We start from the raw sequence: 131,448 nt of genomic DNA, 5'->3' as shown, positions 1-131,448 counted from the left end.
CAAATGAGCCTCCTGGTTGAGTTAGAGTCCTGCCGTGTGAGTGGGGAGGCTGTCCAACAGGTGGCGGTAGCGTGCGTGATCCACCGGCTCGCTACACTGTGTGTTATATTAACATCAATGTGAAAGACTGGTGGAGAGCATGCCAAGACGCATGAAAGCTGTGCTTGAAAATCAGGGTTATTCTACCAAATATTGATTTCTGAACTCTTCCTAGGTTAAAACATTAGTATTGTGTTGTTTAAAAATGAACATGAACTTATTTTCTTTGCATTATTCGAGGTCTGACAACACTGCATCTTTTTTGTTATTTTGACCAATTGTCATTTTCTGCGAATAAATGCTCTAAATGACAATATTTTTATTTGGAATTTGGCAGAAATGTTGTCAGTAGTTTATAGAATAAAACAAAAATGTTCATTTTACCCAAACACATACCTATAAATAGTAAAACCAGAGAAACTGATAATTTTGCAGTGGTCTCACATTTTAATAGCAGTCCTATTACAGCTTTGAGATACCTTCACAGCAGCTTCAAAACTATGTTATTTCATAGACTTAAGCATAAAACAGACACTGCCTTTTTTAACTGTGTTATACATAATGAATACCAAATCTTATGAAGCTGAGGACCCAGCCACCAGGACTGTACTCAGGCGCACATATTAAACCCAAGAGGCGGGAGCCATAATGGAATTAGATCAATTACCACCAGATGTACTTTAAAGACTCATTAGTGAACATGAGATGCAAATCTGTGCACTAATAGAGGTGACTCAGAGGGAGCGTGGGGCTTGATACATACCAGTGTGCCTATAAGTACAGTCCTAGAAAAAAACAGTTTAATCTGAAAAAAATCTAGGTATCAGTGCTGTCGTGGGCATTGCTGTTGCATAGTGCTTTTTTAAAAAAAGGGGAATGCTTAGCTGGAGTCGTGCATTTCCAAACATGTTCATTCTTTATTAATACAATCCGCATATAGTGCAATACAGGAGTTATATTTGGGATAATGGGACTTGTTACTTTTAAGAGGACACTTCCCCATCCTATTAAATCTATAGTTGATTTGGTTGAATTTTTCTTTTTTTAAGCAGCTGCTTTTCTGTGCTGAATGGGTTTGGGTTGAAAATGAAATGGGACAGCAACAACTAAAAAATACCAATGCAATTTAATTCTGTGATTTTGCTAAAATAAATAAATGGAGAACATCATTACAACGTGAGTTAGGCAGCTTATTTACAACTGGATCAAATCCCCCAAAATCCCATGTTCGAATTAGAAAGAACCAGCCAATCACAGAACAGGCTCCACTCCCATACATTATGTTTTTCATTACCTTGGATTTATTGGCCTTTATTATGAAATACTGGAAAGTCTAAACCATTCCACAGGCAGCACTGTACTGTACCTCACAAACTGTAAAAATGAAAATAAAAAGCTTTCCAAATCAGAGTAAAAGGGTGCACCAAACAAGTTACAAAAATATATACTGTACATACCTCTTAGCAACTGTAGAAGAGGGTCAGACTGTTTGCTGGTTGTTAATATAAGATCAAAAGGAAATGCATTCCATTAAGATGGACTGGAATCTCTTGGGACAATCACTCACTTATGAAAGGATGCGCTAATTACTTAAGTAATCACTGAACATTCAAGACATAGGCAAGTCAATTTATAGTGTAAAGCATGAGGGTCAAACTTAGGGTTTTATATATATATACTGTATGTATATGAACAATTCATGTAGAGTTTGCAACAACTCTGTCTGAAGTGTTCAGCACAGTTACCACACAACAGGAAATACCAGCCTGCTGAACAATCTCATTATTAAAACCACTGTGGCTGAAATCCAGGACAGTGTACAAAGCCAACTGCCTCACCAAACCACTAACTTAAAACTCGATCTAGATTTCTGTATTAGAGTGGAGAGAATATTTTACTGCATTTAGGGTGTGTATTAAAAAAAAAAAACAGCCCTTAAAAAACATTTCTTAAAACAGCTCTTGAGAATAAAGTACGTTTTGTGAATAGGGCCCACAGGGTGATCCCTGACCAGCGTTCCACCACTGGAGCCCTGGGTTATGGTATTCGCTTGGACCTCTGGACCTAGATGGTGGTTTACCCTGTTCAAAATTCTGTCTTTCATCATCTGGGCAGGATCCCTTGTAATTTTGAAGTTATGGGTTAATTTTGCTGGTACCGATCACAAGTAAACCTCTGAAAAAGTGACTAACATTGTGTTTGTTGTCTGGATTCCATGACAACCGAATTATACTTGAACAGCCTTACTGGGGGAGTGACTGAAAAGTTTTTAATCCCTCTCATATACTTGCAAATGCCTTCAAGGCATTTACTCTTTAACGTGTTTGAGATAACTTGCAGAGTATCATTTTGGTTTACTCTTCTCGCTAACATTCAAAAATATATATAGAAATAAATACAAATGTACAGAGTGTATAACAATATAAGAGTTACCCTTCCCATGCAGCCAAGAGGAGCACCGGCCATGGGCTTAGGAATTCTTTCCTCCAGCTGTAACACATCAGAAGTGACAGAACAGTGCAAAGGTCAGAACCAAAGATGCAGTATGTTAATTCAGCTATCAGTTCCACAGAGTAACTCTGTGTGTAACAAGGAGCAGCACCCAGCTGTGACCATGCTGTTGTTGATCAGATAAAGGCTAGGCACTGGAGTTGGGCCACACAGTAAAGTACACATTCCTTGTGTTTCCATTGAAGCCAGTAATTTCTGGATCCAGCTCAGAACCCAAATAAAAGTTTGTCATGGTAATTATGCAGTTTTCCATGTATACCTGCCACTTTTATACAGTACTATATCATATTGTACAATGCTTTACTTACCAAATATGGTCCTACATACATAATTGTTTAAATTTCCATAAAGCATGATTGTGATTTTCCACACGGACCCACTAGCAGCTACAGATCGACTCTGGCCTCAACTTTTCAAGGGATTCACACCAGACAATGTTAAAGGTGCCTGTTCCTGGTTCACAAATGGATACCTGTACTATTTATTCCAAATGAAAAATTAGTTATTGGGTCTCAGACTATAATTCATTCAACAGGCAGAATAGGAGATTTAAAGTGAACAGAGCTGGATGGAGATCACAGGTCATCTGATAGCAGGCTGAATTACCTCTAGTCTGAGAAACACTGGGAAAGCAGAAACAGATGGGATTTCATTTGTATAGCATGCGTTACCTAAGGTCAGTAAAAAGGCAGTGCAATATAGGAAACACAACTGAGAAGCTTGTATGAGTATGGAATTATTAAATTAGGGAAGTAATCTTTCACTGTAAACCTGTGAGTAGAGAAATTGTAAATGTACCAAGCCCACCTTCCACAAGGAAACATTTAAAGCAATGCTTCTTTTAATTTATTACGAATTTCATTTTTACACTCAAGGAAATCAGAACAGAATGTGTAGATATTGTAATAAAGGGCAGCTGAATTGCCCAATGGTCTTTAGTGGCAAACTCCATTTAGCAGCACTGCAGCATAGACAGTATCATATGGGTATTCGTTGGTGATGATGGGTCAAAAGATTTAGAAGTGAGTAGTTTTTTGAGATTTACGCTTATACTCTATTTACAGTATAATTGTAAATCTGGGAGATGGAGGAAAGCAGAGTAAGATTGATCAAGTTTTCTCTATTATCTCATGTGAGGTATGGACCATGTCCAAACTACTCTGATTGACCCCAGCCAGTCCCTGTCAACATGTACTAATGGTACTGCCTAAGATAACTTCAGTCTTTGAAGAGATCAACTTATTTTTGTTCAGTGCCCTATTGCAATGGAGAGGCAGAAATAATATTGCTTGAGTGCTAACAAAAGTAAAAAAAAAAAAAAAAAAAAAAATGACTACTATATAAATGATTGTCTATTTCAAGATTGATGGCCCTATAAGATAGGGAATCCAAAAGGGTAAATTTGAGCTTGTCCACCAACAATTGTACTTGGAAAGTGAACAGTCGATATAGTAGCAGTAACATTTCTCAAATAAATTCTATTGGTCTCCATGATCCATGACTCATGGAATAGGGTGTCTGCTGAACTCAGAGGTTTGCAAATAATGAGCAGATGTTGACAAATGAACTGAAAACCGTTTAGATGCAGCACATCATTAAAATATTGTACTGTCAGTGTTGGAGTTTTGAAATAGATATATTCTGTGTCCTCTTCAATAAAATATCTGTCCTCCCCTCACCACTAAAGTAAATGATAACACTTGGGAATTCCTTATCGGGAAAGTTGAAGCCTCTTCTCTCCATGTTTTAATGCTTTGCTACTTGATTCAGACTTTACGTTCCTTTGAGTTGAAGGAACTGTATTTCCAGCTCTTTTTAAGCCAGACAAATATCTTACTTCAGTAACAGTCAACGTTTAAATGCCAATGTAATAGTCCTGGAGAGAATTCTTAAATAAATATAGCAGTTTGTACCAGCCCTACACTGTAATGAGCACCTAATTCACAGCAGATTCATATGGTTAGAGCTGTTAGATCATATTTAACTTCTGGATCAAATGCAGTTCATCAACACTCTTTTGAAATCCTTTATGACTCAACTGTACTATGTCATTAAAGTACACAGAGATAACAAAATAGTTCCCTGAATGTCCTCCACCATGCACATCCATTCATTACATAGGTCTCAAATGTTTTAGCAAACATTTATCTTCATTTAAAAAAAAAAAACCTTTCCTGATACTATAGACAGTTATAGAAATCTATATTTTCAAGCCGTGCTTTGAGACTGGCTTGCACTTTTTGCATCATTTCACCACGAGGTGAAAACCTTCATCGGCTTCTGTCCTGTCAATAAGCCAATCAGCTGCTTCCCTTGAGTGACATCATATCAACCAGTAATATATTTTTTTCCCCAGAAGACACTCAGGGTGAAATGACTAAGAAAGTAAAGTAGTGACAGACTTATTGGATGACAATGAGCTTATAAGGCAATCAAACTGAGAACCTAGTGTATAATAATATATGCTTGCTATAACAACCAAAAAATCTGCACGTTTCAAAGCTAGCTAGCAAAACGGAAGTGCAAAATTGAATAATTTTCTCAGCTGCAATTGCTTTAAGAAAACAACGGAATGTGCAAGCATTGAGAGAGAGAGCATAGAGAGCACCCAAGGATTTTAATTTAGAAGCACTTTATTGAATTATTTAAAAACAGGCTGTGTTTGTAATATCTATGTGTAAATGCTGATCATTTTACTCTTTGTGTGTATGTATGTATGTATGTATATATATATATATATATATATATATATATATATATATATATATATATATATATATATATATATAAGTAAACATTATGATTGTGAATTGAATCATCATACTCAATGACAAAGACATTGAAACAGACTTCTATTCGAAACGTTTGTCATTGATTTCAGCACCCATGAGTGTTTATCAGTTATGGATGCACCATCCCACTCATATGGGCACTGACAAAGTGACCAGACAGTGCTTTAAAGCTTGCACAGTCATTTCTTCCCAGCTCATAGTGTATGATCCAATGTTATTACTCTTTTTACTATGAAACAATCAACATGTGTATTTTGCTGACTAAGGAACAGAGGAAATGCAAAACATGCAATTAAGCCACATCAGAGGTTCAATAGATGACAAGCTGAATGAGTTTGAGGCGTTGTAGCATCATATGTGTTGGTAGAAACAGACTGTAATCTTCATGTTTTGATATGAAGACAACTCTTTTCAGCTTTCGTTACATGTGCTGGCAGTGCAGTGATTTGAATTACAGGTAGAGTTCAGGCATAGAAATCTTAAAGATCAGCTTTAATAATGGATCATTTTCCCCCCTTTGCTGTTGTTCTGAGCAACATGCAGAACTCTTATTGTGTTTCAGCTAAATTCACTGAAGCTGTTGTATTTAATGTGTTCATTCCAGAAGGCCATGTGCGACTGTGACCTTGCAAACCGGATCTACAAAACTAGATAACACTTTACATTAACTGTCACTAATTACACGTTATTATGCATAGTTATTATGCATGATATAACCTTAACCCTAACCCTAACCCTAACCCTAACCCTTACTCTAACCCTAACCCTAGCCCTAAACCTTTTCTGATACAATTATGTACTTTCATATATTGTGCACAAATATGTACATGTTAATTACATTGTAACTATGCATAATAAAATTGTAATTATGTTTAAGTACACATGTATTTACTATGTAACTACTATGTAAATACACAGTGATTATAGACTTATAAACTGATTATAAACTGTTACCCAAAACTGAATATTGGAATAACTCAGTACCACTCAGAAATTAATGAAAAAAGCATTTAAGATACAGACACACAGCATGACAGATGGATCCATGCTTGGTTGATTTGTAGTCTTTATTGCACCAGAACTTTTGCATTTTTAGATAAGCTCTCTTTCTAAGCATTATTAGTTATCAGGTTACATAAACTGTAGCAGCGGAAGCAGGTAATAAAGACAAGAAAGCTTTCATTTCCTGTTCCTCGTTTCTTTAAAAACAACACATCATTCATTTACATTGCACAAATTCATGCTTACTCCAAACACATGTGGCTGTTGGTAAGTTTTGAATTAGAGGGATGAGTTTCAGGATCTCTTACTTTTGTGCTACTGAGGGAATAAATCACTAGCTTATATTTTCATTTGTTTTACTCAAGCAACTGCCAAAAAAGTACTTATCTCTTGCTGATGGTTACATTTCATGATAATTTTATAAATAGGTTATAGCAATGAAGATCATGGAGCAGAAACTTCATTTATGATCCACAGAGAACAACATGGTCAAAACCCTGACAGCTTTAGGATAATAAATTACCTTTCAAGCTGTTTCTAAAACCCAGCTGTACAGCAAGTGTGTTCATATGCAATTATAGGACATTTGCAACATTTCTATTAACTGAGTTATGATTCTGTACTGATGTCTTCTTCAGCATACTTTACAATGCATAAAACAAAATCCTTATGAAATACAGTAGCGTAAACGCTTATGGATTACATTTCATTTTTTATTATTGTAGTTGTTGTCATATTGTTAATAAATATTGTTAATTATAACCAGCTGTGCATAGCTTTATTGCTTTGCAAATGCCTTCAAATGTATTGTATGGTTTTATAGAGCATGTTCAGCTGAAAACATTAAATAACAATAGATATGAGTCATATGTGTCAACCTTGTCTCAGAAATGCACTGCTACAGATCAGCTCCACATCTTCATAGAATAGTTTTTTCAAGGACATGGTGCTACAGATCCTATAGGTCACACAGCTTTGCCCTTGACTGAAAACCATTTTTTTAAATAGTTTAAAGTGACTTGTTAAGATGCTGGATTCACAGAGATGTTTTAAGAACTACAGCATTTTGATTGTATTGTGAGATTTTTTTTTAATGCACAAAAATATGCAATTTTATCAAATTGGTAAGTTTCGTTTTTTCAAGTTTAGGTACAAGTTGTTAAAACGTTGTTGAAATCTGTGATGGTTGGTAATATTTCAAATTATATGGTTGTACTTTAGGGTTGGAACTTGGTTTGTACTGTCTGTACCATAGCATCCGTTTTATCAAGACAACTTTTTGAAAGGGAATACAATAGTCTATTGTAACAATCTATTAACAGTATAACTTATTGTATTTATTAATAGTTTTATATTCCCACCATTCTGTAAATGGGACACTGGAAAGTGAATGAAAGTTTGTTTCAGCATGAATTACTATTAGAATTCACATTCATTCTCATAAGTTCTTCCATTGGCTGTTACCTGTGACAAGGACAGGGGATGGGGGAAGTGAGTCATAAAAGGATAACTTTGACATCCACCTGGAGGAATAAGGTTAAACAGTTTCAGTCATAGATAATACGTTTGAAAGCAAACCCAACAAGAAAAACTATGGGTTTCATTTTCTCCTCTAATGTCTGGAATCCTAAATTAATCCTTCAATAAATTAGCTGGCATTAATTTGTTATGAATTTATTGTGAGCCAGACATTCTATTTATTTTAATGTTAGATTCTAGACTAGAAAATGAATTGATTTTTTTTTTTTTTTTATTGATCAGTGGTTATAACTGGTTTATTAAGACCTGCTCAAGATGGTGACATATAATAATAATAATAATAATAATAATAATAATAATAATAAAATAAATAAATAAATAAATAAATAAATAAATAACACATAGAAATTAAAATGAGCACAACCAATACAAACAAATCTATCAAATTAATGGAACAAAAACTAAAATCGGTCTCAGCTACATACTGTAGTCAATTTTTATTGAACTCCTTTAAAGTTATCATGACAGTAAGTTTCATTTTTTTCCTGAAGTTTATTCCAAGACCGCGAAGCAGGAAAAATGAATGTCTTTTTACAAATTCTGTATGAGCGGGACTCATAAAGCCAGAGCCATTTTCTAGCCACATCACTACTCCACAGCATTTACTCATCTGGCAGAGATGGCTTCTTTCCAGGATATTAGAGCCCTTGCATAAAGAACTATGTGAATCAAGGGAATGGATCCACTGAGATGTGCTGCAGCTGCAGCTTCCATATGTATACCATATTTCCAGTTTAATCCTTTGATAACTCTTTTTTTTTGGTTTGCATTTATCCTTTGTTGTCTTTAAAAGAATATGCCCGCTGGACATGCGGATGAGATGTTTGCAATTAAAAAAAGAGCACAATATTAACTCACCTTCTTCCCCCGCCTTGCATACAATTCAGAATGCGCTTTGAAGTCTGGTATGTGATAGCATGGGAGTGTTCAGAATAAAGATTAAATAAACTAAAATAAAATACCAAAAAAAAAAAAAGTGGTGAGATTCGGTTTTGCGGTTGATTTGTGTTGTAATGCAAAATCGAAATTAGTGAGGAAAACACTGACCCTGAAAATGCTGTAACTGGTACTTTGCTGATAAAGGAGGTCTTGGTCAGTGGTAGAAGGCTGGAATCGTTTCATGTGTCATTTATGAGCATCACTAGCCCTCCCCCCCACCCACCTCCTGTCATGTGTGTGAATGGAATGCATACTGTCTGAGCCGGGCTGTGCTCCCACCGCTTCATTCTCCAAAGGACCCAGAGCCTATGGTGATTCAACCTCTGGTAGCTTGTTGTGTAAGTCTTGGTTAAAGAGGATGCATGTCTTGAGTTGTAACTGTTGCTTTTGCATACTGGATGTGTTTGGAGTCCAGTTTCATGCATTTCTCCTTCTCCTTGGATGACTAGCTCAGGTTTCTGCTTTGTATGCTGTGTAATGAAGCGTGTCATTGTAATACGCATTCCTGTCTAATTGCTGTTGTTGACTGCTGTTATTTGTTTAAAATGGTGACGGCAGCACAGAACACATCAGTTAAAACCATCTGGGCATGTAGATTCTGTGAAAGCATTCACTTTCAGATGAAACAGTTCAGTACATGGTGAAAACTAATGGTAGAGTTACAATGCCAAGTATATTTAAAAAAAAAAAAAATGACATCTGCATTGAAAATCTCTATTGTCATGGTAGCTTTTACTACAATATTTTTAACACTTGACAATCATGCATGAAATAGATAGTGAGAATAGGGGTTAATTGATTTTTTTGTGCAGCGTCCAAAGTGTGATTGCTATCATTTGCTTATTTAAATGAACATATGAGAAGCAGGAAAAAGGAAGCCTTGCCCAGGTACTAAAGTAGGTCAGATAAAGCAGGAATTGAATACCCATACAGACCATAAAAAGGCTGTGTAGTGTTAGCCTTGTTTCAGTTGCATCAAGCAAAACTATCAAAAAGTGTTAGGTTTAGAGTTAGGGTAATATCATTTAAAGTATTTTACACATTACATACATTGTAACTATACATAATAACATTGTAATTATGTGTTAGTACACATGTATTTACTTATTAACTGCTATGTAAATACACAGTAATTACATACACTTAATGTAAAGTGCTTCCCTGTGCTACAATATATCATAATTTTGCTGTGATTCTTCATTTGATGGACCAAATGGGAAAAGCCTCAGTGGCCTAATTTAATTTTATTGATGATTATGCAACTTACAGAAATGAACAATGGGCTTGGGGGGGGGGGGGGGGGCTTGGGTCGGCCAGGGTGTCCTTGGTTCTGAGCCTAAAAATAATTGGATATGCCAAATTTTAAAACCACAAGTGTAGACGAGCCCGGCTCTTCTGTATTGTGGTTAGGGCGCTTGCTTGTGGTTTGTGGTGTTGCCCGTTACATTGGTGCCGTGAACCGGATCTCGTGGATTGGCTGCAGACGATCGTCAAGGTTACAAGGGGAGAATAGTGTAACGGGCAGTGTTGTGTGATACACTGGCTTTATGGGTTCTCTCCAGTCCCCTGCAGGTGAGATGAAATGAGGATAAAAGCTCTAAAACCACAGCTGCAAATAGCTCTTCTGCATTGTGGTTTAGGGTCGCTGGATCACACTCCGAACAATACATACCAGCGCAGCTGTGTAATACCTCGCTCTCTACACCGGGACTTATTAAAGCAAAGTCCCAGAGGGCATGCTCGTGTATCAGGTTTCCAGTATTTCCAGTGTTTCCAGTACATTTGCACTGAAGCCCAGAATAGTCCACATCAATGGGAATACAAGTGTTAGCTGACTGAATCAAAGCACACAAAGGAAATAACATCTTAAAAACTACCATTATTCTCTCAGCACAGACCTCTGTCTCCATACAATCCCTCTCCAAACACAGCATACTATAGCAGAGTTGAGAAGACTTTCTAATAGCAACATGGCAGGTCACTTGACTAATATATTTGTTCTGTGTAAACAGAGTCCAGAAAAACAGAACCTCACTTAACTTACCTGCTCGACCATTGCAGGATGATCATTTAAACACCAGGTGGAGCACTAAACTAGCTCAGAATACAGAATACAATTCATTCTGTGTTGTAAAAATGCATGTGTCCTAGAAATGGTAAATCTGCAGTGGCACTGGAATAATTTTTAAAGTGGGGGTGCTGAAAGCCATTGAACAAAATGGCAACCCCTTTATATGATGAAAGCCATGCAAAGCCAGCACCCTTAGTTCCAGCGCCCTTGTAAATCTGTGTTATCTAACATAGTATTCATTGACTTTGTTACAAAACTGTATTTTTTAAGTGGTTTAGCTAAACCAAAAAAATTCACTTTTTTTTTCAACACAATTTTATCATCTTAAATAGATGGTTCCAATTGCATGCAGAATCCAAGCTGAGCAAAACTGGCTCTGCTTTGCAAATGATGCTGGCTGCAAATTACATGCGTCATTGAGGGGCCTGGTTGTTGTTTTTCCATTAAGCTACAGCAAAGGGGGGAGGGTGAAAAAAAAGACATCTCAGTTAATTCAAAAGCAATTGTGTATAGCATAAAGTGTCAAGAATTGCTGGAAACTGAGGGAACATGAAGCCATTTTTTCTGGAACAGAGGCTTGAAACCTGGTTCCAGGAGACCTAGTTTGAGGCAAGTTTGCTGAATCAAACCCCATGTCTCCTCTGGTGTGCCATGCAATGTCCTGAAACCTAGTCTCTTGAACCCAAGTCACAAGCCAGTGGCTTTATGTCCCCTCAGCTATACAGAGGTGCTCGTGACATATAGATGGAATCATGGTTTCCATGAGCTGTGTGCTACACATTCAGTCAGATAGCAGAGAGAGAACTAAAACACACTCCCTTTTCATTACTGAATTCATTAGAAGTGAACCTGTTTCAGTCCTGCTTAAACAAGTCCTTGTTTATTATTTAAAATTCATTATTTAATGATAATTATGTATTGCTAACACTGTCTACAATGCCAAAGTAATCTGACCTCTTTATCAGGGTTTGTTAAGCACAATTTATAATGAATTGGATCTGATTTTAGAGTAATGCTGCATGGCCCCTGCCTCTGTTGCAAGTAAAATAGTAAGAGACCTGGCCTCTTATAAAGGCAGTTCTTCAGGTACACAAATTGAATACATCTATAAGCTATACTGTACAACCAATAAATTTCCATCCGGCTAGCCCACTAAAAACTGCATAGTATTTTATTAATTGCTATTGGTTCCCATAAAAACTATTGAGGTTGGCTAGATTTAGATAAGGCTAAGGGGAGAGCAAATATTTGTTTTTATATCTACTACATTGCATATAGTCACATTGGGGTACTGAAACTTAAATATCACCTATCTATCTTTTAACTCAATAAAATTAAGAAAACAATAAAAAACAGGAACATGTCTGAATGTCACTTTTATGCTACAAGATTCTCAAAGAATGACCCTCTTCAGCCTACAAGATTCTCAAAGAATGATCCTCTTCTATTACAGCAAGTGCTGAAGGGAAGGGAAGATTGGAGCTTGACAATTTCCCAATTTCATGCACAGAGCACATGATACAAGCCTCAGCATTTCTTCAAAGCACATCAATAATATCTATAAACTGTGTTTTTTCTGAACTGAGAGGCTGATACAATGGTGAGTTCAGGGGGTGTCCTGCTATGGCTGGAAGTTGCATTCAATAACACAGGGTAATAATGCTGTAAACCCCCCCCCAGAAATTCTGTATGCAAACAAACTCCTTGTAGGCATGGAGGGTCAGAGCTTTTGTTTTTGGTCGGTTTAAATGGGGAGTTTGGGGTGTTTCAGAGAGCAAAGAATAGGCACTGCTAGACCCAGTCAATCCTCACTAATGAACCAAAAGCTGTTTGTGTGTGCATGTGGTGTGTGTGTGTGCGTGTGTGTGCGTGTGTGTGAGTGTGTGTGAGTGTGTGTGTGTGTGTGTGCGTCTGTGTGGGTATGTGCGTGTGTGTGTGTAATACTGTTTGTTTATGACAAACTGGTGTGTGTGGTACATACTGTTTTTGACACTACTCTCCGAGGGAAAAAGGGCGGAGAAACAACTTTTCTATTTTTTTTTGATCTCCAGTTAACACCAAGCATGTGATGTTTCAGCCCAGTTACTGCTCTGCCAAACTCACAAAGGATTAGACCTCAGTCCAACACACCCACAGCACAGGTAAATACGAACAAAGAAATGACTATTATATGACTTATATATATATATATATATATATATATATATATATATATATATATATAGTATATATATAATATTACCGTTGTATATGAAACCAAATTTGCTTTTCATTTAATGTAATGTTTTTTTGCTTTGTTAATAGAGTTACAGATGATTTGTCTTTCCAACTTCCAAGCCAGTGAATTACATTAATAAAGTTAGACGAAGTATTTTAGGTTAGCTGCAGTTTGTCTGTAAAATACTTTTCAATTTACCTGTCTTGACATTATTTGTTCATGTAAAATGCATATTAATAGTCATTTGTCATTTAATGGACAAGAAGTATATCATGGACAACATACTTTTAATAAATCTTATTGGAAATAATGCTAATTATTATTTTAGTGTTATTTTATTTTAGTGTTATTTTAGTGTTAATTTGCAGATTGAAAATTAACTTTAAACAAAGCTTGTTTTACTGCTGGAAATAGATTAGTGTTTTTGGAAGTTCCATGAATTCTTTGAGGTCCTTGGTATGAATTTTTATAATAGTTTGAATTATTATTATTTAAAGTCTAAGCATCTGGATCCATTATTTGTTAATTAGAAGGTTATGCTGGTTACATTCTAAGCAAACATGTTTTGTGCAAATTGAGATTTTGCATAACAGGTCTGCTAGATTCCTAAGAGGTGATTCAGAAAAGGCTGTATTCTCTCTGTCACTATTGAAACAGGCCTTGCTGTTAATTCCAGTCATCAATCCAGTAAGAAACCAGTATGTGTGGGTTTCATTTCCTGGTCACTAGCACAGCTGCTGGAAAGAAGCAGAGAGAGAAAGGGAGAGAGAGAGAGAGAGAGAGAGAGAGAGAGAGAGAGAGAGAGAGAGAGAGAGAGAGAGAGAGAGAGAGAGCTTAAAAACTCACTGAGAGATGTTTTATTATTATTATTATTATTATTATTATTATTATTATTATTATTATTATTATTATTATTATTAATGGAAGCTACATATAAGTAAGTTTAGAGCAGCAGTTAAGAAGCTTTTTTTACAGAGAGTTATAAATACAGGTGAAGTAGTAGGATCTAAAACACTGCATACATTTAAGAAATTATTAGATTCTGAGGTTTTAAATTAGTTCCTCTCAGTAGGGGAGAATGCTGTGCTAACAAGGGATGAGTCTTGATGGGCTGAATGGCCTTTTCTCGTTCATAAACTTTTCTTATGTTCTTATGTTATTATTAGTATTATTATATATTTTAAAAAGACTGATCCTTTTTGCTGTAGCATACTGTTTCACTGAGACACTCTGCTAGGGAATCATTTTGCAATAAGTGCATTAATGCCAAACATTTTTCTTTACATGTGTGAGACATGAGCTTTCAAACCCATTAAAATCCACTGCAGCTGCACTGGAGGCTGACATAGATGAACCAATACAAGCTGATGGATCACATTTTTACCATAAAACATAGTGATGCTCACAAATTGGAAAAAACACCCTGTGGTGTAACCTGCTCTTGAATTTCAGTAATGGTCTTGTAAAAGACTGATGGTCCAGCCAGGTGCTTGTGCTGCTTCATTAAATAAACCAGGCAGGCAGTATGCCTGCTTCATCCTTGTCAATTATCTTAACAGCTGCATTAAAAAGAAAACAACAGGCAGCCCCTTGACCCTCCCTTAGAAACATAGAGTTGTCATTACAGCTGTCTACAGTCCAATGAGGCTGTTTTTGCCTGTTGACTTTTAAAGTTATCACACACATTTGTCGTCACAGTGCATCACGTCCAAAGGTGTAAATAAGCTTATGCCAAACCGTGCCAAAAAGTAATTGTTACACTTATCAAATGTTCTTTGAACGTAATGACCTGGTACTATGATGATGACAATAGATACAGTAGCTACAGTGAAAGGCTATCCAATCTAAAGTGGTAATCAATTGCTGCACCGTGCTTCAGTCTTTCAGCTTCTTGTTCCACTTCCATTGTGCTGGTCATGCTGTGGTCTGCAAGTGATTGTTCTGCATCTGGTGACCTGCAACCTCAACCTTTTTGTTAAGTGTTAACTTACCAGGAAGTAATTGTCTAACTTGTTTGTGTTTTTTAAATGGCCTATTAGTAGCTTTCGATTGTAGATTTATGCTCTCTAAGATGCATGCTCTTTTTAAACAATCTTTTACATATATATATGTAACCCCTGTGGTGGTGTCATTCCAACACAACAGTGTGTGTGTGCATTTCTGTGGACTTTATCTTGAATACAGTAGCAGTAATACTTGTCACTTTTAATCTCTTGAGTACAGTCAACCATGAGATTTGGCACAGCGTTTGTGGCCTGTGTTTATTAATAGTTTAATACAACCCTTGATTGCAAAAGTATGCTAATTCCATTTCTCCATAGAAATATGTTCATACAATCAGATATAAGCAGCTACATAATGCATCTATGTGTTTAAAAAATATCACCTAAAGATACATTAACTGCACCCACAAAACTATAAGATGGGAAAATAACTTTGTTAAATAATTGGTTTTAATGTATTGCGTTCCACCCACTCATATTATGTGCTTAGTGCATTCAGTAAATATTAATAAATTATATCTACAGTGAAACTACATCTACAGTACAACACTTAATGTACCAGTTTTTCAAAGTGTAGCCAGTCATTTTAAAACACAAATTAAGACCATTTTCCAAATGATTATTTCAGTGGAGTTTCTCTTCTGTAAGTTACAAACTCAACAAGGAAATGATTCACAGCTGTTATCAGTTCCCTCTTGCTCTAGTGTGCTTTATGGGTGGAGTAAGTAAGTCACATGATCACATCCTGAACTGTAATATAAAGCTGTGGTGCTTATTTCTGAAACTACATAGCTCCACACTGAACGATTTAATTAGAATGACATGGGCTGTTCTCTCCCAAACTCCGAGAAGTCCATTGCTTTTGCTTCTCGAGCATTAAGCTCTACTGAACAGAAATACAGTGGGGGAGCATGCATCTGGGCATGTGAATGCTGGCACATATATCTATATGGCCAGATGTTTACAGTCTGCACTGATCACCAGGCTTTCACAGCCTTGATGTCTGCCTCAGGCACAGCACACCTACCACTCCAGCTGTACAGGTGGGCGGACCACCTGCAGCAGTATAATTTTTTGCTTCAGTTCACCTCAGGCCGGGACAACGTGGTGGCAGACCTGCTCTCCAGATCAGTCATTGCTCCTGACCCTGCTAGCCAGCCTATGGATACGGAACAAGACCTAATCCAGTTGCTGCACACGCCCCTCTAGGATGTGGTCTCCCTCCTTGAGCTCCAGCAGGCATCTACAAAAGACCCTCTTCTCTGCATCCTGCACTGCTACATTACAGGTGGCTGGTCCCCCTGGGTGCCCGATGAACTGGTACCGTTCGCCAGAATCAAGTTGGAGCTGTTGTGTTGGAATGACACCACCACAGGGGTTTTACCAGCACTGCTGATGATGGGGTGAGAGCTACAACTGCCACTGGACAGGCTGCCCACACCATGGTCCACCAGCGACAGCACCGCATGAAGCAGCAGTTTGACAAAGTCCACAGATTGAAGTCTCCTACCATACGGGTCTCGAAGTGGGTCAGAGCTAAGTGTCCCCACCGCAGCCAGTGACAAGCTACCGTCCTTTTAGTTCTCCCCAAATCGTGTCAGTTGCCAGCTCGAACCGGTCACTTTTAAGCCCCAAGACGGGTCTCGGTGGCATGCTAGCCAGCTACTCAAAATGCCATCTGCAGAATCTCAGCCAGTGCCTTTTGGACACCATGGAACCGCGTTTTGGTCCTCCAACTCCCAAAACTGTTGTGCCCACAGACCAGTCACCTGCAGGACTTTGTTACCTCCTTCCACATCTGAACGGGGGGGGGGGGGGGGGGGGGGGGGGGGGGGGGGTGGGGGGGGGGGGGGGGGGGGGGGGGGGGAGTTATGGTTGGTTAAGCGCCAAGTAGCTCCCTGTTTGTGTCTTGAGTTGTGAGTGTGTTTCTTGCTTGTGTTGCTAAGCTTTGAGGTCGTAAGGTGTTGTGGGTGTGTGCATTACGTCAGTAAAACACCATGTTTCTGAGTTTGTAAAAATCACACAATAAACCTCCTGTTGAGTTCAGATTACAGAAGTTGTGAAAGTCAATTATTGCACCATAGCACTACAGATATTGTGTAGTACAAGATATTGAGATTATGGCAATCTGGAAGCATGTACATGTGTCCTCTATGCCTGTATTTCCTTTTGTATGTCACATCTATGTATGTCATCTCAAGAGAATCGCTTATCCAAAAGTGATTGAAATTTGTCTAAGACAGTTTTATAGAGTTTCATAATCTAGGTGTGTAATGCAGTGTCTCTCTGTTCATGCGTATGATGGAAGGAGGTCATGGTGATTTTAACTTGGGTTGAATTTTTGTTAACATTAATTCCACTAAGTAGCCAGAACTTTGAAAACACCAAGCTGCCCCACGACTTTTGATATTTAAACAATCAAGTCTGTTCATTGTACAGTTAACCATGTGATTTCCATAAATTGTTGACATTACTGAGATATTTACCTAAATTGAATTCAGAAATGATTAGATTTAAAAGCAGCATGTGTGTACACTGTTAGTGGAAGTACGCATGGCTGCTTTCACTTGCTGTAGCCCCTTTGGTTCTCACATCATTGAATGTGCAACAGAAAAGTAACACAGGTGATAAAGTATTTTTAATGTAATCCACCAATGCATTTGACAGACAAAAAACTAGTCTAACATATACAAATGTATGTAGGTATGCTAGTGTATATAACTAAAACAAGATGACACTCTAACACCTGCCCACTGTTGGTCTGTTACAGGATTGCAATTCCCAGTGCTGAAACTTGAACACAGTTCTTTATATGATTTCTGGGACCATGGGAAAGAAGCTGGATCTATCCAAGCTGACGGATGAAGAGGCCAAGCATGTCTGGGAGGTTATTCAACGGGATTTCGACCTGCGGAAGAAAGAGGAAGACAGACTGGGGTAAGCTTCCAACCCCGGATTTCACTGCAGCTGCTAAAACCAGGGACCCTGGTGTGAGGATGGATACAGCAACACGGTCACAGTTTGAGTACCTTTGTAAATGGAGTATCATACATGACTGGAAATACAGTATGCTGCATGCTTGGACAATCTTTCTGCACTGCTCAAATGGTGCTGCATTAGTATTAATGGTGGCTAGCATTAATAGGTTGATATGACCATTGTTTATAGCTAATCCCTGGCACACCACAGTCAGTCAGCTGTTGCAGAATGAGAGCTCAAGACATTTGCAAGCAGTTGACTAAGTGCCCAAATGTGAGTGTCACTAATGCGTAGCATGCCACGATTCTTAGCTGTTGAAATGTCTCATAAACAACCCTACATCAGGCATACAATAAGCTGTTGTTCTGTAGAGATTAACTTCCATTACTTTACATAATGCATACAGAACAATCCAGTGGCTGTCTTAAAAAGAGTGCACTAGTATCCAGGGCCAGTGTCAGGTTTTGTGCCTCCCAGATACTTTTTTTTAAATTAAAACTAAATGATTTTAGAGCATTTTTATTTTTCTGTAGCCTACTTAGTATACAATTAACAGGACACAGAACATACACAAGAATCATTTAAAATGTACATAGAAAATGTGATCTGCTTATTGCATTTTTTTTTTAGATTTTCTTTTGTTGTCATCTTTTCCTTCCATTTCTGACATCCAGATTTGTGTTTCTTTTTATTAGGAGGTTCCAGGGGTGCAGCTGGTTTAATTGTTAATGGTTTAAAATCCTATAATTATAATAGGTGTTTAAAAATAGACATTATGATAATGAGGCACAACAAAACACTTGTCAAATCAAAGTTTTGTTGGAAAGTAAATGTGCCAGTTATAGAATGTCTTTAACTGGCGCATTTGTATAATTTTATATCAAGATCAGCCAATAGCTTTCGGCTTTACAAAGAACTGGTCAGTAGGGAATAAAAAGAAGCAGGACAAAGGGAACAGGACGCAAGCAGGAAAAGAAAAAAGAAAAAGAGGAGATCTGAAAAGTTTCACTGTGCTGCATGCATACGGTTTAGTTTAGTTTAGTGAAAACTACACGTTTCTAGCCCTAAAGGCTGCTAGAGTAGACTAGCTGGCACAAAAATAGTACATTAACTCATAGTTGCAATTTCATTTCTGTATGTGTATGGGGTCCCCCCTCTGGCATCGGGTCCCCGGGCGGCTGCCCAAGTTGCCCGGGTGCTGACTCCAGTCCTGCTAATATGACACTTCAGCATCACCACTGGGTGGTTTAGAAAATGAACAATTTAGCATTTCTGAAAATTAGATGTTAATTAATTGAGTTTCAGCATGTGAGTACATCCGCTGATTAGTTAGTTAATATGTAGGACTGTGTTTCCTATAAGGGAGCAGGGTTTTCACACAAGATAGACTGGTGTGATCATGGGCTGGTTACTTCAAAATCCTTGGAATGAAGAAAAAAAAACACTGTTCAAACTAACCATACTGGATAAAAGCACAACGGTATTTCTTTCATTTTTTCTATGAATTTTATGCCCAGCTGATTATTAAGCCCTTGAACTTCACATCTCTGTTACTTTGATCCTATATGAATAGCGACATCAAATAACTAAATTCAGTTAGTTCAAACACAATGGCCCCTACATGTCCTGTTTTGCTCAGCTATGACATAAAAACGACGTTTCTGAATTGCTCTTTTCTCATAAAAATGTGAACTTTTATTTACTGCCATGTTAAAACGAGGTCAAAAAGAAGTGCTGTAGGTTCCTGTTTATACCTAAATCACAAGGCAGCCCAGAATTATATCAGAAAGACCAGGAGTAGCCGAGCTATATGCAGCATGCATGCTTCCACCAGTACAGTCCAACGACAAGGACGGGCTGTTTTCATGATCTACAAAGTGGAAGAATGTCACACCACAGCTTTTTATTCTCTGCATTAATCCTGCTGGTGTTTTCCCAGGGGTTGGTTTGTTGTCCCACTTAATCACATGGCTTATCCACATCAAATCTGATTCAGAAATATATAGGGATGCAGAATTTAGATTATTAAATAGATCTCAAGATCCTCAACAAATTGTTAAGGACTGGTAGAATGGTATTTAGTTTTCTCAAGGAGTACCGCTTCCTAATAAAAAAAAAAGGGCTTGACGGCCAGATGGGTTAACAGTATCGTTTGTCAGCCTTTGCATACAAGCTAAAAACATAAAACCATAGAAAAACCTAACTAGAAGTTATGCCAGACAGTGGTAAATTGACTGGATTAATCATGAACATATACTTTATAGGCAGTCCAAAACCTGAACATGCAAACTGAAGTGTAGCCACAGGAGAGGCATTCTGTGGGTTGCAAAACACTGAGCCTCAGATAAACGGATCTAATTAATCAATTCAAAAGCATGGACGTGGCACTTGAAATTGTAGCAGTAGAGATGTTCACCATCCAAAAAATGACAAGTATGTAGGAATCATTTTCACTGTCTATTTTTATGAATAAAGTCGGATATTTAGGCTTCTTTAAACACAGGGTAGAAAAGTTTCATGAAAACCAAAGTTAATCTTATTCATAACAAAATGACTGAGTAAACATTCATTAAATAACTCATGAGTTAAACTTTGTGAATAAGGCTCTATACAACATGTAACAGCATGCCTGTCTTTAGTTCTGACCAATTTGAACAAGTTAGATTTGTTCACGCAGTTCTGCAGTTCACGCTTTCACTCACTGGGTATATGACCTGGTGTCTCATGATAACTTTCTTCACCATCGGCTGCTTGACGTGACTATACAATAGCCATACATTTCTTCTGGATTGTTTTTTACATCTATTTATAGGAATGCCATTGGAAATCTTTAATCATATGATGTTGATGCATCAGACTTACTTGTAAAATCTCAAAGCCTGCCATTGTCAGACAGCTCATGACGATCATAGCCAAGTCACAAGGGGAATTTCTCCAGTTTCCTTTTCCCACAATTTAAACAGAGGGCAAAGTTTCAAACACAAACACAAATGATGCTTTGTTTTAGATAAAATGTCGTCTTACTCCTGTCTAGATGGAGCAAGATTTGTAATAGCCCCTGATGTTTTAACAAAAAACATATTAAATGTATCGCATATGTTTTTATTTTGTACTGTATGTTTTTCGTAAGTTTAAATGCTCATTAACAGACAAAGGACATGTACACAAGTGCACAGGCTATGGTCAGACAAGCTGAAGACAAGGGCACTTATATGGAGGGTTTGTTAATAGACTTTAACTAATACACTTTTACTATGCATAGCAAATTGTAATTGTAGTGCATAAATATAAAATCACAAAATACAAAATACATTTATTAGTACTGAGTAGCGGTGCTCATACTGTCAATGCCTGTTTCTCTAATGAAGAAAGTCTGAGGGGTTTATATGGTGATGTGCACAAAGTGAACTTCGCATTTGTGCGTGGTGTCAATATCCCTGCCCAGGACAATTGCTAATGACAAGGGGAGATTATTTGGAATACTAATATGAGCAGAGCACCTTAGATCTTGGTGACAGACAGTGTCTGCGACTGTAGGATTGCTTGTTCTCATCCCAGTCACCATTGCTAATCATTGATAAGATAATGTACAATGCCAGCAATTCTTACATGCTCTTTCCTGACAAGTGCCACTGGACTTCTAACATAGGCATACATTGGCTTCCACAGTCATCCATCGACAGGCTGTAAAAGTTTATTTTTGAACCCCCTGAAGTTTAGCACTGTCTTAAAAGCGTAGCAAAGTGTAATAGAGGGTTTGGGAAAGGAACAGCATGGTAATGTACTGTTAATGTTAGTTATATCTGACTTCATCCTATGTAAGATTGAACACAATTTCTCATTTTGTACCATTAGTGAATTAGTAACCTGGAGATTGAATTCCCTGCAACACTTTCGATACCAAGCTGTGATTAATAAGAAACTCACAACCCCACAATAATGCTTCATTAAAAATCAGCCATGTCTCTCTGTGTGACGTACAGAACAACAGTGAGACTCGTTAACCAGTTTGCTTCCCTCTTTTTGATTTTTAATTTAAAAATTTCAACACACTTTTTACTTAGTCTGCAATTTAAATGTTGTTACATGTAATGTGGGATTTACTTTCTAAATTCTAATTTAAGTAAACAATAATTCCTACCTAGCACTAACACAAAGTAATTATGAATAAGCTAATGTTTAAAAAAAAAAACATACCAAAATGAGTAAGTGTTGAATACATACAAAATATATGCTTAAATAATTCAATACGATATGTTACTGAAATAAACCAGTACATATTTATATTAGAACATACTGATAGTATTTTAAAGATTAGCCACATATTGCATTGTGTTGCAGTTAGTTTGCTTACTGTTAGAATGTTTTAGTGTAACAGCACAGTGGATAACCCATAATAAATCAATTTTCTTATCTGTTATTCTATTAGCAACATCGTCAATGCCCCTTCCTTTCTGCTGATCTTTTGGTTTTTGCTTACCTGCATATTCAAATACTGTATGACCTAAATTCCTGGCACTAATCACATCCTGTGCTGTATGTACCCTGATATGATTAAAGTTAGACAATTCAAGTAAGCCTGACCAGACAATGTGTAATCTGTCGTGGTATGTAAAATGCATCTCTGCAATAAAGTAAAACCAAGAAACCTTCATATATAGGGTCCCTTGATAATGTTACTGGACTCTAAAACCTTGATTATCTCTTCTTTAAATTGTAGCATTGAAGGGGTTCATTTAAAATATAGGAAACCCACATCCTTATACTTTTCAGTTGCAAATGTCTGTTATGCATTATTAAAACCAGACCAGTCCCTATGGCATTCATTCCAAACCAGAGAGATCTCCAACGGAGGGAGTCTTGGAGGGACCCAGCCATGTGTTTAATAATTGGAAGTCATTTCTTTGCTCAAGGCTGTTGTTTGCTTTGTGTGTTATTGCCTTAAATGGGTCTCACTCAGCCAGCTGTTTAATATGGGCTGGAGAAAAATAGGACTGTGGCTGTTCTTTCATTAAATCCCAAGCTGCAGAATGCTCCCTGAGGATAATCTTTCCATTTAAAAATAAAATGCTAAGAGGCAAATGATTGAAAGAATCTGCTGGTCTTAGACTTATTTACATATGCCGCTGTCAGGGATTTTTACTTTAAATAAGGTCTGTTTGAAGTTTTGATAGCCCAGAAGGCAATCAAATGGAGTTTTAATGTACAGGCACTTGCAGTATCTGCATAACAGCAAGAAGCTAGTCATACAAATCCTGTTCCATCTACTGATAGCCTTTAGCACTATACTGTAAAACATTATAGAAGACTAAACTCTAATAAATGTATTAAGTACTGGCCACTCTCATTGTTTATCTTGGGTGGCCTGTGACCATGACATCCAACCCCTTTTACTGCATAGGGTAAACAACTGAAAATCATCATTAAAACTTCTACCGATGAAGTCCAGCAGCCTCAGAGCATCAAGCTCCCCTGACACAGTCACAAAGCACCAAGAGGAAAGTGCATTGCATAGCACTGGATATATTGACAGTGGAAGGTTATTGAAAGAAGGGATAGGAAGTAGACTCTTAAGATACAGATGTCAGATATGGATTTTGCATCAGTTCAGATATGGAAATCCTAATAGTATTAATAGCAGGCTTTAACTTTTGTATGAGTAAGGGAACTGGAAGAGCTACGTGTTTTGAAATGCAATGTTTGATGCCTCCTTGTGCAGACTTTATTTTTACATTTTTCCTGTTCAATTCCTGTGTTGCATGTAATTAGACCCTACCCGAGCCTTGCATTATCAATGTTGTCTGCAGGATGTAGGTAGGGTCCTATTACCTGTAACACATGACTCAAATGGAGAGAGAAACCAAGTATGGTACTGTGCTATATTTCCAACAAGATTATAACACTGTTGTAGAGTAAATAAAAAACAAAACAAAGAAAGATCAACAACTAACCAGCAAGGGGCTTGTGAAACTGCTGTTATAGTCTTAACTATTACATTTTTAGGTGTTCATTTCTGCAAACATTCTACAATCACTGAGGCATCGGTTTTGGCAAAATTTGTGATCTGGTTTACAGTATACTATTGTAGGTTAAGTCAGCAGGGAGCAATTTATATGGCCTATACAATCCCCTTTTTTATATATCCTATTGCAAAGGATATATAAAAAAAAAACAAAAAAAAAAACAGGTCACTTTTAGCCAAGGATTCCTGCAGAGAGGGGAAAAGTATATAATTGAAAGTAATTCTTTTATTTGAAAATAGGTTCAGTGTGTTGTGGTGGTCATTCAGTCACCCTGCTCCAAGTAATTGTGTACAAACATTTCAAAATTAAGTGCTCAGCTATTACCAGCATATGCAGCTAACTTTTCTGTCTCAAGATTGCTGTGGTGAATAGTGTATTCAAGGACGGTAAAACAGAATGAGCTGCATATATGCACAATATGAGGCAACATTCTTATATAGTGTACACTATATTGACAAGAAAGTGAAGATAATTCTGTATGCCAAAAGGGAACAAAGGACAGTTCCCTTTTCTGTGGTATTAATTCTCATTGGATGGGTGTTTCTGTGCTTCAGGATACCGGTATGGAATTCTGAATGCACTATTTGCATTGGAAGGATTCCGATTGCGTATACAACAGGGAGTGCTGTCTGCATGTGCTGTAAATGTGTTCATTGCATGAGAAGAATGCTTGCTAATTGTGATTATGGGTGTTTATGCCAGTAAATAACAGTAATTAACATTATTACAGTCTTTTAAAATATGTTGACTTCTTCAAGCAACACCTCATATTCAAGTTTTACATTTCCTCTGATATGCTGCATACTCTGTATGGGCTTGGCTGTGTGATTCAAAGGAATTCCTACAAGGTCAATAAATAATGCAATAGCAAGACAAAGCTGTTTAAAACAGCATACCCAGAGTTGAGATCAATGGGTTTATTCTGCTGCAAGGGACTATGAACAATAACTCTTTTGTGAAGAATATAAAAAAAGTAAATCGAAATGCCAATAGCTTTGCTAATCTCAAAGAAAACTACCTACTGTATGTTGAGGTTCTTTTATAATGTGGTTCTACTGTTTCCATGGATACTGTACAGTATCTCTGGAGTTTACAGAGCTAAATGAGATAAATATATTCTCATGTGCCATTGTAAAAAACAATCTTCTAGCAAATAACAATGAGAACTGGAGGTTACAAGAAATCACTGAAGTAGCTCATTAATAATTTGCAATCTGTCCATTTGTGCATATGCCAGTAATTATAAGCCAATGGAACAATTGGCAGGTCTCAAGATCTCAGCTCCTAACTGTTCCAGCTCAATCTTGAACCACTAACACACTAACAACAAGAAGCGCCAGAGATCACTGAACGAGCTTCCTTTAACACTAACACTCGCTCTAATCATTGGAACATACATCTCAGGAGCAGCAAAATAATGTTTTCCCCAGCAAGCCTGCTGCACCACATGTTGAATTGCACCTCCCTTCTCCTGCTTTCTCTGCTGGTCCAACAAGACCTACCCTTTGAAGAAAAGCCCCCAGTTCTTTCTTGAACTTATTATACCATGTGCTTCAATGATCTGGTCTGGACTGGTCTTAGTTCTGCTGAATTCCTAATGATTTGATTAGGCAACCAAATAACCTTTGAAGTTGCATAACAAACCTTATATCATGACCATACTCAATGTAGTTAACCCATTGGTGCTTGATAAATCCTGGAATTCTGTAGGGATGAACCAAGTGCCTCCACCGGCAGCTTCAAATGATTGGAAGATGCACAGACGTTAAGGCAAATGTATTGCATGTACAAAAGTTGCTTTAACTGCCTAATTTCTAATGGGAAAACAAATCTGAGCCATGTCTGCTGTGGCTTGTCCTGAATGCTAACCAACCCCTGTATTAATAATAATTCTCACGTGACACCCAATAAAAACTAACACACCTCGCCTCTCTAAAGGATGTCTTCCATACTCTCTAACATGGAGCTCTCTCAGGCTAGAATGGATCTAAGTGGTAGAATACAAAGAAAACATCAGCCCACAATGCCCATTTTAATACGTGGCCTCACTCCACCCCTCGCTCCACTCCTTTGTATTTAGAGAGCTGAAGACCAAGCTCGAGAAGGAGGACACGAAGCTGGAGCTGCTAGGGACCCAGTCCAGTCTGACGGACTCACACTGCATCCGGTGTCTGCAGCCGTTCAAGTTCCTGATGAACAGCAAGCGCCAGTGCCTGGACTGCCGCCTCTACACCTGCAAGTCCTGCAGCCGCTACAACAAGAAGGAGCGCGGCTGGGTGTGCGACCCCTGCAGGACGTCTCGGTGAGGCCTTGTAGAGAAGTAGAGAATTCACAAGGAAGTGTCTTCTAACCTATTAGATTGTTGGAGAAGCATTGGTCTAGAAAGGCACCTACACCTAAAAGCATGCATTGCATAATTAGTGTGTCAGCATAAGAAACATATGTGATGTTGCCAACCCATTTTAATCCCTTGCAGGGAACACAACATGACTGCTGATTCATCGCTTCAACATCTCTGTCCTGAGTATAACATCCTGCAACCCTACAGCACTTAATACCTTTGTTTAAATAAAAGTTTGTTCAGTTGCCCTGACAATAGAGAGTTGATGATATTAACATTACGTTATTCTTTTTGAGATATGTACCTTACTTTAAAAAAAAACACACACACACAAAAAGGAGTTCATCTTCACTGGCGAAAGGAAGGAAAGAAATCTGATTCTGTGTAAATTAGGTTTCATTTGAATCTGCAAGGGTAATGAATTGATCATCAAAGGGGATCAATGCAAGCACTGGAGCGAGCTGTGGTCCCCTACCTCCAGGAACAGCAATAATCTCTGCATCACAATCTCTGCATCAGCAATAATCTCTGCATCACAAATCCAGCATGACATCGGAAAGTCAGTTGTAACTTGCAATTCCCCCAGGAGACCACACATGGTCTGCTGTAAATACAAATAACAGGAGAGGACAATGCTCTTTCTGAATCCCCTCTCAGGACTGTTATAAGATGTTATAATCTACAGCTGCCATGCACAGCTGAAACAAAGAGGCTGCAAGCATATCCAGCAGATAGCTCTGTTAATGCACGGCTATTACGGGTTCTGATGACCCCTGCAGGAGAGAAAGGGCAGTGCGATATGAGATTGAATACTTGACCATGGACTCTGTTTGTGCAGAGATTTGGACTTCTTGGTTCTTGAAGCTGGTAAATATTTTAAAAGAGGACGGACATTGAAATGTGTTTTTCATCCCATTTCTTGGTCGTGGTGTCTAGGCTGAATGTTATTTCACAGAGGCATAGATTGTTCAACCCTGAACAACTTAGTAAACACTCATAGCTGGTGGCAGCATAGCACACAGAACTGTCTACTACTCATACCACATACACAGGTTTGATATTGGAATGTAGAAAACCCAGGATGACTTATAATCATGTTTAAACCCTCACTGCTTTCATCCAATTCTTGACATATTAGAAAAGCATTTTTAAAGGTAGTTTTTTAGAGGCTGCTGTTAATTAAAATAACCCTGGTGTGGAAAATGTAGGAATTATGATTAATGTTGCTCGCACACATGTTTTGGGAATGATTTGGTGCATTCAGATTTGGTTTGAGTATATTTTGTGGACTGTTACATGTGTCTGCTGATTGGTTTATTGGCCAGTTTATTGTGTAAAGCCGAGTGTTACACTCTGAATGGATTGTGAGCTAATCTACACAGTGAAGTGTTTATTGCCACTGATCTGTGTGCAATCCTTGACTTTTTTTTTATCGCTTCCGTATTGGAAACAAGTGTTAATGCTGCCACCTTGTGGAACCAAAAAATTCCACATCATTATTGAACTGATATTCAGAACCACCACTGGCAAATTCTATTATCTGGCAAGACACATTTTTTTAAAAAAAACTTTAAGCATTTGTTTAGAGCAGGGCTGTCCAACAGATGACCATTTTGAAGTACATCATTTAAGGCTTTTAATTTGAAAAAACTGCACGGGCCACCTGTAGTCTTTGTTAAAAGCAAGCACAGTTATAATGCAGCAAAGCTGATGTTTTATAAACATGCAACATGTCAAATGAGCAGAAAACCAGTGAAGCTGTTACTTAGTGTAGTTGCTACTATTTAGTTTAGTTTGTGATATTTTTTATAGGGCTCTTTGAGCCTAAAATTTGGACAATTTTGGTTTCTACTAATGTTTCCAAAGCATTGACTCCACAGACTCAACTTACAGGGCATGTTCCAAAAAACAAAAAAAAATAATTCAAATATACAACAAAATAGTATAGAATTTGGCCATATTAAATGAAAATGGTTATTACCCATAAAATATAAAAAATGAATGAATAAATCAATCAATCAATAAAAATGCGTGCAGTGTAATGTCTTGTTCTCCAGGGTTGTGAAAATGGGTTCCTTGGACTGGTATCACGAGCACGTCCGCTCACGCTTCAAACGATTCGGAAGCGCCAAGGTGATGCGATCGCTGTACAAGAGACTCCACAGCGAGCAGAGGCTTAAATCGGAACTAGCAGGTAGGTATGACTTCATAGGGGTGAAGAGAGGTGCTGCAGAACCTGGCTGTAGGAACCAGTAGAGCTGAACATGCCATACAATTGGGCTAGGGCTAGTGTCAGTGTTAGGGTTAGGGTTAAGGGTTGGTGTTGGTATTGATGTTGGTATTAGGGTTAAGGTTAGGGTTGGGGTTGGGGTTGGGGTTAGTGTTAGGGTTAGGGTTAGGGTTGGTGTTGGTGTTGGTGTTTATGTTAGGGTTAGGTTTAAGGTTGGTGTTGGTGTTGGTGTCGGGGTTATGGTTAGGGGTAGGGTTAGATTTGGTGTTGGTGTTGGTGTTGGTGTTAGGGTTAGAGTTGGTGTTGGTGTTATGGTTAGGGCTAGGGTTAGAGTTGGTGTTGGTGTTGGTGCTGGTGTTAGGGTTATAGTTGGTGTTGGTGTTGATGTTAGGGTTAGGGTTAGGGTTAGGCCTAGGGTTGGTGTTGGTGTTGGTGTTAGGTTTATGGTTAGGGTTAGGGTTAGATTTGGTGTTGGTGTTGGGGTTATGGTTAGGGTTAGGGTTAGTGTTGGTGTTGGTGTTGGTGTTGGTGTTGGTGTTGGTGGTTGGTGTTGGTGTTAGGGTTACAGCTGGTGTTGGGGTTAGGGTTAGGGTTAGGGTTAGGGTTAGGGTTAGGGTTGGTGTTGATGTTGATGTTGATGTTAGTGTTAGTGTAATTTTTAGTGTCTGTTTTGGTGTTGGTGTTGGTGACAAGAGTACTTGCAGGTAATGTCACACCAAGGAGGAGACAGACACAGTACTGCTGTATGGAAGCACTGTTTTCACAAGTTTAATAACAAAATAACAGTTTTAAACAAATAAAACACTTTGTAAAACAAAACTAAATGATGGCCAAAACAGACACGAACAAAACGAACAGGTATCGTGCTGGTGTATATCCAGCGTGCTTAGCAATTGTTTTCTTTTAGTTCTCTTTCTCTTTACCTCCCAACTCCCATTTTGCCTCTGGGGTTGGGTATGGGGTTGGGTATGGGGTTGGGTATCGGGTTGTGGTTGGGTTTGGGGTTGGGTATGGGGTTGGGGTTGGGGTTAGGGTTAGAGCTAGGATATGAGATTAATGTCCTTCCTAATTACACAAAGCATGCCTTATCATTGCAGTACAGTGGAAATTAGGTCACAATGTAAATTTATTCTGATTTTCAATAATGTTAACCTACTGTGGGATTTCTTTCAGATTCAAACTGGGAATCCGATGACAGTAAGTCTCTCTTCAGGGGTTTTAAGTAGACTTTTGCTTGTTTTGCCTGGTGCCAGTGTTCTGCTATCTTGTCGTTTGTTTTAAGGTGTCACAAGCTGTGAAACATCAAATAGAATTCATACAGTTCAGAAGATTGTGTACTATGAGCTGATGAAAATCCTGCTCTGATATTGGCTGTCTGTTAGTCTTTCAAAAGCACTTGAGGGTACCTTTCCTCCCTATCCATTTTATTTGTTTGCATTAGAAACAAAGGTGACCAATACTTCTAAATACTGTATCCCTCATGAGTGACTTGGCTAATCAAGCATCATGGGGTCTGTTTTACTAACCTTCTGATAAAGTAAAAAGTGTGTGCTGCTTTTTAAGAGGAACATAAAACTGTTGGACTGCAGCCTCTGGGCCCTGTTTTTCTGGTTAATATTTTTTTATGAATGTATTTTTAAAAGCAGCATTGCAAAATCAGCACTGGATCCTACATCTAGTATTTCTATCACAATGTATATGAAGCCACGGACGAGCTGTATACTTTAGGTAATTTCATGTTTTCGTAATGTGTATGTAGAAGTGCAGAGGGAGGTTACTGGTGGAGGGGCAGTACTGGGTCTTTCACAAAGGGACTGTCATTCTGATATATCCCAATGTAGAAGGCATCATTTAGATTAGGGGTGAAGTAAGAAAGAAAGAACATCATGATATAAATATGATTTGATATTGATGAAACAGTTATTTTATTTTGCATGAATATTGGTTTGCAAACTTGCAAGGTTTCTGGATTTTCCATTCTTTCAAACTATGTGGCATTTCAGCAACATATTCTGTAAAGTAATTCAGTCTTTACAAAAGCAATTAGTGTGTCATTTTACAATTAGTGCATCATTTATTAAAACGAAAGAGCTGTGTGGTCCATGCCAGACTTGATGCTTTCCAGTTTTTGACTTGACACATGGCAAATAATTAAGTCACTCTCCTGACTAATCAATACTCTTACTGAGTTGCAGAGTTGTTTGCAGTCATGCTCGTGGGTGGATTGCTCGGGGTCAAAAGCCATTATTGTTGACTGCTATCCGGTGATGGTGCAACAGTTATCAAAACATTGGAAAAGATTACATTTTCTTTTATATTCCTTCTTTTAGGCTCCCATGATGACAATACATACAGCATGCCTGATGTCCGAGGTGGGTAGAAAACATGATTTGGGAATGAGGATTGAACCAGATTGTAGTCTTAATAAGCACAACTAAACTAATAGACTAGATAATCTGTGTGTTTAAACATTAGGCATGAGTTTTCACCTGCCGATGCTGAACAGATATACACAGAGATGTGCACTTTGTACTGCATACAGATATACAGCACCATGAGCTTTTCATTTTACAAACTTAGTTAAGAGTGAAGGACACAAGTTCCACTCCATTTTCTGGTCCATTTGCTGTCTATTGCAGAGATATGACCCTAACTCAACCACAATGACACAGTTTCACTTACAGTCCACTACTGTCTGTCGAGGAGTACACATAGTTCTTTTGAATGCTGAATATCAAACGATGCACTCGGACAACAAACTCCAAAGATAAGCACCTTGGTGAGAAGTATTTCTTGGAGAGAGCAATGTGACAGAGGACAATTGGATTCTTGACAGCACTAACGTCATGTCAGTCAGAAGAGCAAGTAGCTAAAACATATGGCAAGAGAAAGGAAAAGGTGGGTCCTGTTCACAAAGGTTTAACTTGAGGGTTGTTTAAAGATTATTGTCAAAGAAACCAGCAACGGGTATAAAACAGTTTAATGAATATGAAACCAGATCTAATTGAAATAACTCTGATATTGCCCAGGTTGTGCTCGTGTCTGCTATAGTGTGCGTCTGCAGCGTACTCTCTCTCAGCACGGCTTACATGACCTGCACAAGCGGACAGACATTATCCTCCTCAGTAGTCTGGGGTCTCAGGCTCTCAGGGGCTATGGGAGAAATGTGTTTTTCTCTGGTAATGTCAAGTGTCTCTTTGCTGATACTCTCATCTGCTGTTGTAGACATGTACGATATGCCTGAGGAGGATGAGGTCACCATTGATGCCTCAGAGGCTCAGCGCTACAGACTGGTAAAAATGACATTTCATTAAAAACATCACAACCTTTTTTTTATGATTATTATCTAAGAAAAAGCAATGTGATAATTTCGATCTCGTCATATTTTTCTTCTTTTCTTCTTTTATGACTGGTGTGTTTTGAAGAGTCACTTACCTTTACAGTACAAAGTACAAAATGTCTCCTTCAAGACATGAAGTGTCTTTTCAGTTTACCCCTCTGTAAAGGCTCCATTAACAACATTAATACAAAGTCTTATAATAAAAAGATTCAGTGTCACATTAATAAAAGGAACATTTTTGGGAGATGACCTTGCACACAGGATAATGGTTTCTGCTTTGTTATGCCTCATTCAGCCTAATTTTATAGTACCGTATTTATGTAACTGCAAAGATAGATGCTTTGGATATTGAGCTTGATCCAAACCTAATTGCAAATGTCTTTTAATGATTAGGTTTGAGTATTAAGTTTTCCCTTTTATCCAACATGTATGATGGTACTCCTTTCTTAAGGCTAATCTTAAAGGCAATGGTTCTCCAAGGGGGAGAGGCTCAGGCTTCGGGCTCGGCCTCACCCTTCCTCCTGGAACATTAATAAAAATGTTTCTTATACAACTATAGGTCAAAAGACTTAAGGGGAACACATATTCAAATAACAGTGGCAAATTTATATAACAACAATGCCAGCATTTGTATGGTATTTATAGCACACAATGGCTGAATAACCACCACGATGCAGTGATGTGTTCCTGGATGACATGTCATCCTATGTTTCATTTCTCATTTTAGATTGCTGATGTCTACTCACAACTGGTCACCCTGATACAATTCTGAAAGTTAATCAAATGCTAAACAGAAATAACTGACTTTCCTTCATAGTGATTCACTTACACTATATTGTCTAAATTATCTCCTCTAAAAGCATATCTTTAACTCAATAGTGATGCCAGATTCTAGTGTGTATTTCAGGATTGTTCAAATCTGGTCCAATACAGACTATAAAATTAGTCCTAAATATGAATTTTAAAACTAGGTTTCCATGGTGCATACAAGGTCCCTTGTGATAATTGTGTGCATATCAGTTTGCAGAATGAATCTTTTTGTAATGTCTGATTCAAATAAAGACCTAGGGCAGGATTTTCAAAAGGTTGTAAATGATAACTCCAGTGTTAATGAAGAAATCGGTATGTAGCTTTGATTTTGGCATTTTCAAACCAAAAATATCTTAATGAGCAGTGCTTCTTTCGACTATTTCTTTTGTTTGCGTGTGCATTTAAAAGCAAATCTGTGTTAATTATCATAAATTTTCAGGAGTTAATTTGCACTTGGAAAAGGAGAGTTTTAATTAAGGAAACAATATATAATTAACTTTGAAACAGAAATTTAACAGACTGGCTGATGATACACAGAGAGAGAGAGAGAGAGAGAGAGAGAGAGAGAGAGAGAGAGAGAGAGAGAGAGAGAGAGAGAGAGAGAGAGAGTGTACAGGACCAGAGTTAATGTCTTGCAGACAACCTGGATAATTTAATATTTGTAGTTATGAACATGTTATCCTTTTCTATGCTTGTGTTTATAAAGGAGATTTATTCACTTGTTTTAGCCATTTGCAATTTTGTGGAATGTTTATTGTATTGCTAAAATTATATACTTTATTTGCATGAAGTGTAATGTTACAACAGTACCAAAAAATTATCCATGCAACTATCGCCATTTTGAATTCTGCATACATACATTATATGACAGCTGACCTCTACTGTAGATTTTGTTTTAATTATACAACTGAAATCTTGGTGCAGAAAACAGCATATTAGATATTACAATAAAGTTTCCTTAGGGGATTGCGGATTTGCAATGCTTCCTTGACTTTTAACACCTGTGTCTCCACACAAGAAAGAAGAACAGGCGTAGAAGGGCACACAGATCCATTGACATGAAACTTGCCTAAACGTATTTAATGTTGTCAGACTCAACCTACATTTTGCACAATGTACACTTTCACCTTCACGTGTTTGTATGCGTATAAAATGTTCTTATAATACTGTAAGTGTTCGGTGGCTACGTCTAATCATGTTGAGTTTATTTATCGCGGAGGCTAGCAAACAGTACCAGAGAAAATGCATGATTACAGGAATTCAGTGAACAGTTACTTATAAACAAATTGTGCATTGGGTAGGGAGCTCTATTGTAATTTTAAAATCTTAATAAATATATAATGAAGTGTTACATGCATGGTATGCATGTATAATAACTAACAACTACAAACACAAATAGCACTTCCAATATACATAGATGGCTTACTGAATTTTATTTCCTTCTTTTTAACCAAAAAAAGACTTCAAAATGCACATTCAAAGAGTTGTGTATAGTAAACTCTGGCAAAATATTCCCTGAAAGAAGGGAAATGACTAGTGGGGTTTCATTTTTATTACTTTTTTTGAATCCGTGCCATCCGATTTTTACCCACATGCCAGATAATCGTAAATCAGCATTTTATATGTGAAGTGTTCTAAATAAATTTAGATTCTGCATGGAAAAATGACCAATTTTAAATGAAGTTTACAAATTATACACAAAATAGATATTCCCATTATTTTTTGTTTCCATTTGGCTGCTGCTTGCTGGTGGGAGAGCCTCCCCCTGTGTGCTGGTAGTTTCCATAACAGTAAATTATGCTTCCATTAATTTTTCTTGATCTCGTTAACATTCATTATGATTAACGAGTTCCCCTTATCTAGACAGGAAGTGATGTAGGTGACCTGCAACAATTAAGCATTTTAACTAGAAATGTGATCATTAACGACCTCATTGACTCAATTTCAAAGCATTAATGGGTTGACTTAATTAACACATTTAGTTTGAAAATCACTAGCTACTAAAGCTCTCGTTACTATACCACGAGTTCGATACAATAACATTGGTTTTTAAAAATCCTACCCCTAGTGTCTTATTAGTGTCTCATGCATTTCATGTCCTGTGAAAATGAATGAAATGAGTAGGCTGATCTCAACCTAGTAGACAATCGTCCATATCACAATATCACAGGACCTGGCCAAGACTGAGGTGCTCTTCCTCCTGCTTGCAGGCAGAACGGGGGGTTGGTTGCACTGTGACTAAATGAATCAGGTGGCAGTGACCCTCACCACCATTTTGTTCTTTAAATAATCGAGGGGACCAGAATTGGACAGTCCTTTTATTGTTCTCTTTAGGCTGGCGATTGATGGAGGGGGGTTGTTGATTACTTAATTGATTCAAAACGATTGAATTTCTGTTCTTGATGCTTTAAAGATGCGAAAGACCAAGCGTCTCCTCTCGGTTCACCCCCTTGATTTCGATCTGGACTCTGAGTACTCTACTCAGTCCCGCCGACAGTCTCTGCAGGTATTGGGTCATTTGGCTCTGTCCTTTTCCCACTCCTTTCAGTGAAGCCTAATAGCATTCATACAGCTATTAGACCTATTTTGATCTTATCAAAATGTGACTGTGCATAATAACCTGCATTGTTTTCTATGCAACTTTTATGAATCATATAAGATCAAACATAACATTTTCTTAAGGATGGCTGGTCTGTGTGATGAAATGCATGACAAGCATGCGGTTAACATACTAAAAAAAAGGCTGCTGTCCAGGGGACTAATGACTGCTGTAAATGCTCCTCTGATAAGGAAACTCTTTAACACAAAGAATATAGTTGGACCCACATGGATTGCTTGTAAGAGGCTTTTGGCTTGGGAGACTATGAGAAGCTATGGGCTGTCTAGATGGTTGGTACTGTATTGTTTTGTAGTTCATTAGAAACAAAAGACCACCACAGGGGAGTCTCCTGAGAGAATGAGCCCACATTCATCTTTAATAATCGCCATTGCTGAACAAAGCCATGTGTGCTGCTCTCCCGCTGTTGTTCCTCAGCACTCGGGCGGGGGGGAAGGTGTCACCCGGAAGGAGTCGATGATCGCCGAGGCAGATATTGCCTCCATGTTCCAGCAGATCCTGCAGGAGCAGGGGCAGGTGGGTGGGAAACCAGAGCAGGAGTTCAGCACCGAAGTGCACCTTCGCATCAACTCCCGCAGGAAGAGTCTGGAGAAGTCCTCCAAATCCGGTAAGAAGAATTTGTTCAGCTGTAGCAATGAAAAAAAAAAACACACGTCCCGACTGTGTTTAACGTCTCTGATTTGAAATGGCTTAATGAGATATATTCTGTTACTTTGTTACCAAACTCAATAATTCCAGTCATATATAATTCTGCTGGTCCAGATCAAGTGGACAACCCAGTCCAGTGGTTCCTGTTGTTGGTTTCTTCATGTTGTTTCTCTTCCCTGTCACCCCTTGTGCTCCCCACCTTGCCCTATTGCCACCTGACCACCACCAGATGAAGGCCACTTCTCTGAGCACAGAATGATTCGAGCGCGTCCCTCTCCGAAAGGCAGCCCCACAGGCCAGTTGAAAGGGCCTCAGCGCTCCCAGTACTACGCTGACATGGACAGTTCTGACGAGCAAGGGGAGGGGGTGCCACGCTTCCCTTTGTACCAGAATCACTTCCCCAAGCGGAGGAGCCGAGCATCCTCCCAGGAAATGTCGCACCACTCCAAGCCCCAGGTACAGCACCCAATCAATTTAGATTTAGTTTTAAGTGGTTTTCAATCTCTTTGTATCATTGTGGCCTATATTGAGTTTTTAAAAGATGATACATGTTAATGTAAAGCTGTCCTGAATGTTGTTGCATATTCATTTGTTTTGTTTGCATGGCTCACAGATATTAGCTTGTCCACCATTTCATTGATTTTATTGATTAATTTACTCATCTGACTGAGAATTATTGAGATGCATCTTTATTTCACAGCACAAACAGGGATACACAGATGTGGATAGAAAGCTCCTTAATGATTAGTTCAAATGTGTTGCTACAGTATGTTCTTCTATTCATTATCTCATATTGATTAGTTCACATACCCACATACCCTTTGATTCTTTGAAGTGGTAAATGCATGTACATTGTATTGGACGATTCATGTGCACATGCTTGGTAAATTGATGTGTTTTTGACTTTGCTAAAAGAATATGAGAACTATATTACAGTAAATTCATTAAAAAAACTGAGGAGAACAAATCTAATGGGAAAGCAAAGTAGATACATTCATATATGCTTACATTCATACATATTTGTACATAAATTTTAATTCAAGGTATTTAGGGAAATCAAATTGGGGGCCTCTTTCCTTTTTTTTTTGTTATGTGTCTGTCTGTAAGAGAAACACATGTATTCACTGTATACAGCAGTGTACAGTGAATCATTGTGATTATGTATTCATTACAACCGTCACTGACCAAACCTATTTTTTATTTTTTTAATCACAGAGAATAATATTTTGGGTTTGGATTCACATCACTGGACTCTTATGCCCCTCTTGTTTCCTTTCTGTTTCACTGGGTGCTATCAGGCTTGGTGGTGTTGGCTGACTCTCACTGGGTCTGATGTCCACTATTTTCAGTCTCCCCTTTTTTTCCATCTCTGCCCTTGCCTCCAGATCTCTGAGTTGAACAAGCGCATGTCTGCTATCGAACGCCTTCTAAACCGCTTGGAACAGAGAATAGTGGTGCCCTCAGAGCAGGTAAACATTCCCCACTATATATATATATATATATATATATATATATATATATACACACATATATATACCTCCACTGCTTGTTTTCAAACACCCTTTACCTTGATAAAGGTATGTTAAACATACTGAAACGTTAGGAAGTTGACGTTAATGCACCATATACATGACGTCATATACTGTATATGCAGGCTTCTATGGCTTTTTAAAAATGTTGATAAATGCTTTTATTATATGATTTATGGTTTAAAGTTACACGAGGGAACCAAGCAGTATTTGCTGGTTGCATTGCAGACAATTTGGAACAGAGCTTTGAGAATTTGAAATTGTGTTCAGCATTGAAATGGCTCACAGGAAGAGCTTAGGGAACAGATCCTAAGTGGCTTTCTGAAAGTACTGCTTGAAAAATCAAGATAGATTGAAGCACTTGGAAATTTGCATGTGAGAACATTGCTAATTTGATTGTTTGTTCTCCCAAATTCAAACTCCTTCAAGTTCTGTTGTGGCTTATTAAAGAGACTCTCCAGGCTATACATTTTTCATTTAATGGCTTTTTTCAAATTACAAATCAATCCATGTTTTAAGCTTCTTCTCTTGTGCGAATGAAACCATTCACACAGAATGACTTTATTGGGGATTAGTGAATCATCTAATTGTAGAAAATTAACTTAATTAGAGAGTCTGTAATTAGCCAGGTAAGAATAATGACATCAAAGGGATCAGTACCTTCATTTAGAGGAGTACAGAGGAACAATATAGTGTCTGTCAAAGATGTGAAATTGCAATTAAATAAGTATTGGTAAACTGATCCAAAATGATCTATTCTGAGTGCAGGTTTAACAGGTTGCTGTTAAACAAAATTCAAATTAAATTGTTCTGCATCTTTATTTTTAAGACCAACAAAAATGAAAGAAAATACTGATACAAAATAGAGAAATAGAGATGACTGACATGATGTGGGTCAGCAGAATCATCTACAAACAAGGTTTCATGAGAGCCATGAGGTCAAAAAACAAATTTCACCTCGTCTGTGACAATGTGGAGCCCAAGGTGATCGTGATCATCGTTCCTGGGTCTTATCAGACCTTGCATTGTCTCAACAGATACCTTTAACCTCGGGAACATACCAGTATGAAATAAAATATCACTTTGACGTGCAGCTCTGAATAGAACAGCACCCACAGAACTAATAACGGGTAAGGAGCACAACAGTAAAGGACAGATAGAGAGTGTGAGCAAGATGCCTCAGGATAGAACCTTACAAAAATTTACCGCGGTGAAGCAGAACGTAGCATCTGAAAATAAAAGGACTGGTAAAGCACACTGTAGGAAAGCAAAAGTGCATCACAGAAAAATCGCTTTTGATATTTCAAATGCTTCTTTACGAAAAGGCCAATCCTACTACCTACTGCTACAATTATTAACATGGTACTCGGTGGGTGTTTGTAGGTGCCATTAACAGCCATCTGAACTCTCTGTCCCATTTAAGGGCACTAACAACTGAAATGATTCACTGAGGAAATCTGTTAGATAACGAGGAAAGGGAACTGTTTTTGGAAATTAGCTAAAATATCTATGTTGTGGTTGTGATTTGGAAGCGGTAACAAGTTAATTAAAATGTACATTCATAAAGAAAAGTAAAGGCTTTGCCGTCTTATTAATGCTCCAATCCAATCAAACTGTTTGTTCTTGGAAAATCTTTAGATCTTTTTTAAAGATGCAAACAATATTAGATCTAAATCCAGCTGGTGTTGTCCCTCTAAAGGGATCTGTTGACCCCTTATTAACATCAGTAAATCGCACAGGAAACTCTAGAGCTCTGGTTCATTAGTGATGTTAACTTGTCCAGGGCATGCAGTCTGATGCAGACCTGGAGGAGAAGAAGCTGAAGAAGAAGCTGGGCGAGCTGGCTGGAAACATCAGCGACAAGGGCCTGTCATCCGAGGAAGATGAGGGGAGGAAAAAAAAGGTCCAGAGAGAAGCAATGATGAGCTCCTCCAGTGATGACCTCCCAAACGAAGCACAGAAGGTAAGGGTCTCGTCACGGTGCAAATATAGTCTACTGCTCGCTTCACAGACCTTGACTTGGTATAGTAACAAGACAGAGGCCGGGCGTGAACTGGCGACTCCGTGCACCGCACAATAGTGTCTTAACTGCTATGCAAATGAGCCAGGCTCGTCTGCATTCATGGTTTTATAGTTTTTAACCTCATCTCATCTCACCAATCAGACAGCACAGAGTCTGTAACGGCAGTGTATTACACAACACTGCCTGTCACATATACCTACTGTAATCTTACCTTAGATAAGGTACATCTTTTAATTTAACAAACCAGCAAAAATTAAACACAGGTGGAATGCACAGAGTGGTTTTTATTAATGGACCTTCTGTTCAGTATTGAAAAGGATAATTACAAAAACTTAATTCCCTGGAATGCTTTTTTTCTGTTTGCTGCAATACTGTAGGTCATTTATGCACTACAATTGGTCAGTAGGATAGGAGAGCTATAATTGACTGGTAGACTTCATAGAGTTTATACCAAGAATATTCAGACTCCTTAAATACCTGCATAAGAGAAGAAGCAGTTTTGTTCAGTTATGTACGTGTTTATTTGTTTATTAAGAGATTGCAGGTTCTTTTGATTTAGAAGCTTGTGTCTGAATAAAATGAATAGACTGGAGCTCTCGCTTGTGCATTGCATGAGGAGGTGAAGGCCATTAGAGGCAGTCCAATAGTACCAGCCCTCCACACTAATGGGTTCTTCTTTATCATTCAGTACATAGCCTCTTCATCATCAGAACAGAGAGACCTGTCATGCCAGTGTTTTCCTTTTTTTATATAGTCAAAGGTGCGTTTGTTTCATTCAGGCTCGCTATAATAAAAACAGGTAACACATGTCACGTCACCCTTCCTCCCCATACAACTGTTACAGTCGACTGTTTGCATCTGCTAATGAGAGAAGGAGCTCTGATTGCTCACTGAAATGAATAAGACAGCAGGCTGATTCAGTGCACTTACAAGCAGGAGATTTGTGTTATTATCCACAGATATGTCTACTACAGTACCTACACATCTCTATTACTGATATTATAAGGAAGAATCATAAGCCACAATAATGGTTTCTACACATCATGAAAAAGGCTTAGATCTTTATGGTTTCCTTTCAATTCTGTTCCATTTGCAATACTATTTGTATTTGTTTTTCCTTGTCTTTTGTGGTCACCCTTATAAATGTGTACTATGGAATATCATAGAAAAAACATAATGTAGCAAAGTGTGGAAATGAAAAACTACCTTTTTTGTTTGTTTGTCCTGGCATAATTTTAACCTAAATAACTTTTTAGAATGATCTAGAAAAAATAAAGCAAAGTGCTGCAAGGCCACTCACAAAGCCATCACGTGTCTGGGGAGCAGTTTACATTTACACCATCCTTCAACATACTGTGACTAATAATGGCGTTCACATGTTGTGTTTTCTTTCAAGCGTAGATCAAGAGATAAAAGAATCACTGCAGCTGAACTGTACTTGCATTTCCACCTGAAAGCCTGCTAATAATAAGCTCATACTTCAATTAAAATTCTCCTTTATTTATTTTTCCTTTTTGTTTATTTCAAAGAAATAAAAAAGATGAGGTAATATTCATCTAGAACTATCTAGAGCATCAGTTAGTTTGAATATCACAGGTTTGTAAATAACAGTCAGATTCTCCCAGTACAGTGTTTATCATCCCCCAAACAGATAGCAGTAAGATTGATCTTCATAACAGACCAAGGCAGCGGCCAGTTAGGGTCCTAAGAATCACCGGGTTATGAGTTTAGGCTACCAAAGAACACTAACCCTGGCCAAAGACAAGTGCAGATATCTTTCAGGTGAAGCAATACCTCAAGAGTTGAAAGAAACTTGGAAGAATCAAGTGCGAAGTACGGCGAAAAGACGAAGGACTACTAGAACTCAAGAGCGGACATCTTCTCTTCTACCGAGGCACTACAGATGGATGAACAGGAGGCATTGGATTCATTGTCCACAAGAGAATGAAGAATAAGATTGTAGAGATTAACAGTATGTCAGAGAGGTCCGCAAGACTAATAATGAAAGTTTCAAGGAATTATGAACTTCAGGTCATCCAAGTATATGCACCAGTAACAAACTATTCGGATGAAGAAGTCCAAGATTGTTATGAAGAAAAAGTATACTATAAGTATACTGGTCACATTAGACAGGTGGTCTCTTAACATGAGCAGGTTTATGTTTTATATATATATATATATATATATATATATATATATATATATATATATATATCTATATATATATATATATATATATATGGTAACACTTTATATTAATTCTCTGTATTTTAAATGGAATTATATATGAACAAATGTATGATTTACTATTCAGTTGAAATGAACTCAAACAGTACTTATCCTTACAGAAACATTAATGAATCATGAATAAGCACACATTTTTAAATACCACCAATATAAATATGTAAAGCCACAGTAATTAGAGACACTTAATATAAAGTGATACCTACTTGCTTTCCAGTGCTTCCTTCATCCTGCCTGCCCCTCTGTGTACTAACTCCTGTTCCGTTGTGCATGGCTTACAGAGATCTGCTGCGACGCTTTGTGACATCACAACAGAGGCGCTAAGAACCTTAAACGCCACTGAAAGAGCGATCTCCGAGTTAGTACCGCCAAAGCCCAAAGAAAGACAGCAGTTACAGGGGACAGATGTAACGCGGGCAGATGAGGCGTACAGAGAACTCGAGCAGCATGTAAGCTTAAAAGCAACCTCTTTCAGAGTCTATCCTGAGCATGTACTGTACAGAATAAGTCTACTCCCTCTCTCACCATAAAGACATCTACAGATACCTTCCTTCAATACAAGGATGCAGTTTGAAAATACATCCTTTTTGATCCAGAGCTTTTCCTTTTTCTTTTTTTTTCCTCAGTCCGATAGCATGTGTGGTGTAGTGAAAACTAAATTTACAGCAGTATAACAAAAGCAGTGTAAGACAGACATTTTTAGTTCAAAAATTGTTCATGTGATTGTGAGAAGGTTAACAAGGCTCTCACTCCATTGCAAGGTTTGTCTCAATCATGAACTTTGCAGAAGATTGAAAGCTTGGTACAGTATATCTGTGGTACTGCTGTGTCTCTGGAATCAGTGGTCCTATTCTCCCCTGTGGTTCCCTTCACAGGTCTACATGGCAGCTAGTAAGACCTACAGCCTGGAGAAGAAACTGAAGGACCTGGAAGAATCTGCTAAGAGCCGGTATAGCGGCACCACAGACTCGGAGCTCAGTGAGCTGGAAGACAAGGTGGCATATGCAGCAGCTGCTGTCCAGAACACCGAGAGTGAGGTAAAGTGATAAGCTGACACGTATGAAGGGTTATATGTGCACACCACCTACTGTTGTTTCTCATGCAAAGCAAGCAAGGGGAAGCACTGTTAAAAGGAATGCATTCAGCATTATAAAAATATATTTGAAGTCACAACATTTAGTAGTTACTGTATATATACAACAGCATTCTGATGAGCCACATTAAATTTACCTTGTGTCACTTATATTTTGTTTGTTTTTTCATACAGTGGGTGGGGGAGTCTCATTATTGGAGTCCAGGGTCTGAATCTAAATATATATTATATACAGGCATAATGTAAGCAGTGCTATAGTGCCAATATATGGACAATAGCATGGCTTCATTTTGCATAGTATACTTGTTGGTTTAACCCAGGCTCTGCTAGCTGAAAAGATAAGAGCACATTTAACTGTGTGAAGAATGGTCTTTCCAGGTTTCAGACATTGAGAACAGAATTGCTGCCCTCAGTGCAGCTGGTCTGACTGTGGTTCCGGAGAGAAACAGAAAGAAATTTTCTGGACAGGTCAGTGGAGGTGTTTTTGTTGAATGCACATCCTTGCGGTGCAGTTTCTGTGTGTGTGCGTGTGTGTGTGTATGTGTGTGTTTATGTGTGTGTGTGTGTGTGTGTGCATGTGTGTGTGTGTGTGTGCATGTGTGTGTGCGTGTGTGTGTGTATGTGTGTGTTTATGTGTGTGTGTGCGCGCATGTGTGTGTGTGTGTGTGTGTGTGTGTGTGTGTGTGTTTGTGTGTGTGTGTGTGTGTGTGTGTGTGTGTGTGTGTGTGTGTGTGTGTGTGTGTGTGTGTGTGTGTGTGTGTGTGTGTGTGTGTGTGTGTGTGTGTGTGTGTGTGTGTGTGTGTGTGAGCATACGTGACTGTTTGGAGGAATGCTTTCTTAAGGGGTGTTTTATGAAAACCTGTTTGGTTCATTAAAGTTTGCAGTTAATGAAAAAGTTTTTCAGTGTTTTAGATAGGGTCTGAAGTTTGTTCTGATTTAAATTTCAGAGTACTATATATCTATAAATACATTTTTAAAAAGCAGTCATAAAAGGGTGGCATTAACATGGTTACTTCTTATGTGTTTTGTATGCAGACAGTGGCCACACAGCAGTCGGTGCGAAGAAAGCTTTCTAATTCACATCTAAATCAAAGTAAGACAATCCCTACTTTTACCTGACTGCAGTGTTCCCAGTATGAGAGTCCTTTTGAATTCCCTGTTTACAGAGAAAAAAGCAGGTAACACTTTACATCAAGTGTCTCTCAATACTGTGTATTTACATAGTAGTACGGAGTAAATACATGTGTACTTACAAAGAATTACAATGTAATTAGGCATAGTTGCAATGTACTCAATGTGTAATTTTTTTGCATAAGATAATCAGAACCCTAAACCTAACCCTTTTCTGATATAACTGCATACTTACATATATTTTTCAAAAAAAGCTAAGTACATTGTAACTATGTATAACATTGTAATTATCTGTATGCACACATGTATTTTCTATGTAAATACAGAGTCATTAGAGACACAATGTAAGGTGTTACCAAAAGGTACAGTAAAGTGATGTAGTATAGAGGAAATAGGCCATCCAGTTAATGTTCATGGCTGCCATGTGGATGTGTTTGCATTATCATTGCTGCTCAGGGTGCAGGTACGGCTGCTTCATAATTGTCTTGCTATTGCTATTTCAATTCTATTTTGTGTTTGGTCTCATATCAAATTACAGGGATTTTTCCAGAATTTTTGAGTTGACATCATATGCTACGGTAGTGGCTGGGAAAACTCATACAACATCCGTACAGTTGTGTAGCATGAACTGCAAATCGAACAATGCATGGCACTTAATAATATCTATATGTTTCATGTATCATGCATGCCTTATATAACCAGTACTACTATTGTTACCACTGTCATTTATGGACCACGTTCATGAAAATCAAAATCTTGACCAGGGGAGTGTGTTTAACAGCCTGGGCACCCTCGCTATTTCTCGTGTGTGTGTCCGTGTCCGTGTGTGTGTGTGTTTGTGTGTGTGTGTGTGTGTGTGTGTGTGTGTGTGTGTGCGTGTGTGTGTGTGTGCGTGCTTGTGTGTGTGCGTGTGCATGTACGTGTCCATGTGCATGTGCGTCTGCATGTGCGTGTGTGTACGTGTGCGTGTGCGTGTGTGTGCATGTACGTGTGTGTACGTGTGCATGTGCGTGCACGTGCGTGTGTGTGTGTGTGTGTATTCTCATAAAAACAAGCATGGAGGTTTCATTTGTGGAAAGCAGTACAAAAGACAATGTTTCTAGTTAACAATAAGATTCAATACATTTATTTTTAGATAGTTTTTCTTACATGGGTGCTTAGAAGGAGCTGCTACTGGTCATAATTTCAAGCCATTTAGTTCTGTCTTTATTTAACGACTATTTTTTGAGAAAAAAAAAACTGGTAAATTTACAGAACTAGAACCAACTTATATAATCCAAGATCACTGAAGCATGTTTCTTTTGGTAACTTTACTGCGTCATTGTAAGAACATAAACGTATGGTTATTGTACAGAACAGTAAATGAAAAGCATTGTAAACTGCAACTTTTAAGGGAAAACTGCATACAAATAGGGAACAGTATTGCACTGCACTATCCCCTGTGACTCTCTGAAATGTTGTTCTAGGAGAAACAGATGAGTTTGATCGAAATGCATTGTACAAAGGGTCACTGACTCAAAGGACTCCTGCATTTATGGTCAAGAGAAATGCAGCGTATGCGGTATGAGCTGAGCATGTTTCTAGCTGTGGGTTGTCTCCTTGCTGTAGCTGGGTGTCTCTGTTTCTGTGGTGGTGTTAGCAGGTGGAGGGTCACTGTCTGGATCAGATGAATAGAGGGTGCTTTCATTGCAGCATGGGAACATCTCAACTCAAGGCTCTAGAACTTGTAAATCAAATATATGTTGGTCTTCAAGGCACAGTGTCGTTTGTGTTGTTGTTTTTCTATTGTTACGGTTAATGCAACTGTGTCCTAATGTGGTGTAATGTTTTCGATCCAAACTGAGGAAAATGTATTGTAATTGTGGATTAAGTTAAGAAATCCATCTTGGTGGTGGTTTGGAAATGTATAAACCCTACCCCTACCCCTACCCCTACCCCAACCCTAACCCCTACACCCTACCCCAACCCTAACCCCTAACCCCAACCCGAACCCTAACCCTAACCCCTACCCCAAACCCTAACCCTAACCCTAACCCCTAACCCTAACCCTAACCCTAACCCTAACCCCTACCCCAACCCCAACCCTAACCCTAACCCTAACCCTAACCCTAACCCCTAACCCCAACCCTAACCCTAACCCTAACCCCAACCCTAACCCTAACCCTAACCCTACCCCAACCCTAACCCTAACCCTAACCCTAACCCTAACCCTAACCCTAACCCTAACCCTAACCCTAACCCCAACCCTAACCCTAACCCTAACCCTAACCCTAACCCTAACCCTAACCCTAACCCCAACCCTAACCCTAACCCTAACCCCTACCCCAACCCCAACCCCAACCCTAACCCTAACCCTAACCCTAAAACCCTACACCAACCCTAACCGTAAGCCTAAATAAATTATAATACTTTAAAACTGCTCTTCAAGGTAAGCAGCGTGTTACAATGACAGTAGACAGTATAGTGTAATCAGGAAGTATATTCCAAGTTGATGCTAATTACATAGCACCATCAGGTGGAAGAGTATTGTAAGGTCACTTGTATTTATTTTTTTCCATCTTTTTCCAAAAGAAAAAGAATCAAATCCACATTTTTAGAATACCTTCTGCAGCATACTCATTTCAGAGAACAGACCTCTATTCTGAAGGAATCAGAGGTGGTAATAATTGAACAATGTTCACCTACTTTATCACTTTGCAGACTCATCACTCCCCACACACTTGACAGGGTTATGCATTTGTTTCTGTTTTTGTCTTTCAGGAAACAATAATGGCTCAGCATCCTTAAAGAAAGAAAGCCTGATGTAACAAAAGTGAATTCCACCCTAGACTGCAGTATATTTATAGAGGAACAAAAAGAGAAGGACAAGCTTGTGTGTAGTGATGTACTTTTCAATGTTACTGTAGAAAAGAAATCCAACTTCAATTCTATTGTACAAATGCATTGTATATCATGCCATATTAGGAAGCGTACTGCTAAAACATAGTTTATTGTTTCCTTTGCATACATGCACAATACATGCACACACACACACACACACACACACACACACACACACACACACACACACACACACACACACACACACACACACACAGTAAATTGTAAACCCTGAGGTACTACCTGACTTGCAGTCTGTTGAAACATTATTAATCCCTGCTGTTCCAGCTGCAGCATGTCAGCAATGAGCAACAAAACCATTTTGAGCTGGTTATACCAGTGGGCTAATAATACCAATTGTTGTTTTATATGACAGCTGATTCTGCTAATTACTAAATGTCCTATGTTACCAGCTAGATATTTGTCTTACTAGGTCATAAAGCCAAATTAAATTAAATTGTTAGATACAATTTAAAATCAAAAAGCCAAGAAATGCTGCCTATACTTATTAGTGATCCTGCAAAATGAGCACCACAGTTCATACATTTTTAGAAATATGTCTTATTTATTGGCAAGTGTCTTCAATCCAGATTATTTTAGATTTGTAATGCTTTACATTATGTGCAATAGAATAGCTGCTACTGCCACATGTTAGCTTCCTTCCACTGTGTACACTTGATATAGAAATACTCAATAAAATATTAACACAACAATTGTGGGTTACATTCGTTTTTTGTGAAGGTTTTAAATATATGAAATAGTAGATTATTAAATAATAATATTCATATTTGTAAGGCTAAAATCATCTCCCCTTGAGATGTTCTTTGTTTACGTTTGGCATTATTCAACCCTGTTTAGTTTCCAAAATAATTATTCACTTTAGATTTTAAAAGGATTAAGATGTGCTGATATTTTTCTAAAGTTCCACAAACACTTACAAGTCTGTCTTATATATTTGTATTTCAAATAGTTATATCATGTAAAACACTTACAGTGTTAAACTACAGCTTACAGTGAAATGATAATCCTGAACTTTTAGGTTACCATTCACCAGAGTGTGATGGATTCCTGCTCATCTCTTTTTAAGAGATGGATCCATTAAGAGTCATGGAGCTGTGATTATGTACAATCACGATCTGCTGCTCCCGTAGTTTCTGATTGTAACCAACGTAATTCTCATGGAGCCGAGGGTACAGGAATAGCAGACCTAGAGGTAACAGGTGAGATTCACATGGCAATCAATAGTTAAGTGTTTCACTAATGCACTGGACTTAATGTACTGCACACTATTGTAAATTACAACATGATTGCACCTGCATTTCAAGCCCAAGAGTATGCTTGTGCCTGTGACTGTATGTCTGTTTGATAGCATCAGGAAATATAAAAATGTTGCCCTAATTTCAAGGAGGCCTTTGGATCACCTGATCCAAAACCACTGTGTGTTTCTCCAAGTTTCTTTGTTTAGTCTGCAGATTGATTTCATCATCTGCTTTATTTGAGTTCCACCCACATTTGAAGCGGTCACTTTTTTTTAAATAAGTCTACAGCACCATAATCCAGTATAATTTGTTTAATTCAAATGGAAAAAAGATTTTAGACTGCGGAATACAGTTCTCTTGCAAACTTGAAGCAAATGAATGTTACTGATGCAGGAAAAGACAGATGCCCAGGGGGGTTAATGGTGATGCATCCAGAATGTAAGCTTTGAAGAGCAGAATGGCAGCAGCTCACTTCAGTGGAGCTCCACTAGACATCGTTAGAAACACATTTAATTATTACAGTCGGATTCCATCGTGCACTTTACTGGCACTGGTCTTTCTTACAGAAACTTGACTTCTTTTGTTGTGCTCCGTTTTCCTTATAAACAGCTTTTGGAGTTGAATATATTTATTCATTGTGCAGTCAGCGCTTGTGGTGACGTCAGACCTGGAAGAAATACACAGTTCTGCGAGGTAAATGGAAGCGCTGCTTGTGAGTTTTATTTAAGAAGAAACAAATAAAAGGTTTGAACAAACACAAAACACTGACACACAAAACAAAATGGCATGTTGGCCAAAACAGACACTAAACAAACACGGTGGGACAAACCCAAACAAGTAACGTGTTCGCATCCTAATACACATTTTATCTGCACGTGAAGATAGCCCAATTTATATCCTGGGCGCCAATATATATATACACCAACAGGTGTGGCAGCCCTAGGTGTTGCAGGTTTTGCAGCCCCAGGAGTTGCATGATAGGGCAAGACTCGCCTCAGGAGACGATGGTAGGAGCTGACCCTCGAGAGGTAGAACATGTGGTCTCCCTCTCGCGGTGAAGGTGGGAACAGCAGGTAGTCTCCCCCTGGCAGCAGAGGCGGGAGCAGTGGGTAGTCTCCCTCTATCACTGGGGAAAAGTATGGTTCTCCCTCAGTCATTGTGGATTAGTGCGGCTCTCCCTCGGTCAAGTGGAGACTGGTGTGGCTCTCCCTTTTTGGGCCGCAGGACCCTCGGGCTCCTCCTCCTTGTCTGCAAGGCCCCTATTTTCCTAGAGAACTCGTCGTGGACATCCCAGCTGTCAACCTGGTATATCACTGGAGTATGCATGGCTCCTCCTGATGAGATTGGTGATGGTGGGGCCCCTCCCATATCCACAGCCAGGTAGGTTACCATGGCTACGACGTCTGGGAAGGATGTTGGGCAGTTTAGCTCCTCCCTCGTAGGTGCTGGAAGCTCGGGCTCCCCTCTCGTGGGTGCTGGATGCTCTGGCTCCCCCCTCGTAGGTGCTGGAAGCTCGGGCTCCCCCTTCGTGGGTGCTGGAAGCTCGGGCTCCCCCTTCGTAGGTGCTGGATGCTCTGGCTCCCCCCTCGTAGGTGCTGGAAGCTCTGGCTCCCCCCTCGTGGGTGCTGGATGCTCTGGCTCCCCCCTCGTGGGTGCTGGATGCTCTGGCTCCCCCCTCGTGGGTGCTGGAAGCTCGGGCTCCCCCCTCGTGGGTGCTGGAAGCTCGGGCTCCCCCCTCGTGGGTGCTGGAAGCTCGGGCTCCCCCCTCGTGGGTGCTGGAAGCTCGGGCTCCCCCCTCGTGGGTGCTGGATGCTCTGGCTCCCCCCTCGTGGGTGCTGGAAGCTCGGGCTCCCCCCTCGTGGGTGCTGGATGCTCTGGCTCCCCCCTCGTGGGTGCTGGATGCTCTGGCTCCCCCCTCGTGGGTGCTGGAAGCTCGGGCTCCCCCTTCGTAGGTGCTGGAAGCTCGGGCTCCCCCTTCGTAGGTGCTGGATGCTCTGGCTCCCCCCTCGTAGGTGCTGGAAGCTCTGGCTCCCCCCTCGTGGGTGCTGGATGCTCTGGCTCCCCCCTCGTGGGTGCTGGATGCTCTGGCTCCCCCCTCGTGGGTGCTGGAAGCTCGGGCTCCCCCCTCGTGGGTGCTGGAAGCTCGGGCTCCCCCCTCGTGGGTGCTGGAAGCTCGGGCTCCCCCTTCGTGGGTGCTGGAAGCTCGGGCTCCCCCCTCGTGGGTGCTGGATGCTCTGGCTCCCCCCTCGTGGGTGCTGGAAGCTCGGGCTCCCCCTTCGTAGGTGCTGGATGCTCTGGCTCCCCCCTCGTGGGTGCTGGAAGCTCGGGCTCCCCCTTCGTGGGTGCTGGAAGCTCGGGCTCCCCCCTCGTGGGTGCTGGAAGCTCGGGCTCCCCCTTCGTGGGTGCTGGAAGCTCGGGCTCCCCCTTCGTAGGTGCTGGAAGCTCGGGCTCCCCCCTCGTGGGTGCTGGAAGCTCGGGCTCCCCCCTCGTGGGTGCTGGAAGCTCGGGCTCCCCCCTCGTGGGTGCTGGAAGCTCGGGCTCCCCCCTCGTGGGTGCTGGAAGCTCGGGCTCCCCCCTCGTGGGTGCTGGAAGCTCGGGCTCCCCCCTCGTGGGTGCTGGAAGCTCGGGCTCCCCCCTCGTGGGTGCTGGAAGCTCGGGCTCCCCCTTCGTGGGTGCTGGAAGTTCGGGCTCCCCCCTCAATGGGTGCTGGAAGAGATAGGCAAGAGCAAGGGTCTTAAATAGGACGTGAACAGAGATAAGTATCCAGTGGAGAGCACGAAGCAGAGGGTTAGTTTGAGAGTAGTGGGCTTAGGAGAATACCAGATGAGCAGTAGAATTTTGAAGAAGTTGAAGAACTGAAAAGGAGAAGGGGATAATAGTCATGGAGTGAAGAGAGTAGTGTAGAGAAAATCAAGTCCAGTTGGCGATAAGCAATATGAATAGAAGGTGAAGGGGAGTGTTGAAAGAAAAATAATTAAGAGGGAGAAAACCAGCAGAATGAGATATTATTATTATTATTATTATTATTATTATTATTATTATTATTATTATTTAGCAGATGCCTTTATCCAAGGTGACTTACAGAGTCTAGGGTGTGTGAACTATGCATCAACTGCAAAGACACTTAGAACAACGTCTCACCCGAAAGACAGAGCACAAAGAGGTTGAGTGACTTGTTCAAGGTCACACGTTGAGCCAGTGAGGGAGCTGGGATTTGAACTGGGGGCCTCCTGGTTACAAGCTCTTTTCTTTAACCACCAGTTAGAGAGATGAACATTAAAGTCAATGAAAATGGCAGGAATGAAGGTAGAGATAGAGGAAAGGAAGAAATCTATATATATACAGTATATGTATTTATAGTTATAGATAGTTCCTTTACAAGTAAATAATTAATATAAGTCATTGAAAAACATTTGCTATTGAAATGCCTTTTTATTAATATTATAGAGAATACCTTTTGTGTGTGTGTGTGTGTGTGTGTGTGTGTGTGTGTGTGTGTGTGTGTGTGTGTGTGTGTGTGTGTGTGTGTGTGTGTGTGTGTGATCTTGGCGTGACATCAGCACGGGAGCTGAGAATAAAAGCACTGTGCATTAGAGCATCTTCAGATGTGATCCAACAAGACCCAGCTGAGCAGGAGCTGAGCAGAGGAAGTGAGACCCAGTAATACACAGACAGTAAGTGCAGAGCGTGAATGAATCTCTATAACAACAATGCAGGCTGAGCCACAGATCCAGTAGAGATCGCACCTAACATGTAAATATTGTTATATATTATCTTTAAGAGGTTTTAGACATTAGACTTGCCAGTTTTGTAAACTTGAAAAAACATTGCTTTAAAAGCACAACATAAAACTAAAATGTTTAAGATATGTATATTTCTAACTTAATTCAACACATTAGTGTATATTTGTAAGAGAAAAGATAATATTGATAATTTGGTTATGGGCATGCTAAATAGTTGAATACATGTATTTTTTTTTTATTGTATTAAAGTAAAGCATTTATAAATGATTAGTACTTATATAAACTATATGCACACTGTGCTATAAAACCGTGTTGTATACATTAATATGTATAGTTAACACTATTTCTCATGAAGCTCTTAAAGGTTATTTGATGTCTCAAATCCTTATAAATCACACTTTATTTGATTGATTGATTTATTTATTTTGAAATGTTCAAATCTTTTTTTTTAATGGTTCAATTTTTGATGGTTGAATATCTTCATGCACAAGACAAACAGTAGTACTGAAGTATTCAAGAATCAAGCATTCTGACTGGAAGAGAGGGACTGAGTGATTCTCCGGTCCTGTGTTTCAGATCTGAAGACAGCCTGGTTGGTAAAACCTGCACAGAACTGAAAGCAATGAGACTGTCCGCCATCTGCTGTGTGTTCCTGTTGCTGCTCCTGTGTTTGGCTTGTCCAAAGGCAGACTGCAGGTTCCAGGAGCAATCAGTGGAGATTAGAAGTATGTGAAGAATACAGATATACTTTACAGATATTGATTAAGCGATAATACTCCTGCTGAGAGGTGATTACATACAATGAGCAGGTTATTTCTGTTTAGGTCTTGTATTCTTCTGTAAAGGAAAGTAGTTCCTTAAAAATAAGTTATTTTTTCTTGTATCTGCAGGGATATAGCTTCTGTTTTCTAGTGCAAGGTTTCAGCATTTTATCAAGAACTATGGAACTTTTTTTTATCAACTTATATAGTCGTCGGGGCTAAACTGTAGTATCTTGGCATGACATCAGTACATCATAGGTGTAGACTCCATTAAAAAATAAAGTACTGATAGAGTAAATTACCTTGTTATTTCCCCACATTCAATCAGACTGGCACATAAAGACATGGTCCAAACACACCCGAGTGGCTCATCCAGTTAAAGCACTGCCGCAGGGAGTGCAGTTTGAGTCACACAGCTTGGACAGCACCAGTTCAAGTCCAGGCTTGCAAAGAAGCCGAACTTTTCTGGGGACCCGCTTTTACACCAAGCATATTCAGAGTGGATAAACAGCAGAGCTGATCTCTGTCTTCCAGGATCGCCCACCTCTGCTCTGGATTGCTTGGTGTAAAAGCCATTCTGGCTTTAGGCTTGTGAGATTAAAGGACGCTATTACTCCCTCAGAATGCTTGTGATGTGTGGGGACTTGCTGCAGTGAAAAACATAATTAGACATTTTAAATTGGGGGGAAATAAAATAAAAAATAATAATTGGTCACTCTAAATTTAAATAAATAATCTAATTTTAAATTCCCCATTTGTTTAACCTTTGGAAAGCTTGTTTGAATGTTGCCGTACAGCAGTGCTATACTTCTGATTGAACAGAGCGGTTTGCTGCAAACCAGTTGTACAACTTTCAAGACAGCTTGTTTTGTAGACCCACTAATCATTGCATCGATTATCTCTAGATAAATATTTTCACCAGTGTTTTGCTGCAGCTGCAAATTCAATTCAATCAGAATCGCTAATGTTTCGAATCCAGCTAAAGTTCACGCCAATAACATGCTCACCTCTCTAGTACTGCAGTGTCTGGGTAATGGCTTTTTGAGAGCTCAGCATTACTAGCAGTGTTCTGTAACTGATTCTGTTTCCCCGCAGATCCCGATATCGACGTCTCTTGGTATACAGGCCGTGGAATCAGACCGGTGGGTCGATTCGGCAGACGAGGCACAGAGAGTCGTCTCAATTCTTATTCTGGATCTCGTCTGCTGTGCATCCCAATAGAGGACAACGATGACCCTGTACTAGATGAATAAAATTATTATTATTATTATTATTATTATTATTATTATTATTATTATTATTATTATTATTATTATTATTATTATCCCCTTTCTCTTCTTACTTCTTATTCCATTCTGTTGTGTATTTTTGTCTGTAATTAAAAACCTGTATATACAAAACACCAAAGAGAAACATCTGTTGTAAAGCCCAGTGAAATGAGTGCATGCACTGTAAACCCTGATAAGTCAAGTTTACTCCAGAAAATGGAGTAAACTCATTGCCTGAATAAGGTTAAGTTTAGCTACTCATTTAGTTTTTGTTATGACAGTTTTCTCTGGGGCTGCCTAAACTCATAGCATGTATATTCATGTAACTTAATCCATTTGAGTTAGATTTATTTTTTAATGGTCAAGTTATTTTGAACATTTTTATTTAATTAAAACAATAATAAGTTAGCTGAGGCAACAGAATGTGCAACCAACAAGCAATTTTATTAGCTTGCCAGAGCAGCACTTCTGCTTATGAGCGTATAGCAGCATTTACAGGGGCTGGAACCAGGCAGAGAAGGGAGGGACGTCACATCCGCAGACTGATCACCGAACGGGGGTGGCCAAACACAAAACGAGGAGAGGACATGTAAGGAAGCAGGTGGAGGCACAAGAGACAAGCAAACACAACACACTTGTGCAACAGCACATACACCAAACAACAACATAATAAACAACAAACAATTCCAAAAATAAATTGTACAAGTCCCGCAAGGGCTGATGGGAATCTAATCCCCTGATTCTACTTAAACTATTTATGTTTGAACAACTAAAGTAAATTTTAATGTTCAATTAACTTAAAATGGATGAGTGTTATCAATAAAATTTGAATTTTTAAGTGAATGTAACTTGATTTAATTTATTTAGAATGACTTTGGGGTCTACAGTGTGGGCTAATTTGGATTCTTCTGAAAACTAAATTAATAAAATTAAATTTTTTTACCCATTTAAATAAATTTACTAAAAAAATTTAAAATATTTGTTTTATGTCTCAACTTCTATAATGCATTATTGTTATAAAGTACTAAAGACTGTTATCAGAGTGTTGGTTCATTAAAATGAAGTGTGTGTTGCAGGACAATGGGAATGGGCAGAAGGTGACTTCATTTGCCCTAGGGTTCTTCTTATGATAAGGGAGCATCCTAATGGAATGGAACATTACAATAACAACAGGGGTGCAAGAAAAAAAGATCGGTTTGGTTTTTTGCATGTATCTCAGGCAAATGTGCAGCTTTTTCAAATTGTCATACAGGTACGATTTATAGAATCCTGTCATTAGTTTTAATTGGGTATTGTAATAATAATAAAAAAAAAAAAAAAGAAAAAAAAAAATCAGTTATCAAAAATCACCTAATCTGCAGCCAATGCTTATTTGCCATGGGATGGATTTCCCTGATACAAATTCAAACAATATCAAGCCAGTCATGCAACACCCTTTAAACAGATAAAAAATAAGCAACTTCATCTCCAGCCTATTTGAAACACATTTCCTTTTTACATTGCATTCTACTGCTTTAAAATACCACACTGCTTAGTATTTAAGACTTGCTTCCCAGAAATAGTCTGTGTCTTAAGTTCGAGTACAGTATAGTGATACGTGTATTAAAATTACAAATAAAAGACGTGACTACCAGAATACACAAACAGCAACATGACTGACTGCCGAGAAAAGACAAACTAAAACGAATCATCCATGACATACAGGCAGCCATTTTCAAAGAAAAATCATTAGCTTCTTGAAGAATTCGAACAGAAGCTTTTACAACTGCAGTGTTTGACCAGCTTGACCAGCTTGGACAGATCGGAAATGCTGATCAGACCCCCGTATTTTTCGACATGTCAAGTAATACCACACTTCACAAACTGGGAGAATAACAGGTGTGAGTAATCACGACTGGAAATGAGAAGCAGTACAGAACTGTAATGCCATGTGTGACAGATGATGGCCGCAAACTGCCTCCATACGTGTAATTGAGTTGGAATCTTTGTAAACATATTTATTTGATGTTTTTTCCTCAAAATGAGCGTGGGAAATTTGGCCTGCTTCTTACATTTTAGGATGTCTTAAATTCAAAGGAATGCAGAAATGTAACCAGTGTAATTTTCTGCTTTCACACTGACACCAAGCAGCTAGACTTTGCATCAAGTGAAAACATGTATGTGTCCGCCCTTGCACTTTTCCACCACACATTTCTGATTATCCCTTTCTCCTCACTGGATATCACACGACAGAGGCACATGGCATTGTATCCCGTTGCAAACAAGTCAGAAAATCTTGTCTAACCCTTTGCACTCCTGGTCAATTCTTATAGTTGTGTAACAGTACAGGTGAGAATCACATTGAAAAGACCCAAGCTGGCCTCTTTGACCTCATAGTTTATGATATGTTTGGAATGATGTATGGAACATGTTCATTAAATCGTATTCTGCTCCACAGCCCTTTGAAAGAGAAAGTGAGATCAGCACTTTGGATGACATTATAGTTTCTTTGTTTGCTTTCAGACAGTCTCTCTCTTCCTAATGTACTGTAGGTGGCAAATCACTTTTCTATCAAAGTAAGACCTTTAAAGGCCTAGGAATTATAAGTAGCCAATCCCACACAGCACATTCACACAGCAGTGGGCAAAACAAACTGGGTGCACTAAGCAGCAATATACTGGTGACAAGAGAATACAGAATACCATACATGGGCATTTAAAAAGAAAACTAAACTAGAATAACATAGCAAGCATGCACTTTGACTCATTAAGTGCCTTTAAGCTCATTTGAGGACAGGTTACTAGGTGATTTTGTTAACATTATTAACTTGAATCTACCTGTTTTTAAATTAAAAAGTTAAGTCTAAATGTAATATATCAAATTACATAGTACAGTTTGTATTCAGATTTTTTTCAAAGAAATATATATTTGGTACTAAATGGGTGCACTACAAATCACATGTACTCAGCATTCGATAACCACTTGGTGCACTGGTTATGTAGTTTTGTTATGCCATACTGTCTTTCCAACTCCTTCACCCAGCACCGACCTCCACAACAAAACTACAGTTCTACTGTAATACTCACTATGTTAAATCTCAGCATACTGAAGCTCCAAATAACTGCCCTCCATATTGATGTACTAATTATTGGGTTGGCTTTTGACTTGGCAATCAAAGATCCTAATGTTAATTGTCTTTCAAGTGGACAATGAGAGCAGTATTCAATAGGTTGGTTCATGATAATATCACTCACCAATGTACTCTCACCAGGCAGCTTTCAAAATGAGAGATGTGTGGGTCTCTGTCATACAGGTTAGTCATGCAAGACTAATTTGTAGAATTGTTTTTTTTCAGAAGGTTGGTCCCTTATGTTCCTGCTGGACTAGGACCTGAAGCGATCCGCTCCATATGAAAACCATGCAAATGGCATTGCTCTGTTACATCTGCAGCCAGACTAACATGGAGTGTGATCCTGGCAGGTCACAAGCTAGGCAGTTGGCCCTGGTCAGTACTTGTGCAGGAGACCTCCAGTAAATACCAGGTGCAGCAGTGCATGCAGTGGGGTTTGCGGTTCAATAACGGGGTCCTCCCCCAAATACTCCGGTAAGGCTTTAGGAGGCGGTGCAGTTTAGATGAGACCAAGATCTTGTCAATGTTACAGAGTGAGAGGTGAACCTCAGTTCAGAATGGATAAGTTCATTATGTCTTGTCAATGTTACAGAGTGAAAGGTGAACCTCAGTTCAGAATGGATAAGTTCATTATGTCTTGTGAATGTTACAGAGTGAAAGGTGAACCTCAGTTCAGAATGGATAAGTTCATTATGTCTTGTCAATGTTACAGAGTGAGAGGTGAACCTCAGTTCAGAATGGATGAGTTCATTATGTCTTGTCAATGTTACAGAGTGAGAGGTGAACCTCAGTTCAGAATGGATGAGTTCATTATGTCTTGTCAATGTTACAGAGTGAGAGGTGAACCTCAGTTCAGAATGGATGAGTACATTGTGACTGCCCCTTCCTTCAGAGTCTACAGCATGACTCCCTGCTCTCCCTGTTCTCCCTGCTCTCCCTGCTCTCCCTGCTCTCCGGTACGTGTAGATCCATGCAAGAGTCACTCCAGTGCATTAAAGACGTTCTGCCGTCATCCGCATTCTGTAGTAACCTGTGGGCTGTAATTGAAGAGAGATTTGAACTAAGTACCTACCACCCACTGACATGACACACGCACAATTAAGAGAAGAGCATCATCAGAGATTGAGAGCTGAGTTATAACGAGGCTTCAGTTAAACACAGTGCTAATTGATTAACATAATTAAAATGCCTTTATTGGTTATGTTCTCATCTTTTCTAACATTGCCATTCTTACAGTGTGCTACAGTAATTAGTAGATCTGTCTGACTTAAAGTACAGTGATTTCCCATTGCAATTAATTTAGGTGAGGGACAATGTCAGGTGTCTTAAGCACTCTGAAAGTGAACCTCAATCCTGACCTGCCGTCCAGGCTTGCTGTTTACAATAATATCCACTGGAAGCCACTGGAGACCACTCAACTCATCCTTCAGAGAGCTGGTTGAGATTTGAGCCCAGGCCTCCATGGGTGGAAGACACAAGAAGCCTCTGCATTAGCCCACTCTTCTTTGGGAATGTTACAGGATTGCTTATAAGGGTGCTTTTGAGTATGTGAGACACCTCCCCACCTCAGTGTTAACTCCTTCTATTAGTCGATTCTTTCTATTATCCCCAATAAATACCATTTACTCACCTATAGCCATGAAGAGCTCACTCACTTTCTTGCCTGACTTTGCTGATGTTTCCATGAACAGCAATCCTTTCTTTTCTGCGAGTTTTTGTGCCTCCTATTACAAAGCAAGAGAGATCTGTGAGATCGAAAGCTATCTGCATTATATAACATCTATATTCATGTATCATTTATCCATATCGATTTAACATATTGAATAAGAAATAAAATAAAAACAAAAATACTAACTGGGGTTGAATTTCAGAAATATTATTCCCAGTAAATCAAAGGAGCATGCATTATGTATTGTAGGTTGGCAAAAATGTACCTGCAGCTCCACCTGGCGTAAATCTGAGAGATCTGCTTTATTCCCCACCAGGGCAACCACTGTCTCTCCAGCAATATACTGTCTCTCCAACTCCTGCAACCAGCACTGAGCTCGGACAAAAGTGTCCTACAAAACAAAACAGAGTAAAGTCTTTCTCCAATGCATTTACTCAAGTACACTCATTGTGTCTTTTCTTCTCTGTTTATCTTTCTTAAGAAAGTATTCAACAATTTATGACAATACATTTTAAATATGGGATACACTTCAAAATATATGTAATTTAATGACATGTAGTTACACTCAGTTACTGTTTACTAATACTAACTAGTCTCACCACACAATTCCTTGATTGTGAGGATAAAAGTCCACACAACATGTATTTAAAGAGAAAACATTTTCATGATTGTACAATATTGTTCATCCATCCATCCATTATCATTAACTGCTTAATCCTTTACAGACACAGGGCTCAAGGCGGGACTACACCCTGGACCGGACTCCAGTCCATCACAGGGCACCACACACACATATAGGGCAATTTAGAGTGACCAATCAACCTGAACAGCATGCCTTTGGATTGTGGGAGGAAACTGGAGTACCCGGACAAAACCCACGTGAACATGGGGAGAACATGCAAACTCCACCCCTAGACCCCTAGGCTGGAACTAAACCCAGAACCCTGGCGCTGTGAGGCATCAGCGCTAACCACCACGCCACTGTGCTGCCCTACAATATGGCTGTACTGTAAATACAGTGCATGTATTAAATAATGTAACAAAATGCAAACAGCCATATTTTCAAAGCGTTGACACCAGTCTTTCATTAACTCTTTAATTAAAGAGGTAAAACACCTGTTCATTTTACCAAACAACTTTTAAAAAAACAGGAGGTAACTAAAGACTGGAGGAACCGCTTTCAAAATATGTCCCAAGTACCCTATACAGTGCAGTTAATGTACTTGTATTTATAAGTGTATCCATAATTTGTACAGGTTCAAAACCCCAGAGACTATAATGCAGCTCTGACAATGTTATGTTTTGTGAAGAACCTCTGAGACGCACACAATTGCTAATAGTCTCAAGTTATCAGAGGAAAATATTTACTCATCTACCTGACTGTCAGTAAAATCACATATATATATATTTTTCTTTACAATTGTACTATAAAGGAAAACAGCAGGTGACCAAAAAAAAAAAATGTCATTAGGAACTAGAAAGAAGACAGCAGCCACTTGAAAGAAACTGTCATCAAAATCTTATAAATGAATTACTGCATGCTGGTGTGCTTTAGAAACTACTTCGTGATTTGGCCTCCCTAATGACAACTCTTATGTTGGTGGCACCCTGAGCCTTTACCCTTTTAGTGATGTCGTACACCACGAGGGCTGCGTTCGCCCCCCGGTAGTACAGCGGGGTGACACTGTGGTACTTCTCCTGGCCAGCGGTGTCCCAGATCTCAAACCTCAAGGTGGTCTCATGTAAACACACCATCTGGGTCAGGTAGGCACCTGTACGAGAAGCAGGAACAGGTGTTAAAGGTGCACAGTACCTGCTGAAGGAGGTCTTCTGTCTTCAAAGACCGGTTGACTTCACAACAGATGCAGGCCATAGCATTCATGTAAATATCACAATAATCTCCAATAGTACACAGCAGGAAAGGCCCCCTACTGAAGGCAGGTTTGGTATATTTTTTCCCTTACTTCTACAAAAGGCTCAAAGTAATACTTTATATCATCTTCATCTCCCTAACATTTCTTACATGTCTGATGTTATGTCACTTATGTTTCGTATGCTTTTCTATTATTGTTTCTGCTTGGTTGTTTGCCATGCTTACTAACTGTTCCAGCAAGTTACTGCATCTGAAAAGACTCCTCAGGACTGATGATAGGGGAGCGGCAAAAGGGAAGCATATCAGTCTACTTGCTGCTGGGTTATGAAAACATACCACAAATGCAGGCACTGTGCTAATGCTATTGTGTAAATATAAGAATGGAGAGAAACCGTGCCCTGATCAGCGAGTCACTAAATATTGCAACGTTGTGTGCTGAATAGGATAGTTTGGGGTGGCAGTTTATTTGACTGTAATTGCTGTCATTTCTTTTGCTTTTTTACAGCCTTCTTATAAAGTTACAAGTCCTAGCGCTGCACTTACATCCCACCGTGGGTATGGTGCTCTTGAACTCATCCCTAGTAAAGCGAAGCGCCAGGCTGGACTTGCCAACTCCACTGCTTCCCAAGACAACCATCTTGGCCTTCTGGATCTTCCTCTCAAGCTGTGCATTCCCTGAGGCCGCCCTCCTTCGTTTGCTAATTCTCTTGTCTGACATAGCCAGGGAAGAGGGCTATGAGGGTTACAATGCTCTTCCAGTGGGTAACACAGGGGTGGAACACCAAGGCTCTTACTCCCAACTACTGTTCTGGATCTCCATGTCTGAATCCAGATGGGCACTGGTGGATTAAGCTGGTTTAGAGGTTGGTGAAAGTGTTGAGTGCTGGGAAGTTTTGACTGATCCCTTAAGTAGAGTGGTAAAAGATACCCCCGGCAAGTCATCTAGAAGCTGTAAAATGAGGGTATACAACATTTTAATAAAGATACACAGAACATATATCTGGTTTTAATAATGCAGATTGTTTTTTGACTTGTGCTTTTTAATTTATTCTCATCCCCATCCCCATCACCTTTAAAAAGCGGCGGGGTCGGGGGCAAGCAGTCAACTACTCAAGGAGCTACAGACCAAGCTACAGGAATCAATTAGTGAGTAGCTGTACAGCACCTTTAATTCAGCTTTGTGTTCAGAAATTCATTTGTTCTGTGACAAATAACACACTTGAATAACTTTTTTTCATCTTCATATTTTTGATTACCAAGAAACTGCTACTTGCAATCAATTTTTACTGTAAGAGGCATCCAATACTGATGCCATTGTAAAATGTTTTTGGGTGAAAACCACTTTTTAAATAATTTATGAGACTATTGCTAAACAATAGAACACACAATCTGTCTGCAGAGTGTTTGTAACACTAACATGTCTATTTATTTATATACATTTTTAGACATACTAAAAAACTTAATAAATAAATAAAAGTCTTTCTCAGTGTTTTCAATGCAGTAGTTATGGATGTTATGTAAAATGTTTAATACTTACTAGTAAATGGGAGAAAGAAACAAATCCATAGTACAGAGATAACACGTAAAAATCCAGCTTCCCCACAAAAGACAGCAGTGAAAAAATAAAAGTAAAAACAAAGTTCAGAGTTGGTGAGATGCACATCAAATATATAGCAATAGATCAAGATAACTCCACCTTCACTGCAACTCTTCCCTTACTGAATCAGTCTCGATATTTGCTATTGATCATATTGTCCATGACAGGATGTAACTGTCTGGATGAAACCACTTGCAGGCTCAATTCCTTTAAAAAAAGAGCTTTCACTTCCCCATAAGAACAATAACATCACTTGGAAAGATTCCCATTGCTCATGCATTGGAAGTTTTTCAACTTTACCCTAAACCTAAAGACCAATGTGAAGAAACCCGCTGTTAAACATTGAAATCCCCACTTCTCCATGTAGAGAAATGAAATCTTTGTGTCTGTAAAATTTAACTGTTTTAGGAACTCGCGGAACCATTCTGGATTTACACTACTATGAATCGCACAGACTGCAGAGCCTTGCAACTGTGGTTTTGTATTGAGGTTTTTTTTTTTTTTTTTTGAGTTAGCGCGGTTGAGCGTGTCCCAACCGCACAAACAAAACACTGCAATATTCAACACAAATATATACATATATAATTATATTTTCTCCCGTGTCCACCAGGGTGAGCATTAACACCGAGAAAAGAACACATGGCTTGTATTTGGCAACTGTATTGCTGCATATATGCTGTATGCACTGACCATATAAAAAAAAAAAAAAAAAAAAAAAAAAAAAAGAAATAAAAAAAGAAAATGCAATCGATTAGCAAGGAGGACAGCTAAGAGTAATGGAACAACACATTTTTAGTTTATTTTATTGTATTTGTTTATTTTTACTCCTTTTGGTATTACTGTCGGAATAATAATAATAATAATAATAATAATAATAATAATAATAATAATAATAATAATAATAATAATAATAATAATAATTTGGTGCCTTTAAAAAACACACATTTTTTCACTTTTTGTGTTAAAGGCAACGTTATTCTAATTTAAGTTTCTTTTAATATTGCAAAATATTGCAAAATTCAATGTTTAAAGTTATGCAATTATGAATAAAGATAAAGTATATGGTCTAACGGTTTGAAAAGATAACTTGTTCGCAAATTATCTTTGAGACTGTACTGGAAAGATTGTGTTAAAATAAATCATTTATTAATTAGCGTGTTACTGGGGTGCTATGCATTCACTGGCCCGTCAGTGCTTAATCAATACGGCGCGTTGTGACTTGACAGGTCTAAGTGACTTCGCAAGACCAGCGTAGCAATAAGTAGGTTCATTGCATTCATCATATAGTAGAATATATATCTATATATATATATATATATATATATATATATATATATATATATTAGTCTATATATATAGATATATATTATTTATATACAACATAATTTTGAAACAAAATAATTACCAAGAAAGGAAGTTAAACCAACAAGTTTGCACAGCAAAACGGTGCATCTACTTTATGAAGAAAGTGTTTGTAATGGGTGTACTTCCGCTTTAAGGAGCTGGCGTTCGTCTCCTTTTTTTTTTTTGCTTCATACATAAAAATAGCAGAGCGTGATCGCTATTCTAATGCAGGGGCACCGCAAACTGACCGACCCCGGAACGTGTTCTTCGCTGTGGTCTAGTCTTCGTCCGGGATTTTTAAGTTCTTGTAACTTTTTCTTTTGGCTGCAAGAATTCGTTCAGCATGAAACACATGACTAAACAGCATGGGAAATAAATAATAGATATATAATGGCGGACTGATGATCAAAAATGCACATATTTTAAGCTTATTAAAAACATAGTAACGGTGTCTATCAGACCGCATCGAGTTACAGAAGACGAACCCGGTTGCCTGTATTGGTTATGTGTAATACAAACATATATATTATTAAGTGACCCTTTGGAGCTGAGACGCGGTAGGCTGATTGTAAATGGTCATTGGTGATATCGCTTCAGAGACGGAGGTTGTAATCGACTTTATCTAAGGAATTTTCACCCTGTGCTGTAGCGGTTTATTTCGCTTGGTTAAGAAGTAACCATACCGGAATTATTATCCTTTTTTTTGGTCTGGATTAATATTATTCGTTTTAAAAGCACACATTATTAAGAATTTGGAAATGGGAACCCAGGGACCTGGACGAAAAAGGATTCCTAACAGAGAGAGATTGACGGCCGAAGACGATACCTTAAATGTAATTGCAAGAGAGGTAAGTGTCATGATTCAAATGAAACCACATTATGTATTCATCAAATAATTTCACATTGCATATATATATATATGTGTGTGTGTGTGTGTGTGTGTCCTATATGAATTGGGTAGAGTGTTTTTGTGACATTTGTTTTTCCGGCACGTGCTACAGCAATTACATTATTATCACTTTGGGAATAGTACCGTAGAAGAACGTTCTTAACAACGTAACCTAAGCGGAAAGTTTGTGTAGCGTATTTAAATAAAGACAAACAAGGCATGTATGCTCCTTCACAGTCTCTGTATTACATAGCCAAACCTAGCCAGTTCTACTGTCGAAACCTAATTTTTCCAAACCTGCCAATGCATGCTACCTGACCTAGCTGTAGTAGCTGTAATGAAGATGAAATACACGTTCAGTTACAACGTGACTGGATGTGAAACAAGACAGATCAATATGGAAATTGGGGTTGCTAATACACTCTTTTTTTTCAACTCCAAAATGGAGACGACTTGTCTTGCACTGTAGAGCCTATCCGACACGAGGGTGGTAGTGCTGTTTTGTGCCAAGAAGTCGGTTACATAGCTTCCTTTGACTCATTACCATTCTAATGATAATGCCAGGAATCTGATGGGATTGCCGGAAACGCTGCTGCACTTGTTTTGAGAAGCACCACTGCATCACATTCATACACAGCATGAACATCAACACTCACACGTGTTTTAATTCATTTGGTTACTTTTTGAAAGCATGGATTACATGTTCTTCCTCTAGCGTTGCATTTGGATGTAAATTTGTTGACATGACTTTCCAGTTATTGCCAAGGTACTGTATGGCAGAACTGCAGTAAGAGTTTCAGGGTGTCAATGTGTATGCATTTTATACATGTACTAGACGGGCGTCTAACAGGCAGCAGAGAGTGGAAAGGGTTTGGGTCTTTCTTTGGTGCAAATTTGATTATAGTGTTGGCCCTGGGTGATGAAATGAGTGCGGGCAAGTACAGGAAATTAAGGTGTATGCATTCAATATAGTAAGCCTTCCTCTGCTAGTCAAGTAATTGTATTGAATGTTCTGGTATTGGGTGTCCCCTTTTTTAAATTTTATCCAGACCGTTTTCAGGTTGCACAGTATTTTAAAATGCAGCATACCCTCATTGGCATGGACGCATTGGATGGCATTACCTCAGCTATGACACAGAAGGGATCTTTTTTTTTATGTTTGTTCTGTTCACATGCAAAACTATTTCTGCTAGCGGAAGAGATTAAGCGTGCAGCGAAGAGAGGAAACGGATGTTCAGAATGCACCCGAAGTGCATGGCAGGCTAAGATGCAAAAGCTGATTCTTTAGCAAACACACCAAGTGTGAAGCCGGATGTTGCCACATTTACATGATTGCACCTTGTATAGAGGCGGCTTTAGCTTTGCATCCTGTCTGTCCGGTCATTGTGCATTGTTTGCTTGTCCCTCCATTCCATTACTGCAGCTGTAAGCAGCACCCGGGGAGCTCGGTCTGGAACGGGGGGGCGCTGTCCCTTTAAGTGCAGTGTCAGGTCCTGTAAGCCAGCAAGCTGCGGGCCATGGTGTGTCAATTCTGATGAGCTGGGAGATTCAGCAACAAGAGGTTTAAAATTAGCTCTCCCTCAAAGATCAGCTGCTGTCGCTGCCTGCTGTGAGATCTGCACAGAGTATGACCTTTCCACCTGGGAGTGGACCCTGCATTCCCAGGACGGGTAGGCAGGAAGGCTGCGTTGTAGTGGTTGTCCAGTGGGTGGATGGCTGGTGCCCAGGTAACTCGTACATGGGTTTTTGTATCACCATTGAAGCTCAGATTCCTCTTTGCTCTGTGCAGATACCATTCTCCACTTTCAAAAGTTTAAAATATGCACGAGTTATTACTCTGTGTTCATTACTGACTTACAGTACAAATGAAAGACAAATAACATGTTGGAACTAAAATCTGGACTGTTAGTGGAACTTGAGAATCAGGGTTGAGCACCTCAGCCCTGCTGGAACCCCTCTGTGTGAGTACACAGTTGTACTGCAGTTGTGCAGCAGCCTTGACCTAATTGAACAGTGGAAGCTCTAGGTGCTGTTCAGGGTAATGGTATTCCCTTTGAGGAGTGCTAATCCTGCTTTCAGAGTTATGAATAGAAGCAGAGACGTGTCAGTGAGTCTCAGAGAAGCAGGTTGGCCGAATGTCTGGGAGATAGCAGAACCTGCTGGCTTCAAATCCCAGCTCGGCTACTGCAACGATTTTCCAAGGGGCAGGCAGATCACTTTTATCTTGTGTGTCCATCAGCACCACTGTAAAACAGACAGTATAGCACATCCTCCAATTTATTTGTTTTTCTTCACTTGGAATAGACAGTAGTGCCTCAGAATGAACTCGAGTGTATGGTTTAAAATGGGGCCAATTGCATGAAACGTCTGTCTTGAAAACAATAGATGGAAAACACGGTTTTCGAAGGTCCTTTCCACACTCTTCCTTCCAACAAAAATACAACAGTAATGTCACAACTGTGGTGGTGATTGTATTGTACAGCTTGTACAGGCTGTTACTCACACTCCCGACAGCCCAGGGATTGACATCTTAGAACTACACACACAAAACTGAAGTTCCCATCTATCTTTAAATGGTTTCCACCAGTCTGTATTGCCCAATAAATGAAGGTCCTCAGCCAGATGTAGAGCTTTTAGATGTGGAGCTAAGAACATTTGTAACTTAAGCAAGATGCACGCATTTCAGTGTGTGTTCCACAGGTCTGTGAATTCTAATTAACAATGAAACCAAGAGTACCGCTGACAATAACAACAGAAATAGGGTTTTAACCCTTCAAAAAAGAAACTGCTCATGAATGCGTCACTGAGGTTTCCACGCTAATGGTTATAAATAAGAGCCCTTCTGACACTCCGTTTATAATTAACCTCTCGGTCACTGAAGCCACATGCGTATGCATGCTGGGGTATCTTATAAAATAATGACTGCAGACAATAGCTTCATGTTTTTGCAGATGGAAAGGCAGTCTGTTTGTGAGTGGGTATGTGCTGCAGTGCCTTTATGGGCAATTGCAAGGTTGAAGGTTCCTATATTCTGTTGTGTGGATGGTGCAGTGTTTGCATGTGTTGAACTACAGTACTGTGGTACTTCAATCCTCCTGTGTCACAAACTGTCCAATTTCCTGTGAAGTCCTAATGATGTTGTACGCACAGTACAACACCTAGTATTTTATGTGCGAGAGAATGAAAAGTGAACAGAGCTAGTTAGCATTTAAGTCTGTGGTTAGAACAAAAACCTGGACAGTTTGCTATTCAAGGTCTGGAGTTGTCTGTCCCTGGACCAAAAGACCGTTGTCCCTTTTGATAAAGTTCCATTCCAATTGTGAAATAAAAACAACTGCTAGTCACGTGAACATAGAAATTGCTGGCTTTCAAAGTACGTTGTACTGACTGGAAAAGCAATTCAAAGGTGTTTTGTCATGTTTCCAGTTTTGCTTTCCTTTAAGACACAAGACCATGTACTGCTGCACAGTTTAATAGGACTTGGAATGTCCTATCGGGACTGAGAGCAATTGAGACTGTGGAACATGGACTGGGCCCGAGGCTACTGACCTGCTGAAGAATGAGAACACTTTGCGAGGGGGCAGTGCTTGTTGCACAGCCTTGTCACTTGTGATTGAACTTTGAAGCTATAGGATAATGATACTGTCTGGTGGTGGTTGTTTCAGGCATGTTTGTGTTGTTGTTATTTACCAGTTGAGTGATGTTTCGTAGGCATGTGAACAAGCAGAGGCAGCAAGGGAAGTTTTCCAGTGATGATTCCTCATAAGAATATTTTTCGGCTTGACTTTTCGGCTTGTCTTTCCTTACTGACACAGCTCCCATTGAGCAGTCAGTGATCCTTGTAGTTTGTGTTTCTGTGACTCTGTGTAACACTGAAGGTTTCATTGCACTCTGTAAATCCTTCCTGCCCGTGCATGGGTCCTGCACCAGAATTTTTAACCATTTCAGTGTTAACCAAAGAAGCAACCACATTTTAAGGTGATAATGAAATGTCTCACTTAGGGTATACCAAGCTAGCAACTTGTAATGTATCACCTTTTAAAAGACAAACATGCAATATTAATCAGGGATGGCAATAAGACTCCCATTCCTGGTTAATCCATTCCTGGTTTTACTATAAGTTTAATAAGACACAGCTGAGCTTCTTACCTACACACTGTGGCTAATCAAGCTTGTAGTAAAACCTACAATGTATGAAACTGCTATGCTATAGTAGTTATATTTCCATCCCTGAATATGGTGATTTTGAACAGGAATAAAACAAAATTGCGAAAGTAAACCTAAACTTTCAACCAAATCAGTCTTTCAAACAGTTTGAGTGTTGGATAACATGGATCGAGAATTGATTAGCAGTTTGCTACGCATGTGGACTGGCAGAGCTATACTGGTGTTCTTTTCTGAAAGGAGACTAATATTCCAGATAGCAGACTGTTTGGTTCAAATTTCATGTACTCCTAACAATTGATAGAGACGTTGCGTCTACAAGCTTCTTGCCCAACATTGACTGCAAGCTAACAAGATAACAATGCTGTGGACTACAATAAGCACAGGCTCTAAAGACTTCAGAGAGATCGAAAGAGAGAATGCCACTGGGATCAAAGGGGCTTCAAGAAGATAACAAAAGGCAGATTTATGGACCTTTTGTCTCCAGGAATGTGAAGAATACACTGAGTTCAGAGGTTGTCACACTAGACTACACACACACACACACACACACACACACACACACACAATAAATTAAAGTACCTTTGCTATTGGTTAAGTGTCAGAGAAAGAGGAGGTGGACCATCTACACAGAAGGGTATTTAATGTCATGCAAACATTGTAATGATGAGTATTCGGTTTGTCCTGTACCTGGGACCAGACTCCCTGCATATTTCAATAAACCTAACAACTGATTGAAGAAAAGGACTCTGTGCATTTTCTTGAATCTACTTAATTACCATCATTTTTTTAAGTTACTTCATTGAGTAATTACATGGCACTGGACTGCCTGTTTGTCTGACAGGGTGCAGATCCACTTTGGCACAGAAAGGGTTAAGCCTGTCCCTGTGGGATCTATGGTTAACGCTGATTACAGAGCAGAGTGGCTACTGTATAATCTGTCTGCAAATTAGTTTGCTGTATTGTTTTTGTCCCAGTTTGTGAACTGTTGTATTGCTTGGCATGTCGAAATATACGAGGGGTCTGCTCAGCATTTCAGATCTCTCCAAGCTGGCACGGTTTGTGAGAAACGCTGAAATTGTAAAAGCTTCTCTATGAATTCCTCAGGAAGCTAATGATGATAGCTGCCTGGATGTCATGGATGAATCGAGATCGGGCAGTAACGTTTTGGTTTGTCTTTTCTCGGCAGTCAGTAACGCTGCTGTTTGATTTCGGGTAGTCACGTCTTTTGTTGCTGATTTTTTTTTTTAATACACCCATCACTGTACTGTACTTGAATTTAAGACGCAGGTTATTTTTGAGAAGAAAAAATGGTTTAAAAAGTCTTAAATTTGAAAGAATGTGATATGTAATATGTGACTGAAATGGGATTGGAACAGCTGAGCTACCAAATTACGTTTGAGAAAGGCTCCTGTTCATGTATTCTAAACTAGAAATGGAGGGAACACTTGAGTTGCAATGACCCATCTTTGAAACTGTGTCTTCTCTCATTTGCTCATAGTCAACACTTTGCAAGCGGTTGATTTATTAGAAGAGGTTGATTTATTAGAAGGTATTTAATCCAAAGTAGAAGTTACCTTTTTTTTTTTTTTTTTTTAAAGGTTAAACACAACCTTTCTTAGTTACAAAATGACTAATAAACAGCAATCCAACGTACTTTAAATGCCTCAAATTAAACTAGGTGTTTTTTCTCCTTTTAAGGAAGACAAGTAGGTCTCCAGTAATATACTCTTTGGAGAGGAAAGCCTTTGAAAAACACCCCTAGTTTGAAAGAAGCAGTGGTGGTCCTGTTCTAAATTTGATTACCAGGAATGACATTCCATTGTATTTGCGTCATGGTTTTCACTAACAAGGGCTTTGTGATTTCACTACCAAGTGTTATTATATTGTTAGATTAGTATCTATCAGTAGTGGAGACTCTTTGATTAGCAATTCCTGTAAGTCACATGATTGGATCATTTCACCTATGTTATTCAGTGGGGCTTGGCATTTCTTGTTTGCGGCTCATAAACTGTGGGACTGGACATGATGATTTTGGAAGAAACTAATAATTGTCCAGTGTTTTAATGCAACTCAAAGCTGTTTGCATTTGCTCTGCAAAAACAAACAAAAAACCCCCCTGAAAATCCTAAGCAGCTGTCTTGCTCTGTAACGGCTAATCAAAACAGCCAGCTTTCAGTAGGCTACAGTTGTGTAAACATGTATAGTCTTAGTCCTGTATTTTGTATCCAAATTACTGGCTGGTACTTGTACTGTACTGAGTTGCAAAGAAATTGAGCTCTGTAAAGTATTGTCTATTTTAATAATGTTATACAGACAGACTATGCATTTCAATTTGAGTTTTATGCTACTAGAGACACAACTTCTTCATTCCTTTTGGTAAAGCACGTGCAAACACTATGAGGCCAGCAGCAAATGTTTTATTTGTTTTTAAAGATGTGCTATAACTGCGAGCGACTCCTTGCACAGTGTTTGTAAGAGCATGGACGCGTGAAATGGGAGATTCTTTTACAATGCCTGAACATTTCTCAGAATTTGCTATATGCGTGAGGGGGCTTGTGAGGGCAGAAGAGAGTCCTGCGTGTAATTAGTGGGGCAGGGCAAAGCCTTGCTTGTAAATAAATGCAATACATTTATTTACAAGAATGGTGGTTTATTTTGGGGTGTGTTTAAAAGAATGGTTAGTGGGGAGTTGTTGTTTTGAAGTGTATTGCGTTGGGATTATAGTACGGTTGATTTAATGTATTCTTGTTTAGTTTAAATGTAGTCTGGCAGAGGAGGTGTTAGCAGCTTGTCTCTGTCAGACAGCTTTTGAGACTGTGTGGTCGGTGGCTAATGATTATTAACAAATTGGCTGTTGGCTACGTAAATGAAAAACTCTCATGCAGAATGTGCTTGAGCCCGATTTTGAATAGTTGATAAGCAATGGAGTTCAGGCACAGGTGTATAAAAGAGCAGGTTAGTCGCTCATCAGGGTGGGTGTTGAAGGAGAGAGCGCAACAGAGACAGGCGTGCTGTCGCAGAGCGATGAAGCTAAAGTCTGAGAAATGCCCCTAATGTACATGCCACCCACTACCACTAACATGGACAGAATTTGGAATGGATTGCCGCTATTCAGTTTCCAGGAGTTAGCGAGGCAAGCTTTCAACATGCTAATCATGAAAAACCTGTCTAAAAATACTGCACAAAAGCAGGCTTCCCAGCTCTGGAAAGGGATGTGATGGTTGTTTAATTTACTTCCTCGCTCATCCCAAGGGCCCTGATTCTGAGATATTGTAAACTCCACCATGCTGACTGAATGGCATTTTTACTATTTTACTTGGGAGAAGCTTTGTTTGAGCTCTGGGTACATTTAGCATGAATTGTCTGACAAGGTAAGGTCAGCAATTGTGTGACAATGCAGTTTGCACTATACGGGGAAGGTTGTTTGACAACCCTGCTGCAACAAAGTTAAGCAAATCGCTGTGTCTTCCAAATGGTAATCGGACAATTGTGTAACTTGTCCAGATGGGTTCAGTCATAGGGTTGTTTAAAATAGCAATACTGCTTGATGTTTTGTCTTCAGTTATCTGATAGGCAATGCCCTCTGAGTCGATCATTGTTGCCTAATTGGATGTCCTGTGTTGCAGTCATGTCCTGTGTTACTGGAGAAGTTCCTGATTTCTCGTCCCAGTTCTGCCATCGACTGTGATGTTGCTTATTTGCTTAGCTCAGTCTGTCCTGGTTTGTGTGGTTTGAGTAATGGTACAGGTACAGTAGAGAGAATGGCGCTTGGAAAGTCAGCGCTGTCCTTGTAGTACAGTATGTGTTTGCAGTACTAATCACTTGAGAATCAGAAACGTGTTGTTCTGCATGGATATTGGCAGGATGTTTGTGTAGTTGGCATGTTGTTTATAAAGGAACCTTGTCTGGAAAATGCTGCACTTTACTTTGTGAAAAGCCGATATGTTGAAGAGTTTATCTGCTTTTATTTATTATAATCTAGGTGACCTACAAATAAGTCAGGAGATCTGAATACAAATACACTGCTGTCTCCTCTCTGTTTATCATGGTGATAAGCACAATACTTTTGCATATCCTTATATGGGCTACAGTATGTGGCAATTCTTCAGACAAACAAACTTTTCAGCTTTACTATGTAAATAAACAGGGATATAGAATCTACATTAAAGGTCAGTATCCAGAAAGAGTACTTTGGGTCTTCATCACCTTCATCCACAACACAAGGAGAGAATCTTCTATGCACAGTTTCATGACAATCAGGCTTCTGCACTCGCACTGTGTTCTGCATTAGCCCCTCCAAGGAAAGCCCAGAGCACATGCAAACATTGGTCACAATGATCTAGATCCTGATACCCTCAAGAACCTGTGCCAAGGAAGGCCCATATCAAGTTTCATCACAATTAGGTGAGCGGTGGGGACAGTCTCCCCCAGATACTGCTGTAAAGGTATTGTGCCATGGTGGTGATACATCAGTAGAGAAGACTTGCTGTTTGGGCGACCGCACCCTTCTGCGATGGGGACAGACTTTCCTCATCCATTTTGTTGTGCGGACTGTTTATAAATGTGGGTTTTCTTTCAGGTTGGAATCTGCCTCCCCTTGGACTGCTCTCCAGTGGACTAATATGGAAGTAGCTGCTCAGTCCCCTGTTATCGGAACTATTCAGAGAGAAGACTGGGCAGTTTGACAGCTGCTTCACTCCCTCGCTGCAGCAGCGGGAGTGAGCACTGAGCTGGCTGCAGAGAAACTCAAACAAAACAAAACAAAAAAATTACCAAACACGGGTCAAGTTCATATAGGAGAAAATAATGTAACCTACATTGAACAAAAATATAAATGCAACGTGTAAAGTGTTGGTCCCATGTTTCATGAGCTGAAATGATCCCAGAAATTTTCCATATGCACAAAAAGCTTATTTCTCTCAGATTTTGTGCACAAATTTGTTTACATCCCTGTTAGTGAGCATTAACTTTTAATATCTTTTGCCAAGATAATCCATCCACCTGACAGGTGTGGGATATCAAGAAGCTGATTAAACAGCATGATCATTACACAGGTGCACCTTGTGCTGGGGACAGTAAAAGGCCACTCTAAAATGTACACACAACACAATGCCACAAATGTCTCAAGTTTTGAGGGAGCGTGCAATTGGCATGCTGACTGCAGGAATGTCCACCAGAGCTGTTGCCAGAGAATTGAATGTTCGTTTCTCTACCATAAGCCGCCTCCAACGTCGTTTTAGAGAATTTGGCAGTACGTCCAACCGGCCTAGGACCTCCACATCCAGCTTCTTCACCTGTGGCATCGTCTGAGACCAGCCACACGGACAGCTGATGAAACTGTAGGTTTGCACAACCGAAGAATTTCTGCACAAACTGTCAGAAACCATCTCAGTTAAGCTCATCTGCATGCTCGTCATCCTCACCAGGGTCTTGACCTGACTGCAGTTCGGCGTCGTAACTGACTTCAGTGGGCAAATGCTTACCTTCGATGTCCACTGGCACGCTGGAGAAGTTTCTTCTTCACGGATGAATCCCGGTTTCAACTGTACTGGGCAGACGGCATGTATGGTGTTGTGTGGGCGAGCGGTTTGCTGATGTCAGCGTTGTGAACAGAGTGCCCCGTGGTGGCGGTGGGGTTATGGTATGGGCAGGCATAAGCTACGGACAATGAACACAATTGCATTTTACCGGTGGCAGTTTGAATGCACAGAGATACCGTGACGGGATCCTGAGGCCCTTTGTCGTGCCATTCATGCGCCGCCATCCCCTCATATTTCAGCATGATAATGCACGGCCCCATGCAGCAAGGATCTGTACACAATTCCTGGAATCTGAAAATGTATCGGTTCTTCCTTGGCTTGCATACTCACCCGACATGTCACCCATTGAGCATGTTTGGGATGTGTTGCGTTGCATGAGGCAAATGGTGGTCACACCAGATACTGACTGGTTTTCTGATCCACGCCCCTACCTTTTTTTTTTTTTTTTTTTTTTTAACATATCTGTGACCAACAGATGCATATCTGTATAAGCAGTCATGTGAAATCCATAGATTAGGGCCAAATTAATTTGTTTCAATTGACTGATTTCCTTATATGAACTGTAACTCAGTGAAATCTTTGAAATTGTTGAATGTTGAGCTCTTCAATTAACATATTTCTTCTGTTTACCTCCTTCCACTCCTCTGCATCAATTAGCATCTGTTAATGATACCACTGTAGTACTGTTAATAATTAAAAATGTGGTGCAAGCAGGAGGCTTTGATTTGAATAACACCTTACTTATTGACCCCTTCTGCAGCTCTGTGCCTACTTTCTGGGAATCCTTTGACATTTCTAGAAACCTGAAGCACTCCCAGCCCTTCTTCACACAGCCTTTATCAGTACCTTTACTGGTAGTCTCTCCAGGGACTGGGTGCTGGGCATGGAGGTTGAATTGGCAGGCAAGGCTCACAGTACAGCTTGAATCATAGTATCTTCTGTGTGGCTGACAAGCTTACAAGTGCATGGAGTTATTGGTTTTTCACTACTTTTACCATGTTTGTATAAAGAGAACTACTGGTATTTGTCATGTGTTTTTTTTGTTTATTTTCTTGTTTGATTATTGCAACAAAATTAGAAATGTAGGGAAAAAGTACTTGAGCTTGTTCAGTACAGTGTGTGCCTTGCGTTTGGCAACTTTTACACTGTGGAATTAAACCGTTGCATTTCTGTCGGGGAGAACTACTTCAAGTGTCTAGTTTTCCTTAAAAGTACACTAATACAAATTGAAATAGATCCATAAACTTTACTATTGCTTAATTTTAGCTGCAGAAACATCTTGAGCCGATTGACAAATATATAAATGGTCGTATTTTCCTGTGCATGTTCTAAGTATTGATTTGTGGGTCAATAGAAAGATAATGCTGGTTATTAAGTTCAAACTCGTAGTGAAGGAGTGGTGGGTCATTCCATGGTGCTGCTTTCTTGTGAATTAGCATGATAAGCTGGTTATGCTAACAAGGACTTGGGTAGTCTTAACCTTACTCCTGTGTTGTGTGTGTGTGTGTGTGTGTGTGTGTGTGTGTGTGTGTGTGTGTGTGAAGCCTACGTGCCCAGACTCTGGCAGGCTGGACGGGTGCCATTTGACCGTGAGGTTATGAATTCCGTCTTATATTAATCAACAAGGAATGACGGAATGAAACAATGACATTGCGGTGTTACCTTTTTGGAATGTGGGGGCGGGGTGGGTGTGGGGAGGGGGGCTTGTATCTAGTTTTTTGTCTGGCTCGATTCGTTTTTCTAAATCATTTGGTAAGGGTCAGTATCCATCAGGATTTCTGTTTGACTCAAGAAGAAATGGAATGTGATATGTTAAGAAAACAAATAAAAACATGAAAAAAACCTGCCAAAAACACATGCTTTGCCGGTTTGTGCAGAGGAAATTTAAAGTGATCCACATTGACTGTAGACTTTCTACAGGTGTGCGTGTCAATACCTGTCTCATCTAGCAGGAGACACTGTGTTGGCTGTCAGTGTTTTTAAAAACAAGTACAGAACACTTCCAGACAATGACTTGTGATTAGGGCTATGCTAGAAGGTTCGACGATTCGTTCGCTAGCCAGGAATTCAAAGGTACTTTTAACCCTTTGAAGGTTTGTCAACTTGCGTTCACTCACTGTATTTTTTTTTTTTTTTTTTTTTTTTCTGTTAACAGAAACCATTTGACAATGTGTGAATACTATAGAATCACACATTAAATGTCACTCACATGCACAATTTGATCTTTTGATTTGTATAATGTTACGTAAACAAAAGTTGTTGTATTAATATCCATTACCATTGTACCAAATCGTTATGCGTGCGGTAGTAACTCTATATAGCGCCGCTGCCATGTATGGAGCAAGGTATAGTTTGCCAAAGCGCTGGAGTGGTACCTATAGCGGTGGTAGAGTGTCAGTAAAATATGTACTGAATACCTCGTTTACAAGACAGTGTAAGAGAAGCGATATGGTAGAATACATTTGAAACATACAAAATATACACTAACACTAATCATTTTAATTTCAAAAATAAAAACTCCCCCCTCCAATTCAGGTTATCCAGAGGCAAACCTTAATTTCTTCATTCGCCCTCGCGACAGCAAAGCGCTGTATAGTGTAAGCTGTATTGAAAGAAATGTCTCGAAACCCCTCTGCTGTCTCTGATTTTTTTTTTTTTGTTAAATGCCCAGACGACCAAAAAAAAAAAAGCTGAATGCAAACTGTGCAAGTGACTCGTATCATGGAGGCATAACCAATCTCTGGGGTCACCTGACAAGTCAAGTTAGCAGTAGCAGTAGCAGTAGCAGTAGTAGTAAAATGTGACTGTGACTGATAACCTTCTTGGAGCAGTGATTGTTAAATAAAGCTTTGTTTTGCCCAAGTTCGCTGCAGTTAGTGCTGCTGCAATGCAAGCTTACTGTATCACAAGCAGCATCAATTGCATGTAAATAAACCATGTGCATTTTTATTTAATATATAAAAACATGATTATTGTTCTATGTGACTTATTTTTAAAATACATGTGAAATGTTTTATTCCATTTATATCAATTAATAATAACATTTATTTATAGAGTGTCTTTCATACACATTGGTTCAAAGCGCTTTACAGACCGCTATAAAGAGAGCTGTATAATTTTAAAAATTGAAATAAAATACAAATAAGCTTATAAAGTGGAAATTAAAAGGCTAAGTAATAAAGATGTGTCTTGAGCCTGGACTTAAAAATTTCCAGGGAGGGAGCACTTTTAACTGACTCAGGCAGGGAGTTCCAGAGTCAAGGGGCTAGAACACAAAAGGCTGCTTCTCCCTTCCTCTTTGGCCTCACCCTTGGAACACAGAGAAGGGCACAACTAGCAGACCTCAATACCCATTGAGGCTCACAGGGAGTCAACATCTCTGTTAAATAATCTGGAGCCATCCCATTTAGAGCTTTGTATGTTAACATTAAAATATTAAAATCAATCCTGTATTTTTCTGGGAGCCAGTGCAGAGACGCCAGCACAATAAAATATAAGCTAGTAGCTATGATGACATAAATGATGCAAATGAGTACCATTGAAGGTTCGATCCTTCCTTTCTGAAGTAGTTTTTTAAAAGTAGTGAGTAGTTGTTTCTTGGTGAAAGAAATGCACTGTCCTTTTCTTCAGATATAAGTTTGGTTTATTCAGTATATACAGGTTTAATTCCGGAAACAAAAAGAACGCTCAAAGCAAATTAGTACAGATCACACTTTCATATGCAAACTGCTCGGTGTAAAACTTAAGTTCAAAACATAACAGAATTAAATGATATAATGCAATACTGTAGGTTTTTGATCCTCCAGAGCTTCTCGATAGACAAGTCTCCAATACTAGTCTTAATGAAAGAGAGAAGTAAGCTGAGCTGAGTGCACCTTGATTAAGTAGCCAATGACCTCAGCCCTCCTTCTTTCTTCTCTTTGTGGGTTCAATCACCCCGGGCAACCCCCTGTGGAGAGTCTCATGTACGTATCTTTAAGAAAACTGGTTCTGGCTCACACTGCCTAAGATGGTGTTATCTTGGGGTGGCCCTTTGTTCCTTTATGCTTAACCTATGTTATCTCATGAGTGCATCGGTTCCTCCAGCAATGTGCGATTGTTTTTATTCCAGCAGTCAGACTGTCGTAGTCAGTGCAATGAAATGCAATCTTGCATTTACCAGTTACTATACCTCCTCTGATAATCTCCTTTTAAAACTACAAACATGCAAACACTTATATTGCATTCAGACTTCTTTCCAAGTTATCCAACACTTCTGGTTATGTGTTTGTAACTTTCGAAGATCAAAATGTACCCTTCGCTGCAGCCCAACTTGTGATCTGGAAAAACGCTGTGGGTGTAATAGACGCTCAATGGAAGCACATTGCTGAAAGAAGATTAGTCTGGATTCCCTGGCTCTGATCAGGAGAGAACCCTTTCGGTGTTTACACTCCTGTGCACTCTTAATCTGACCTTAAGCATTAGGAGACAAGCACGGCTAACTTCCTATGTATTTGCTTAAGCCAGTAAATCCAGAGGTGCCTTTTAGAAGCACTATCGGAGTAATCCAGGCCTATCCAGCACTAGCTCATGTTTGTGGATGTTAAATTATAGGGTTCTAGGTCACATTTTTTCAGCACGGATATCTGTTTAATGGTGTGAGGAGACTTAAGAAAAACATACTGGAGCTACCCTGGAAGTTCTCATAAGCCACTAACGTTCATACTGTAGTTGTGCACTGCTGTAGTAATGCTTTGCAGTACTTGCAAGCGCCAAGCTGCTCAATTTTTCTTCACTCATTGCAACAACGAAATAATACCATTAAATATAGACACATTTAACTGTAGTTGGTAAATGACTATGTAGTCCTCCATGATTTCCAACAGCACAAAACAGTGATGTCATCATGCTTTTGAGGAGTAATGCACCACTGGATGCACAGTGTTGCTACTTCCGTTACCTTTATTTACTGGTGTGTTTTTTTGCTAAAGAACTGTTTAACCAAATGTACAGTAAGGGACTGACCAGTGACAGATATGGTCCAAACAGAGTTGGTCCAAACCAACCATTTGTATTTACTTGAGACTGACGGACACAGTTCTAGTTATCAGTGCCCTCATTTTATGGATCCACCATCATTGAAGTTAATTGAAAATACCCTAGTATCTCTTAGACACATAGTCATTTGATAAGTTCTGGAAATGACAAATAAATGGGTGCTGCTGAATTTAGAAAACAGAACTTTCCCTTAAAAGGGCTGAAAGAAGTATGACTTTCTGAACTTGTTGAGATTGTTATCACAAGCGCTTCCTGTTTTAAACAGTGTTTATCCTCGGTGCAGGCTGATTGGTGGAACAGTTAACAAGTCTTTAATAATGCAGAGTCCTGGTTAACGGAGTGTCAGAGTATCACAGAGGGGCTTGCAGATCATGTGATACAGGAAGGGGAACTACAGTCCCATGTAAAAACACAAAGAAGTTGCATTGTGTGAGTTAAATTACAGGAAGGTTTGTGCTGATAATGATTTGTAGACACTTCTCCTTAATTTAAATGCAGTTGGAGTTTTAGAATGTTTGTACACAAAGCCAGTTTGCACAAGTGTTGAGAGGCCCTGTGCTTTTTTTTTTTTTCCCCTAGTGAAGAGGGGCATGAGAATGGACAGTTTAGCCAGGGTACTAAGCTTTCAGGCTTGCTTACCCTGTTTTCCACTTTGGCTTACCTTTTTAAAGGAAAAAAATAAGCTAAGCCTCATATGTAATTAGGCCCTTGAGTTATGAAAGTCTTGCAAGTAAGTGGCTGAAATGAAATGCAGCTGGAAACTTCACTCGTCAACATACCCAACCAGCCCCTACGAACAGTATTTATAGTACCAAATCACAGACGTGTTTGTATAGGTTTCCAAACAGCTGGACTTCAAGTACTTCTACTGGGTTCTATGAAGACAGTCACAGGACCCTACTGTATTTACAGAACTTTAACCAGTGCTTTTTTTAAAGGTCTGGTATTCAGAATTTAGCTATTAGCAATACAATTCAACGTACAGTATGTTTACATTTCTTTTCATAATGTTTTACCATATTTATTCATATTATTAGACCACACAAATGCTAGCCAATGACACCTGGTCACCTTGTTTAGGATATAACTTTAACGACTACTGTACAACAACATCCTTCCGTCTTAATTAGAAAGTACTGTATTTGCACTGTGAGTTGACTTTGTCTCGATCACATCCTGGGGGAACTGTTAATACTTCTGGAGAGGGTGATAAGCACCTGACTGGTATTGCCCTCCTGTGCAACTGGGACCAGAGGATTCTTTGGCTAATTGAATTCTCTTGTCACAGTCGATTGCACAGGATAACGCAGGTTTTTGTGCCAGTTTACTAGAATAGAACTAAGCTACAGTAGTAGAACTGGGGTTTCCACTAGTAACTACATTTACAGTGATTTTACAGTGGTACCAGAAGTAATTTAGAAGTACTGTATTTTGGGTACTTTTTCTATATTGCCGAGTACTGTAACTGAACAATCTTCGTTCCTGTCACATCCACTTCACTGTGTCGTACACCCAGTCCAAGTGTTCATTTAAAATACAGCAAAGTCCTGGTTTAATAAATGCTGCGTTTCCCCTTGCTTGTCAATGACTGAACAATTGCCGGATTCGTGTAACTGACCTCCCCTTTTAAGATGGTGCAATGGGCAACCAGCCAAGTCAAAACCCAGAGCTCTGCTCTAAATCTTAACACGCAGGCACATTTGAACGTGCACTACCCTATTTTTTTTTTTTTTTAAAGGAAAAGTTTGGGATATAAGTACAAAAGGAACATGGAGGAGTTATACTGTGCGCTAGCAGATTTAAGAAGAAATAAGGGTTATTACAATGTGTGCAAAATGAGGCTTTCCTTCACACTCTGTGGCTCAAAAAAAAATTTAAAAAAATGAAATGGGGCATATAGGATTGTGGTCAACTGTTTACCTCCAGTCAGTGAATACCAGGCTAAATTCAAATGTTTTATCTGTAACTGTTAAGCACTTAAATGTAATAGATTTAGTAACAAAATGAACATTTGTCATAGAATTTTGTTTCCTTTAGTATTGCTACTGTAAATTTACAAATCTTTTCAATGTTCTCGTGACAGGAGTAGAACCAATGATCCAATATGGATAAAGTACAAACTCGGTTTGGAGAAAGTCAGTGAAACGGAAAAAGATCGCAAAAAGCATTGAAAATTGGGCCGATCTTGGGTTTTGCCTCTCTAAAAGTCGAAGCAGAAAAGTTTAACGTTTTCCAGTAAAGCTGGTGAACATTAGGACATACCCGGCACCTTTCACAGGCCGCAGTGCAGATGCCAGGATGAAGGTGTCTTTGTAAAGTAATGGCTGCTGGTGCATTATCTATAATATGGGTGTGGATTTCACAGCATTATTAGCTGGTAAGTTGCTGTATTCGTCTGTTTAAAAAGAACTTTCTTTTGAAAGCCATGTAACTTCTCTTTCCTCCTCTTACTGTAACACATCCTTACATTCTACTTTCTTGGAGTATGGGAAGTCAAGTTACAGAACAGCAGCATGCTGCATTACATTATTTTCTTGATGTACTGTAAGGGTGATGCTCATGAAGTTAAAGTGCTGAGAGATGAAAGCTCTTCCAGGTGGAATAAACATCGTTGCATTTCCAGTCTTGAAAAGTGCCCTTTCAATCGACTCCTGGGTCCCCGACCATTCTGAAGCGTTGGTCATTCCTGATTCTGCAGGTAAAGGGTTCCTACTGTTTCTAAGAGGCTAACGTGATGTTTGTCTGGCTTGATTAACCGGCTCATTTCCACCCTCACACCAGCCCCCACTTAGTTACAGCTGGATTAAATTAGGGGTGGTCATTACCAAACCAATGCTTAAAGAACATTTCCTTACCTCTTATTGGCATAGTAGACTTTATTGTAGGTTCCTTATCAATTTACTCTGCATAACACAGTGCAACAGGTTTTAGAACCCCATCTGAAACACGAAACCCTTCCTCAAGTAGGACTTTAGGTGGTGTCAGATGGGATCCTCATATCTGTTGCATAGGAAGAGAATATACAGTGAGAATAAAGTCTGGAAATCAAAGACAAGCGTGAACAGACTTGAAAAAGGTGGTTGTTGTGCAGCAAAGCCCACGCCGGTGGCTGTGCTCTCTGTCACACAAAGAACAGCTCCCACAGATTGTTAACCCAGTCCTGGACCTAAACCCCAGCGCCCTCTTCTAGTGGCAGATGATGCATGATTGTGCCTGTGTGGTACAAGCAGCTCTTCTCACCACCACAGATCTGTGCCCTTTTCAGTTCTGAGACAGAAGCTGTAAAGATTAATGACCCTGTGAAACACAGGCATCCATGTTTTACATCTTGGCTGCTAAGCGTAGTGAAGGTGAATGAGCCGATTCCTTTCAGACTGACGCAGCATATTGAGGTCGGTCAATGGAAGACTTTGTATATTGAACTTGTAGTGCCCCCTGTCTGTGTGTGTCAAAATTGAGATAACCACAGCCAACATCAGGAGGCGTTGAATATCGCTGTCTAATTTAGTATTTTAGCTCACTTTATTAGAACTGCATACTGTATTTTCCTTCCTACAAGGCACTCCCCCTCCCCCTCTTCTCTGTCTGCAGTCTATCTCTTTCATTAGCGTTCTTTCACACCTCCAGGGTCTTGGCTTCTGATTCAGTGTCACGCTTAACTAGTTTGACACATCACTGCACTAATGTGTAAAACCACTGCATTGCAAAGAAGTGAATAATCTTGAATGTGATGATGCAGAATGTGAACAATGTATCCACAGTAGTGGCCACCAGTGCAACAGTGCTTTAATCCCTTGTAGAAAACTGACTGGATGTTTGCAAGCCAGTACAGTACATGGGTGCTTTGTAAAGCCTATCCTTGTATTAATTCGTACAGTATCTGTTGGCTCAGAACAGGCTCAGGGTCAATGCTGTTCTTCTGAAGACAGAGCTGTGGTCCTTTCTCCTTTTCTAAATGTTTTTTTCAGCTCATACCTGCAAAATGATACATTTAAAGGGAGAGTGGTGATCTCACATTGATAATTTTACATTCCCTGGCTAGCTGTACTGCATGTGGTGCTGCTGGGCACCCCCTCACTGCAGCATTGAGGCTTTTGACTATATATTTAAAATTAAATGAATGGTACCTTTAAAAGGTGGCAACCCAGTTCCTCCTCAGTCCGTAGGGGATTAGAGAGGGGTTATGAGTCCTGAATTGAAATGAAAAACATCTGGATGGTAAAAACTCCTTACCATTAAATGTTGTAAGCCCTTCAAATGATTTGTTGCTGCCAGCAGAGGCAGAATTTGACATAAGAGCAGAACTGTGTAAACCACAAAAATGTGCTTTTAAACATGTAAAAAATAACATCTAAGAAAAACCAATGACTGTGTTGATCATTGTGTTTTTATTTCAGTGTTGAAACTATATGCTTGCAGTATAGCAGCATTGTTTGTGACACATACACCTTCATCACTTCCTTGCGTTGTGTGTGTGTGTGTGTGTGTGTGTGTGTGTGTGTGTGTGTGTGTGTGTGTATAGAAGTTGAGATGTGACTCAGTCAACATCTTCAACTAGCAGCTTCCTTCCTGTATCCTCCAGCCCTGGGGGAAAGGGGAGAGGAGGGGGAAGGGGACGGGGGGTATTTCCTTCAACCGTTGCACAGCGGCACTTTCATGCTGTAGTCAGAGCGTCATTCCTCTTGGGCCTGTTCATGAAAATACAGTACAAATCTCTTCTCTCTAGCAGGACGTGTGCCAGTGTTTCATCTTCCTTCTCCAGCTGTGTACACTGTGTGTGGCTTTAATACACAATGCTGAGCCCTGTTGCTGCAGCAGTAAACGGTTACCCTGTACAGTGACTGACACTTGCTTTCCAAGCAGACTGTGAATATGGACTCATGTCAAGCTGCCTCGTTTATTTAATTTCTTTCTGCCTCATCATGTGTGTTGCTATTTATGTCTTTTGCACATTTCAAGACATTTTAACAATACTTCCAATACGATTAATCTGCCTTGTAAAGTTTTATTGGAAACCTTTTTTTTTTTATACTCAGTTTTGACAATTGACAAAGTCTCCTGAAGCTGGCCCGCTTATGCATCATTTGTTTATACCTGAGCCCACACCCACATAAACAAATATGCCTCCATAGTGGTGGATATCCATCTGTTTGCTACAGTGCACACTGGTCCCACTGTATAACACATAATGACAATGATATAAATCTGTGCAGAACTTGGATGTTTGAGTAGGTGCTTGTGTTTTCAGATGACATTATGTCACTGGCTTAGGGGGAAGGTAATGGGTTAGCCCTCTCCAGCAGACTGGCAGTTGGATTGAGAAGCATTGGGGAGCTGAGGCATTGCTGTCGTTGTACTGGGGAGCTCTGTTCAGATGATAAAGAGCCTGCTGCACTACCAGCTGTCATCAGGACCTTCTGAAGATATAAAAAGCAGGCTGCAGCTTTTAGAAAACCGCATTGTAGGAATGCTAGCAGTTAGGTTCACATGATACTGTGTAACTCAGTATCCCGCACAATTTTTTTTATCCCACACTCTGTGCATTCTTTTACAGTAGATATTGAAAATAAAATGATATGAACCTGTGGAGACCCACTGGAGGACGGGCCTACTCCCTGCATCTCCTGCAGTGCTGTGTTAGGAGAATTGCAGTAAGAGTAAGCAGGGTATGTAGCATTATAATATCTCCAATAGCACGTTTTGAAAATGTGCTGTACTTTTAGTGATGCTAATGCGTGAAGGACTTCATAGAGCAATGAAGTCTTCATTTCAGGATTTTTAGTCCTCTCCCCTCCAGTATTTGGAATCCCTGAATGACTTGCCTCCAATGGGGGTGGTGTGCTTTGATGTATCAGTTACAGTAGGTACAGAGCTCTCCATGAAAACTCATCTGCCCGAGTGATGAACTCCACAGGGCAGGTACTGCACAGCCAAGTGCAATGTCTGTTTTACAGCAATGAGCTGGTTAGTTCTTTCAACTTCTTTGTCCTGCCTTTTTTTTGTGGTGAAACTCGTACAAGTGAAAATGTTCATCTAATTTTACGTAAATCTAGGTCATTAAAAATAGCAGCCTGCCCGGGCGCTGAGGGAGCGGCACACTTGCTGCTGTTAGATGGTGGCCCAGCTTTTGGTTCTTTGTGACCGTGCAGGAGTTAGTAAATCAACACAATTTTGTATCCCTCTTGATGAGTTTAGCATCTATACAAATGTATATGCCAGAGACTGGACGCCAACTTCTGTTAAGAAGTTTTTACCAAGTGACTTTCAAAACAAAATGATCTGGAAAATGTCCTTCTCACCTAGTAGTTCAGTCGTGAAAAGCAAGAGAATTAAGCCTGCCTCATACATTTATCAGATTTCAGTTGGCTTATGATCAACTTCCTTACTGATTAACACCTAGGGGGAGGTACAGTATTCTACAGGTGCATACTGCCGTAGCTGCAGAATTCAGTAGTACAGTGTTGTCGCTAAGAGGGTTTTAACAAACACTGCCTCGCTATGACAGTATGAACTATGTGCTAAAGACCTGTTTTCAGAGAAGGAGTGTTTGACTTGGTGACACTTGCTTACTTTGTGTCTTAGTCTCCCTTGATTATTGTGTAGTCTTTTTATGTGGGTTTTTTAAACGTGGTGAACTGGTTCTCCTGGGGGTGGGGAGAACTAGTGAAATTGGTCTGTGATCCATCCATCTCATTTCAAAAGAATGTTGTTGCCGCTGTGGGAGTGATCTTTGAAGGCTACACCTGCACTGCACTACGATCATGGAGGAAAACCTGCTGTCCTCCAGGACTCAGAAGATGGTAAGAAAGTAGATATGCGTTTTGTATACAAAATGTATGGATTGGGAAAAAGTAATTGGGTTAATCTCCAACTATTGAGACACCGGTGTGTGTATAGGCTCTGTCCTTTTTACTGACACTATTAGACACTTGCTTTGCTTTAAAGAACATGAACTCTAGTGTGACCTCAATTTGTAAAAATTCTTACTTTCGCTCCTCCATGAGATTTTTTTTTTAGCCTTTAAAATGAATGCAAATTTAAGACACTTTGCTGTGAAAGTAACACATTTAGGAGCGTTTACTCCAGTCTTTTAATGAACTCCTATTTTTTAGAGGTAGTCCCATGTATATTATATACAACTAAGAAGCAAACAACTTGAGCGTGCTTGAAAACCTTGAATGCTATTCTTCTTTAACATGTTTTGATTATTGTCTTGTAATAAACAGCAGGTTGTGTTAATCCTTAAAAAAATACAAGCTTTAATTGAAGACTTTAATTGCTTTGAAAATATGGCTCTTATCTTCTAAACAGATACAGATTTAAGAGAAATGCACCCATCTCTTCAAAGCACAGATATTTGTGTATACGTTCAGGACTCTACAGAGTAAAGTTTAGAAATAAAAATCTACCAGTTGTCACCATGGCTTAACCCTGGTTCAAATGAATTGGTGAATTTTTAAAACGTTCTAAAACAAGTATTTTTAGTAGTATTTTTAGAAGGATTGAGCATAGCATATGCCAAGTTGCACAGTTGTGTGAAATGTTGATGTTGCCGAATCGGAAGGCAGGTGGTGCAGTGGGTTAATGCACGCTGAAGGTGTCTGGCTTAGGTTCTAACTCTCCAAGTGAAACGAGTTTGCTGGTCTCAAATCCACTCTTCCTGGTAGATAATTGTATTCTTGACGTCTTCACCCCTCCTACCATGTGACATTGAACATCCCATTGTGACATAATTCTTCCAATGTGACCTTGCTCTCCCATTGCTCAGTGTAGGGTAGGGTCAAGATGGGGTCATCGTGAATAGATCCCATTGGCGTTCTCTGCTTGGAAGAGGCACAGTGACTGAATATCAGGATCAGGATCGAGGAATTTGTGGGGAAGCTCACACAGGGCCTGTGGATCGTGGCGTGATCATTCAATGTCACACTCCTTTAATAACCAGCAGTAAAAAAAAAAAAAAAATGCTTTTAGTACTCCTTTTATATTAAATTGTTGCAGCAGTACACTTTTGGAGGCAGACCAGTACAGCAGTAGTGCTAAAACTTACAAGCATGAAAAGTAACAATGAAAAAATAAAACAGAAAGAGATGTTGATGTGAAGTGCACAATATACCATGCTTCACTGATAAATATTGAAGCAAACATGACCGCATCCTCTTGAGTTGGTGTGCTGCAGTGCCTCGCATTAAACCTGCAGTGCAGTAAATCCAATATCTTCCTGTGTAATAGTCAGACTTTTCAGAAGGGTGAGAGTGTAAGAGGCAGCGGAACAGTGGTACCCCAGCCTGGGACCAGCCAGGGCACAGTGCCTGCATTACTGGCAGCCAGAGACAAGTTTAACACTACTGTACATGTTGTGGCAGGGCAGGGCTCACTCTGTAAACATAATGCATGGATGCCACTGTCTATTTATAGACCGGGTTCACTATTTAAATTGTACATTTCTCTCACAAGTTCCATGCGCACTGCACAGGTTTACATTGGATGACTGTTCCAGATCCCAGATTTATTTTACTTATTTTAATATGCGCATTTGTCAACTCTGTAATCTGCTTTTGGGAGTTGAGTTCCTGGCAGAGGACTGGGATTTGGGATAGGACACAAGTCCTTGGGGAATTCCAAACAAAATTAATTCTTAACAAAATTAACAGGGGGACACACTTCCTGGAAGTCATGGTCCTAATCTTTGTCTAAAAGGGGGATTCCATTGAGCAGCAACAACAACAACACATTACAATCTTTAAACTCCGTAGTTTCTTCCTGGCCTCCAATGCAGACTTTGCCATTTGCAGATCCTGCAAATTTTCTTGTGCTGGTGTGCCATGACAGCAGGACGTGTCTGTACACAGAGGCTTGGGAAATGTTATTTTGAGAACCCTTGGAGACTCGCCAAACCATACTGGGTCTAATCTAGTGCTCTCAGCAAGCAGCTGAGGTGACACACCCAGACCCACAGAGAATAGAATATGCAATTAACAATGCTACAGTAATTCATTCTCGCACATCACAAGGACGGGTCTTTAGTGTTTATAGAAAGATTCTTCGCATCTGTGGTCCTCCAACTGCATTTGCATTTACAGTAGATCTAGAGCAGGTTCGTTGGTAGAGTATACAGGTAATGTTTATTAAAGATTGCACAGCACATATAATCATACAGCAGATTGAATGCATTTGAAAACGATAATTAAGAAAGCAACCCCAAATCATCTCCCAGGATGTTGTTTTAAGTTGCGTTTGTCATTATCAACAGCAGTATTTTGGAAGATTGGTGTCAATATACTGCAGTATATACTGTAGTTGGAGGTTACAGCACATGTTAAAACTGAATACAGTTTTAAATTCTGATTTATATTGGGAGTGTAAAAGGGAACTGTCCTCTAAACTTTGGGAAGTGCACATACTTGTACTACCATACTACTGGTATATTCCATTCAGTCTGTAGCGGAAAGGTTTACCTTAAAGAATGTTCACCTGGTGCATTTACATATAAACCCCATTATGTGAAAGGCAAACGTAGGTCACTGTACAGCACTCTCTGCGTATAGGAACACCTCCTAAGAGAACACTTCGCTTAAGGGAACACCCTTATGTTATGTTTTCCCATTGTAAATGCTCCGGCTAAAGGAACAGGAACTTTGTTTAAAAGAACATCTTTTTTGGCAGCGATAGCGATTCATTCACAATGGATTTGATACTGCACTGTTTTCTAAAAAAGTGACCTGTCATCGCAATAGTGTGCGACACAGATTGGTTTATTAAATCTTTCTAGAACCGCTGTCATATGATTTAATTGTTGTGTATTATGATTTCCACAAGTGCACTTCATCGCTACAAAATGGCATGAAAACCTGGAATGGCTCGCTTTGCACTTCATGGGGATCTTCCTTCCATCCATGCTCTTTCCTAATTTTCAATGGAGAGAGCTGTTGCAGTTTTTATCTTGCATTTTTAATTGAGGTGTGAGTGATGGTGACTTCTATAATTGTTGTACTTCACAAATAATTGGCAGTCTGGAAACATGAATTAACTTTAGATGGGAGGTGATGGCAGGACACGTTTATTATCTCACCCTCATGCAGTGGTATGAAATGATTTCTGACCAGGAGTGCAGTGAATTGTTATCATTGCTATTGAGTCCCGTACTGTATTTTCTCATCAGTGTGACTTTGTTGAACCATGGTGATAGCTAAGTGGGAAGTTTGTTTATCTGGAATATGTTATTGGGACCAATCCATTCAGATGAAGGTGCGCTCTCTGTATCCTTAGGGAAATCAATCCATTCAGATGAAGGTGCTCCTCTCTGTGTCCTTGGGGAAATCAATCCATTCAGATGAAGGTGCTCTCTCTGTGTCTTTGGGGAAATCATGGAAGGCAGTGCCATTGCATTGGATTTCATTATGAGATGAAGAGCACTAACACGGTTATCATTAACAGTGCCTCACAGACAGCTTTAGCAATTTCTGAGCTGTTTTAAGAGAGGAGGGCTTAGCAGCTGGAAGGATGAAGTTTGATTTACAAATATAAAGCCCTGCATGTAGTGCTGTATATCTTTAAGTGATGTCTGGGTCTGTGCTCTCAAATAGCAGTGAGTGTGTGTTGTTTTTTTTTTTTTTTTTTTTAAGCCTACAGTTGGACTGAGATAGCCAATCAAGTTTAAAATACAATACTTTTAAAAGTAGTGAGTAATGTTGGTGCAAATCTTCAGGAACGTCGACCCGGCACAGCCAGGGAGGGTTCAAGGGCAAGGATCAAATTCTCTTTGTCAATTTGAACATCCTACAATATTTGATCTTGACCCCTGAAGGAACTCATTAGAGCAGGGGTTTGAAAGATGGATACCGTTTACCTTTCTGTCTGAAAAGAAAAAAAAAACATGTTAAATACATTTAAATCAAAGCAAGCTGCAATTTGAGAAACATAAAATCGATAAGGGACATGTGTCTATTGATAGTAATGTTTTTTTTAAACAAAGAAAAGCTTTGTTCTGTAAAGGGGTGGATGTAGATGGTGATGGTTTTGGGGTGTGCTGTGTAAGGGTGAGGGGCCTCTCAAAGTTCTGGATTGTTGTAAACATCATAACAGCTCTCTGTTGTAACAGGTTCTTAGAACATGCGAGTGCCCATGTGACCTCCTGCCTTCCGATAACCTTCCAGACTGTGGGCGAAAGGTCAAGCACAGCTCAGAGTATAATACCTCACGACATGCCTTCAGCAGATTACCACGGGCCCTGATCAGATTGAAGTGGTGGAGGGCTTTTAATAGTTTGCCACTCATTGCAGTGAGTCATGAGAGAAATGCCCTACAGTAGTTTACTATGAAATAGATATACTGTATAATGAAAGAAAGAAAGATTTGGACTGGGCAAACCAGGGGATGCAAACAGCACTGTGACTCATTTTGATGATACCTGAAGGATGTTCATTCACAGTAGTTTAACAATGTGATATGATATGGAGGCCCTTTGTCTGTACATCCAGCAAGTGCAGTATGCAATGAATACATAACTGACACACCACTTTGTGTGATACTTCATAATTCATTGCTACTGTCAAGGAATTTTCTAACTTGACACCCCTCAGCTTCAATAGCCCTTGAGTTCAACTGAATGGTTTTGTAGCTGTGTTATCCTTGATATGGGGGAGCGAGGCATTGAAATTCTTCTAGGAAAGACACTAATTAAGTCCCATGATGTAGTTCTGTAAACAATGGGCCATTCATTTTATAGGGATCTTCAGCTGAGCCCCAGCTGTTGATGTTACTGTTGTGGTTTCCTCTATGGGAACCAGGTTCTCATTGGGATCATTGCTGTATATCCTACACTGTATTGGCTAATCACTCCAGACTTGTTTCCGGAGTTACTGTGCACAGTATACCATATCCAAATACTAAATAAAATACAAACGGTCCATGTAACATCAATAAGCTACTAACAATCAAACGAGCAAGATGGGCCGAATGGCTTCCTCTCGTTTTGTAAACTTTCTTATGTTCTTATGTTCTTAACACTAACTATAAATAGGCCTAAATGGTTTCTTATTCTAAGAGCTTATAGAGCCTGTCAGATGTGCTGTACTGTGGTAGTTGTGTAACATTACCATATTTTGTTTCATGGAGAATAACCCTTGATCAAACAGGGATGGAAATAATACTGCTATTGCATATTGTAGCATTTGCCCCCATTCCAGGTTGTACTACGTGCTTGATTAGCCACAGTGCACAGGTAACAAGTTCAGATGTGTCCATTTAAACTCCTCTTGAAAATGGATCAAACTGCTATGCAGTGGGGGTCTTATGCCCTCAGCAGCTGTTGTTCATTGGAGACATACAGTACGCACTGACCAAGAAAGGTACTTTACTAATTTTAATGCTTAGCCTAGGGAGAAAATGTGTTCTTGCAAGCAGAGTGTAATGTCATGCCCTAGCCCCTGTGTTTACTCACTGGGTGCTGTCTTTCTTCAGTAGCATTACAGAACTTGCAGTTTGGTACACTTGCCAGATCAATATGAACCGCAGGTGCTGTTTAATCACTTTGTTCACTTGCATTATTGTGCTGTATTCCACAAGCCTCTGGGTGTCAAACGTGACCTCTATTCACTGGTGCCCTAATCTCATCCTGGGCACCTGCCAACTGTCCTGGGCTTACTCTACTCTATTGTGCTGCACTGTACATGCCATTTGCCTGTATCTGTAATTCTGTTTCTTATCTAGGGTTACAAAATGTACAATGGCTACTAGTAACTAAGACTAAAAAGCTTCCATTCACCCTAGCTGTTTTGTTTTCTTTTATTTCTGTTATTAAATAAATGAAACAATGTGGACAGTAGTGCCAGATTGAGTCCTGAAACTGTGGTCACTAAACATGTATCTTTGTAATGTTTATTAAAGGTTTAATTTTTAAAAAAATGAATAATCTCTTACAGTACCTAACCAGATTAGGAATCCTGAACAAACGGTGTTTCAAGGGTAGTTTATGCACTGGGCACTGGGTGTATGCGTGGGCTGGTCTAATGAAGCTTTTCAGCCTGGTAAAGATGGCATTGGCTTTAGTTTAGTTGTTGTTATAAACCTAACAGAAAGCTGTGTTCAGAAGTGATTTAATTACTGTACAAAAATGTAATGAAATTAAATTGAATTGACAGAGTCAAACTACTGTACTGTATACGTAACATGGTGGAGGCCACGCACGAACTGGGTAACACAATGCATTTTTTGGACAGTAATTTTTTTAATATTTAGAACTCAACAGTCGTAAAGTGTGTGATTGCATGCTTGTTAACGACTGTTCCCTCTGTGTTCCAGGCGGAATCCCGTTTGGCTGCGAAGCGAGCTGCACGGGCGGAGGCACGGGAGATCAGAATGAAGGAGCTGGAAAGACAGCAGAAAGAGGTAAGGGATACTCTTTTTATTGATGTTCCCTTGCCACCTATGTGAAGCTTTCAAAGTGGAGGTTTAGTAAGGGAGACAGACTAAATAAAATAAAATATAATTATACCGAAATGTGTAGTGCTAAATGAAAATGATCACCTTTCCTTACAGGGTTCGTATTCTGTTTATTCTATGCAGTGTGTGTGTGTGTGTGTGTGTGTGTGTATGTGTGTGTGTGTGTTCATCGGGAACTTGATTTGATACATCACACAAACAGTAGTTCTCGACATCATCTGTAAACTGGGGCAGATTCAGCCTGGGCAGACATGTGCACCTGGTCTGAATTTCATTGGACAGTTATGGTAAGCGTGGTACAGAACAGAGAGAGAGGGAAATGGTCCTTCCTAAACCTGACCTGTGCCCCCTGCTGGAGTCAGATAACTGTTCAAAGTAGCGACTGCTGTGGGTTTGGAAAGAATCGCACAAAATCTATCAAGAAGCGTCCCGTACTTAATTAAATAATTAATGTTGATGTAAAGGATTGATATGACTAAGTGGACAGACAGTATGTCAGACATGAATGCATACTTCATCTACATTTAAAAAGGAGTTCACTGGAAAAATCACTTTCGGTCATCTGTTTCAGTGTCTTTCTTTTTTTTTTCTTTCCTTTATTTTTTTTTTTTTTTTTTTCTTTTTTTATTTTGTTTTTTTAAAATGGTTGTTATCTCTGCAACTGCTCTAATCAACATTTCTTTCTTTCTTTCTTTCTTTCTTTCTTTCTTTCTTTCTTTCTTTCTTTCTTTCTTTCTCCTCTTCCCCACTGCTCCTCTGTAGATCTACCAGGTTCAGAAGGTAGGCTCTGTCATCTCCTCTTTCTTTTGTTTTCTACATTCCACAATGTCTTCTTTACAATGTATTATTCATACTCTCCAAAATACCTTCTGGAAAGCTTTCTGCCCAATCCAGTGAATACTTTAGAACTTGTTTAGACTGTGATAGGTGCTGTAATATGGCCAGCTTGGCTAAAGCCTTAGCATTAGATCCATTAGTACCAACATCACATAGTTGCTGTGATAGAAAACCACATCTCTATGGTGACAAAGAATATAAGAAATCTACAGAGCTGGGACACTAAGGGTAGCTAAGGAGCATCATATATTTGATTGCTTTGTGCATTTCTTCGTGGGATCTCCAGCTGTACTTTAATAAATGGGATTTAAAAAGGGTCAGATTTACTAAGGGTTTGCTATACTCTTTTTCTTTGCCCTATTTATTATGCATAGAAGACACTGCTGCTTTTAGTTACTTAGGCATTGAGGGTATATTAATGACTTAACATTATTGTTTTTCTGACTTGCTGCACCTCCTATTCCTAGTCTCTTTTTCCTTTCTATTGCTTTGTGTCCTCAGAAATATTACGGTCTGGACAACAAGTGGGGCGATATCGAGCAGTGGATGGTAGGAGTTCAGTGGTGGTGTGCTCTGTGTGTGTGTGTGTGTGTGTGTGTGTGTGTGTGTGTGTCTGGTGGGCAGGAGCACACAAGCATTGTGCAGCTCTCTGGAGGAGTGGTGAAGCCAATAGGATTGTGTTGGATTTTAAACTAGACTAGCAAGAAATTTTGAGGACTTTGTACTCGCTTTCTTTTGGATAGTAGTAAAGCCATCAAATGTTCTGGAGCAAACTGCAATGGAGTTCTTTTTTTTTTCTTTTATGTCTAACATGTATATACAGTGCTTCCATTATTTTAGTTTACTGCACGGTTTCTGAGTGTTTTACCAGGCTTGCTTTACTGTTCTTTCATTACTTTATTCATTATGCTTTTACTGGAGTATAAATAGGTTAACACTTATTTAAAACACTGCCTGTTGTGGACAATGCTAGAATCAGCAGTCTCTCAATTGTCTTGTTCTCCCTGATCTGTCCTGCTCGCTCTCTCTCTCTGTGTGATTCTCCAGGAAGACAGTGAGAGGTACTCCCGCCGGGCACGGAGAAACACCTCGGTTTGTATTTCTTCTTCTTTCTTACTGTTTTTCTTTTCTGACTGTTTGCACTTAAATCACACAGTTTTTTTTTGCATGCCGTTCCTGTACTCTATCCATAGCATGCTAAAATAGAATTGATAATGCTAATTGGAGCCTGCAACCCTTCAGTGCTGAGCAGATTTTCTCTTGGTGTAGAAATCTGTGGAGAGCCTTGGGTCATCTTCCACTCCACAATTCTTAAGCTGAGGATCAAGTTATTTAGTGAGTTATCTGATCATGAACTCTGGCCTCTTCACCCAGAAACCAACCAGCAGCTTTCTACCTCATCTGCCATAGCTGGTCAAGTAATTCAGTTATGCAGCACTTGAGCGAAGACTGGCACCTCGGATCTTCGAGCTCCTGCTCCTTAAGCGCTAGTCTAAGCTGTCTATTAAACAGCCACGGGTTAAAGGGCTATTTGTTGATTTAAGGCTTAATGTCTTGTATTTCCTACATCGTCATTCACTAACACTCTCTCTCGCTCTCTCTCCTCTCTTCTCCTTCATGCATCCCCTCCCCTCTCCTCTCCTCCTAGATGTCCGATGACGATGAACGAACATCCGTGGGCAGCCGTGGCAGCCTGAGGGTCAGTAGCTCTGTTTGTGATCGGGGTTGGGGGTCCTGCTATAGTTACTGTATTCTGGGCTGGGAGAATTTTTCACACATACACGCATGCACACTAACACACCCGGATATACACACAGTTTGCAAAGACAGTACCTGGCTCCTGTTATCAAGACAAGCAGAAAACACTCACCTTACGGCTCTCAAAGGTTTTCTAACAGTCTGTAATGCCAGGCTTTAACTAGTAATACATTTAGATTGCAGTGTAATGTCTCATGGTATTTCATGACAAGCAGTGTCATTAATTGAACCCTTAAAAAAACCAAAAAACCTACAAAAAAACCTTTAACAGTTTTCTCAACAGTGATGTCAGATGAAGGGAGCTTAAAGCAGCATGGGCATTAACCAGTACAATATGTGCATTGTTAAAATAAGCAAACAAAATGAGAACCGTTAGCTGGAACTTCCTATCCTGTGACACACATCCACCCCAGTCTTTTGCAAGGGGCTTCCGTAGTGACTGTTGCTACACTGTGGTCAAAGATGATGTCACATCCTGAGGCACTTGGAAAACTCAGTTTGGGAACATGTTGATGTATGTGGCTGCTGATGGTGGTAACGCTGTGCAATATGTTGTAGGAAGGATAAAGGAGCCGTCCACATTTGCAGTCTCCTGTCTGCAGCTCTGTAGGACTAGCCAAGGCCCCGCTCCAATACAGAACACTGCCAGTGTTTCTTGTGTTGCCATAGAAAAGCTTAGCTGTGAAGCATACTTTTGGCTCCAAGTGAAACTGTGTATTGGATGTTGATTTCTTATTGGACAGTTTGAGATTTATATATAGGCACAGATTTCCATTGTGATACCAGTTTACCTTTAAATGAAAACGATCCAGCTAAGCAGTAAATTAATTGTCTCACCAAATATTTGCTGCGTGTATGTTTTCATCTACACAATTCAATCCATTCTTCCTAATAATTCATGGAGTCTCTTCAGAGTGAATTGATCTTCCTCTGTAGTGCAAACACAATTGAATGCTGCCAGTCACCTGTTTCAGTGCTAGTATGACTCTTCTGGTCTGGAGAGCTTGCTTGACATTGCTCTTGTGTGTTTGCTCCCTGAACAGTCAGACTTCGACAGCACTGCTGCCTATGGAGGGGCGAGGCTGAGCCTGGTAGCTTGCGCTGTGTGCAGTTTTTAATGTTGATGTATTGCGCACAACCCCAAGTAGTCGCAACCAAGCCTTTGTGTGGTAATGAGGTCTTATTGAGGGTGCTGGATCACGGGGGTGTGTTTCACAGTGTGTGGTGGGAGGTGCTCTTACTAACAATGGTAGGGGGATCCCAGGTGGGTGTGCGTATGTGGATGTTTTGTGTTGGGAATCGGATGCTTTGTTTTAAGCAAGACAAATGAATGCAGGTACTTGTTGAATGTACATTTTGACACTTATTGATACATTTTTAAATGCGTGAATAAAAGCCTTGTAGCACAGCACGTTTCTTTAACAAATATTTAAGGTATGTTTGTTGATTTAAGGAGTTAAAAAATATATACATGTTGTAGTAAGTTCTGTGACTGAGTTTGCACAGTGTAGGTGTAGTAAGGTGTGTGGCCGAGTTTACACAGAGTGTAAGTCAAACTTCCAGTAGGGTTATTATTATAATTTTTTTTTTAATAGAGATTGACAGGCAATTTTTTTTTTTACCTTTTTATAAGGAACAAAGAAAAAAACAGTAGACATAGTGACTGCTCCAGCTGTCTCTAAAGTCCACTGTGAACCTGTGGTGGTGACTGCATCATTCTTGTACCTGCCTGTTCTACATCAGCATTTCTCTTTGCTCCTTGCATGTTTGTGTGTGTAGTATAGACTAAGCAGCCTATACTTCTGCAGTACAGCAAGCACAATATCCTCCTTCTACAAATTTAGTAACTCAGCCTTTATGCTTTTATAAGAAAGGCTATATATACTGTGAAATGTATATCCCATTTATGACTATCTCTGTTCATTCTCTTTAGCAACAGAAGTGTTAATTTTTAGAAATTAATTAAAATGAAGTTATAGATTGATTTAAAACAGTAAGAGCAAAGCAATAAAACAATTGAACAGTGAAAAAAACAAACAAAAAAACTATCAATAATCAGTTAAATTACTGTTTCAAATAGTTCCTCCCAAGTTTATATCATTGAAATAATTGTATTTCATGAAGAAAACTTGCCTTTTCACTTGCTTTAAAGAAGGACCCTGCTTTTACCAACCTAAAATTGTACAAAACTATAGAAATTGAGCAAAAATAATGTGTGCATTGTATATCACCAATGATATTTTATGATCAGTTATGCAAACCTTAAAATAATTCCTGTATAATTGAATTGTGCGACCCTGAGTGCATGCCTCTTGTGTTCTTCTGTTCTGCATGCTGTTGTTGCTGCCATGGTTCCCCACCTCATGCCCCTCTTGCTCCATTCCACCATAGGCTGGCTCACCCAAGGACAAGCCCAAGAAGAAGAAGAAGAGTTCTAAAGCCGTATGTAGTGGCTCAATATTGGGTCTTCATTTTCAAATGGGGTCTTGGATTTACAATATGAAATATTTATTCATGTGAAGGAAGGAATACTATGATCAGTGTTTGTTGTAGAAACGGATCTCTTTGGTCCAACTCCGGACCAACTGCTCCATGCAATGTGTTACAGTTTTACAAGTTACCAGCTATACACATAAGTAGCATAAGCTAGATTAGTCAAAGTATGTTTGTTAGTAAGCGCCAGCTCCATCTACAGAACACTTGTTGCAGCTATACAAATAGAAACCTGGTTCAAAGCAGGTGTCCACTAGATGGCACCACTGCTTACTAACATAGACACTTCAGCTGATCTAGCCTCTGATACATATGTCTGTGGCTGCCAGCTAGAACCGAAGGGCAGTTTCTGAACTTGAATCAAAGCACCTTGAACATAAACTTCTCATCATCATCATTATTAGTATTTGAGTGTTTGTGTATTATCCAGAGATCAGAAGCATGCAAAGTTTTGGCATGGCTCTTGAGGTCTGTTGTTGGTTTGACACCTTATTTACTGCTGTTTATTTTCTTTGCTGACAGACCAATGGTTTTGATGAAGGGTACCATGGAGCTATTCAGAGTAGAAAGTCTAGTAGGGTTAGTACCAAGCTCATCAATACCTCATCAGTAGAAAGTCTAGTAGGGTTAGTACCAAACTCATCAGTCCCTTTCTCAAAACAGGATTTTGGACTTCCACCAGAAAAGTACAGTAAAAAAAACACCTTTGCAGCAAACTGGCAGATACTCTGCTCATACATTGGACGTTCAGTTAGTGCTTAAAGCACTTCTCAGCCTTTGCTGTCTTTTGATAAAGAGCAATGGCGAACTCAGGATCTCTTTTCATTAAATATGTTGTTTTATCTAATATCTAGAGCTCAAGGCACAGTGATGAGAGTAGGAGATCACAGTCATCCAGACAGGAGCAGCTGCCGGTTTGTTTCTTCTTGTTTTCTCAGAGCTGGGGGTGTGGGTTTGGCATCTAACCTCCACTAACTCTTCATTCAGAGGTAGGGCTGCCATGTTTAAAACGTGTACAGTAGACGCTTCAGAGTCGTTTACTTGTACTAAACGTTTAGACATTCACTAAACTAAACTTTGTGAATTGATTCTGCTGTCAGTGAAATATTTAAGTCAGGGAACTCATTTATAAATATAATCAGTCTTTGTGTAATGTCCAGATGCAGGTTGGATTATAGACTACAGCTAGAACTGGCGGCAGGCAGCCGCAGTTTGATGTTGGAAAGAGATTGAGGTTTTGTTTTATAGGCTTGTTGCATGGTACAGATAGACACGTTGCATTAGTGCAGAAAGTACAGTTTGTGCACATAGTGTATTTACAGACATTCCTGAACGTGGGAGCCATGCCGTCGAGTGAAAAGATCCTTCCTGACAAGTGCTCCCTGCCAAACGTATTGTATGTCGCTGCTGCTGTTCTTTCAGGCCAGGGAGTCAGGATTGTGAGGGAGAGTGGAATGGAATGGAAGTAGGGTTTGCTTTCATGTAGTCTGCGTGCTGCTGTTTGCTTTTACTCATACAAGTTGTTACAGCAGATCTAACAGCATTGTCTTCACGGTAGGTTAGTTTACTCCGTGCCCAGGAAAGAGGAGGGGTCTATAGGCTTTTTATTGTAGTATTTCAAAGGGTAACTTTTTCTTCATTGACAGCTTCCTACTGAGTTTTGCAAGATACGTTATAATTGTTTCTGTATCATAACTTTCTTAGTAAGGTAGCAGTTGTTGGTATCTGTAAATAATGACATCAAACAATCAAGGTTTGTAAGTTGTTGTTTGGCGCCATCTGGTGGTAAAGAGGTTCTTCTGTTCTACAGGAAGTTGTAAAAAAACAAGTTTGTACTAGCACTCTACTACCATGCACAGCGTTCTGTACGTGGGCTTGCTGGAGGTGACGTCACATATTGTGCTGTGAAAACAATGTGCCTGTTTCATTTATGTATGATGCCTGCAGTGTGTGTTCCTGCATGACATGCTGTACCAAGTGCTCCTGGTGCTATGCAGATGTTTTAAACAACTATTAACCAAGGGATTGTAGGTTAAGGGATTGAAGATTTGATGCCTGAATCTTGCATTACTATCAGTCCCAAGTGCTTGCATTTCTAGTGTATAATGAGAAAAGAGGTTATTCAAAGGGAGTAGCTGCTTTGTTTCAGGAGGAACTTGTCTTGGACTGAAACCTCTGGTAATGAAGACCCTGTTCTGTGTGTTGTGTTTCAACAGCACATGGCGGGAGAGTTGGCTATTTATAACTCTTATCACAGGGTGCATATTTCCCGTCCCTTGCATATGGTTATAATTATGGTTCTGAATACAATCTTTTATGTGATGGTTGGGAAACGACAAAAAAAAGAAAAATTACGCAGGCGTCTGGATTCTTTGTAAACTTCAAAAGACATTTTATTTAAACAACTTTGCCCTTGGTTTTTTCTGACTCTGATTTAATGTTTCCCAGAAGCGGTGACTGGGATGACCATATTACAGAAACACCTGTGAGCTCTTGCAGTGTTAGGACACTGTGTAGGGTCATTGGTTTGATGAATAAATAAACCCAGATTAGTGTGTATACTTCTAATTCCCCTCAATGTTTTCTAGTGCTGTTGAACTGGGTGCTTAGTCATGCAGCTCCTCTGTCTCACCTGTTCTCTTCTTTCTGACTCTTCCTCACCTCCGCAGGGGAATCACTACTCCTCGGACCTGTACAGTAACAGCGGCCTCTCCTCCTTCTCCAGTTCCCAGTCTTCAGCTCAAAACGGAACGCGGGTCTGTCTGTCTGTCTCTCTTTCGCTCACTCGCTCGCTCTCTCACTAATTCTGTCTGTCTCTCTCTCTCTCTTGTCTGACAGTAATTAAGGTTTTGTTTTATTGTAATGGAACATATTGTGTGTTTTCTTGTTTTGGTAATATACTTAGAACTTACCATTTTGTTTTTGTGTGACCTATTTTTTTAAATCTTTCTGAACTGCATTTTTGTGGATATCATATCTTACAGATGTGTAGCAGTAGCCAGGACAGGCTCTGAATTAAGTGAGGTTTTTTGTCAGGATGCTCGGACTGTCTGAAGCACACTAATTCAGAGTCAGCCCTCTCTGTTGCTGCCAGACTGAATCATAGAAGTACAGTATTCACCAAAAACAAAACTGCAAAGATGAAATGTAAAAAATTTTTTTTTAAAAATGCATCACTAAAGTCCTCCTTAGGAATGGTTTCTTTTGAGCTGCAAAATCCTAAATCAGGAAACCGACTTTTTATACAGTGTGTGTGTGTGTGTGTGTGTGTGTGTGTGTAGATGCTTGCTGTGTACTGTACTTTGGATAATATATTGTGTGGTGCCCGTTTTTAATAAGATGGTTTGTAACCAATACCCATTCTTGCTACATCCACTTTTAAAGTTGGGGACACACACCGTGTATGGTCTTTGAGAATTGTACTGAGTAAAATCAACAATGTATGCATAAGGCAGGTCAGTCAGCCCAAGGTATATTTTTCTACAGCTGCAGATTCACAACTATTGATGGCTTGTTGATTCCTGTTTTTTGTGTGTTTTTGTTGTCTTTGTTTTTCCATAGCCTTCCATGCTTTGTGGCGATGCCCTTCCGCCTCGGAACCTCAGGGTTTGTGTTTCATATTAATAGCAGTAACAGACATGCACCTCACATAAGCACACTGAATGCCAGCGTCACTGTTCCTTCTCTGGATTCCTTTGTTTGCTTTGGCCCTTTATATTTATAGGTTTCACTTAATGGTATCTATTTCAATTAACTAAACAGCAGAGGGTCTAAATACTGCCTCTCTTTAACCCACTTTTTCCAACTGTTTTGTATGCAATGGGGACTTATGGACCTCCTTATTAACTTGCAGTTTTTTTTAGTTTTGTGTTGTCATTTTTTTTAGATCCGCCTATATTAAGATAATTTGAAATATACCCAAAGTGTACACAGAACACTACAGATATGCTGAACTCACTCGCTGTTGTGAATGGGTAGTTCAGAACACTGGCTATCCATGATTTCCCCTGGCCACCACTCTGCTCCAGAGAGAGTCGATCATATCCTGGGATTCATTGCACAGCATGAGCTGCAATATGTTAATTGGCCAGCAGGGGGAATTGATGTATATACCTATTGCAAACCTCATTTTTGTCTAATTATGTCATGAGCAGTCCGTTTGCTTTGATGGATGCCCATTGAAGGTAAATGTCTTGAAGACTCATTTTAACACTTTCAGGCAACCTATTCAAGTATGAAGACTTGGGTTATTTTGTAGGACATTCGCTTAGGGTCCTGTTCTTGGATGATTAAAAGTATTGATTGTCCTTGGTTTCAAGTTTGGATTTTTATTACATTTTTTAATCTTTACTCTAACCATGTTAGAAATCCACCTTGCTTCCTAGTTCCACCCAGAACTAACAGTAAGTAAATACACTAATGCCTCCTGCTGGATACAGTAACCCTTCACGATAGTGAATAGAATATGCCCACAATAGTGGCGCCTGAGCCCAGTTAATGATGAAGAGTAGGTGGGTCAAGTTACTAGAAAAACAGGTCATGTTATGTTATTCATGGAATTTGTTACCTGTATTTCACTGCTATTCATGGGTTTTCTGGTATGACCTGTCTACAGGTGGATGTTGTGTGATGGTGGTATTGCTGCATGGATGGCTTACCACCTCTTTTCTGTCTGGGTGTTTCTTTCACCTTGTGCAGGAGGGAAGAAGGTTTGGGATAAAACGGGTGTCTATTTTACAATAAGCATAATGACTAGGCTAATGTTGGTATTACTAGTCCTTGCAGATCTGTGTTTACCAAGGAGAAGGCTGCTGGTGTGGGTCCAGTATACTAGAGTATGGTTCTACATTGAATCCAGATCTAAATGTAAAGAATACCATCAGGCTAGACTAAATGAGCCTGTCAGGGATCTGGTTTTTCTGTTTGCAGTATTGTGTGAATGCGTTGGTTATTAAAGTAAAACTTGATCTAGCAACAATTGGGGGGCCATTACATCTACATATTAATGTATGTTTAAATTCATAAATGTATAAGTTGGACCTAACAATCAGTATTACAACATACTATAAACTCCCCTTGGATCATATCCAAACTAAATTGGGAACCCCTTTTTTGTGCAAGACCTCTCCTCTCTTCCCTCTTGGCGTTACTCCTTTTGCATCCCCCTGTTCCACGTGGTCCTGTGTGTGGACCCTGCCTGCCCCCTGTTCCACGTGGTCCTGTGTGCGGAGCTTGCCTGCCCCCCGTTCCACGTGGTCCTGTGTGCGGAGCCTGCCTGCCCCCCGTTCCACGTGGTCCTGTTGCTCACACTGATGCGCTCTGGTTTCTCTTGTCTGTAGGGCTCCCTGTATGAGGAGAGTGTGCACAGCGGGACGCGCCGCTTTAGTGCCCCTAGCTCTCGAGCTGTAAGAATTCTTTCTTTCACGTGTTTCCAGCTGCCTGCCTTTGGCTTGTCCTGTGTGAACCTTTTCTTTTGCCAGTGGAATGTGATTTTTGAAGAGCTCACATGTAAACCCATCCCGGTGACATGTACAGCAGACCTTCATTGTGATCCGTGCAGGGGTCCTGTCTGCTGTAAATTATGTGAAAAACAAACACTGGATGTTTTACCAGTTAAAAACAGCTACAGTATTAGGTCCTATTGTATGTGCATTTTAGATTCTGATTTCTAATACAGGTATGTAAAGAAATTAAGAGTTCATGTTTAATACTTCTCCATAGTACACCTTTTCACTCAGTAATGTATGTGTCAGAGCTCAGTTTTAATTCGGACACAATAACAAGTGACTGGTGTGTTTGTTACTTTCTCTGTTTTTAAGTGTTTTTTTAAGTGCTGATTTACTAACGCTTTGAGCTGCTGGGTGATTCACTAGACAATAATAGAAGAGTTCTCACAGTCTGCAATTCAATTCTTACTCCACGGTAACCTGTCTCAAAAGCTGGTACAGTAATAGCCTTACCACCTTGACCAAAGCAAAACAAACAGTTAACTCCTTATAGTAAGAAAGGGAGTTAAACATGTTTCCCACAAGAATAAAGGTAACGTTTGTGGCTGGGACCTTTTTCCACATATCTCTTCTGTTGGTTTCCATGTAAGCTAATAGGCATTGCTGTACCTTATCTGCTACTGTCCTTGCTAATGTCTGTATCTCTTTCTCTCTCTCTCTCTCTTGGTCTCTGTCTTCTCTCTCTGGCTCTCCACGCAGCCCTTGGAGTACAGTGGTTTCCCAGGCTCCAGCTCCCGTGCTTCCTCCCGGGCAAGCTCGGCCCGCGCCAGCCCCGTGGTGAGCACTCACAGGCAGTCTAGACCAGAGCTGGGCAGTGGACAGTATTGTAGGCCTGGCTTCCCTGTGTCCTGTCCAAAAGGGACCATGCCAGTACAGCACATAGCACAGGGATGGAAACAGGACTCACATTGCCTAGCAGTTTGGTTCATTTCATGGTTTTACTGTGTTTAATAAGACACAACTGAGCTTGTAAAACCTGGAATGGGTGAAACAGCTATGCAATAGGAGTCTCATTTACATCCCTGTGGCATTGTGAATCTGGAAAGGAATATGCAGTAGGTTGGCAGTCAACATTTCAGCTGTGTCTTTTTCAACACAATTTGAAAGTAAACATTGTCTGGTGGTCCGTGCACCAGGCTTTCTTTAATGGGCTATACAGCCTGAACACTGACTGCTACCATGTTTTTTTTTTTTTTTTTTTTTCTTTTGCAATTTTGTTTAGGCAGAACCCCACCTAGGACCGATCTCAGTATATTTCATCATTCCAGTCATGATGTACACAAAAGAAAGACAGAATTAGACTGCATTTCACATGCACTGGAAAGCCATGCACATTTGAAATGCACGCTGTGTTGAGGACCAGACTGGAACAAAAGCCTGTTTATACAATGTCTGTTTGGGATAGGGTTTTTTTTGGTGTGTGGGAGGGAGAATCACCTGTGGTAGTCTGAATGGGAAAGAAACAGTGCAACACGAGCTGTGTGATGAGACAGATGCCCCGCCCTGCCTAGGCTTACTGCAATGCCAGTTACAGTGATAATAATACCTGCTGCCCAGAGACAGGGATGCAACCTAATTTGTGAGGCAAATCCGTCTTATTGGGCTTGTTTGCAAGGTAAGGCTGCATTCTGAATATACTATATTGAAAGATACTCACTGTAATGGGTTTTGTTGTGAAAGATAGACCCGGGAGGTAACAAAGGTGCAGTTATCATGTATCAACTTGTATAATACCATACTCCAAGAATTGTGAATCTGGAGGGGCAAGGGATACAGAAGCTGAAGGAATGGGAGTGCTCAGATAAGAGCAACACCGAGGCTGTTCCACATGTGTATGGGAGATCAAGGGGGCACTTTTAATATCTGGTTGTTTAATGTGATTGAACCTTTATACTTCAAATTCCAAATGCATGTTCATGTTGTAAAACTGGAAGTAAATATAACTACCTACTTGCTTTTTTATCTTGATACGTATTTTCTTTTTTAATATTTGGCATTTGCACCAGAACACAGGTTTATACAAGTGAATCTATTTAATTGATGTAGGTGGTGGCAGATCACAATTCTGTTGCCATTTAAGTAATAAGTCACGTTGGGTCCTATTGCTGATATTTAAACAGTGGCTGTTTGGATCAGTTGAATAGACCCCAGTTTGGTCTCCTTGAACACCCCGGAACTATAAAGGCGATTCCATTTTGCAGTAACTGCTTTGCATTCATCTCTTTTTCTACTCATTAAACGCCCAGGTTTTGCCTACTGATGTGTGTGGTTTCTGTAGAGGATGCAGCAGCTTCCTGTGACCTTGTTTTAAGTTTTAGAGCAAAATTACTTATCCATCGCACTACCCTCTGGAGAGAATGTGTCGAAAAACAGCACACTTCAGTTCAGCAATTTTATAGTTTTTTATAAAACTTCATAGACAAAAGTTTACATGCAGTATAGTATCAAAAATACCACTATTATTAATTACATAAATAAACCCTATTTTAAAATTTCTCGTTATGGAAAAAAAGGGCACAATATTTGGGAAATTACTGTCTTTTGTGATGCAAATTAAGCTGAAAGGGAAAGCATGTTTGGCCACAGCATGCTTGTCTTGCGGTCAGCTATTCCTCGGGTTGAGATGTACTGCGTTCCCCTTCCCAGTTGCTGGAGGATTCCAGCTCCATAGCAGGATTCCTGCGCAGCTCGGCTCACAGCAGCAGCAGCAGTGTGCGGAGTGACCTGGATGACGTCACCATTCCTGACTTCCCAGACGTGAGCGGTGGGGTGTTGGGGAGTGTGGTCCAGGGGAGGACGTGGCCTGGTAGCAGCATGGTGTGTCTGTGTGGTGACCTGACAGAATAAACATGTGCAGTTTGCTGTGAGTTATAAATTAAACCCTACTCTACTCGTTAACTGCGTTTGACACCTCAGATACAGATGTACAGAAGAGTAAGATTTATGTTCTCTTTTTGGTTTGCTTGTTGGTTTTTTAATTTTGAGACAAGCTTGTATCTTCTAATCTGTTTTGCAAATATTTTTTTTTAGAAGGAAATAAAAAAAAAAATGCTGTTTAAATGTTTGCCAGCGTTCTCTCCTTGCCAGAAAAATACTTTTAAATAAACAAGTAAAAGCTAAACAATGCTGTCTTGTCTGTGATGCCTTGCTTGGCACTGCTTGAATTGCTTGTTATTTGCCAGTCTATGACTATCTGCCAATTTTGGAAATAATGCTAGAAACCAAATATATGGAATGAAGTCAGTCAATTTGAAGAACTTTAGTCAAAGACAATGTGTTGAACTTGCACAGCTGAAGTATGGAGGGATAATAAAAATACTGGAAAACCATGAGGGCTGCAGAATATAAATATCAGCTGGTAAACAGTAGCACCTTGATTCTTTAGCCCAGCTCTTGTTTATTTCGTGTTGTAGCCAAGCAATGTGTAGACTGCACTGCCGTTGAGTTAGGATAGCTATACATTAAAAAGTCTAATAAGATTGAGGAGTTCCCCCAGTATTTCTTTTTTTCAGAGCATTGTTGTTACCTCCCCCTACTGGTGGAAAGCAGTATAATATAACTGAGTTGTTTGTGCAACGCAATCAGGAAAGCAAGAGTTTGTATTTACAAATTCAGGAAACTCAGGGAAACTTCTGGCAGAAGATGTGTAAACACAGAAACAACAAAGGGCAGTTTTCAGTGAAGAGGAAGTTACATACGTAGGAATTGCAGTCTTCTGTAGGGTTTGGCTGTGCTGACCTCTAGATAAAAGGGGTCATTGTGAAGCCAGCCCCTGAATGAGTCCTCCCGTGACCTCCGTGGACAGAGAGGAAAGACTTCTGCTTCCTTGCTTTCACTTGCTCGGCAAATAAGAAAAACAGCTATGAAAATAATAGGGTAAAACTCCAAAGGCTTGAAATAAATCAACACACATAAACAGCTGCATATATGCTTCAATAAAGAGTTATGAAGTCACAATGCCTATTTTAAACAGTTCCCTCAACAAAGACTCTCTTATGAAGTCACAATGCCTATTTTAAACTGTTCCTTCAATTCCTAGACAGTAAGATAACTTTGGCATGAACACACAGCTATTTCTGAAGTGACATGGTAAATATGTCAGACTCGCTGCCTCGGATAACAAACACTTGGCTTAGTAAGATCAGATGTTTCAATTTCGGGGGATTCGGAGTGGAACACTTTTCAGATCATTCTTTTTAAAGAATCGCATTACTTTTTTGTTGTTGTTGTTGAGTAGTTAAAGCTTTTGATTTGTTCATTCTGTTGCGTCTGAAAGTCCTACTGATAAACCATGAACAGGAATGCAGATTTCCAAAACCTGGAAAACAGCACACTCTGCTGGACCAAAGCTGGTATTGTAGTTGCTGAGGTTTAATTGCTCTTGCTTTAATGAATGAATATACCACTTTATACTGTAAGCAATGAAGCGTTTGTTATTTTGTTTAGTGTTGAAGCTTGTTGACTGCAATGCTAAGTGGTGCTGTGCAGTGGATTAATGTCCTTGTTTGGGTAGTGCACATTGCACAGCAATCCCACCATTCAGCAAAGCTGTAATTCAATGGAAAGAATTGGGACCTGGATATAGGTCAGGTTTAAGGAGCTTTGGTGTTTTTTTGAAGGAAAGCTTATAGTACAAGCCAGCGATGTGTCTGATCTGCAAGGGCTTTTAGTCCTGCACATAATAATAAACTGGTAAAGAAAGATTGCATTGCAAAGATGGTGAGCCATAAATCAAGGGAATTCCTTTTACTTGGTATTTGGTGTGGATCAAAGCTGTTTACTGAACTACTGTATAGGAGAGCAGATACATGTAGAAACCTCTACCCCTAACCCTTATTGCACCGTGTGTGTTGGGCATGCTGTTTATGTTCTCAGTGGTGTAGTGTGTCAGTCTAGTCTTTATACAGGTGGCCTCTGAGGGAGGATGGAACTTGCATTTTAATATTTCTATTTAATTATTTTTTTTTTCAGTTCAAATATGGAAATAAGAAGATAAGAAATGAATAGTCTCTAGTATCACGGTGGCTTATCATTTCCGTTCTTCCTTGTGTGTGTGTGTGTGCACTATTCTAACAAGATGTCCTTCTGTATCTGTGCGCAGGTTGAAGAAAGACCGGAGAGGGACTTTGCCGAGAAGGTTGGTTTCACAGTTATTCATCCTTTTAAAATAAGTTTATGTGGGTTTGAAATATCCAAGTTATCGTATCAAATGCATTGTAAAATAATTAGCTATATTGAGGCTACAGGGGAGCCTGAGTCTTTAATAGTTGATGAAATGACTGAAACAGAAAATGAAGAGAATATACACAAGATGAAAACAATATTGATTAAAACAACTCTAAATGTATCCCGTCCATACCAAGCTATCTTCTGCCTGATTGGATGTTGGTTCAGAAGATAGTTAAGAGGTTTCTGAAAGCGTGTTTCTAGGTTTTTGAATTTTAGATTTGTGTGGTTGTTTCATATTGAAGTCTTCACTATACCGCGGTGCAGGCATGCTGTATCAGTAATCCTTGTCTAATTCATGCCCACTGTTGCTTTGCAGGGATCCCGCAGCACTTCCACCCTATCGGCTGCTACTCTTGCCTCGTTGGGTGGGTCTTCCTCCCGGAGAGGAAGTGGAGACACCTCGATCTCAGCCGATACAGAAGCCTCGATCCGAGAGATTAAGGTGAGCCAGTCGACATGTTGGACCCTCGTCCCCCTTCAAAAAGAACAGTAGAACAAACACAGTGAAATCTATCCCTCATTCAGACACCACCGTACATTGTCTTGGATGTTTGGTTTTTGTTCCATTAGAATTGCTTTTATATTACTGTAGATGCTTTTGACAACTCTCTGAGGCCAACCTTAAATAAACAAATCAATAAGCAAACGCTGGCTTCTTGTTGGAAGGTTAGCAGATTACCCCCTGAAATCTACAAAGTGAAAGTTATGTATTAAACTCTACATTTTAACATGGTCTGTTGGGCCACGTTGTCGTTTTCCAGTTGAGGGTTCAAGCAGCTAAATGTTCCAGGATCATTTGACCTTGTGGACTTGTCTGACTTGCACTATTGCCGAACACCTGTCCAAGCCAGGGTACTGGTTTGTTTTGGCAACAAGCGTAGATAAGAACAATAGATGCATCTGGGAAGTGTGTGGTAAGTTCAGGAGGGAAACTGGTGGCAGAAGAAGTTTAAACACAGAAACAACAACAGTGACGAGGAAATGACATACGTAGGAATTGGCAGTCTTCTGTAGGGTTCGGCCGTGCTGACCTCTAGGTCAAAGGGGTCATTGTGAAGCCAGCCCCTGCATGAGTCCTCCCGCGACCTCCGTGGACAGAGAGGAAAGTCTTCTGCTTCCTTGCTTTGCTGCCCCACCCCCGAAAGGGGCACAGAGGGGGTACCTTCTTGTTGAAAGGAAAAACATAACATGCATGCGCACAATCGCAACTTGATGTCTTGTATTGACACCGTGGCACCCTATGCATTTTACACATTTGTACATGTATTTAGGGAATACGTATGCTACTGAGAACAGTAGATTCATCTGGGAAATGTGTGGTAAATAGATAATTCCACAGCTGAGAGAGTGTAATGAGGGTATGAAACCCTGGTCTTTGAAAGACTGGGGGACCACAGATCTTGAATCTGAGGGGTTCCAGGGAAGTTCAGAACAGGATTAGCTCTGCCTTGGGAAACCGTAGCGCAGGTAACAGAGATTTTTCTTTTTGTTGGGAATTCAGTCTGGTTTGGATTGTTTTCTTTCTTTTAAGGCTGTCAGTGCTGTTTGTCACTTGCTCAGTAATTAATAAGAAAAATAACTATGAAAATAATAGGGTAAAACTTGATTCAGTTTAGTGAATTCAAAGGCTTGAAATACATTAGCACACATAGTGGGAGTCTGATGCTTGTGGGGCGCTAGGGTCCACCAGTATGCCTGAGTGATGTTGCTTCCTCATCCCACTCCTGTGCTTTCGTTCACACCCGTTCTCAACCCCCCCTTGCTTCTCATCTCAGGATATTCATGAGCTAAAGGACCAGATTCAGGATGTGGAGAGCAGATACATGCAGGGGCTCAAAGAAATGAAGGTACTTAGTGAGTGTGGTGGAAACCTAACCCATTCATTTCCCACAATTTAACATGCATGTTTTTTCTCTCCATTGAAGTGTTGGGTGTTTTTTTAATTTTTTTGTTGCTTTAACCTATTACCAGGTATCAAACCGAGCATGTTTCACTGAATTTACGTAGATTGTAGATTTGTATCGTACATAAACGACCCTCCAAATTTTAATAAAATTGAATAGTAATTTTTTTGTAACTATTTATTATTCTTGCCAGTCCACTCCATCAAACTGCATTAAATAAACATAGAGAAAAAAAGACCAGTAACCTGTTCATTCACAGCTTTGTAAGGTAGTATCAATTAACAGTGCAGTGTCTCATGGCTTTCACATGTGTCAGAATGTAGACAAGGAAATACGAAATAAAGTCCTTCCTTCAGCTTCATTTGCTAGTGAATCCCGGATATAAAGGGTTAATGTGAATCCCAGGTTGTCGGCTCACCTAGTACAGTTAATTACATCGCTCTAGGAAAGGTGTGTGCACTGCAGGTGACATACTGCAAATTTAACATGCAAATCAAACAGCTGTCATTTATTTTGAAGTGTTTTAAGCAGGTTGTAGTAACTGTTCAACTCAAACTGACCAGGTGTGCTGCAAGCTTGACCTACGTAGGAACGTGTCCATTTGAAACAATTTCAGAGTCAGGTTTCATATGCAGCTATTAAAAGTGCTTTGGATCGGGGTCCCCGAGTGGCTCATCTAGTTAAAGCACTGCTGCTGGGAGCGCAGGATGAGTCACACAGCTTGGATGGCGCCAGTTTGCACCCGAGCAGCGTAAAGAGTTCGAACTCTTCTGGGGACTCTGAAGTCACATTGGTTCTGACGCTCCTGGGGTGGGGAATGGGATACCGGCAGGGATTGTTTCTCCTCATCGCCCATTGCGAACCCTTCTGGCCAGACACAGAGCACATTCAGTGTGGATAAGAAGCAGGGCTGATCTCTGTTTTCTGGGAGCCCTCCCACCTCTTCTCTGGATTGCTTGGCGTAAAAGCGATTTTGGCTTTAGGTTTGTGAGATCGGATGACATTCACACGCCCTCAGAACTTCTGTGCTGTGTGGGGACTCGCGGACGTTCCAAATTGGGTGAAAATAAATAACTAGTCACTCTAAATAAAAAAAAAAAAAAAAAAAAATTAAAGTGCTTTGGATAAGTATATAAATACTGTTGAGTGAACTAATCATTTCAATGCATGTAGTGAAGCCAACTTCTGATAATGTCTTAAGACTTAAAAATAAGCATATAATAATTCTAATCAATACTGGCCACACACACCTGTTTCTAAAGATTTTGAACAGAGTGGTCTGAAGTTCTGTGCACTTCTAATGTTGAAGGTTTTTGTGGACTGGGTAGGGATTCTGCTGACTGGGAGTCTCCATTTCCCTCAGGACTCCCTGGCCGAGGTCGAGGAGAAGTACAGGAAGGCCATGGTGTCCAACGCCCAGCTGGACAACGAGAAGTCCAACTTCATGTTCCAGGTGGACACCATGAAGGACTCTCTGATGGAGCTGGAGGAGCAGCTGGCCGAGACGAGGAGAGAGTTAGACGAGAAGGTCAAGGTGAGGGGGTGAGGGGGCGAGTAAGCACCGAGCAGGCTCATCGGCAGCTAAGTTCACACAGAACTATACAAATCTCTAGCGTGCTGAATTTAGGAATACTATAAAAAGAAAATGGCAAATGTTTCTCCAGCTGAAGAAAAAAATTTGCTCTGCAGCTTGGTTACAGTGGCTTCCTGCCCATAGGTAGCTTGCAGACACAGTACACACACTACATACTGCAAGGTCAGAGCATTGCAGTATTGAAGGTATGCATACTGCTGCTAACTCATGAGCCTAATATGAAGTGGGGCGGGTGGGAAACTATGTGTGATAGTAAATGAGTACACTTTCCTTTTTCAACAGGAACATGAAAGAGAACGACATGCCCACTCTGTGTTGCAATTCCAGTTTAACGAGATGAAAGAAAACCTTAGACAAAGTGAAGAATTGTTAGCTGTGAGTAACCGAATTGGCCACTGCAGTATCACTCATTACTCATGTAATAAGAACCTGGTATCTCTTCTTTTTTTACATTTGTTTCTCTTTCCTTATAACTTTATTATCCTCTTCTCTCTCTCTCTCTCTCTCTCTCTCTTCTTTCTCTTCCTGGCATCTTTTCGTATGTCAGGAAATACGGCAGCTGAAACTGAAGCAGGAGAGCTCTGTTAGAGAGGTTTCAGACTTGCAGGAAACCATCGAATGGAAGGATAAAAAGATAGGGGTAAATCACACTGTGTACACTCGTTTAACTTGATTTGCATAAATGAATAATAATAATAACAGTTATATATATATATATATATATATATATATATATATATATATATATATATATATATATATATAGTAATATATTATATATATATTTTTATATTAATTTAAATTTGTTCACCTCATCAACAATACAACTGTATCCAGGAATTAACTGTATTGTGCTACAGTAGTTCTCTAAAACTGGTCAAAGTTTATGTCAGTATCTTCAGTTTAGTGCTGCCAAGTGGAATAAACATACATCCAATTTCTTGCATATGCAAAGAACAAATTTGTAGCGCACACAAAATATTAATATTAAATAGTTTCTTTATTATATTTTTTATTCTTGTTTGCTGAATCTTTGCTATTCTTCCCCTTCCTCTCCTCTCCTATCCTCTTCTCTCCTCTCTTCTCCTCTCGCCCCGCCTCGTGGGGTCGCTCAGGCGTTAGAGAGGCAGAAGGAATATTTTGATGTGATCCGGACTGAGCGTGATGAGCTCAGAGATGAGATTGTCCTGCTCAAGGATGTAATAAAGGTACATGTGCAACAAGAGAGCTCGAACCCACACATCCTTCATGGGGCTCCCACTGCAATTCAAAAGTTTTGGTAGCATCGCACCACTGCCCTAAGCTTTACTTTCTATTTTGAATGTGTTTTCAGGGAAAGAAGTAAGTCCTTGTGTTTCAGACTCATTTCGTTTAGCTTAAACCTAGAGTGACTCAAGCAGTTTAAGTTCCTCTTTCCCATTTAGTTTTTTGCAACTTGAAAAATAAATCAAAAGGTCTTTAAAAAAAAAAAAAAAAAAAAAAAAGTGTAATACAAAACAATTTGTCAAACTATCCAAAGCACATTGACCCTTTCATACATGAAATATTGAAATTGGCTTAAAAAATTGTTTGGGCACAATAAATATATTTTTCATTTAACATTTTTTTCCCATTGTTTTACATGGGGAAGAAATCGCATCCTCATATGAGACTATCATGCATTTGCATCTTCCATATATCCCCCCCCCCCCCAATTTTTTTTTTTAATTTATCCATCCCTATGTGAGGTTGCTATGCATGATAAAGTTGGTTACAAAGAAAGGCCGTTTAGCCAACTGCCTAGGCAAATATTTGTAGTTTGTTGGATCGATATGTTCTGAATCTATGCCTCCTCTTTCTTTGTTCTGCCTAGAAACATGGGATAGTTCTAGGCGCAGAGCTGACAAGCAATGGAGAAGTGGGCGACACAGTTCTTGACAGCACAGTCCAGACTGACTCTGTGAAGAGGTCAGTGCAGGACTCCACTCCGGTTCTGCAGATTCCTGAGGACGGGTTAATCGGTGAGAGGTCACTTTGTGAAACAATTCACAAACCAACTGTTGAGCTTGACAACCTATCATTTTCATATTCAGTCAGCTAGCATTCACTAACCCTGTGCTTGCATGCAGCATGCTTAAATCTAACACTAGTCACTTGCCTTTCCTGGGGTTTCTTTTGCCACAGTATTGTCATTGATTACTTAAACCCAAGCTTTGGAAATACTGGGCCATGTTCACAACTGCTAAGTTTACAACAGAACGACTCGCACCTTTTGTGTTTTTATTTTTTGCAGTTCTGTTCCAAATGCAGAATTAAAGCAGTATAGACTTAGCACTTGTGGTAAATGCTTTGTGATCCATATGGGTTTAATGGACAACCTAATTAAATTATTGGGGTAATCGACCCGGCTTCTCTTGTACTAAACTGGACCGCACTGGATTATATTGGTGTCAGAAGGATACTACTGAGTAATAAAAACTTTTCACTGATTCCTCTCATTTAGAAACTCATGCGCAGTTTTGGGTAAACTATTTGTGTTAAAATATGTGCAGACATGGACTTTATGTTAGGAAATACCCCATATTCACTAATTTAATTGTGCAGTGTTGTTTAGAAAGTTACCTACTTTAGACTGTCAGCAGAAGTTGAACTTATTATCCATGCCAGCCTTGATTTCACTTCTCTAACGTGCACCTGTGCCAAGAAGCTACTGCTGTGGTTTCAGCTGTTTATCACAAATTGATTCATTTACGGATCAGCACCTTTCTCTTTCCCTCTCTGTCTCTTCCAATCTGCTGATTTTTGTTCTCTTGTGATTCCAACCTTTTTTCTGCGCTCATAGCCGTGGCTAAAAGTGTTTGTGGTTGTCCACCTTTCGTGTGGGCCCTTCAACTATCTTCCAATGGTCTTTTAGGCAAAGCCACGGCGGTGGAGATGAAAATTTCGCTTTTGGTGGATGTTGGAAATAAAGAGATCTTGCAGAGTGCTGGGGACAAGGCTGAAAAGCAGGAGAGCTTGGATGACGATGCTGAGACACAGGAAGGGCATGTCGGTGAAAAGGCACAAGAGAATTTGGCTGAAAATGAACAGTTGGCGTCGGTGCCTGGTGACGACACACTTAATGACCCATCAGATTTTCAGCAATGGGAACAGAATGACATTGCCAGTCAGACCTCTAGCTATTTGCTTGAGACCGCAGAGATTGACAGTACCTTAAGCAGTAATGCAGTTGCTCAGAGCTCAGTTGATGACATAAATCAAAATGACATTCACGAACACAGTCCAGTTCTTGAGCTGACATACAGTGTAGATGATGGAAGTGTAGAGGCCGACAGTCTTATAGCAGAAGGAGAGATCATGAGTGAGAGGGAAACGGAAGCGATTAACAGGGAGGGTGAAGGAGGCAAGGAAGTGGTGCAGGTAATCATAACAGGACCCGATGATGAGAAGGAAGGTGAGACTGAGCAAGACCTTTCTGATAAAGAAGCTGAAACTACTGAAAAGGGTAATAGTGATGGTCAACAAAGTGTTCAGAGTGCAGAGGAGATGAGAATAGAGGGTGGTGAGACTAAAACCCAAGAAGAAAGCTTAGACAGTAATAAGGAAGAGTCTGTAACAGGGAGTGCTGTCACTGACAAAGTTTCAGAGCATGAACTTTCTCAGGATCCTACAGAAAAAGTTGATCAAGCTTATAGTACTGGTGAGGAAAAAGTTCATAAAGCCGAGGATACCAATATCGAAGGCAAAGAAACACAAGAGGAGGGTGATGTAAAGCAATTTACAGAAGAAGCAGAGGTTGAAGGTTCGGTAAAAGATGACGTTTTGGGTGAAGGGAATGCGGAAAAAGTTGAACATGAAATTGCTCAGAGTCCTCCAGGAAAAAATGATGAGGTTAATTGTACTGGTGAGGAAAGAGTTCAGACTGCTGTGGATACCAATATAGAATGCAAAGAAACACGAGAGGAAAACCTAGACAGCTCAAATCTTGAGGGAAGTACAGCAAGAGAGGGTGATGTAAAACAAGGAGCAGAAAAAGTAGAGGTCGAAGGGTTGGTAAAAGGTGAAGTTTTGGGTGAAGGGGATGCGATTCATGAGCAGGGAGCAATAGATGAATTGGAAGAAAAGGAGCCAGGGGCAAGTACAGGAAAGGATGAGCATGAAATTGCTCCTGGTCCTACAGAAAAAGTTGATGAGGCTAATTGTACTGGTGAGGGAAGAGTGCAGACTGCCGAGGATACTGATGTTGAAGGCAAAGAAACACAAGAGGAAAGCATAGACAGCACAAATGTGAAAGAAGAAACAGAAAAAGTAGAGTTTGAAGGTTTGGCAGTGGACAAAGTTTTGGATGAAGAGAAGATGATTCCTGAGCAGGGAGAATTAGATAAATTAATGGGGAACAAGGAGCCAGGGGCAAGTACAGGATCTGAGGAAAAGGTTGAACATGAAATTGCTCAAGGTCCTACAGAAAAAGTTGAAGAAAAAATTAATCATGCTGGTGAGGACAGAGTTAAGAGTGCTGAGGATAGCAACACAAAAGGAACACAAGATGAAAACAAAGACAGCACAGATATTATGGAAATGACTGTGACAGAGAGTGATGTAAAACAGGTAACAGAAAAAGTAGGGGATGAAAGTTTTGTTCAGTTAATGAAGACAGGCATTGCGAGTGAGTGCCAGGAGGAGTTGGATAGTGATGTAGTGAAGAGCAAAGACGCAAGTTCATGTGAGGCTCAGAAGGAGCATGAGGAACGGGAAGGGGTTACCATGGAAACCAAAGCAGAACAGATAGAGGAAGTGACCAGGGAATATGTGACACCTTCCTTAGAACATGGGCAGAAATCCGAGGAGATTGAGGGTAGTGGCAAGGCCCCACAAAGTATTGCGATTGGAGAACCAGAGACTTTATCCAATGACAGCACAGTCATGGAGGAGGTGACTGTTGGTTCAGACGTCCAGGCTGGCAATGAGAAACAAGAATATGTTTCTTTAGAGACTGAAACAAAGCAGGAAGAAGCGATCCTAGCAGGAGATGGAATGACCCTAACCATGGTCCACTGTGAGCTGGATTCAGAGGACACAGGTGTAAGTGAGGAAGCCTTACTACACAGACCTGAGGATGAACCAGAAGTTAGTTGTGAAAGTGACACAACCAACAACAATGTAGAAGGAGTGACTAATGAGAATGACAGTAAAGAAAAGCATGTAGGAGATGTGACCACTTCATGTGTTGTAGAAGTAGACCAAGGAGAAGTCTCAATACCTCTGGAAGATAAGGGTGAAGATATTGAGGAAGCCAAGAATAAGATAGGCAACAGCAGCCAAAAGGATGAAGGAGAAGGACTTAAACAAGACGACTTGAAGAAGGAAGATTTTGAAAAGAAAGTGCAGAGTCAGAAAACTGAAGACCAAAACGAAGAAGATAAACTTGAAGATGAAACCAATTTAAAAAGTCAGACTACAGAAGAACAGAGTGTTGAAGGAATGGCAAATGTTGAAGCTGTACAGGAAAATATCATGGGTAGGGTCGTAGCTCAAGGGTCTGGAGATGATATAAAAGAGGAACCTTTGTTTAGTGGAGAGGGTCAAAAAGTAATTTCAGAAGACTGCATTGAGACCATTGAAGAAGAAAAGAGAACTGTAAACAAGGAAGTGAAGGGAACAGAGAGTCAAAACGTAGATCCAGCAATTGTTAAAGATGTCATTGAGACTAAGGGAGAAACAGCAGTTCAGTCTGAAATCTGCGTGGAGAAAGTAGACGTTGAACTTGACCACCAAGACAATTTAGATGAAAAAATACACCCTGAGAACCTTGAAACAGTTGGCACTGTCACAGAGGATAGTAAACCCAGTGAAAACTCTGAACTGTCACCAGCAGACAAAGTGGCTTCACAAAGTTCTGTAGAAGTGGAGACCCTTAGAGATGAAAAAAGCAATCAGGGTCTTGAATCAACAGTCACAGGGGAAGATAACATCAAATCAGAATGTATGTTCCCTGATGGCAGTGAGCAGGAGAAAACTGATATTGAAAAACAGACAGATGAAACAATCGTTCAGCAAACTACAGCCGATATAAGCGAAGTTGTTATATCGGAGGAAATGGCTACTGCTGAGAAGAAAGCCAATGCATTTAATTTAGAGAAAGAAAGAGAGAGTAAAGACCAGCAACCTCAATATGAGTACAAAGAAGAGGCCCAAGAAGTGAAGCAAGAGGTAACTTCAAAAGAAGCGGTAGAAGAAAAGAGTGCGGAAAAAGTAGAGGAGAACATTCCTGACGACATCCAAGAAAAAGAGCAAGTACCTGTTAAAGAAGAAAAACAGGAGGAGACACCGCTCACACAACAGGAAGTTCAAGAAGAGGACAATGAGGAAGATGAGGAAGGAGAGTCATTCGACTTTGATGATGAAGTGGGACAGGATTTGGAAGAATCGGATCAGAGAGTTTGCCTAGAAGATCCACTTAAGGAAAAAGAGACACGGCAACAGGGTGCTGAAACAAACAATAGTAGTCCTGTGACCAATACTGGTAGTCAAGATAAAGAACAAAGTAGTGAGAAGGGAGATGCAGATCAGCTTAAATCTCAAGATTTAGAAAGTGAAAAGACAGGGGGAGAGCAAAACCAAAAGGAAGTGGAGGAGGTTTGTTCTGCTGGTAGTCAGGGAAGTGTGAAGGAGTCGGGAGAGAGAGGGCAGCAGGGTGAGGACGGGACAGAGCAAGGGGACATAGGGAGGGAGTTCGAGAAGGAGCTGGGAGAGGGTATAAAAAGGCAAAGTATGTGTGAAGACAGTGTAGGGGAACCCGTGGGGCAGAAGCCAGATGGCGTACAGGATATGGAGGACAGCAAGTCAGGAAGTACTGAGGATCCTGGAAAGCAAGATGCAGCCAAGGGGAGTAAGAAGGGAAAGGGGAAAAATAAGGATGAGTGTCAGATATCATGAAAAGTGTTTTAATCCAGACTACTCCAAGGTGAGACAAATGAGAGACTAATTGGATAGTTGTGTGCCAGAATAACCCAATTCTCAAGTAGAATTTAAAGTGTTTGATATAAAACCTACCATTTTTAATTTTAAATATGGCATGAGACCATCCAATCATTTTAATACAATAAAATGTAATTTTGGTCTAAAGTACCTTACAAATCACAAAAAAGTACCTGCTGATGTTACAATTAAGGTTTACTTTTACTTTGATGTTTACTGTGTTTCAATATGAACTTACATTTCTATCAAGTAGAAAGCCATGTATTAGTTCAGAGGTAATTACATTTGAATTACCAACGCTAATTAGTGTATACAGTGTTGCACACAAGATTGTGAGATAGTAATTAACACAAAGTGTCATGATTGTTTTATTATAGTATGTGATCTTGGTTCCAACTTGCCCCTCTGTAGAGTTCTCTTGAAAATAGTTTGCTAAACTTGTGGCTTTTGAAAAAGTTCACAGTTTAGCAAGAAGTTTGATTGCTCTACATTCACCCAGTTACACAGTTACCTTTCTAGTGTGTTAATATGCTGTATGTGGTTAAGATCCTTACTATGGAATCTAAACTGTGGGATTCAGTGTTATAATGAAGAGGGTAGTGCCTTAGTCAGGATACAGAGAGTTTTTAATTTCAAGTAAAGGACTGCCCGGACTGTTTCAGAGATTACCAGTTACTATGTAAAAGCATCCTGTATCAGAAGAAATGTCCTTGGTATTTGTGCTTATTCTACTGTATATCAACTATTTATTTTCAGAGAAGATGTATTCTGGTTAGACTATAGTCATACATAAGAAAATAAATTGCAATTCCAAAAAAGGAGGATGGTGATTTTTTTTCTTTCCTTTGCGGTTGTTGACTAGATACATTAGCAAAGTACCTTAACTGTTTTATAATGGCACTTTATCATGTATTAAGTGAGTTTCGGATTGGATATTGAAAGTAATAACTGCTGCGCTGGTATATTGACACTGTAAACTGCAGTGCTGTAATAGAGGTCTATTTGTTTCCAGTGTTATTAATGTTACATTTGACTGAGGTATTTTTTGCTGTGCATAAATACTTCCATGTATGCTTTTATGGTGTTTTTCGGGTGTGTATTAAAGTGATTAAAAAAAACAAACCTGTTTATCAGTAACATAGTATCGATATAAACGGACATCAAGTCGCACAATGGCAAAATCTAGTGTCATTTACAGCTCACTTTGATTTACATTTTATTTGTCACTTTCTGTACCTGTGTCTCACCTCCGTTGAAGTCATTGGAAAGAATTTTCAGGCAGGTGCATTAGGATATATCGAGGTCTTTCCATGGGCTTCCTTCATGCAACTTCATTCTGTAATTGTTTTGTAACGTTTAAGTTTTTCTTTCCCCCCCAAAAAATTATGATGCTTTTGTATTTTTCAGTGTGTCTTGATAAGTGTGTATCTTCCATGATTCGTTGTACATATAACTGAGCCAAAAAATGTATAAGAACTGCTTTCGCCACCTGTTCTTGTCAGCTCACCATTTATGTTTAAAGTGCACTAAGAACATTAATAGTGGTAGAACTTAATTTTTGTTATTGTCTTTTGTACTTCACACACATACTAGTGCTGGGAGGAAGTAGTTTTTTGTTATGTTTCTATATTTGTTCTACATTTTAGATCATTATCACTGCTGGAAAACAATCACTTGCAGTAAGGAGCAAAATCACTGGTGAATCAATCTGGTGAAGTTTTTGCCCTTTTAATTTTGCCCTTTTAATTTTGATTGAGTGTGTTTTAAAGTTATGGTATTGTTAACAAAAGAAACGCTTCCCATAACGATAGGCTACCGGGAGGCTTTCATGACAGGGGTTTGAGGTTTAATTATGGCACACTTTTGTTATATTAATATAAATGGATTAAGCATACAGTATTTCTGGAAAACAGATATACATCTCATTTCTAACATTAGTTTTGTTTCAATATTTAACATCTGTCCCAGCACTAATATTTTAGTATCGGTCAGCTTTACCGGCAGGTTTCACAGACCCCGATTAGCACAAGTCTTGAACTGCTTTACCTAAAATAACATTAGTTAGTTCAAGATTAGTGATAATCGGGCTCTGTGAAAGCAGCCACCAGTGTAATAAATATCACAGAGGAGCAAGCTCTGAAGTGTCATCAACTTAGTGTCATGCCACTAAGGAGCTCTCTGCTTTCCAAGTGCAAATATTAGATCAGTACTTGATAAGGAAATTTAATTTGAACCACGTAATTTTTTTTTTTTTTGTGGGCAAGTTATTTAAATTAGCTGGAATCCTAATTTCTTTAAAAACAAATATCAGATTACCCAGTTCCAATTGGAGATTGTACTATATAGTGTATAATTTTTTTTGAATGTAATGAACTGAACATTTGAAAAAAATAATCAATAAAAAAATCTATAATCCTTGTTTTGTAGTCTTTTAACCTGAAATATAATGACCGTGTCCAGCAAGAATTTTAGGCAGTGTGCTCCCTTTAATGTATTAAACCTCTTTGCAATGTATCAAACCTTGAGAACCTAGCTGTTAGTTGGCAGTTTATATCAGAATTTGGCAATGGCATTAGAATGTGTGTTTCCAACTAGTCAGAGAATGGATTTCTCAGACTGCAGCTGGGAAGCTAAGACACTCAGTGCTGCATGTCTTTAAGGAAGGGCAAGTGTTCCGAGAACATGACTGGGGAAGACCAGGACTGCTGAGGAATTCCACCTTCTGAAAGCCATCATTCTATACACACAAAACCCCAGCCCTGAATTCTGCATTGACCACTGCAATGCCCGACGACTTATGCAAGATGATTATATTTCGGGGTTTGCAAGGTAGCAACATTTGAATGACTCGCTAGTTATGTTTGCAAAGATTTCGTCATTATTATTATTATTATTATTAACCTAGCTACAGGAGAGTTGAAGAGAGCTAACTGGTAGTATACATTACATTACCCAGCATGTCTACAGGATTCTTGTTGATGCACAGTGATTTACATAACCAGTATATTATGCAAAATGATTTGGATATTAATGAAACCGGGTTTGAACAGTTTGATTGAATTAGAAAAGTTATAACCAAATACAATGGATATTGATTATCTGGATAACTAGCTGGGTATTTTTCTGTTTTTGTTGTATTTTAATGGACTATTTCAAGATTTATTTTCATATTTTTTTTTAAATAGTTCTCAATAATTCTGAATGGATCTATGGATCTGCAGTTCTGTTACTTTACCATGTAGCAAGTGGAGTCGACAGAGTTAAAGGTCACTTATCACATGATTTCCCAAGTCCAGGAAGTAAAAGCAAGATAGCAGCCAGTTTAAGCAATGAGGAAACATCTCAATATTAGAGCAACAGTAAATAAAATAAATAAAGGGATTTGTTAGACTTTTAAACACAGTAAATCAATACACACGTGTCCAGTCCTGCAGTATGCAATACCACTTCAGTATGTCAAAAGAATTATGCTAGCCAGTGAAACTAAATAGTGAAAATGTATTTTTATTTCTGAATTCCAGAACTCACAAAGACTGTGAAAGAAGGAATGCATTTTCAAAGTAAAAAAACCCCAAAAGACAGCAAATTGGAATTTATTACTAAACATTGAAAAGCATTAGCGCTCCAGTAAATTCTGCGCAGCTCCATGCAGGTAACTAGTATACTAATGCTTTATAAATAAGTGTGGTTAACTAGTGCACAAGGTGTGTTGTAATTGCAATGATTGAGTGACAGTGTTATTAACATGCAAATGAGATTTTGTGTTCCAGCTTTGTCTCCATCCTAGTGTATTTGCATGCTAACCAAGTAGAAGATATTAAAGGTCATTTGCATGCAGCAGACAGAAGATGAACTAAACTCCCTCCATGCCTCCTCCTCTTCCTCTATCTCTCCCTATGGTATGTGCCATTAAACCTCATTTACTAACCTGAACTTTCTCTCCTGAGTGCAGCAGGGCTGGGGACAGGCCCTAAATAAGCAACAGGTTCCTGTTGACAAGATGCCTCCTTCTTTTACTTGTTGTTTTCCATATTTTAGGTGCAGTTCAACAAAAGTTCCAATAAAACTGTCTGCTGTATCCTTATCTACTGTAGCAAAGCTGAGCCTGTTGAAAACAACGATATGGGTCGTGGTCATAAAACTCTTTAAGACAGACACTCATGGGCACACCAGCATCTAAAGGGTTAAAGCCTGATATGCAAGAGACTGCTGTTTAATTTATGTATTTATTTCATTATTTTTTGTCTTCAATTAAGTACCTGTTGTGCCCATGTTCTTCCTTTCCAAAGATGTGGAGTAGAAGATTACACATAGAGATACAGCGATCCAGGGGCAACCAAAACTCACAGATCTGCTTTCTATGAGGAAAAATATATATTTATGTACTGCTGTGGAGACAAACAAGCATGTGGAGCACACAGAAAGGGTTCAAGTGTTTTCTGCAGAGTTACATGTGGGATTGCACAGCTACAGTACCACCCAACACTCCTCTAACAACTAGAAATAATCTCCCTCTAACAAATGCTTAACATTTTTTTACTTGGCGTCTCTAAGGTGCTTCATCGTCATTAATACAATTATACCTGTCTTGTTTTTCTCTCAGAGATGCGACTCAGAAAATTGGTTGATGAAAGAGAGAGCTTGTTGGAGCAGGTACATTTGATATTAACATGTATTTGGTTACCTTACCATATCTTGTTATCTTAGTGTAACATTACACTGGGAAAGTTGCCTGGGAAAGTCTTTATGAACCCTTGCCCCAGTATCTATTTGTACCCCTTGGTACATGTGTCCCCATTTGTAAAGCAGTAGATGCTGTAGTAAATAAACAGCATATATGGTTCTGAATAAAGAGAAATATCAGAACTGCAAAGTAAATCAAACCACACCCTGCTTGCCCCTTGGCTGTGTGACATCCTCTCCATACCATGCTTGCCCCTTGGCTGTATGTCATCCTCTCCACTCCATGCTTTCCCCTTGGCTGTGTGACATCCTCTCCATACCATGCTTGCCCCTTGGCTGTATGTCATCCTCTCCACTCCATGCTTGCCCCTTGGCTGTGTGACATCCTCTCCATACCATGCTTGCCCCTTGGCTGTGTGTCATCGTCTCCACACCCTGCTTCCCCCTTGGCTGTGTGTCATCCTCTCCACGCCCTTCTTGCTCCTTGGCTGTGTGTCATACTCTCCACACCATGCTTGCCTTTTGGCTGTGTGTCTTACACTCCACACCATGCTTTCCCCATGGTTATGTGCCGTCCTGTGCATGTCATATTTCTTGCTTTTCAGATCAGGATGTTGAAAGCCCAGTTGGACGACAAGAAGAAAAATGTCAATGTTGAAAGCCTGGCCTCTGAAGAGGAGGTGCTGGAGAACGGCACTGACGTGCACGTGATGGATCTACAGAGTAAGACGTGCACATTCTGAGATACTGGACGGTTACTGTTCATTAAAGGAGTGCTAGGCAGGACTAGAACATCAGTTTTCATAGTGTGTTTTTTTTATTTTGTTTTTTTACTGTAACTTAAGTTTTTTCAAGTACACTATAAACACTCTCTTCTTTTAGTAAATAACTGTCCTGAAGGTCACATATTGGCCTAATGTACAGGAAGTGATGAGATACCAGGAAGGTGTAGCAAACTTTAATCCATTGTATTGTATTTCAGTTATCTACAAATAAGTCAAGCATGTAATAAATCACAAATCATATGGAAATCCACAAACGGTATATGAAGTATGAATATGAGAGAGAACAGTGTTTAATATTAAACTGTCTTTTAATATTCCACAGGAGATTCTAACAGGCAAATTAGTGACCTCAAATTTAAACTAGTTAAATCAGAACAAGAAGTAACAACTTTGGAACAAAACGTAAGTATCTCAGTGTTTGTGAGTAGAGGGAGTGTGCAAGTTTGTGCAAGTGTGCGGACTGTAGTCATTTTTTTTAAGGTCCAAATAATGAAGATAAGGAAGGATAATAATGGAGTATGAAATAATGGTAATAGATATATATATATATATATATATATATATATATATATATATATATATATATATATATATATATATATGAAAATGGCACAGTAAAGAGGTTCAATTTCTTCTTAAAAATAATTAATCTTCAGGTAAAATCAAAAATAGTTTATTCAGAAATCAAAATGCAAACAGGAACAAAGCAAATCAAAGGTGCTACATCTCAGTTGATGGTATTCTGAGCTGGCATTAGTGTAGATGTTATTTACTTCTGAGCCAAGCTGAGCTTTCATAGCCTCAGAGATGTTGTTTTTTTTTTTTTTTTTTTTTTTTTCTGAGCCGGCATAGCACAGAGATGTTTCTGAGCTGAGCTGACCCGAACTGACCAAAGAAATTACTTTGTACAGCGCAGATATACATCTAGCTTACATAATTTCCTTGACCAAATCTGGTCTTATTTCCCTAGCCTGAGGCAAAGCACATTGGTGTTTCTTCTTCACTTTACCAATGACGGCAGAAACCCAGATAACAAGAAGTTACATTAAGAACAATGTTATGAGTTTTGCTTAATTCTCACAGGCAGCATAGCACTATACCCACTCATCACAAGGTCGAACAACAAGGCTGGTGATTGAAAACTGCTGATGTGCACCAGCTATGTACAGCTTAATTTTAATAGTTTATTAACCCTGCATTGACTCAGAGCTTACATTAAACACAGGAAAATGACACAATGTTTACAGACAGTTTCAATGATTTCTCACTTCCTTCACCATTTAAATGGGAAGCATAAGTAACGGCTTGTATAATGGAGAGGGACAAAGGCAGATGAAACAATAAGAGCTTGTGCCATTTAACTGCAACAATGTGCACACTACTCCACACAAGCTGTGTGTTCATCAGAAAAGAAAAAAGCCTACGTGTTTCAATAGTGTGTTATGCATTCTGTGACACTTGCCTAAAGTATTAGCATGTCACTTTTAACACATGTAAATGGTTTGTATATAGGCTTAAAACGGCTTATTAAGCAGAAACAATTTATGGGAAAACAAAAGTGACCTGAGGTCACAGCGCACTCTTGAGTTATGAAAAGCCAGTCACTCCAACATGGGTGTATTTCGGGCCACATGCCAAGCTAAAAAGCCACAAGGACAAGGAAATACCATTATAGGCCAAAATCCTTATATCATGTTTGTCCCAGCACTGCTGGAGAGTAGCAAAGTGTTTAAGTGTTTTCTTGTTTAATTCAGGTAATACGATTGGAAGGTCAGGTTACTCGCTACAAAAGTGCTTCAGAAAACGCTGAGAAGGTAGAAGATGATCTCAAAGCTGAGAAGCGCAAGCTGCAAAGAGAGGTAACTTGAGCTATTTGATGTGCTGCTAATTTACTAGCCATAGAAAAGCTTCAACACAGGTAACACAATTGAAAAAACAAATAAGTTGGAATGGATTCAATTATTTCTTTAGTTCTTGCAGATTCTAGATATACCAAATTAATTTTTTATAATTGTATTGCCCGTCTTAATGTTCACTTTGAATCAGCCTGTCAGAAACGCAGCATACGTAGGTGTGAAAGAAGCAGCTAATGCACTGTTCTCCTCTCTTCTCAGCTTCGTACTGCACTGGATAAAATCAACGAGCTGGAAGTAGGAAACAGCCACCTCGTGAAGCGCCTGGAGAAGATGAAGGCAAACAGAAGCGCCATGATGTCCCAGCAATGATCATACAAGATGCACACACAAAAAAAATAAATCACAGGCCGACGGCTGATTGAATATCATACAGGACATTTGTTTTTGCTTCACTTTACCATGCACTAAATAAATGTATAATACAATTGCACAGATATGATACATGCCCTATGTGCCACTTCATATCCTGGTCTTCTGGGAAATGGCTACCAAGCAACACCCCCAATGCTTCCACGAGGTATCCAGTGTGGCAGATAAACTTTGTGCATAGCATTGTTTACCGCTTTACAATGTGACTGGTGCAGCCAGCTGTCCCAATCCGAAAGGAGATTTGGAAGCGTCTTGAGCCCTTGTTCAATGTTGTCACTGTCATTGGACAGCACACGATGTAAAGATCCATTATCCGGAAAGGAAAAGTGCTGTCTCAACGCTAAGGAACATTTTGCAAGTCTGGAACCCGTTCTCCTGTGGATCCTCCTGTCTGCGTTTCCACACTGGCTCTGGAGCTGTCCATTTGCACACTGCTTGTTTGAAACGTCACTGATTCATGCGTGTCATTCACTCATATAAAGCTTGGTGCAGGGAGCCTGTCATTTTCTTCTTGTTGCTCTGTTTTAAGCAGACGACTGAGTCAGTGTTTGGAGACCTAAGGGAGGTAAATGCAGCATTAACCTGAATCCTGTTTTTTTTGTTTTGTTTTGTTTTTTTGTCCTCATTTGAATGTAAGGTGTGAGAATTGCTATGAGTTATACCTCATTTTCAAGCCAAAATCAGCATTACCCCCCCGGAGTTACTTTGTTGCTTGTGTTAACGCTGGTTCTCGCTTCTGTAACCAATGGTGTCCCTTGATGTAGGTGAACCATGGAACCTGCATATGGCCTTAGCGTAGCATGAGCTAATTTACACAATAGCACTATTGTTATTGATTTACAGAACATACTGTAAACAACAACCATCACCATGGAAAATATCTTGTGTGATTCACCAGCTTTTATTGTCACAGCTTTGTCTTTAAAAAAATGTAAACAAGGTATGTTCATTTTTTCCCTTCGGTTTTGTAAAAAAAAAAAAAAAATTGCCTAGGCTGCAATAATGACTTAGTTGTATGGTTTTTTTTTTTTTTTTTTTTTTTTTTTTTTTTTTTTGTAGGTGTTTGTACTAGAAATACAGCATAAGTGAGCATAATTAGATTGTAGAAATATTGAACAGCAAACATCGAAAGTGATTTTATGCCACTGAGTGTAAAGCATTTTGAATATCTCACATGCCAGGAATACAAAAACAACCATACTGTGTGAAAAATGACTTGGCCATTGTCAATATATATAGCGTGACCTGCAGGAATAGTGTCTGACTTCCTCCCAACTCCAGGGGTTTCTTATCTTCAGCTCTGGAAGATACATTGAAATAGTGTTTACAAAGCTTTAAACATCTTCAAAATGTATATTCATTGTGCAATATTTAAAGTGTCTATTAAAAGTTTCAAACTTTAAACTGAGGATTGTATTTCGAAGACCACTCACTTCATATTAGCTTGTTAACAACATTAATGAGCTGGCTATGAACGGGAGCACTGCCTTCATCCGCGAGATACAGAGCCAGCTGCCAGTGTGAGCACCAAGCAACATGCTCCTCTGGATTACAGGAACCAGCTATTGTACTCATCTCATTTCCTGGCCTGCTAACCAAAGCTGTGAGGCTCAAGCAGGACAAGGGCCCTTTTCAATAACTGATTTGTTTGAGTCTGTCCCGTAACATTGTATTACAAATCAGTAACAACTCTTTGAAGTAGACATACAGAAACAGCTGTAAAGGTTGTACACACTCATCAAAGAATCGTGATACTGAAGTTTCTATCGCTCCTGTCAATGGTAAGTAAAGTATTTTTTCCCCCCCAGTACATCATTTTTCTTCATGCAGCAATCAAGGGCTTGTTAAGAGGTTTGAAAATAAGTGTTGGTCATAAACCACTCCTATGTTGTGTGATTGAAATCATAGGGGAAAGAACCCCAACACAGAAACACTGAAACAGTCTTACTATACTTCACTGCCAGGATAAAGGCATGGCTTCTGGAATGTGACTACCAAATTGAGCATTCATGGATGGCATGCACTAATCGATTTTTGGGCAAATTAACCAATAACATTGAATGGGCACAGTATATCAAGGAGAGTTAAAGGTAAAGCAGTAGATAAAAGGTTCTACATTAATGGTGAGGCAATACCAACCGTGTCTGAGAAGCCAGTGAAATGTCTTGGGAGATGGTACAATGGGGATCTAAAGGACACAGTTTGTGTGGGCGAAGTTAGACAACAAGCAGTGGAAGGGTTGAAGAGCATAGACAACAGCGCTTAACAGGGTAAACTAAAACTCTGGTGCTTTCAGTTTGGTCTACTGTCGAGGCTGTTGTGGCCACTGACTGTATATGAGGTTTCTTTGACAACAGTAGAGAAGCTGGAAGCTTTAATGAGTTCATACATCTAAAAATGGTTGGGAGTTTCATGCTGCCTCAGCAGAGTGGGACTTTATGGTAAATAGATACTGCAGGTGCCAGTCTCAGCTCTAACCGAGGAGTTTAAGTGCGCCAAGGTTCTATTGGAAATTACATTAGTAGAGTCACGCGACAAATGAGTAAGGGAGGCAGCACCTGTGTTGAAAACTGGAAGAAAGTGGGTGGCAAAGAAAGTTCAGCATGGAAGAGGGGGTCTTGGTCTCAGTTCAGCTCCTCCTACATGGCACAAGGCAACCCCAGCTCAAGCTGGTAGTCAACGAGGTGCAAAATGCATTATTCAGTGCTCTAGTCAAACACAGCTCTCTGTTGTAATGTTTCAGGTCTGCACAAAGCCAAAGTGGCAGGAGACCAGGCCTTCCTTTCTCCTGCAAGCTGAACAAACAGAAGATGAACAGAATGTGTTTGGTGCCAAAGCAGCACTGTCTTCCAATAAGTGTAGCTGTGCAAAGTGTGTGCCTCAATGGAGCCATAATAAAAAATAGGACCCCACTGTGATCAGAGTGAGCCTATTAGCCTGGGTTTCAGATGGAGTTATAATTGATACTATAGTCACACTTGCATTGTCGAACATACCAAACCTCATAAACTACTCCCAGCCAAAGAAGGACCGCGAGCAGTTCCGCAGCACCCTGGTCAATATCCTCATGTAAGGGTTTTGTTTTCTATTCTAGATTTGTCAAGGAAATTCATGGTTAAATTCATTTTAATATAAGCATTTCCCAGATATTTAATTCAGACTTTTGTCTGTGTAGCATGCTGTGTTAATGTCAATTCCAGAACATTTTTAACCAGATCTACTTAAAAGCTTGTTGATTAGACCAAGGCACAGGCCAAACGTAGTGTTGACTCTTTAAAGGTCAACTTCCAAAATGCTATCTGATTGTCTGGTCTCCTAAGGTGTCGTAAAACTTACCAAGCCAAGCTATAGTGATTATGCAGTTGTACCATTATTGTGTTAAAAGGTTAGTTAAAATGCTTTAAGAATAATTTTTAATTACATAACTTGTAGACACAAGTTTAATTTTGTTAAACTTTATTTTAGGTAGGTTTCCCAATAAAACTGAAGGGTTTATTGTGTTTTAAATGAATATTATAAACTAATAACTATTTTTGAATATTATCCTTTGATTGTATTATGATGTGTTTTATATGTTTGTAATCGTAATTATGTATAGAGAATGAAATTGAAATGTATGTGCTTCTCTAATGAATGTAACTAAAGTTATATTGATTAGGAAGTTTAAATGATAACTCTAGAATCCTTTGATAACGAAATAGGTGGTTGCATTGGGTTTAGTTAAAAAAAAAAAAAAAAAATTGCATTATATAGGATTTCATTTTGGAATCACATCACAATGTTAAGTAGTTTAATCTAAGGAAAGCAATTCTCATTTTTCATGTTTAATTTAGGGTTAAACAATACCCAAGCAATTGCCACCACTCTCCGTAAATACTGTAAAAATAGTATAATATTATTAATACATATTGTTGATGATCCCATTTAAAAGATATCACCCCAAAAATAAAAAGAATAATCCTTGTTCATGTCATTTTGAGGATGGAAATTGTGCCACAGCCATGGAACAAATAATTTTTGATAGCTCGCGAGAATCATGAAAGCCAAACTAAATGGCACAATCCTGGCAGTGCTGGACCTGTGGCAAGTCTCTTGCGGGCCTGAAAGTTGTAATGCTTCACTGCATCAGTAGATGGTGCCAGCATACTATCTTCTAATAATCAGCAATGCCAATAGTACATCTACTGCAACTGTATTAAGATCTAGACAATACTGAGAAGCACTGTGGGTTTGTACAATAATAAAAAGTGTCATCTCTTCCTTTTCTAGGTAACTGGTGACAATACAGTAAAAAAAAAAAAAAAAAACCTTTATATTTTAATTTACAATAAGCCTTGTTATGTCATGAATCGATAATTTATTTCACGGTTATGCCATGTTTAAGGAAATTGTCAGGTAATATACACTACTGTATAAGGCCCCTTCATTTGTTCACTGTTCAATCCATAACATAATTGCAATATACTCCAATGTGTTACCCTGAGTTTTCTCCTTCCTTGTAAATCCAACCCTCTCTGTGTCTCCCACATGTCTTGTTTCTCCTGTAGAGACCTGTGAATGATTAATGTGGACGCGGCCGATCAGTGAAAAGGCAAAATACTAGACATCAATTTAATCTATTGTTCTATAAAAGTGCTTGAGAAGCCTGTGGAATTATGGATTCCTTTTGTAAGACACCAACAAAGAAGGGAAAATGAGGCCGTGCAGTGTTTTTATTC

The 131,448-nt window shown here is 39.6% G+C and overlaps 3 protein-coding genes across 28 annotated transcripts; 2 read left to right on the top strand and 1 right to left on the bottom strand.

Annotated features, from left to right (window-relative positions):
- Positions 1 to 12,958: 12,958 nt before the first annotated feature.
- On the top strand, positions 12,959 to 47,707 carry LOC121322473 (melanophilin-like). Of its 6 annotated transcripts, XM_041262514.1 has the most exons (18): positions 12,959 to 13,034; positions 17,885 to 18,051; positions 26,197 to 26,418; positions 28,515 to 28,651; positions 29,861 to 29,884; positions 31,018 to 31,059; positions 31,913 to 31,980; positions 35,251 to 35,343; positions 35,872 to 36,061; positions 36,332 to 36,558; positions 37,488 to 37,571; positions 39,415 to 39,594; positions 42,180 to 42,347; positions 42,774 to 42,935; positions 43,370 to 43,459; positions 44,027 to 44,084; positions 45,589 to 45,683; positions 46,883 to 47,707. In XM_041262514.1, exons 2-18 carry the CDS (start codon positions 17,927 to 17,929, stop codon positions 46,907 to 46,909), a joined length of 1,992 nt encoding a protein of 663 aa, XP_041118448.1. In that variant the 5' UTR covers positions 12,959 to 13,034; positions 17,885 to 17,926; the 3' UTR covers positions 46,910 to 47,707. The 6 variants fall into 6 exon arrangements, with proteins under 6 accessions (XP_041118448.1, XP_041118449.1, XP_041118451.1 ...); XM_041262515.1 differs by lacking the exon at positions 29,861 to 29,884; XM_041262517.1 differs by lacking the exon at positions 35,251 to 35,343.
- Positions 47,708 to 55,727: 8,020 nt separating this feature from the next.
- LOC121322125 (ras-related protein Rab-17-like) lies at positions 55,728 to 62,369 on the bottom strand. The gene is made up of 6 exons (XM_041261665.1): positions 62,222 to 62,369; positions 61,228 to 61,633; positions 60,432 to 60,583; positions 59,077 to 59,202; positions 58,773 to 58,866; positions 55,728 to 58,179 (listed from the first exon to the last, which is right to left on the bottom strand). The coding sequence occupies exons 2-6, from the start codon at positions 61,400 to 61,402 to the stop codon at positions 58,031 to 58,033; spliced, it is 696 nt and encodes a 231-aa protein (XP_041117599.1). The 5' UTR covers positions 61,403 to 61,633; positions 62,222 to 62,369; the 3' UTR covers positions 55,728 to 58,030.
- Positions 62,370 to 63,771: 1,402 nt separating this feature from the next.
- LOC121322431 (leucine-rich repeat flightless-interacting protein 2-like) lies at positions 63,772 to 128,134 on the top strand. 21 transcript variants are annotated; one of them, XM_041262390.1, is made up of 26 exons: positions 63,797 to 64,473; positions 92,558 to 92,644; positions 93,461 to 93,478; positions 94,037 to 94,084; positions 94,583 to 94,627; positions 95,184 to 95,234; positions 97,685 to 97,735; positions 98,641 to 98,700; positions 100,456 to 100,542; positions 101,348 to 101,392; positions 103,126 to 103,191; positions 103,993 to 104,070; positions 105,940 to 106,050; positions 108,395 to 108,430; positions 108,839 to 108,964; positions 110,298 to 110,369; positions 111,790 to 111,960; positions 112,303 to 112,395; positions 112,568 to 112,660; positions 113,136 to 113,228; positions 113,873 to 114,020; positions 123,581 to 123,630; positions 124,266 to 124,383; positions 124,768 to 124,847; positions 126,200 to 126,304; positions 126,560 to 128,134. In XM_041262390.1, the coding sequence occupies exons 1-26, from the start codon at positions 64,384 to 64,386 to the stop codon at positions 126,668 to 126,670; spliced, it is 2,133 nt and encodes a 710-aa protein (XP_041118324.1). In that variant the 5' UTR covers positions 63,797 to 64,383; the 3' UTR covers positions 126,671 to 128,134. The 21 variants fall into 21 exon arrangements, with proteins under 21 accessions (XP_041118313.1, XP_041118304.1, XP_041118308.1 ...); XM_041262391.1 differs by lacking the exons at positions 105,940 to 106,050; positions 110,298 to 110,369 and having other exon boundaries at positions 63,798 to 64,473; XM_041262370.1 differs by lacking the exons at positions 123,581 to 123,630; positions 124,266 to 124,383; positions 124,768 to 124,847; positions 126,200 to 126,304; positions 126,560 to 128,134 and adding an exon at positions 114,914 to 123,546 and having other exon boundaries at positions 63,773 to 64,473.
- The last annotated feature ends 3,314 nt before the right edge of the window (positions 128,135 to 131,448 follow it).

This window comes from Polyodon spathula, chromosome 10, assembly GCF_017654505.1.
Source record: "Polyodon spathula isolate WHYD16114869_AA chromosome 10, ASM1765450v1, whole genome shotgun sequence".
Taxonomy (NCBI): Eukaryota; Metazoa; Chordata; class Actinopteri; order Acipenseriformes; family Polyodontidae; genus Polyodon; species Polyodon spathula.
Note: the sequence above shows the minus strand (reverse complement) of the source record. Positions and strands in the feature narration are given on the sequence as shown.

Bases quoted from the DNA above. Each gene is read 5' to 3' on its own strand.
- LOC121322473 (XM_041262514.1), top strand. From the start codon at position 17,927: ATGATTTCTGGGACCATGGGAAAGAAGCTGGATCTATCCAAGCTGACG. The intron at 31,060-31,912 runs GTGGGTAGAAAA...CTGCTGTTGTAG, and splicing joins CAGCATGCCTGATGTCCGAG to ACATGTACGATATGCCTGAG. The intron at 43,460-44,026 runs GTCAGTGGAGGT...TTTTGTATGCAG, and splicing joins GAAAGAAATTTTCTGGACAG to ACAGTGGCCACACAGCAGTC.
- LOC121322125 (XM_041261665.1), bottom strand. From the start codon at position 61,402: ATGTCAGACAAGAGAATTAGCAAACGAAGGAGGGCGGCCTCAGGGAAT. The intron at 60,584-61,227 runs GTAAGTGCAGCG...CTTCTCGTACAG, and splicing joins CACCATACCCACGGTGGGAT to GTGCCTACCTGACCCAGATG. The intron at 58,867-59,076 runs GTACATTTTTGC...GCTTTGTAATAG, and splicing joins TACGCCAGGTGGAGCTGCAG to GAGGCACAAAAACTCGCAGA.
- LOC121322431 (XM_041262370.1), top strand. From the start codon at position 64,384: ATGGGAACCCAGGGACCTGGACGAAAAAGGATTCCTAACAGAGAGAGA. The intron at 98,701-100,455 runs GTTTGTTTCTTC...TCACCTCCGCAG, and splicing joins CCAGACAGGAGCAGCTGCCG to GGGAATCACTACTCCTCGGA. The intron at 110,370-111,789 runs GTACTTAGTGAG...CATTTCCCTCAG, and splicing joins AGGGGCTCAAAGAAATGAAG to GACTCCCTGGCCGAGGTCGA.